Below are 144,179 nucleotides of genomic sequence, written 5' to 3' on the forward strand. Positions count from 1 at the left end.
GGAACATTTTCGTAATGCTACCGTTTTTTGTCGTAAATAACACAGAACAAATCGAGTTGCGTTTCTTTGGGCTTTTTCCAGTTCTGAAATCAAGTAATTCTGTAGAGGGTCCCGTACACTCTCTAATTGGGGTCTTACAAGAAACTTATATGTTCTCTCCTTGACATACGGTACTTATTTTATTTTTTATTTTTTGCTATTGGCTTTACGTCCCACCGACACAGATAGGTCTTGCGGCGACGATGGGACAGGAAAGGGCTAGGACTGGGAAGGAAGCGGCCGTGGCCTTAATTAAGGTACAGCATTTGCCTGGTGTGAAAATGGGAAACCACGAAAAACCATCTTCAGGGCTGCCGACAGCGGGGTTCAAACCAACTATCACCCGAATACTGGATACTGGCCGCACTTAAGCGACTGCAGCTATCGAGCTCGGTCTTTACATACTTTCTATAACTCCCAAATACCCTCACAGCCATACGAAGAGATCTGCAAACTTTCTTTATTGTCCCGTTTATGGATTACCCCGACCAAGGTCAAGGTAAGTGCAGTGATTCCCATGAGGAACTTTCACCCCATAAAGGTAGTAATTATATTGAGAGGACGTTTCCCCTTTGCGAAACACAGCCTGAATTTTCACCCAGTTTACCAACATCTGTCCATCTCACAACATGGTCAAGGTTGTAACTCAGGGGCGTAGCCAGGCGGAGGAGGGGTACGGTTACTGGGGTTTAGAAAATCCCCACCACCACCCATGGAATTTGTACAAAACTAAAATAAACAGAAACTGACATCAAACGAAATAAACGTTAAAAGAGACATAATTGTAGAACAGAGAGATCTGTTGAATCTATTTTCTAAAGAAGCCTCGAAAGATTAATTTTAGATCGTAAACTGAACATACCACTCGCTGTAAAACGGCTGGCCTTGATCACATAGTTCTTGCTCTGTATTTTAACATAAGATTTTGTAGTGTACTACAATCTGAATATCAACATAATTCACTTGTACCGGTCTCTTTATAATTATACCGATGCATGCGCGCACCACACACACACAAAAGCACCATCATTACCTTCTATCAACATGTTGTAACTATAACCCCACCCCACCATTGGCCTATCCTGGCTACTCTACTCTTGTAACTTATTTTTAGTCCATATAGTATAAAAATATTTACCCAAAAAGTCTTATTTCTGATTCTGTTCATATATCATTTCCATATGTATACGAATGTAATATTTCTTGAAAAATTGTCTTAATGATTATATGATCAGCTAATGCTTTACGTAGTGTAATTCTTTGAGTTATATTTTATAGAGATACAGCCATCCATTCAGTCACTCTTTTTGTATAGTCCAGTGTTGAACTCAGTTTTGTCAGCAGTCTCCCGTGATCTGCCCTATCAAAAGCCTTAGGTAGGTCAGTCACGGTACAGTCCATTTGACCTCCTTATTCTAAAATATCTGCTATATCTTGCTGGAATCCTACAACTTGAGCATCAATGGAGTTATTCCTAAACCCGAACTGCCTTCTATCAAACCAGTTATTAATTTCGTAAACGTGTCATATATTCAGAAGGAACGCTTTCATAAAGCTTACATGAAAAATATGTCAAGCTGCTGGCCTGTAATTATCACCCTTTCGTTATACACTGACATTACTCTAACAACTTCTTCATGCAAACAGTAATCAAATAAGTACTTGGAATATGGTACCATATCCCAACCGGTCGGTAGATGCAGAGTAGGTCTCGGCCTACAAGTGGCCATGGCTGGTCCGTGGTCTTATAGCTCAGCACTCTGACCGGCCGACCGAGCAGAGGAGGTGTAGCCACGGCCCTACCTTGGCTCTACGCCTTTGTATTCGGGGACGGAAAAGGACTGAACCTCATGGCTGGTCCCCACCTGAGAATGGTTTCCCGTGGTTTTCCATTCTCCTGTACTAACGCGAATGCCGGGACAGTTCGTAGTATAGGCCACGGCCGCCAAACCACACACCTCCAAACATCTCCTTCACCGCAACAAATCTCCTGGTTGGGAGACGGCGTTACTGTCTAAGAGGCCCGCCTCCCCTTCAAGGGAGGAATGAATACATTTTAGAAGTAGTAGTATTTGTAATATCCCAACCCCTTACTGTTAGGTTTCCCACTGTTGAAGAAAAAAATGTTGGAGTTTCTCATTTTTACACCAGGCAAATGTTGTGGCTGTTCTTTAATTAAGGCAATGGATTTAATTGGTGTACAATTACTTTACTTTTAACGAAAATCAGTTGATTATTGTGTAAATATATTAAAAATCTCTCTTTGAGTTGTTTCTAGGAAACCCCATATGTATAAGTTCAAATAAAAATAGTCTTATATTTTGAAATTACTACGTTAGAAAGGTACACAGAACATAAAGTCGTATATATAGATCTAAATTTACAGTTACTGTAGTTACTTTACTGTCTAAATAATTAAGTGTAATCGTTACGTATATGTTTTTACATGAAATACTTGAGTTAATGAATTATTATCTATGAAAATAAACCTAATCTTATCGCCTCACCGAGCTCGATAGCTGCAGTCGCTTAAGGGTGGCCAGTATCCAGTATTCGGGAGATAAGTGAGTTCGGCAGCCCTGAGGATGGTTTTCCATGGTATCCCATTTTCACACCACACAAGTGCTGGGGATGTACCTTAATTAAGGCCACGGCCGGTTCCTTCACAGTCCTAGCCCTTTCCTGTCCCATCGTCTCCATAAGACCTATCTGTGTCGCTGCGACCTGAAGCCAGTAGCAGAGAACCTTATCACCTCTTAAGATTATCAGAATTACCTCTAATAGAAATGCGGTTACTTTTGATTCAGGGGCCGATGACCTTCGATGTTCGGCCCCTTTAAACAACAAGCATCATCATCATCATCATCATCATCACTTTTGACTCGCTCATCACTTCAGTTAATACTACATGGTCAGGATGTTTTTACAGCTGTGAAGCACAATTAGTTAATTCGATATATTTTTACTTTTCTTACTTCAATCAACAATTTTCAGCCGGGCTGAGTGGCTCAGACGGTTGAGACGCTGGCTTTCTGACCCCAACTTGGCAGGTTCGATCCTGGCTCAGTCCAGTGGTATTTGAAGGTGCTCAAATACGTCAGCCTCGTGTCGGTAGATTTACTGGCACGTAAAAGAACTCTTGCGGGACTGAATTCCGGCATCTTGACGTCTCCGAAGACCGAAAAAGTAGTTAGTGGGACGTAAAGCAAATAGCATTATTATTATTATTATTATTATTATTATTATTATTATTATTATTATTATTATTATTATTATTATTATTATTATTATTATTATTATTATTATTATTTAACAATTTCTCATTTCATCTGCTCTCCGAATATTTTATAGGCTCTGGTATTTAAGGATCACTTCAATGGAAAGAAGCTAAACTTCTCTCGCTTCCGGTAGTCCGCTTTCTTTTGCCCTGTGTAACAATGATTTTGTTAATGATTCTTTAAGGAATTTAACCCGTGAAGGTGGTATTAATTCCACAGAGCACTAGTGAATACTTTGTACAAGAGTTCACGGGCATTCTACAGGCTTTGGGAATTCTAGCCGTTTGAGTACTGTTTTAACTCATGTTCATTTGTTTAGTTACATAGCTGTTACTGATTTTTCATAAACAATGAATTGTCTATAGCAAACCACTTTTCCATGTACAAGTAAAAATATATAATGTACTGCTGTTGAATGTTCTCTAAGAGGAGGTAAAACAAACTATTCATTTTTTAATGTATTTATTCAGAATCATAAACAGTGTAGTGCCGAATTATAAAGATCCGTAATAAATATGTACAATAGTTTTGATAGCTAATCTAAATGACAAATATACAAACATTTACAAGAACATACATACAGTATATAGGCCCACTTAATAAAATGCACAACCCTAAAGCAACTACAATTTTGTATTTTGTATAGTTAAATAAACGACATATAAGTAAATAATTAAATATTAGAAAAATATTATTCCGAACAATATTATTTCCACAAATTTCTAGGCCAAAATTTACTTTGTTCTTAGGAACAACCTATTGTTGTTGAATATATCGATTCTAAACGGAACCATTAATTTCAAGATTACGTTTTATTTATAATTATTTAAGCTATTTCTGTTTTATAACCTAGAATTATTAAATCTGCATTATAATTTATTATCATAAATAGTGATATTACTAAGCTACCAGTTGTGTTTTGTCCAGTGATGACCTTGTGCTTTGAGGATGCCTAATACCTTTGAAGCGCTACTGAAGCTTAGGAAGCAAATTAATGGTGTCCAAATTAAACATCATTTTTAATTTGTTTTCTTTTGAACTATCATACAGCCTGTTTTTCATGCACTGTATATTGCAATTATTCATGATATTTAAAGATTACATCTGACCATGCAGAAAAGGCAGGTAATAGAAATTCTTTCCTAATTTACTGGATTACTTTAGAAAATTTAGATTTAGAAAATCAGTAGAATCTAGATTGTGATAGATTCACTTGCTGTGGGGAGATCGTATTATCGAAGATAAACCAGTTACCTTTCTAACGGAAAAGCATGAAACAATTGGTTATTTACTATGTTTACACACACTAGTAATCAGCAGAAGCCTTCATCAAAAATCGTAATAGCTTTGAAAACCGCAAATTGTGTTTGTGAGACGTCAAATCAAAAACATAACAAAAGTTGTCTTAAAATTTTGTTTTTAAAATTTTCTCAATATTTCATACGTGAAATGACACACGCGCCCATAAATGTATCGGCTTCATATCACAATTATATATCGTAACTTGAAATCTAGTTTTTCATATTAGAGCAACTGCAGTGGAGATCCGTTGCTGTCATTTGAAACACTTTTCCATCGCTCTCGAGGAGTCGAAGGAAGTGATTTACTTTTGTTGTCATTCTTGGCATATAGTTTGTTTGTGGGAACTTTTTTGTTACTCTGTTGTTACGACTGGAGATGTCTGGCGACAGAAATCTTGCCTACCGCATAGAGACAAAACGAGCCTTTGAAGCGGTATCACAGGCCATGACGTCATTATAATAACAATAACGCGGAGGAAATGTCTCGTGAGGATTAGAAAGAAAGAAACTGAAAAATATAGCTCGCTCTTTATGTTTTATTCCTTTTTAAGTGTACGTTACGGTCTCAGATTCCGTGACACGAAAATGCATCAAGAAATAATTTCGTGATGGTGATTACAGAGTAAAGACAATGTCATCTAATTTCCCTCTGTCTCCAGGCCAACTCAAACCTCTCATTATGGCCACAACTTCGTCAAGTACAGTCTTCTCAAATACTCGCTGTATAGAAAGGTACAATCTCATTGATGGTTAAGTGAAAATGTTAGACATGCATTTCTAATTCACTGACGTTCTAATAAGTTTTTCGAACAGTCCCTACAGTATTTCAACACTTTTCATCGAGATGTGATAGCCGACTGGTGTCGCCACTGGTTCTTCACGAAGGTGACCGTAGTGCGAATCAAGGCATGTGTACATAAGATTTGGAATGAAAATTAACGTCCCTGTGGTTTGAATTCGCGTAAAACTAGAACTACCATGGGTATCACCATGGCCTCATAAGTTATGTAAAACTTCACACATGCTTGAATGTGTTTGCTTGTTTGTGTAAATATCATTCTTCTCAATACACAAATCAAATTTGGAGTAAAGTTCAGAAATATTTTTGCACTTCTCGGTTCGAATTAATGCAAAATTTTACATCTGAAGAGTATAAGCAAGTTCTGTTCAAAGCAGTAATATTCTCAGGCCACACAATATAAATAAAGAATGGGAAATATTGTTACAGTCTTATAAGGCAAGGAAACACTATCTAGAGAATCGAATTGAAGAAATAATGTTGTTCATTCTTGTAACACATATGATAAGAATAATTGTGTGTGGCTATTGCTAGATTGGCGCAGCCCTTGTAAGACAAATGGTTCGACGAGGCCGGTTTCATCTGCTGTGTGTATAAAAAACCGCGTGTTAGTGTGGTGGAGGATAGTGCAATATGTTGAAGACATGTTGGGAACAACAAAAAACACCCAGTAACAGAACGAAGGGAATCAACCACTTAAGATTTGAATCCCTTGACCCTGCCGGAAATCGATTTAGGGGCCCGAGGGTCGAAGGCTAAGACGCTGGCCGCTTATCCAAGGAGTATAACGGATTAAAAGATGTGATAGTGATATTAATAATCACTGGTGGAACTCAGATCTCATAGTTGTGAAAGAAGGGATTCCTTGAAGTACCGGTAATCAAAGATTCGTTTGATCTAGATTTTACCTTCTACAACTATACACAAGCAGTAAATTTAAAACTATTTACGATTAATGATGACTGATGATAAAACTAACATTCTTTCCTCTTCACAGACTCACAACAGTCTATGAGATATAGTATTCAAATAGCAGAACAGTAAAGGAACGAACATCAGCAAAACACATACAACACGTGAATCAAATAAGGTTACAATAAGGACGCTTCAAAAATGGCAAATATGATACAATGGACGACAGTCTACAAATATCCATAAAGTTAAGAGCATGATAATTGGGTGGCTGCTTATTTATCATTCTTGAAATAAGATTTAATTATATCGAAGCAATAAAGCACCGAAACATTAGCCTTAAATCCTTCAACTGTAAGAGTTCAGAATATGAATTCAAGTATTACTGCTCATGAAATGTTTGGAGTTAAGTGTTTGCCTAAAAAGCTGGAAAATTGCGATGGAAAAATGTAATGCTGAAGTTATATTGCAGTATAAAACTTTCTGCTTAATTTAGGCCAGTTAAACCCTCGCCAGCGCTCTGAAAGTCCTGAAGTACTATTGATAGGTCTAATCAACTGTTGATTAAGAACCGCAGGTTTGGATTTATATGTCGGTGATCATCGGAATGAACAACTAACTGTGTTGTTGACTGACTACGGAATGTATTATCAGAAACAATCCAAGGCTTTTAGTGCCCTTTGGTTATTTCGATCATTTCAGTAAAGATTTATGGCCTATACATATTCTATTAATTGCAGATTAAAATACATTATTAATTATTTCAGTAAATGTAAAGCTCGACCGAAAAGAAGCATCATTTTCACATATGGGGTTGATGCCCTATTGGTCGTTTATCAAGGACGTTCAAGAATATTCAATTTTCGAACCTTTGTAAGAATATTATACAATGTTTATCGGCAAATGCAACCCACTCTGTGCAATAACAGGAAGGTACTGCTTGGAGACACTGAGAGGCCACCTTCCTAAAATGTTCAGACTGTTCATTGTTTGGACACGAACTTCTATGTTCAAGATAAAAATCACGAAAGTACGTCCTTCGTTCATAAGCCAAACAAGGCCAGAAATGCACTGTGCAAAACAAGAAGCCAATATTGTGACTGGAATGATCCATGTGAGTATCTTCCAGTCAGCCACGACGAAGTGTGGAATGTATGGTGATCATTCAATGGCTTAAGATCAGATATAAGAGTATCCTTATGGAGTTTTACATCAGGGAACACAACCGTGCTGAATAGTGCCAGTATGTATTTTATGTTCTGAGTAGGATTTGATGTGTCCAGTGCTTCCTTACGACACAATTTGTCTACGTTTGCAAATGTGGTACTTTTGACTTTTGTTAAGCATTCGTTTGAAATGCATTCTTTATGTACTCTTGGCACAAATCAAAATTAATACGTTTCCTACTGAGTGAGAGTTAATTGTACAGAATCTGCGAGTTGGGCGTGCGGTTAGAGACACGCAGCTGTGAGCTTGCATCCGGGAGACAGTGGGTTCTAGCCCCACTATCGGCAGCCCTGAAGATGGTTTTCCGTGGTTTCCCATTTTCACACCACGCAAATATTGAGCTGTACTTTAATTAATGCCATGGCCGCTTCCTTCCCATTCCTAGACCTTTCCTATCCTATCGTCGCAATAAGACCTATCTGTGTCGGTATGACGTAAAACAAATAGTAAAAAGACATTTAAAAATGGAAATTACTTTTGAAATCAGAAATGGTGATAGGAAATGACATCCTTGTTGTAGTGGGGTAGCGATACCATATGTACAGTTTACTCCTCACTGCTAGGTAGTGTACTTGGTGTGGAGAATGAAGGATTGTTAACAGAAATGTTACACATGGAGATACGATTGCGTGCATGGCTATCGTGCAGTTCCATCGTGTTTCCATCGTGTTCTCATCCGGCCGGGACAACCTCATTACGGGCCAGGAAATGCCGTGTCGCATCGACCCCGACAGATCTTAACACTATGTGTACGTCCGTAAGAACACAGCCTTGATAACATGTTGCGCTCAGTGCCCTGTCTCAAGAAGAATAACGTGCCCAGAATAATGGGAACAATTTAAGGTACATCGAATCCGTTCAATGAAAGAATGATATTAGGTATTGTACCAGGAAGGCCTAGGTCCTGGTCCATGTTAATTGAAAGAAATGTTATTTCCAGCATTAAAGATCCGACCGACGTACGAACATCCATGTAAAGAATGTTCCAGTATGTGCCAGACCCTACGAGTGCGCTAGGCGGAGTCAAGTGACGTCACCTGCCGCTTGAAGCTCACCTCCCCTAGAGATATTTCTCGAAAGAAATTTTCTTTTAACAGATTTTTAACGCCTTAACCAATTTCAACGGGACAAACGCTGAATTATAGCAAACATCATAAAAGTTAATCCCTGTAAATTTCAAATTAATTCATAAAACGGTTGTTGAGTTATAATAATTTAAAGTCTCAACGAAATTACGTAATCATGGTCACAAGGCCGAGAGAGCCGCCACCCCTCCCTGCGCTGGTATCTATATATGTCAAGGCCAGACAGCCCGCAAACTAGTACAAGGACAAGCAAACAGCTGTGTGAGTGAGATAGCGAAGGGACCGGCCCGCGTACAGTATGTTCGCGCAGTCACGGTAGAAGTACTTTCCGTCGTATCTCCGGAACGCGAAATTCTATCACCGATAGAATTATTAAAGAACGTCGCACTGCAGTTAGTATACCGCGTTGCGATTACAATATAATCCTAAAGACATTTAAGACTGTAACGCGAGTGAACTTATTGGAGTACAAATATTAACTATTTCATTACGTGTGGACTTAGGTAACTTCAAGTAACATTGAACTTTTACTGAGCCTAATACTTAGAATTACCAGAACTCATATTCACGTCACACCAACATAAGACTCACAGTAGTAATTTGAGTGAAAAAGTGAGAACTTTTCTGTGTTAATATAATATTATAGTAACAGGATTAGCAGAAAATAATCCCTAGCAACTTCAGACTGTGTTCAAAGACTGTGCTTATCGACTTACTTTCTTTTTTTTTTATGTGAACTGTGTGATTATGAACGTTTCAATAACGACTGTAAATAGCATTTCGTACAGAAAGGACTGTGATTCTTCATACGCCATTTTCGTGTGCGAAAATCACCCGAACAAGCTACAACTCAACGTGATCCAGTTCCAGCCGTCATCACCTCATTGGGAACGTCAACATCGCCAATCCTGATTCTACATGGAACATTCCAGACGTCCATCTTTCGACATTTGGTAGCAACAGTTCTTGTCATAAGTGAGTAACAAACTGACTAAACCTTTTCATTTATTTTGAACAGTGAAACTTCAGTGTCGCGTGTGAACAATTTTCATAATTTCTCAACAGTGATAAATTTAATTTCAGTAGAAAGACTGTAGGCTTTCAAGTGTGCTATATATCGAGATTGACGAACTGAGAACTGAAAACTTTGATAATTTCTCATTATAAAAGTGTGCTTAGGTTTAAAAAGACTTCAGATGGAAATTCCCACATATGAAAGACTTTGAAACCAATGATATTTATGCCATTTTTTTAAGGAGATTATTTTCGACATTTAATTTCTATGCAAAATTTGAGTCAATAATCATACCGCAGGGTGAAAAATTAATAAATCGTTTTAAGAAAAAAAATTATTTACCATCTATTATTCGCTCTGCGAGACTATCCTTCTCTGTATCGGCTCCAAAACCCAGTTCCACTCCCTGAAGTCCTACTCATGCCCTTTGCCCACAACTTTTCCTGGTACAGAGAGGATAGTAAAATAGCAGATGGCGCCGCAACTTCAAGGGCTCGATTTTGGAGCCGTGCTATAATAATAAATGACGTCGCAACTTCAAGGGTTCAACTTGGAGCCGTGCTATAATAACAGATGATGCGCCCGTAATAATCGCAATATTCAGGGTTCGATTCAAGTCATTGTATTTTGCGCACAGGATCCGACTGCAATCATTACGAACACTAAGAATTTGTTGTATTTGACTTATCGAATATTCCGGAAACATGGATAACTTACTTGCAGCAATCGAAGCTCTCAGGCTTAGCATTAACGATCAGAATGCCAAGATTGATAGGTCTAATAACCAGATAACACAACTACAGTCACAAATGGTAGAGTCTAATAACCAATTGCAGGCTCAAATGATCGAGTCTAATTCCCAACTACAGGCTCAAAATACTCAACTTCAACAACAAATGCAGGCACAAAATACTCAACTTCAAGCGCAGTTAACTGAGTCAAATAGTAAGGTTGAAGACTTAACTTCTAAAATTGACAGGACCTTGGACACTAAGTTTGCTGAAGCGGATAAAGTCATTAATAAAAGACTCACTGAATCTAGTGCCCTTATCGAGCAACGATTCCGTGAAGCTGGAACTCGCCTCGAAAAGAAACTTACTGATTCTAGTGCACAAGTCGAAGCTACATTGAAAAACATGCGGGATCAGTTTGTTGAAAATTTAGAGTCTATTAAGGAAGAAATAAAGACAGAGGTCGTCAAGTCTTTAGACAAAGATCTTAGAAATGTTCTTCCTTCCGTTCAAGCATTTTCCACTGAACTTAAAGATTTACGGACTGAATTTCAAGAATCCCATGGTAACATCTCACAAACTCAAGCAAAGTTAGCTCAGGTGCAGGAAACCTTGCGAGATGCATTAAAGAGCGACGTGGGTAAATTACGAAGCGAGATAGGATTAATTAAGAGCACGCAAGGAGAACTCGACAAGCGTATTACAGGACAGCTAGATAGCACGCATACCCAGATAGCTGCTTTCTGTAAAGACGTACAAGTCATTAAAACTGACTTGAGAAATGAAATAAAAAGTTTAGACACCTCAATTAATTCTAAAATTAAAAATTTGTCCGAAGAAATGAATCAAATTAAACTTAAAGAACATACAACTGACGTCACAATTCCTGGTTCGTCGAGGGAAATACACAATACAACTACCCTTATTAAAGTACCAGATGACAAACCAGTCAAATTTTCAGGACGTGATGAGTACACTGCTCGAGAATTTTTGTTAAATGTCGACGATTACCTGGAAGAGAATAGGGTAGAGGACGATAGGAAACTTAGAGTAGTATCCAAACTTCTAGAAGGACGAGCCTTATCATGGTTCATAGCTTTTAAGAGCAATTTTAAAAACTATGATGACTTTAAACAGGCACTTCTTAAACGCTTTTGGGATTCAGAAAGACAGCACCTTGTCAAGATGCAACTCTACTCTAGCAAATACAATACTTCAGTCAATACTTCCCGATATTCAGATTACTGTCTAATGCAATTAAAGAAACTCCAGTTTTTAGATCCACCTTTGCCAGATATTGAACTTATTCAGATCCTGACACTTCAATATCCGCCTCATGTTCAAGAGATACTAGTCGCTGCCAACATTAAAACATTGGAGCATTTTGACGCTACTTTGCGTAGGTTAGATACGGCTAATACCCAATCTAGTCCGAAAACTAACAGGAGTCGAGAAATAAATACGAATTCTGCGGAAATAAAACCTCCGGAGAGAGAGGAACCCAGGATACGTGAAGAAGGCAGATTAAGCCCTACTAACCCAACCAGATTCCGGAATTTTAGACGTCAGAGGAATCAGGATAGACACCCTTACCAACCTAGGAATTCATGGAGACAGCGCGAAAGCACTCCTGAAGGAAATCGTGAGGCCAGACGGCGAGAACTCGAAAGTAGATGGAAGGACACCTGGGAATACATCAGGGAGAGAAACCGTAATCCTGATGAACCTGGAGCGACATCCCTGGAATATCAACGTCAATTCGGACCAAGAGAACAAAGATCACCTGATCCTGACCTAACAGGCGCTATAAAAAAAAAACGCCAATCTCGCAATAGGGAGATTGACTACCGAACACGATGAGGTCGAAACGTCAAATTATTGTACTGCTGTTATCAATTACTGGCATATTGACGATTCCGAATTACTATTCGAAGACGCACAAACACTAAGGCCAATTATTACACGTTCATTACCTGTCATAACAGTACGCACAGGCAACCTACAGGTGATTACGCTCATCGATTCTGGAGCGCAAGCTTCTTTAATTTCTGATAAGCTGGTAGACTCGCTGAAAGATCAGAACAATGTTTTGTTATTACCTGCAGCTCAGATTAAAGTAAGAGGGATAGTTCCTGATAAGATTGTTAAATGCAAATCCCAGGCATTTTTAGAGTTTGAAATTAACAGTCAGATGTTCGAACACATATTTTTGGTAGTATCACGTCTTAACTTCAACTTAATACTTGGATCAGATTTTATGATCAAATACAAAGGAACCATTGACTATGATGCCAACCTCGGAAGATTACAGAATAATTCCGTAGAACTACAGCTGGTAGGACGAAGTGACCTGGAAGTTCAAGAGAAGGGAGCCCGTTTTGAAGAAGCCGGTGGTGACATTATTAAGCCCGCTGTAAGCGAGGTTGCGCCAGCCGTAGCAGAAAGTAGAAAGGGTGACCAAAGTGAGGACGACGCAGAGTCCCTATTCAATGAGAACTCCATTATAGGTCCGGATTATATAATGTCAATAGCCAGTGTGGTTGAAGACCATGAAATTAAATTAAAATTGGAGGAGGCTAAAAAATGACGTTCTACAGAAATTTGCATGTGTATTCGATGACAAGCCTGGAGAGATAGCTGACTACGAATATCATCTTGATGTAAATGACTTGTCTCCTTATCAGAAGAAACCATATCCCGTACCCGAGAAATATCGAGAAGAAGTTCGTAACTTAATTCATAAAATGACAGATGATGGGATAATTTCGCCTTGCGTAACTAAGTACTTGAATCCATTAGCCATAGTGCGTAAGCCTGTATTTATAACTCAAACAATATGTACCACAGGAAGAGTAAAGCCTGGAAAAGAAAATCCTGCGTATTTTCTTTTCGTCCAACCAAGGGGAAGATGTACCAGGAAGGCCTAGGTCCTGGTCCATGTTAATTGAAAGAAATGTTATTTCCAGCATTAAAGATCCGACCGACGTACGAACATCCATGTAAAGAATGTTCCAGTATGTGCCAGACCCTACGAGTGCGCTAGGCGGAGTCAAGTGACGTCACCTGCCGCTTGAAGCTCACCTCCCCTAGAGATATTTCTCGAAAGAAATTTTCTTTTAACAGCTTTTTAACGCCTTAACCAATTTCAACGGGACAAACGCTGAATTATAGCAAACATCATAAAAGTTAATCCCTGTAAATTTCAAATTAATTCATAAAACGGTTGTTGAGTTATAATAATTTAAAGTCTCAACGAAATTACGTAACCATGGTCACAAGGCCGAGAGAGCCGCCACCCCTCCCTGCGCTGGTATCTATATATGTCAAGGCCAGACAGCCCGCAAACTAGTACAAGGACAAGCAAACAGCTGTGTGAGTGAGATAGCGAAGAGACCGGCCCGCGTACAGTATGTTCGCGCAGTCACGGTAGAAGTACTTTCCGTCGTATCTCCGGAACGCGAAATTCTATCACCGATAGAATTATTAAAGGACGTCGCACTGCAGTTAGTATACCGCGTTGCGATTACAATATAATCCTAAAGACATTTAAGACTGTAACGCGAGTGAACTTATTGGAGTACAAATATTAACTATTTCATTACGTGTGGACTTAGGTAACTTCAAGTAACATTGAACTTTTACTGAGCCTAATACTTAGAATTACCAGAACTCATATTCACGTCACACCAACATAAGACTCACAGTAGTAATTTGAGTGAAAAAGTGAGAACTTTTCTGTGTTAATATAACATTATAGTAACAGGATTAGCAGAAAATAATCCCTAGCAACTTCAGACTGTGTTCAAAGACTGTGCTTATCGACTTACTTTCTTTTTTTTTATGTGAACTGTGTGATTATGAACGTTTCAATAACGACTGTAAATAGCATTTCGTACAGAAAGGACTGTGATTCTTCATACGCCATTTTCGTGTGCGAAAATCACCCGAACAAGCTACAACTCAACGTGATCCAGTTCCAGCCGTCATCACCTCATTGGGAACGTCAACATCGCCAATCCTGATTCTACATGGAACATTCCAGACGTCCATCTTTCGACATTTGGTAGCAACAGTTCTTGTCATAAGTGAGTAACAAACTGACTAAACCTTTTCATTTATTTTGAACAGTGAAACTTCAGTGTCGCGTGTGAACAATTTTCATAATTTCTCAACAGTGATAAATTTAATTTCAGTAGAAAGACTGTAGGCTCTCAAGTGTGCTATATATCGAGATTGACGAACTGAGAACTGAAAACTTTGATAATTTCTCATTATAAAAGTGTGCTTAGGTTTAAAAAGACTTCAGGTGGAAATTCCCACATATGAAAGACTTTGAAACCAATGATATTTATGCCATTTTCTTTTTAAGGAGATTATTTTCGACATTTAATTTCTATGCAAAATTTGAGTCAATAATCATACCGCAGGGTGAAAAATTAATAAATTGTTTTAAGAAAAAAAATTATTTACCATCTATTATTCGCTCTGCGAGACTATCCTTCTCTGTATCGGCTCCAAAACCCAGTTCCACTCCCTGAAGTCCTACTCATGCCCTTTGCCCACAACTTTTCCTGGTACAGTATGCTGATGATGTTCGACCTCAGACAATAATAAATTTTGGAAGGTTATGCTGGTAATATGTATGATTAGTTCGAACTTAAATAATTTATTGAAATAAAAGTAAATGACAATTGTAGTAACACACCTTTAGGGTACATGAAACAATAATAAGAGAAACGCAAAGCCTAATAGTAGAGGAAAAGTATTTAAAAATATTTTAAAAAAACATTCTGTTGAGATAAAGATGTGGGCAAAGAAGGAAAATAGTTGATACGCAAGGATTTCTTTCAACACCGACGTGGTTTCACAGACCTTAGAATGTACATTTATTATGCACGTATCTCTGAGTGTGTCTTGTCAATGCAAGGAGGTGACATGGATAATTGATGCAGAAATTGAGTAGCCTTTAATGAATAGAGTCCAATGTATAAAAATTAATGTTGCTATCAAATAACGCTGCGATATGACCATGGGTACTCCATATATTTACTACGCATCCAAAGTTCATGTTAAAACACTGAAATTCGTTGAACAAAGAAAAATAATGAAGGTAGTACTTGGATTAGAGTGGGCCAGAGTTAAGTCTCCCGAGTTTGGAAAATGTTTTGGGAAGCAAAAACAGTTGCTGATCGACAACGAACGGGAAGCCCAAGCATAACAACTCGCAGGGAGGATCGGTAGTTTTTGCTTTCAGCGCGTGGTAGACCCACTGTTACTGCCATCTCGTTCGTCCGTGATATTCGGGCCGACACCGGAGGGACACAGCGAAATCGGCTGCACGGCGGAGAACTGATATCAAGGAGGCCTGTGCCGAAAGCTCGTGGGAGGTGGGCTCAAACTCATATAGAGCAGTGGAAGCAGCGGAAGCGAACGTTCTTTTCTGATAAGGTCGCAATAAGCTTTTACTTATTCACCAAGAGAATTAGAGTCAGCAACCGACTCGGCGTGAGGTGCTGTCTGCAGCAAGGGAATTCTATCATGTTTCAGGGTGGGATCATGTTTGGTTGACTTACGCCTCTAATTCCTATACAGATTAACATGATTGGTCTGATGTACAAATACAGCTTCCTTCGATCTGTCGTTACAGGATTTGTTGCCACAGTGGGAGCGGCCTTTACTCTAGTGGATAATAATGGTCGTGCCAATCGAGGCAGCAGTTCGAGACGCATGGCATACAGCGATTGGTCTGGCTGGCATATTCTGCGGTTATGAATGGTATTGCAAATGCTTGGCGTGTACTAAAAAGGGTAACTGCCCGCCATTCTAATAATCTAAATAACATTCAGCGACTGAGTGAAGCTGATATCCAAGATTGGGGTAATCTACCCTAAAATATGTTGGATTATTTGGTGGTAAGTATGCCTCGTCGTGTTAGAGCTTGCCTCTAGGCCCGATGTGACTATACGCGGTATTGATCTGCCACAAAATGAACGATAATTTTGTGTTAACAACCCTACATTACCAACTTAGTTCTTCTGTGCGTTTCTGCTGGGTTTGCAAAGCTCACTGCATGCTGTTTTCCTTTGTATATACCCTTCGCAATGTATAATGTACATACCTACACATAGCAAAATGAAAAGTACACTGAAAGAGAATATTTCGCAAGCTATTCTTCAGCACTGTAAGATAGGGCTCTTAACATCTGATCTGTGGTATATTTCAGAGCATGGTAGTGATTGAAATTTAAAGATAATCGACGTCCAGCAATCAAAATTGTGATTTTTCTGGGTGTAAAGGACTACCGAGGTGTAGTATTGATTAGACTGTATTCATCTATTCCTAGAGGTCAAGAATGTGTTGAACCTTGCTCATCATTGGCCACCTGATTGAGGGGGCCCTTAAACTTACATAAAGTGCTACGTTTCGTTAGAGCTCCGAGAAAACAGATATTCATTAAATTTTCCCCTATCATGTTTAGTCATCTACTCTTCTCAGTATAATACACCTCTGTATAGCCTACCTACAATCAAAAGAGAAAATAGGAAGTACGTGTATTCAGGAGGCCTACAAAATTGTAAAACATGTCTTCCACTCCTGAAGATATGTATAACTTCAGGGTACTCTCTGCCTGCATAGTTCCTGATCTTAACTTTGTTTCTCCAGCTGATTTTGGCTAAGGAGATAAATCCCTGCATTATGGTCTTAATCTGAACGTGTACATTCGTCTGAAGAAGGGAGAGTGGCCGTGAATCTCACATTGAAGTATGATCTCAGTATGAGTTGAAGAACTTCCTGCGATACGTCATCTGTGACGCAAATATGAACCATTGAACTAACTTTTTTTACTATTAAGTTCAGCTATTGTGGTCGATTCCCAGTTAACACTCTGCTATTTTAAATATCGATAAAATAACCACTGTACTTCACAGAATACTCCATGACGTGGATCAATCACAGTGGTTAAGTCACCGTAAGGAGAACAGTGAGGAACGTCAGAAACGCTCAAATAGGTACAGCAACTCAAACAAAGGGAATACCGCATTTAATGTCTTGTGGGATTATCGCTGCGACTATTCGTATAATGCTAAAGTTCTGTAGCATCTCCCATTGGTAGTTGCTTACATGTATTATCTGACAGCTGACCCCATTATGTTGTTCTGTTGATGGCAGGTTGCCTCCTGGGTAATTAAGTATCTGCCTTTGTGCTCCTACGCACCTCTATGCTACAGGAAATAATTACAATATCAACATCGAGATGCGAACTGAAGACATGATACTGCAGGTATTCTGCTACAATAATATTATATAATGTTTCTCTGATCTTTCTGGATTATTTAAATAAGAGAAAGTGAATTGCCATATAAGACCTATAACACAGCTCTTTCCATGTCAAATCAAACTGTTCCCTCCAACATGACGTCACGAATGTTACCGGTTATAACATGAATAGTATGCAGCATTGAAATAATGTTTTCCATAATTATCATAACTCTATGACATATCTTATTCAGGAAAAAAATTACGGAAGTTTTGTCAAATAAAAAATCTTAACTCATTTTAGAGAAAGGTACCAATTTAGCAATTGTTATAGATCTCAGAGTCACGAAATTTGACACAGAAGTTCAGTTTCTTACTACAAGGAAAAATGAATGAATATAGATTGTTCACTCATAAATATTTCTAACATATTTATGGAAGAATATTTACCTAATTAGAGATTCTATAAGGAGAATTGTGTATTGGTGGACTTCTACTTCATTATAGATGTATAGATAGTACTAATTCAGTAAATCGAACTATGGTACAAATTTCAAGAGTTTTGCCCATTTGATAGAGAGTCGAACTTTTTTAATATTCATGTATGAATTATTAACTACTGTATATACCGGATGGTACAGCTGCCCCTATTTTCCGCCAAACATATGCAACCAGTCAGGAACTAAATGTCTCTTAGTCCTGTCTTGCGCAACATCTTACAGCAATTTTATGTGCAGTTAGCCTGATATAAACTTCCCCGCAAAATGCAAAAATCTCAAAAACACTGTACCATTTTATGTAGAGCGGAGTCCAATACTCCTGTCATTTTTACGAAATATTACAGTACTGTACAAGCCATAGCCACTCCATTAGCTGTCGGTAGAGAACTTACGCACCTGATTTGTTCAAGAGGCCATTTTATTTTGATAGTAAAGGGTGGTCACGGTGCCATAGAAAACGTGCTATGTTAGGATCAATTAAAAACATGTCAGTTCACCACCATTTTTTGTAGTCTCATCACATCAAAATTGGTATAAACGTGTTTTACATAGTATTTTATAATCAATGGCACGTCCGGCTCCATGGATAAATGGTTAGCCTGCTGGCCTTTGGTCACAGGGGTCCAGGGTTCGATTCCCGGCAGGTTCGGGATTTTTAAGCGTAGTTGGTTAATTCCTCTGGCACGGGGACTGGGTGGATGAGTCGTCTTCATCATCATTTCATCCGCATTTTGCATCAATCTTGCTTTGGGGAGAGGGGGAGGGGTAAAAATGAAGACTTTCAGGAAACTAAAGCTAACAAATATGCAGATGGTCATTACTACACCGGAAACGGATAACTGTCTGAAAATTTCTCCAAAATAGTCAATGTACAGACACACGGTCGTTACGATTTTATTTGTATAGATGAGGAATCTGCTCTACGTGCCTTTTGACGAACACCTTTTGGGCTATGTCCGCTGGACTTAGCCTGCAAAACTGACCGTTCATGATATCTCCCTTATTAATCCTTCTATCGAAAAAATACACATGGGGAAAACGTTTTAGAAATGGATTTCCATCAAGGTTGGTCGATTTCGAGTCATGTTGGTGTTGTATATATTGCGGAGAGTAACATCACTATTTCGGTTGCCTATAAACCCCCAGTGTAGGCCTATTCCGGGTATTTGAAATGTCATGGACCTAAAAACTTAAATTTGGACAGATGGATGCTAAATATGAAGTTTGGTTGACATATCTCCAGTAGTTTTCAAGTTATAAGGAATACGCTTTACATGCACCCGTTTTTGAATTTTTTTTTCTATTTGCTTTACGTCGCGCCGACACAGACAGGTCTTATGGCGACGATGGGATGGGAAAGGCTTAGGAATGGGAAGGAAGCGGTCGTGGCCTTAATTAAGGTACAGCTCCAGCATTTGCCTGGTGTGAAAATGGGAAACCATGGAAAACCATTTTCAGGGTTGCCGACAGTGGGGTTGGTTCGAACCGACTATCTCCCGGATGCAAGCTCACAGCTGCCTCCCTCACAAGGAATAGGCAGGACACTCTCACTTCGCCTTCAGGAATCCCTCCAGCAATTTCCGACGATAAGTTTTAAGGACTTGTCATATTTATTTAGTTTTCGACGGGTGTGTTTTGCAGCCGCGGATGACCTTCCTGATGCCAACGCTTTACACATTTTTGGGTAACTACAGTAGAGTGGAGAATAGTACCTCCAGCTCTCCCGTTCTATTCACAGTACGACCTTCTCGTTGGGGCTGGTTACACATTATTCTGCTGGGCTGCTCGGTTTACCAGAGGACACCATGAGAGTGTTTGTGTTTAAAGTTAAAATAGGGAGGCTATAAGGATTTTCTTCTTCTGAATTAGTGTATTGCTTATTTCTCTAGTCAGCATCTTCACGTCATACTTACACTTGTCCAAGCCATTTCTATGCTAAATATGAAGTTTGGTTGACATATCTCCAGTAGTTTTCAAGTTATAAGGAATACGCTTTACATGCACCCGTTTTTGATTTTTTTATATTTGCTTTACGTCGCACCGACACAGATAGGTCGTCTTCAACAACTTCATCAACTTCAACTTCAACTTCATCGTCTTCAATCAACTCGTACATAACTCTAAAACATAAGATTTCTGGATACATAATATGTCGGTAACTAAAATGGGGAACATAAGTCTACCAGAAAGATAAATGATGAGATATAACCAGGTTGTCGTTGGGAAATTGAACACAGTAAAGCCCGCTTCGAAAATGGCTGTGATGGAATTGTTTAATAGACGCAGCAATCCTTGGGTCAGACGTTACTCAGTATTGAATATTGTGAACTGAACAAGAGCTACAAAGTAGACAATATACAGTACAATCATACAGAATGTATTGATCGTTACGCTGGAGACAAATACAGGTGATGTACATCCCCAAGTTGTCCCTTACTAGGCTTCTGTCCCTCACCGAGGCATTTGGTGAGATAGTACGGCATTCCTTCTTACATGTACTGTAGTACGATGTTTTAGTTAATTTTACTAACAAATTTTGCAAACGTAACTAGCCACAGATTGTTATAATATTTCTCATTAGAGTGACTTTCAGCTCATTGATATGGTCGACAGCTTTTCACCAAAGTGACCGTGGATCGAATCTCGACTAATTCATATTATATTACTACAGTGAAAACAACGCCCAGGTAGTTCTAATTCCATCTAATTGTGTACTTTTCTCCGATTATTAATCTAATATTAAGAGCCAAATACAATTTTACTTCTTTGAAAAGCACTTTGCTACTCAAATGCTCGATATGAGATTTGAGCTCCACAGCAGATAGTAACTACGTGGATTTTTGCTATAGTTTGATCACTCCAGTCTAGTAATAGAACCTCATGTTTTCTCCACAGCTATAAGCTCAAATAATTATAGTTAAAAATGTGTTTATGAAATCAGAATTATACAAATGTTCAGACAGTTGATCGACTACAAATACCTTGCTAGCCCGTAAACGAAACAACGTGAAATATTCTTTACATGTACTGAGATCGAAGATACAAAAATTTCCCTTTAAACTCGTTTACAATGATCACTTTTGTCAGATATTCCATTAAGTGCAACCAAATCACCTGTTAATAGGCTGTTTCATGAATTTTAAAGCACAGCCTCTTCTTTCGGTCAGACAAAAGAGGCCACCCCACGGCATTCCTCACGATAATCACATCAATTATTAAGGCAAAGCATTCCCCTTGTTGAATTTTAATTCCTATCCCACAGACATCCCCTTCCAGAAAACCTACCCCAATGTCTCCCCCACTCCACCCCGCATATCTCAAGACTTAACGAAGGTACATCCAGAGCCAACCGCACCCTCATAACATTATTATTAACAACCGACAGACAGCAGGACGTTTATGATGGCTGGGAGACCAGCCTGACTATTATGAAGGTTGTGGGACTCATTTGGGCAACATTTAGACGTGGAATGTGTATCGTCATGAACCACGATATGAAGTATGACGGTATCATTATAGGAGGAGGTGGAATTCCAAATTAATTAATTTGGCGCTAATGACCCTTTAGTCATGGAAGTGGAAGGCAAGTATTCCTTGTGAGATGTTCCAGACGATCCGAGCCAACCTCCAAGTTTCATATACGTGGCTTATCTGATGGATGAAACATGGAGAATATACTTAATGTTATCGCTCTATTACAATATTATTGAAAATTGTATATTTACACCGGTGAAAGAGTATCTGCAGCATGTCAATTGGTTCACCAAGTGAGTCAAGGTTTAATAGTACCGTTGTAAACCACTTTCCTTACAATTGTCATTATGAGTGTTTTCCTTTTGCTACACAATTTTACATTTCACGCTGAACACACAAAACGGTCACAGAAATGCAAATCCATGTCATTACGACGTACCAAGTGATGTAGATTATATCTTGCTTCCGTAAACTATTTGTCCGAAAGAAATGCACTTGTTGTAATCCTACAATGTTGTAAATATATTTTACCATTCATAAAGACAGATATCCAGATATATTGGATATTACTCAATTCAGAAGGTTGCACATTAAAATGTGCCATTTGATAACTTTAGAAGCTTTGACAAATTTAAGCTGGACTTTAAAAAAAATTTAATTGACCTTTCTTGGTACAACATTTGGTCATCCTCCATGTACAAGGAACACCCACAGCACACATACAAAAATATAAATTGTCAGTGCAAAGTACATATAAGAATGAAAACCAAATTGCCACAGTCTTCAAGTAGAGAATACTACACTAAATCTCTCTTCCGGGAGAAGAGGGGGAGAACAAACAAAACACAAAACAAAACAGTACGAAACAAATAACACTGGCAACAATGCGAAGAGCACAAAGTCAAAATCTTATTTCCGCGGTTCTCAAGAAGTCTATCACAGCATTGAGAACTGAATTGTTTTCACCGTGTAACATCAATGCAGCACTGGTCGTGAACGGCACTTGTAGATCAGATAGTCCAGCTAAAAAGCGGCTTCGAGAAGCTTCATAAAGGCCACACTTAAACAAAATGTGGTTGAGATCTCCATCCTCCGCATACTGACATAAGCTGGAGTTCTGCATACCTTGAATTGGTTATCTCCCTACGGAGATACTGACTTGAAAGGTTTGCAGACACACACAAAAAAGAAAGAAACTAGTTACTGAGCTTAAAATCAGTAAAGAAGTAAACATGAATAATATATTATTCTATTTTGTTCCCTTACGATGAAATTCCTGCTCGGTGGTGAACCGTGTGACTTCGACGTTCAAGGCTTGCCTATCCCAATGAAATAAGCCGAGCCTTGGGTGCAACCAAATCGGATGGGTATCTGTCGAGAGAACAGAATGACAAATGGCCCGTTGAATGAAGGCAGCAGTCTTTCAGAAGTGATAGGTTGGCAGTCTGGTTGATCGATGAAATGGCCTTGAAGTGTTGCCCGACATGGCTTAGCTATGATGGTGTTGCTGCCTGACGGAAGGCAATGGTAAATTACTGTCGGATCGCTAAGAACGTGCAGATCTTTCTGCACGAGTACATGATGTATTGATTACAGCTTCTTCGCGAGTAAAATAATCAGGAGGTAAACTAATCCCCAATTTGGATATCCAGCTGGAACTACAGTAGGGGGTGGGGAGGGGCAGGGGGGTGGGTTTCGGAAAGTTGTAATAATAATAATAATAATATTACATGATTTACGTCCCACTAACTACTTTGTACGGTCTTCGGAGACGCCGAGGTGCCCGAATTTAGTCCCGAAGGAGTTCTTTTACGTGCCAGTAAATATACCGACACGAGGCTGACGTATTTGAGCACCTTCAAATACCACCGGACTGAGCCAGGATCGAACCTGCCAAATTGGGGTCAGAAGGCCAGCGCCTCAACCGTCTGAGCCACTCAGCCCAGCTCGGAAAGTTGAATATTGACATTCTATATTCGGTGTGCCGAATGTTAGCAGTCTGAATCGTCATGGTAGTTTACATAATAATCCGGAAAGGGAATGGATACATTAAAGATGTAATTGTATCGTAGATAGATGCGTTGCAGGAGGAACTGAACTTATAGTCATAATGTTACAAAAATCATTAAAACGAAATGTCCGACTCGTTGGCTGAACGGTCAGCGTATTGGCCTTCGGTTCAGAGGGTCCCGGGTTTGATTCCCGGCCGGGTTGGGGATTTTAACCTTAATTGGTTAATTCCAATGGCACGGGGGCTGGGTGTATGTGTTGTCTTCATCATCATTTCATCCTCATCACGACGCGCAGGTCGCCTACGGGAGTCAAATAGGAAAACCTGTACCTGGCGAGCCGAACCCGTCCTGGGATATCCCGGCAATAGAAGCCATATTACATTTCATTTCTTTTAAGCGGAATCAAGTAAGGGGAATGTAGAAGTTGGATTAAGGAGGAATAAGAACGCAGGATATGTTAATATGACCAGCATAGTTAATGGGTTAATGTTATCATGATGGATACCAAGTCAATGCCTAGCATACCAGTCTAGGTCTAAATGTCTACCAGTTCAGAAACCGATTAAATATACGAAGATATACAGTGTTTCACATAACACATAGGAAGGGGAATAAAAAACAAATTGTGATGGGAGACTTGAAGGCACGGTAGCCTAGGGAAGCGAAGGTAATTTAGTAGGAAGATTGGTGGGACAATGAAATAAAAGTAGGAAGCCAACTCACAGCATTTTTCACTGATCGTAATTTAGTTCTACCGAACAATTAGTTTAATATCCACACGAAACCACACAGAACATTGGTAAGGCCTGGACACATTAGAAAGTATCAGACTTCATTATGTTAAGGCAGAGGTCCAGAATCTAGGTGCTGTATTGCAAGATCACTCCAACCACAACTTCGTCAGAGCAAGTGGTTTTGCAGTTTGGGTCACGTAGCTATTAGCTTGCGTTCGGAAGTTAATGGGTTCGTACCCCACTGTCGGCAGCTCTTAAGATGTTTTCCCATGATTTCCCATTTTCACACTAGGCAAATTATAGGGTCACGTTTGGTTCCTTCCCATCCCAATCTCTTTCCTATCCCACAGTCACCATAAGACATATCTATGGAGGTGCGACATAAATTTGTTAAAAAAACAAAAGTCATACAACAACTTGTTCACGAAGTGCCGACTGAAACTGAAGAATTGAAGGAAATCAAAGCTATGGGATACAGTTAAGGGAAAAAGATGTGAGGAAAATGTTTCAAGGAACATCTTGCTTAAGGAGTAAGAAGAGGGTGAAAGAATCGTAATAGGTGAAGAATGGACAGCCATGAGGAATGGGATCGGTTTGGCTGCTGGTGAAATGACTGCTAGGAATCTAATATCAAGCAGGATTCAATAATTCATGGTACCTAATTGATGAACAGTAGAAGCCCAAGAAAGCGAAAACTTAAGAGGGCAAAGAATGAATTAGTTAGAAAGTGCAGCGTAGCTAAGGAGAAATGGCTGCGAGAGAAGTGAAAAGATATTGAACTGACTTTCTGCTTACCTAGGACATTCTTGACATGGCCAGGGACGTGTTTTGGGACATCATCATGATGAAATGTGAAATATATTATGGGAAAGGTAGAATAGGTTATGAAGAGAAATCATTTTGGTGAAAGGATAAGTACGATAATAAATATTGAGAAATCAGGTAGAAAACCATTACCATTACCATTACCATTACCAGGGAAACTCTGATTATGCACATCCTGGTAATTTTTCACTCTAGTTCCAGACAAAAAATATAGCATCGTAGAAGTCTCGAGGTGTCTCCCTCAAGCACAGTCTTTGATCACAAGATTGATAGCCGCTAAATACTGCAAGCTTGTCCGTGTACATGACACATTGCTTTAAATTACTTCCTATCGCTAAAAGTTACTCTATGTAGCTTTTCAGTCTGTTGAACATACAAGTTCAGTATAAATATTACACTATAACATACCTGTAAAAATCACACTATTAAAAAGGGACAAAGTACACACTAACAAAGAAACAGTGACATGTTTCGTTCTTAAAAAGAAACCATCAGATTCTATCAAATCACACTCTATAGCTGGAAATATGTAACTTTACTTGTGTTCATACCCCTAAGAGTTTTAAATTCGGAACTTAATGAAGCCCTGCTCTGTCTCCAATCCAGCATACAATGCGAGGAACAAAAACCGTTGCTCTTTCATTGGCTCGAATCCTACCGGCTACCAGTCCACTGACCTTCCATTACGTCTCTCCCCCATCCCTGGTCAGGTAGTGACACGATGTACGTTCCCCTCAGGTGCTTTACCCCTAATGTTCCCTTATTATTCTTATTAATGATATTATTATTATTACTATATTTTAATTAAAGAGTTATTGTATGATTTAATTTTAGTAATAAATTATAATCTAAAAGATCATCTCGAGTGGCGAATGACGGTGCGTAAGTTCAGAGAATGTACTACGGATACGAATATCCTAACCCACATTCCAGACCTTCAAGTCAGAGATTACCTCCTGTTGGACTCATTATGTGCTAAAGCAAAAGGTGTAAATGTTGCCCAGACGTTAATTAAATAGGGTGAATAGGGAGGAATTCCTTAAAACTGTATGATCAATTAGGTTAGGTTAGGTTAGGTTAGGTTAGGTTAGGTTAGGTTAGGTTTCGTTATCGTTTATTGCGATGTAAATTTGTTTGCTTCTCGATGTGCTCGCATTGTATGCTGGATTGGAGACAGAGCAGGGCTTCGTTGAATTCCAAATTTAAAACTCTTAGGGGTATGAACATAAGTAAAGTTACATATTTCCAACTAAAGAGTGTGATTTGATAGAATCTGATGCGTTCTTTTTAAGAACGAAATATGTCACTGTTTGTTTGTTAGTGTGTACTTTTGTCCATTTTTAATAGTGTCTTTTTTACAGGTATGTTATAGTGTAACATTTATACTGAACTATTTACTTCTGCGCTGATGTTTGTGAAATGTTGTCAAAAGTCATATATGTGCTCTCCGAAGACTGAATGTCGATGTATCTGATCGCGTTTCTGTGTTTATTGTATCTTCTACAGAGATTACAGTAGGTCTTGTTGGCCTTTTGTATGTGTCATTGCAGTTAGGTTCTTGGCACATGACTTCATAGACTCCTGACTTGGAGAACAGGACTTTCTTGTTTATGTTCTATTTGCTGACGTGTCTTTGTAGTGTGCTGTTCGTTCTAACCTACTTTTAGACCTTGTATTTTGAAAATGTTACCTATTTTGTGTGTGTTCTTGTTAACGCAGTTGAGAACAATGTATTTTTCACTTCCCTGTGTGTTTTTTCGGGTGTTTTTCTTTTGTTTATTTAATAGTTTATCTACTGTGCCCAGAGGCTGGTTGTTTTGTTTCGCGTTTTGTTTAATGATTTGAATATCTTTCTTGAAATCCGTTGTTGTCATAGGTATAGAAATAGCTCTGTGTGTCATTGTATTCAGTGATGCTACCTTGTGTGTGTAAAGATGGTTCGATTCGTTGTCAACAGGTGTGATATCTGAGTGGGCATACTGTATATTTTGTATGACAGTTTGTAATTATTCCTACTGATTCTGATGTCTAAACTTATTTTTTCGATAGTTTATGATTCAGTGAATCCTACAGGTGGTAATCTCTAACTTAAAGGTCTGGAATATGGGTTAAGATATTCGTATCTGTAGTAAATTCTCGGAATTTACGCACCGTGCTTCACTATTCGAGAAGATCCTTTACATTACCATTTATCACTAACAATAATATCTTACAATAAGCCCCTAATTAAATAATAATAATAATAATAATAATAATAATAATAATAATAATAATAATAATAAATTACCGGTATAATAGGCAGACCATTAAATGCTCATTAAGACCCCTTGTACATAAAGAAGAATCATTGTAATATGAGAAATAACAATAATGATGGCAAAACGGTGATAATATTGAGAGAACACTAGGGGCAAAACACCTGAAGGAGAAATGCAGCGTGTCGTTGATGTGATCAGGGTGAGGGGAGGCGTGAGTTAATGGATAGTTAGCTGACTGGCAGCAGGTTGGATTTGAGTCAATGTAAGAGCAACGATTTTTCAAACGCCTCGTATTGTATGCTGGTGTGGAGACGAGGTAAAGGTAAGATTAGGATAAGTTCCGAATTTCAATTTTTCTAGGTGTTTGGACACAAATACACATAAATGTTTCCAAATATTGAATGTGACTTGATCGAATCTGATGATGTTCTTTTAAGAACGAAACCTGTCATTGTTTAATAGTGTAAATTCTTATTCCTTATTAAATAGTGTACTTTTACAGGTATGCAATACATATATTGAACTTGTGTGTTCGACTGACTTAAAAGCTTTCAAGTTTTCCAATCTTCACTGGAAAGTATGGCTTCCTTCTTAATGAAATTTACTCTAGCTAGCACAAATCCATGGGTACACATGTAGGTATACATGGGCATCACTTAATGCCATGTGATTAAGACTGTAAGTACGTAATGTTTCTCGAATAAGTAGTTACCAAAGCTCAAACAATTCGTAGCTCTGTCTATGACGTCATTTCCTTGTCTATGCCAATCGATGGCTCGTCAGAGTGCTTTTATATCCCTTTGCTGAGTCACACTGACATCTTTTTCCTAATGTCTATCCCACTGTTCATAACTCTTTTAACACCGTTGACTCACCGACAGTGCGTCACGCAAGAGAAGTTTATTGAGCGACTCGTAGTTCAAGTCATATTGCCAATTCAGTGCCATTCTCATGGCAAATTTTACTTGGAACAGAAACTAGTTGCGTGCATTGGGTTTAATTACTGTACATACGTGTATCTTCTGCGTGGATATCCTAACCCATATTCCAGACCTTTAAGTGAGAGATTACCTCCTGTGGGATTCATTCGATAATGCACAACAGTTATTAAAACGCACTAAATGGTTTACACAAGTCAATCAGGTTCACAAGGGAACCAGAAACTAACGACAAAATAAGTTTTAGACATCAAAATCAGTAGAGATAATGAGAAAATGTCATACAAAATATGCAGAATGCATCACAACTGTTGATAACGAACCGACAACTTATTTAAATTGATTTTAGACTTCAATTTTCTAAGTCAGAGGGCTTGAATCATCCTCCCCTTCGTTTCTCTGTTACTATAGAAGAGTATTTACATGAACCATGCCGTAATATTTCCTCATTTATTGGATACAACGTTATGAAATTGATTGTAAGGAAACATAATATTGTTCAGTTAGACTTTCAGCAAGAAAGAAGGATGGGAACAAAACCATTACCGAATTAATTAATATTTCAAATTACTTTTCTGATGTTTGAGTTATGTTGTTCTTGTCTTGCTTTTCGGTTCCCACTTTCAATCTTGCTGGTTTTAGGTACGTTCGCTTCAGTTTACATCTTTTGTTTTTCCATTAGGAAATTATATTCTTAGTCAACCGACAAGCATTGAAGCTATTCGATTGAAAGTCCACTCTCATTAAATGTGCAACACATTCTCAATTTTCGTTTAGGTGAAACTCGAACATTTAGGCACGGTAGGGGTGGGTACCTGGTAGATTATCAACTACCGGGTCTGTATTGGGTCACATGTTACCGTGACGTAGGCGGTTTCGAAGGAAAATAGGCGAAATATGGCATAAATTGAAATCCACAATGAGACAGGTGCCAATACAGCATGTTCGTGTGTCGAAAAGTGCACGTTACCGTTACGTTAATCCACTAGATGTCACTATAGTGTTATAAGCGTCAATTTAACAGACCTGATTCGAATGCACAGTTCTTCCAGAGATTAAGTCTACGAAGGTCCTTTATCATGGAAATGAACTTTCTGATGCAAACGTTGACAAATACACTTGGATGGATTCTTCAATTTATTCTCCCAGAATGATATTATAAAAACTACAAACATGCACAAAATCCGTAGAAGAAATCGTGCGCAAATAGTATTTCTTGAGCATATATCATTTTCTTTATGTCGAAGTAATGATGCTTAGCATGTCCTCAGCTTTTAGAATTTTGGAGTTTCCAACCAGTGTATTCGAGCCTTATACACGTAAACTCGTGTCCTCATCCCGAAGTGGTGCAGCTCTTTTCAGGCACACCCCCAATGTAGGTGAGTTGCATGTACCATTTTAACCACATAACAGCCCTCCTGCCGTTCCTAAATTTCTGGATCGGGCGAGTTGGCCGTGCGGTTAGGGGTGGTTGGCTGTGAGCTTGCATCCTGGATATAGTGGGTTGGAATCCCGCTGTCGGCAGCCATGGAGATGGTTTTCGTGGTTTCCCATTTTCACACCAGGCAAATGCTGGGGCTGTACCATAATTGAGGCCACGGACGCTTCCTTCCAACTCCTAGTCCTTTCCTATCCCATCGTCGAAATAAGACCTATCTGTGTCGGTGCGACGTAAATCCACTAGCAAAAAGAATTAAATTTCTGGCAGTACCGGGAATCGAACCCGGGCCTCCGATGACGGCAGCTATCACTGCTAACCGTTACGCTACCAAGGCGGACATTCCAAACTTATGGGACTATATATTAGTGGTTAATATATTACCTTAGCTCCTATTCTTTGTATGCAGTAGTAAAGTACAGGCACATTCTAACTTGCCTATGCATTGTACGTTCTTGAGGAAGAGTATGGTTGCCAAGCGAACTTTTTCTTAAAACAATAATCACTACTACCATTCGCAAAGTATGAAAACTTAAACATTAAAGGCGCTAATGACTTTCACATCTCTTAGGCAAAGTGAATATATTCCACGATGATTGTTTTGCGATAACTTGTACAAAGCTGTAAACTTGAACGAAGTGTCAAGGAAGACTGATTTGAATTTGTGAAAAGGGAGAGATGTCACTTTATTAAATCTGCTAGTTTCCGTCTCAAGGTCTGCGCTCGGCACGACCATGGCGCCCCCTGTCTAAACACTGGCTAAAATATTCATACAGGGTGACTTCATGCAGAAGAAAATACTTTTAAGAGGCTGGAGAGACGGAGGAATTCATTAGTTCACCCAGGGATGAATAATTATGTAATTTATGCTGCGACCTTACACACAAACAGGGATGTATGGCAAAGCACATAGGAAGAAAAGTAGCAGAACTTGGTTATGAAAATGGAAAAGTTTTCCTTCTAAACCTATCTTGATTAAGGTATATATGGCACTGATTATTTTATCACAGTGATGACGGAAGTTCACTTAAGAAAGGGGAGAAGGAAGGGAGGGAAACCTGGAAAGATTCCCTCGGCTTCTATTGCATTTAAATATTCTGCCTCCCTATGGAGGGATCTCCTTCGTGACATTCCTTCACTTTTTATCTAACATAGCCGAAGCCCTTCGCACCTTCAACCCTCCTCGCACGACATTTCTCCCCTTCACATCGCATTTATCTGCCTCTATTTCATCGCTGTAACGAGATTTTCTCCTGCCGGTTGGGACAATATGCCTGTTGTAACCGTGATAGATATTCTACATCCTGGCGAGGTACAATCGTCTGACGTTCTCTCAGGGGACATCTATTTAATCGATCGTTTTGAAGTGATCGAGTCCGATGCATCGACCCTTGAGTTGCTGCAGCCGAAAATAGCGTTGTGATGACCTACTATTGTAATAATAACAATAACGAGTGAGTTGGCCGTGTGGTTAGAGACGCACAGCTGCGAGCTTGCATTCGGGAGATAGTAGGTTTGAACTCAACTGTTGGCAGCCCTGATGATGGTTACGCAACCTTTATGCATGATAGGACGAAGGATGAACATCTGTGAAGAAAGCAAGCATGATTTATTTTTCATAAGGTTGGCAGCACTTAAGCGGAAGAAAGTATTTGTATGCCCTCCAGAGTGGGAGGGAGTTCATTATTCGTGCTAAAATCGCGTGCAATAAAAATATGTAATGGGATTCTTGTGCCGCTCAAGATTAAAAAAAAAGATATTTGTTCGTTGTGTTGACCTCTGAAGATCTTTTGCCACTACTTTCACAAGTTGAGAGGAACCTGCGTGTAAGTGGAATTGCAGAAGTGCAAAGTGTTGAATGTGAGGAAAGGAATGTTGAGGGTGACACAAACACCCAGTCCCCAGGCCAGGTATATTAATCATTTTCAATTTAAACCCCCTGGCCCGGCCGGGAATCGAACCCGGCGCCGCCGGGTGACAGGCGGACTCGTTGCCAACTACACCGCGGAGCCGGATAAGAAAAATCATACTGTTACTGGTATGTCTTCTGTTCATATTCAAATACACATAAAAGCACTTTGATATCTCGTGTCGATTTTTTTAGAAACATAAAGATGTGACTAATTAGTCCCATTACCCAGTCTGTTCATGTGGTGATATGATAACCTCAAAGCTGGAATGGCATACGCTGCTTACCTACTTTATTACATTTTATATGTGTATACAGTATGTCAACAAATATATTAATTATTCCATTTTGAATAATATTTTATCGTCGCCATAAGACCCATCTGTGTCGGTGCGGCGTAAAGCAACTAGCGAAAAAAAAAAAAAAAATGAGAAACGTGATAGATAATATCTTTCTTTTGAGGGAAGGAGATACTGCAGGCACTTGCATTATCAGATTGAAGTGTAAACGACATCAAGCCTGGAGACTCAGATGATGAAACATTTACATTGCCGACTTTCTACTTGGATAAACCTGATGATCCGAGGGAATAATCAGTATCAACTACAGCACCAGATTCCCATCCTACTGAACAAGACCCCCAGATGCCAAGTACTAATACTGTGAATACGGTGATTCCATCCTTGGCAACAGCAGCAGGACAACAACCAAAAAATACTTCTCAACCCATGAAATATCAAAATGTGCAGTGGAAAAAAGGTTAATTGTCAGTTTCTGCGGATGACATCTCGTTTTTATGTTCAGAGAAGCTTCCTGATAACATATTGGAGTTGTCTTCTCCACTACATTTTTTTTCAATAATTACTCAGTGATAATCTGCTTGAAACAAATTGTGAAAAATGTTGCCGCTATAGCGTACAGAAGACACAAGAAAAACCAATAAGGCTATCTCCAAATGAACTGCAGAAATGTATTAGAGTTTGTGTTTTGATGACAGTTAAGCACTTGGCTAATGTACGAAGTTATTAGAAGGAGACCCTAGGTTGCACTATTCTGAAAGAAACTATACCGCTAAATATGTTCGACACAATCGGACAGTACTTACACTTCAATGATTCATTGTTAGCTGTACCAGCAGGCGAACCAGTGCATGACCGACTATATAAAAGTCGTCCAGTTATCGATTCCCTCAATGAAAATTTAGAAGCATAACTTTTGAAGAATCTTTGTCTGTGGATGAGCAGCTGTGTCCAACAAACGGTCATTTATGTCATAAACAGTTCATGCCGATGAAGCCACCCAAGTGGGGATTACAAACTATTTGTGCTTAGTGTAGTGTCGGGATTTGCGTATAACACGGAAGTATATACAGGCCAAGAGAATCGCGAGGACTGTTGGCTAGGTGGGGAACCACATATTGCGGCAAGTGCTAATGTTTGTGCTGAATTGTTCCTAGCAATGTTCACCATAAGATTTTCTTTGACAATTATTATACCACATTACGACGTTTGGTTTTTATGAAAACCGTTTACCTGGACTGAAGTTGCAGAGTGACAGTGATATGAAGAAAATTCCCAGGGGAACATGTGAAGAGTGTGTTGCTAAAATTGATTCTGTTGATATGTCTGCAGTAGCATGGAAGGACAACAAAGTTGTAACAGTGAAGTCCACATTTGTAGGCTCGGAACCAACCAGAAACGTCAAAGGATTTGATAGGAAAGAAAGAAAAACAATTGAGGTAGACCGTTCAATAATTGCCATTGCATGCAACCTACATATCGGAGGAGTCAACTTATTTTTTTTAATTTTTTTTTTTTTTGCTAGTTGCTTTACGTCGCACCGACACAGACAGGTCTTATGGCGACGATGGGACAGGGAAGCGCTAGGAATGGGAATGAAGCGGCCGTGGCCTTAATTAAGGTACAGCCCCAGCATTTGCCTGGTGTGAAAATGGGAAACCACGGAGAACCATTTTCAGGGCTGCCGACAGTGGGGTTCGAACCTACTATCTCCCGAATACTGGATACTGGCCGCACTTAAGCGACTGCAGCTATCGAGCTCGGTGAGTCAACTTATTGGACTCAATCATGGCACGTTATAGAATCATAATGAGAACTAAGAAATGGTACATTAAACTATTCTACCATTTCATAGACGTCACAATATTATGAATGCCGGGAGTTTGTACTGACGAGTTGCTGTCCAGCTGGGTATCCAAAATACCATGACATTGGCATCATTCCGGTAAGATTTGACGCTTTTACTCTGTTAAGTGGGGCTGTCAGTCATCCCAAAACGAGGACGGCCAAGTTTTGAAGCAGAAGGAGACCTCATAAAGAAGAGAAAGAAGGCCCCAGCAGCAGTTTTTCCTCCACAACCAGTTCGTCAAGATCGTTTGGAACACTGAACAGTTCACAAAGACACTCAACAACGGTGCAAATTTCCCTCATGTAAGGGAAAAACCCTGATATTTTGTAAAAGGTGTGATGTAGCATTGTTTATCGCAAACAAAAAGAACTTTCATCTCAGTGAGCAAACTGAAAATGGGAAATGAACCTTGATAACAAATATGTCGTCTGCACATGATGGGACTAATTAGTCACATGCTGTAGCCCAACTCTGCCCAAACCATTTTAATAATTTGTAAACTATTTTTCCTTACTCTGGGTTAGATTATGCATGTATAGAATTCAAACAAAGAGAAAATAAGAAATGCAGTGTAGGGTTAATTAAGGCCACGGCCGTTTCCTTCCCACTCCTAGCCCTTTCCTATCACATCGTCGCCGTAAGGCCTATCTGTGTCGGGACGACGTGAAGCAACTTGTAAGAAAACTAATAACGTTGGTTATTGGTTTACCGAGCTCGATAGCTGCAGTCGCTTAAGTGCGACCTACTATTCGGGTGATAGTAAGTTCGAACCCCACTGTCAGCAGCCCTGAAGATGATTTTCCGTGGTTTCCAATTTTCACACCTAGAAAATGTTGTGGCTGTACCTTAATTAAGGCCACAGCTGCTTCCTTGCCAGTCCTAGCCCTTTCCTGTCCCATCGTCGCCATAAGACATATCTGTGTTGGTGCGACGTAAAGCCAATAGCAAAACAAAAGAGGTTATTGGTTTTACGTTCCAGTAAAGAAGTTTACGGTTTTCGGAGGAACTAGGGTGAAAATTTTGTCCTACAAGTTTTCTTTTACGTGCCGATAAATCTGTCGACAAAGGCTGACTTATTCGAACACCATTAAATACCACCGGACTGACCCAGGATCAAGCAAACTAGGGCCAGAGAGCCAGTGCTCTAACATCTGAACAGGCCTGGCTATAATAATAATAATAATAATAATAATAATAATAATAATAATAATAATAATAATAATAATAATAATAATAATAATAATAATAATAATAATAATAATAATAATAATAATAATAATAATAATAATAATAATAATAATAATAATGTGAGAGTAACAAAACAGAACCAGAAAAAGCATGCGACCGCTGGTAAGATTTGGAGGAAATAATATCCACATCACTCCTTGGCGATTTTAATGCACAACTAGGAAAAGAAAGGAGATTCAGAAACACAATTAGAGAATATCCAGCCCACAAAAGGATGAATCGAAATGGAGAGCGACTGATAGAATTACGTAAGACCTTCAACCTGGACATGAAATAGACAGCTTTCGGGCATCTCCCGAGAAAACAGAAAACGTGAATAACTCCTAACCCCAGCTTGGGAGAGTTGCAGATTGATCATGTAGCAATCTCGAAACATGCAGAAAAGAAGACCAAAAACTTAAACGTTTCGAGGGTTTCAGAATTAATTCAGATAATTTTCTCTCCAAGATCAAAGTCAATCCCAAGATCCAGAAAAAGTAGGAACACAGTTCAAACGATTGCGTTGGACACTGAAAAACTGAGAACACACACAGATTTCACGAGAGAATTGAACAAAAGGAAGTATCAGTGAAGGGAACAATTAAAAGTGGCTGTGATTGATACTGCAAAAACCACTGTTCCTCTAGGGAAATGGAGGCAACATGCATGGTGGTCATCTGAAGGTGATGAGGCAGTTGAGAACGCCGGAAGGCATGGGTGAATTGGCGTTTCAGGAAAACACCCGAAAACCAGAAGATGTTCCAAGAAACAAGGAAAATAACTGTTAAGTTCATCAGGAACCTGAGGAGAATGTATAAGAACGCTTGATCCAGTTCGAACAGGAATTTCAGGAAAATAACACCCGGGAATTTTATAAAACATTCAGGTGTACCTTGAGTAGATATGATTCACTAAGTCTGAACTTCAGAAAACAAGAAGGATAAGTAGCCCACAATGATATGTATAACAGTCAGATACTAGCATACCATATTTTAAAACTATTTAATATTGTGAACATCCATCCAGAAATTTGACTACAATCACAAAGAACCAAATCCGGACTCGGAACTTCCACTGTGGAAGAAGTCAGGAGCATCATCAAGACCTAGAAGAGGAATAAAGCACCTGGAGAAGATGGGATTATTGCGGACCTTTGGAAATATGCCGTTGATAGAGTGATCGTTGAGCTAACGAGAATCCTGAGGAAGATTTGGAAAGAGGAGAAGCTATGAGATGGAAGGATATCAGCGTTGATACACTCACTTCACAAGAAAGGAGATAAGACAGATATCGATAATTACAAGGGAATATCGCTACTACCAGAGACATATACGATATTTTAAAGACACTGCTACATAGGGCAGAAAAACAATTGGACCCGCAAACTGGTGAGTATCAAGGAGGTTTTAGAAAGGGCAGGTCATGTGGAGGACAGATCCTGAACCTAAAATTGATCATTACATACCAGAAACAGAGGAACAAGAAATTTGTGCTCACATTTGTGGACTTCAAAAAGGCCTACGCTTCCGTAGAAAGGAAACAATGATTCATATCCTAGAAGAAATGGTTATAGATAGGAAGACAAGAGAACTCATTAAGCAGACGGTGATTGGCACAATATCAAAGGTCAAGTTCAGAGGGATCCTATCGAAATCCTTTGGGATTCAAATGCGGATCAGACAGGGAGATGGACTATTTCTCCTTCTATTCAATTGTGTTCTTGACGAAGTGATTAGAGTGTGGCACCGCAAAATGCAAGGAATAGGCGGTATACGAATGAGATCCAAGAACAAAGGAATTGGAGTTGACTGTTTAGCCTTTGCGGATGACATTGTGGTTCTGTCAGAGTCAATAGAGGAGACATGGAGCCAAATTGCCCAGCTCCAGGAAGAAGCAAGTAAAGCAGGCCTACGGATCTCCTTCGAGAAGATACAATACATGACTAACATACAAAAACACCCAGATGGAGAGAGGAGAAAGAAAGGAAGCAAAAAGTAGAGAAATTCAAATACCTGCGGGAATGGATAGACAATAACCTGGCAGAAAACGAGGCACTGTTATCGAGAATCATCAAGATGAACTTGGCGTATAAAGTAACTTTGAACACGTACAACAAGAAAAATATTTCGATCAATGCAAAACTCAGACCCTACCAGGCAGTGATCCGCCCGGAGGCTGTACATGCAGCTGAAAGTTTGAACCTGATAAAAGAGGATTCGTCAAGAAGTTGGAACTAGTGAAGAGAAAGATTCTGAGGAAGATACTGGGACACCAAAGAACAGAGGATTTATCATACAGAATGAAATGAAACCAAGAATTATATCTCAAGATGTAAAAGATTTCAGGCATCATCCGGAAGAGGAGAACCATGTTCTTCAGATATATCTACAGAATGATCAAGGGAAGAATAACCAATCAGATAATAAGATTTTTGAGATCAGGGCAACTACAGTGCGCTGGTACCAGGAGGTGAAGAAGGACCTGGAAGAAATGGGAATACAAGGAACAGAAATCAGCAACAGGGATGTTTACAAGTCGAGGAACAAGGCCACGAAGAGGTTTCAAGGAAAATAAAGGAAGAGATTGCAGAGTGAAAGGATAAAGGAGTACTGGACGAGGATTAAAGCTCAAAAACAGACGAAGCTGAATTCGAATTAACGTGGTCCATAGCTGGCAAAAACCAAAGAAGAGGAAGAAGAAAATTGATGTGAAGAAGATCGCAAAAGTGCAGAAATGCAACCGCAACCTAATTACCAACGATAACAAAATGAAAGATGCAGCATTGAATCAAGTGGATGTATTTACTAATTTAACCGACCAAATGGCCTCACGCTTTCGGTCAGGTAGCTATCAGCTTGCATTCGGGAGGCTCCACTGTCGGCAAGCCTGAATATGGCTTTCCGTGATTTCCCATTCTCACACGAGGCAAAAGCTAGGGCCACGGTCGCTTCCTTCTTATCCCGTCGTCGCCGTAAGACCTATTGTGTCGTGCGTCGTAAAGTAGATTGAAAAAAAAATCGAGGTTAGCTATTGCACCAGTAAAAGCAAATTTCAAGGCTTAAGCGATAAATACCAAAAAATGATATACTTCTTTGAAATGTGAGAAAATAATCATTTGATATGTGGAGGACGTTTGAAAAAGCCATGTGGCCAACAATTGGAAAAGCCCTCAGGAATATTGGCAGAGGTGGAACTGTACTCAAGACAACAATGAGAAGGGAAAAGTTTGTAGAACATCTGGTCTATGGAGATACAGACCTTTTCTAATCAATGTTATGGAAGTAATAGTGCAAGGCAGAAAGGGAAGGGCTGCACCGTAGTATATCGGACAGATGAGTGAAAGCAAAGGTGCAGGAACATACGAGGAGGTGGGACTAGCGGGGAAGAGTAGGGTCATCAAGTTCTTAGGAGTGCAACTTGGGACAGGTTTTACCCTCCACCACCGAATCTAACATGTCTTTAAATATCCCTCACTGATCCTTCAAAATAGCATATTACAAATAGAGCGCTGAAAATACAACACACCAAGTCACTTGTACTAGTTTTGAGAAAAATTGACTTGTTCTGCAGACTAATTAAAAAATCTTGTATGATAAATACAAAAAAGCTTGTTTATTTTTAATCATCATATCGATCATCTTAATTCTGGTCTTTTTCCAATTTATTGAGGTCAGCACTTGTTGGTAGTTTAGCCCAGTGTTACGACTGGATGCCCTTCCCGTCGCCAGTCCTATGTGGAACAATGTATTCACTATTGAGTGTTTCTGTGGTAGCTGGTAGTGTAGCCCATGTATGTAGATGCGAAGATGTGTATAAAAACGAAGACAAACGCCCATTCCCTAAGTCATACGCAGTTAAAATTTCTGGTCGGGCCATTTTAGGAAACTCCGGATCCAATATTGGAGGAATTCCAGTTGGACTATGTGGCTATTTCTCAAATGAATATTAAAGAAGTTACGAATGTAAACGTAATAAGAATAGATACTTTGACTCTGATCACTACCTCTCTGAAGTTAAATTCAAATTTATTCCTCATAAAACTCAAAGAAGGCACAAAATTCATGATATAACATAGACAGACTCAACATCACATAGGAGACAATAAGACATTTTCAAGCAATAATTCAAGTAACTCGACATGGTAAATGGTAGGAATTATCCAAGGAAATCAACAGTGTGGCAAAAAACGTATTCGGTTCAGCAAAAACTAAAAAGATAATTTGGTGGAATGAAACTTAAGAAGAAGCGCTAACAGAAAGAACAAAAATGTGGGGAAAAATGAAATGCTCTGCAAAGAAAGAACACTGAGGAATTTAAGCAGCAAAGAAAAGAAACAGCAAGGATAATAAGGAGTAAAACACGATCTTTTGAAAAAGCGCAAGTTGTTGACATACAGGATAATTTTGCGAAAAGTAACTCACGGAATTTCTATCAAACGTTTAATAATAACCTGAAAGGCTATTTTTTTCTATTTGCTTAACGTCGCACCGACACAGATATGTCTTGTAGCGACGATGGGATAGGAAAGGCCTAGGAATTGGAAATAAGCGGCCGTGGCCTTAAATAAGGTACAGCCCCGGCATTTGCCTGGTGTGAAAATGGGAAACCACGGAAAACCATCTTCAGGGCTGCCGACAGTGGGGCTCGAACCCACTATCTCTCGATTACTGGATATTGGCCGCACTGAAGCGACTGCAGCTATCGACCTCGGTGAAAGGCTATCAAGCTCCAACTATTTGCTTCAGAGATGAAAATGACAGAATGGATCTAACCAATACCGAGAACTGTGGAATACTAGTAAAACACTTCGACCAACTTCTGAACTTTGAAGAACCGAACTACAAATTAGAATTTCTAGAGATTCATGAAAACTTAGAAGCATATCCACCGCCTACTGTTGAAAAAATGTAGAAAGCAATTAAAACCAAAAAAAAGCAAGAAAACAAAGATACTGGAGAAGACCTCATTACAGCTGAAATTATAAAATGGTCTCAACCAAAAATCATAGATTGTCTTCAAATCATAATTGAAGAAATCTGGAAAACGGAGAAGATCCCAGAAGATTGGATAGTGGCTCTTATACATCCTTTGCATAGGAAAGGTAACAAGCAAGATGTCAATAACTATCGAGGTATATCCATTTTTCCAGTGCATTATAAGATAATTTCAACAATATTACTGAACAGGGTAGAAGAAACTCTTGACATTCATTTGGGTGAATATCAGAGTGGATTTAGAAAGGGCAGGTCTTTCTTAGATCACATTCAATCTGAAGTCCATAATGCGTTTCATATTAATGATCTGAACTCTCGAAGACATAGTGGTAGCATTTATAAATTTTTAAAAAAAAGCTTTTGACTCTGTTTATAAGGAAACTCTAGACAAATAATCCGAGAGTTTGGAGTTAAAGTCACACTGGCAAACGTAATCCGTAAACCCTCACAGGCACCATACCAAAAGTAAAATTTGTGGGTGAAATACCTAAACCATTCAGAATAAATACAGGTGTGAGGCAAGGTGATGGTTTATCTCCACTAATATTCAACTGCGTCCTGGAGAAAATAGTAAGAATTTGGAATGATAAACTGAAAGGATACAAGCTATTACCAATAATACTGAGAAGAAAGAGCAGAGGTTTTGAAATAAACTGTCTAGCATTTGCAGGTTCCCATATTTTAAGAAAACCTGAAAAATTCAGCAATTCAAGTTCTCATGGAAGAAATAGCCAACAGGACAGGTTTAAGAGTTTCTATGGAATATTTTTTACGACAAATAGAAAAATTACTCCAGAATTTCTAATATAAATTCGTCGAATAAGGAAGACAAAGAAATTTAGATATTTAGACAATTCAAGAAAATGGTTTGGAAAAGTCAGCTGTAGAAGAACGGATACACAAGATGGGAAGAGCATACGGTATAACTAGGAATATGTGCAACAAAAAGTGTTAATCTGAAAACTTCAAAATACAACACTATAACACCGTAGTCAAACCGGAATGCCTATACGCGAGTGAATGTCTGGTAATGAATTCCAAACTGAATAAATTAGAAGTACTGGAAATAAACTCTATACGGAAATAGCCTACTTGGTCTGCTAAGACCTACAGAACTCTGGAAATCAAGAAGTAATGATAAAATATACCGGAACATAGAAAACATAACAGATACAACGCAGGACAGGCGATTGATATTATAAATTTATATATAAACTTTATATAGTCTATGAATCTAGAAACGAGATCAATCATAGTCAGAAGAATATACTTGGATAGAGATTACTAATTCTATTTATTAGCTACCGTGATAGTTGGCTGTTCACATTGTACGAGATCATCTGCTTCATTGTATAAATTAATTAATACTGCCAACTTCCCTGGAAACTCTCCCTCTTCTTCAGTAATTTCACTTTCTTGAATTAATATCATCGCCCCGAGGCCCATCAGAATCCCACTAAACTTCTACCAGCACAACTCCGATATATTCTCCCCGGCATTCAGAGCATAATTGAAAGCACCAGAGTACGTTGTAATATTCTTTGACGAGTTCATTGTTTGCGTAAGATAGAACTCCTTTCATCCAAATGCTCATACCTTCTTAAAATTAATTACTAATTGCTAGTTGAGAACTAATCATAATGAACACGGCAGTATTGCTCATGTATCTACAATTGTATTTGCTGCTACTTTTGTAAAGTATTTTAGATAATCAATTCTTTTCCAAATGTGTTTCTGTTAAGTATTCAATATAATGGTACGTGAAAATTTAAAGCCGATTTGCCATCATGATCTTCCATATTTTTCCAATGTTTTTTATCTGTGAAAGATACCATGGAGCACTATTTAAAATTGAACTCTTGGCTTTTCCATTTGATTTGGTAGTGCAGGAACAGGTCATAAACTGAACAATGCCAAACATTTCTGCATATTTTCGAGCTACTAGAAATGGAAGAGGAGAAGATACCCTTATTACTTCAGGACATGTACCACATTTAATAATAATAATAATAATAATAATAATAATAATAATAACAATAATAATAATAATAATAATAATAATAATAAATCAATCCATTGCCTCGGCCACCATGTGTGGACATTTTTTGATCCTATGCCGTTTAGGCAAGCAAGCAAGTGTGTATTTGTACGCTACTGTTGCTATTGAGATCAGAGCCACTAGACCTTGAATTCTAGGTGCAGTCCATGCAAACCAGAAGGATATGTCGATGGAATTGTGCGCATGAATTGGCTTCAGTGTGGGTCATGATAAAGTGTAGGTTACCCCTCGGTCATGGAGAAGAGAGAAGCAGAAATGTTCAACTATAGGAGGCCTTGCTGTTAGCTGCGATTAGAAGACGAGCTTAGTGAGGCTTACTGAACGCTTAAACAGATAACTGTATAAAATGAAGACGAATGTGTATAAATGCTCTCTATTTCCATACATTATTATTATTATTATTATTATTATTATTATTATTATTAATATTTCTGATTATATTAAACATGTTTGCAAAATTATTAACTGATTCGATAGAAGGCAGTTCTGGTTTGGGAAACGTTGTTCAACTGAAGCTCAACTTGTAAGATTCCAGCAACACATATACACTAGCATATATTTTATATTCAGGAGGAAATAGACTGTATGGCGATTGACCTATCTGAGGCATTTGACAGGGTAGATCATAGGAGACCACTGGCAAAAATGAGTGCATTTGGACTAGAGAAAAGAGTGACTGAACAGGTGGCTAAATTTCTAGAAAATAGAGCTCAGATTGCGTGTAATCATTAAAAGGGAAATTCCTCAAGTCAGTATTATTGGACCTTTATATTTTCCTATACATAAAAAATGATTTGAGTAAATAACTGAAATCAGTGATAAGATATTTTCAGATGATTATGTAGAGTAATAAATAAGTTACAAGAATGTGAGGATCTGCAGAAAAGACCTCAACTATGTTGTGAGATGGACAGCAGGAAATGGTATGATGATAAACGGGGTTAAAATTCAGGTTTTGAGTTTCACTAATAGGCGAAGTCCTCTCATTGATGGGATGAATGTATCTTATGTGGATCACTGTAAGTAACTAGATGTTAATATAAGGAAATATCTTAATTGGGGTATTCGTATAAACGGGATTGTAAATAAAGGGCACATGGTTATGTTGGTATTTAGGGGTTGTAGTATGGATATAAAGACTCCAATTAAAGTATGGTTAAAGTGTATGGGACTCTCACCAGGATTACTTGATTAGAGAACGGGAAAAAATTCCTAAGAAAAGCATCTCGATTTGTTGTGGGGGATTTCCTACAAAAGAGCTGCGTTACGGAAATGTTGCAAAGTTTGGTCTGGGAAGACATGGAAGAAAGGAAAGGAGCTTCTCGACTAAGCAGTATGTTCCGAGCTGTCAGTGAAGAAATGGCGTGGAAAGACATTAGTACACGAATAAGTTTGAGCGGTGTTTTTAAAAGGAGGGAAGATCACAGTATGAAGATAAAGTTGGAATTCTAGAAGACAAATTGGGGCAAATATTCTTTGATAGGAAGGGGGACTTAGGGATTGGAATATTTTATCTAGGGATTTCAATAAATTTCCAAATTATTTACAATTAATTACGAAAAACGAGGTAAAGAACTGTTAGGTCATCTGCCACCTGGGTGACTGCGCTATATGCAGATCAGTGATGGTTGTTTCATCTATGGACTGATAGGCGTGAAATATTTGTTATCATATGAAACATAGAAGTTCATTACATTTTATTCAAAGTTAAAGTAATTTTCTCATATGCCTACTCTGAGGTATAGAGATAATGAGCGTTCAACCTACCGAGATATCCAGAGTTCGATTCCCGGCCATTTCAGATATTTATACCTGGATCTGAGAGCTGTTTCAAGGCCCACTCAACCTACGTAAGAAAAATGAGGAATTATGTGATGGTGAGATACCGGTCCCGGTCTAGAAAGGTAAGAATAACAACCAAGAGGCTTCGTTGCGCTGACAACACGCCACCTCGTAATCTGCAGAACATCGGCTGAGTAGCGGCAGCGTGGCAGGCCAAGGCCCATTAGGGCTGTAACACCACGGGGTTTGTTTGTTTTCAGAGAGTGCCAGCTCTTGCCATGCACCAACGACCTTCTTCTCCTGCCGCTTTCTCATAAATTGGTGGGATAGCACTTGTAAGCTATTTCGCATTGTTCAGATTTGGCCCAGTTTTACGACTGGATGCCACTCCTGACGCCAACGTTACCTAGAATGACGTATATCATAATTACATATTTATTTGGTAATTGGGAGTGTGGTGTGTGAAGAGGTGTGCATCACGACAAACACAAATACCTAGTCCTCGAGCCAGTTAACATCCCTCGTCGGGCTGGAGTCGAGTCCACAATGCTACGCTGGCTATTCAGCCGAGGAGCCGGACTCGTGCAACAACGATGTTCACATCATAACAATTAAATGGCCTCCAAATTGTTCAATACAGTTCCTTGTAGTTTATACAGATGAACTCGCACTGTGTTCGAGAGTTCGCCACTGTTCTTCGCATGTAAACGTCGCTTAGCTGCAAGTTGCTTTACGTCGCACCGACACAGATAGGTCTTATGGCGACGATGGGACAGGATATGGCTAGGCGTGGGAAGGAAACGTCCCTGACCTTAATTAAGGTACATCCCCAGCATTTTCCTGGTGTGAAAATGGGAAACCACTGAAAACCATCTTCAGGGTTGCCGACAGTGGAGTTCGAACCCACTACCTCCCGAATACTAGATACTGGCCGCACATGAGCGACTGCAGCTATCGAGCTCGGTACGTCCCATACCAGAAAGTAGAAGACTTTATAATAAAGTTCAAAGTACTGGTGCATTTACTTGAGTTCTTGATTTCAGAGCGTGTCTGATGGTTTGCGAATAATATTCGATGGTGGATGTCACCTCATCCTAACATCATCTTGAAGGTGATGGAATAAGCTGATCTCCTAATGAAATTTTCGTAGGTATTATACCCCCGGACAACCATGACGTTACATTTCACCGATTGATTGATTGATTGATTGATTGATTGATTGATTGATTGATTGATTGATTGATTGATTGATTGATTGACGTCGTGTGGCTTCCAGAGAGGTCTGGTCCAGATATTTCTATTGACGCCCATAGGTGACGTATGTGTCTACGTGGTGGTTGTGGTTGTAGTGGTGGTAGTGATGGTGATGATGAAAATTAGGTTGGGTGAGAGTGATACCCGGTATCGGCACATAGCCTACTCCTGTCAAATAACACCAAAGGATCTGCTCAAGGCTTAACGTCTCTATCCGACGGACGAATCACCATCAACAGCGTCACTTGCCCTCACTGCATACGAACGCTCTGGAGAGAAATGGAATTGTAGCCAGGCTTTTGGATCGCAGTCTAGGAATTGTATACTACCACACCTTTTACTCAGCTGGCCAAAATTCCGAAGGTGAAACTTTTCTCCACCAACGGGACTCGAACGGGCTAACCGCGGTGTGAGAACATGCAGACTTGATACCTTAACGGTCATGGCCAGTAGGCGGGCTAAGTCGCGTGCGACTGTTCGAGTATCCAATGGCGATGGTAGGCCCACATCGAACTTCCAATGTTACGTGGAATCTCAACTACATGGGTGTGACTTTGGATTTCTTGAAATATCTCATACTTTGGGCTGAATTCAGACCTCATCCGCGTGGATTAGTTGCAAATAAAAGTGTCGCTCGGATATCATGCATCTTTTGTTATATCAGCCAAATCATTATTGCTTGTTGGATTGAATGTTTTATTGTTAACCAACATCCAGAACATCCTACGATAAAAGCATCCACTTTCTTAAAGCAATTAGGGAAGTACAACTGCCTTCGATTTCACGAAGTGTGCTATCCACTTTGTTAATGCCGTTGAAGTGAGTAATAGGTGTTTGGTAATTTGCAGGGGCTTTAGACTGAACACCGTGAGGCTAAACGGTCTAGAATATGTATGTATGTATGTATGTATGTATGTATGTATGTATGTATGTATGTATGTATGTATGTATGTATGTATGTATGTATGTATGTATGTATGTATGTATGTATGTATGTATTATATGTATTCCTCAGACATTGGCAGAAAGTGTTTTGACGATTGTTTATGAAGCAATCTTCTTAACATGTTCATTAGCATGTGCTTCATCTTCGAACAGCAGTGTCCTTTAATCTACTGTTTTGTATCTGCCCTGTATTTCTGTGAGGAAGTTGGCTTTATCAAGCCTCAAGTGAATTTCTGTGAGCGAATTTGGCTTACCTTAGTCCCAAGTGACACTTACATATAAACAACATATTTCTTACAACCCGCGTATCACGGTGAATGACTGTTCCCTCGGATTGTTCCAACTGTTGTATCAACTGGATAAGTACAGAACAGACAGCTATCCTTTCATCTTCAGTAGCTATAGCGTGTTATTCAATAGGCAGGATGAAAGTATAAAGGTCGCATGAGACGCTGTCATATGCATAAATTTGTTAACAAATTCTTCATTGAATGTTACGTGCTCAAACTTTTAATAATGTAAGGTTAAGAGTGTCTGTAAACATTCCCAACCTGTCCATGACTTAATGAAATCAAATTTTTATAAAATTTGTAACTACTTGTATTTGTACAATTGTTGCAATTAGCTAATACACTGGTCAACTAAGGTGATTAAAAATCCATGGAAGAAAGGTACTAAAGTACTATATATGAGATTATTAAAGAAATTTATTTAATGTAATGTATAATATTTTCAAAATAAATAGTGAGAAAATTATTAATCTAGAATGAATCACAAAAATTATACGTTTTAAATACTAAAAACAGTGACAAACTCCAGTATACAAAGTTGAATGTCAAAAAATAATTCTTTCAAGGAGGAAAGTGATGATTTATTCAGGCAGAAATATCTCTAAAATTTGGACCTAAGTTAGTGCAAGTTGTTTTCAACAAGTCTTTTAGGTCTCCGTTAGTTAATTAGGATCTATATTTTTCCCTTTTAAGTTGAGTTTTGCACGTAGAGGTTCACAGCTGCATGTTGATCGAAAATGCATGCGTAATTTACGTTGAGTTGAGTTGAGTTCCGCCAATAATGGTGACAATGAGCCTATGGAATGTAAATAGGTCTGTAGCTACTTTAAGACACCAATTTTACTCTACAAAGCTTACTCAGCTTCATGTAGTTTTTCCTTTGAGGTCTCCGATCCATGATTTCTGGTGTTGATATTTACTGTTCCTTCAATGCCGGATGGCACAATTCAGGAACTGACTGCACAGAAATTTACAAGCCCCGGAACCATATATTGCGACACGACTAAGTCAATGGCCCAGTGGAAAACGAGTCACACTCTAAACATTAATGGTTGAAGGTCTATTTTGTAGGTAAATATTTAACCCTAAAAAGTCTTCCCTATGATTGAGGCTAACTCAAATGATGACATAAAGAAAAGTTTACTTTTAAATGAACGTGTTACACTTCCTCGAGAACATTCGTAAATATATTCGTTCAGAAAAGTTGAATAAGACTGTTATTTTCACTGTTATATGACAGAGGATAAAGAAGACTAAGAAAAAGTTGTAATAAATTCATGGCCCACCTCATAGCGTGCCTGTCAATAGTTTCGTGATAGACAATACAGATGGCCTTTCCCACAATATTCAGTACTGTGTTTCCAAGGCAACAGTACAGACAACACAATGCAATATTCCGTCCGCTTTAGAGGAACTTTATTGGGAGAGTAGCAGCAGTAGCAGCAGCAGCAGCAAAGTAAGCGGTATACTCCCGTCACGGAATATTGAACAGATTAATATTGGAGAGGCGCTCCGCGGATTTCAGGATACGTCCAGTTTGTCTCTATTATCTGCCCGACAAAGTAGGAGGAACAACTAAAGCCACCTGGAGTTACTGCTTTTATAAAATTCAACTCCCGCTTATGTCCCCTTTTCACGAATTGATGTATCACAAACTTGTAATGGGACTTCTTTCTCTTTGAGCTGCAGTTACATTCTCATAGAATATTTTTAAACATGCTCTGTCGTGAGCATGATTGAATCATGAACTGAGAGTTATGTACCATTATTAGAGATATTGATCGTGACTACACAAATTTGCAAGCTAATTACACCTTTGGAAAAAAGAAAACTTGCCTTCCTAAATAACTCCTTAATTCTCTTATAACACATTGAATCTGTAGTTTTATTATTTATTACTCTGGCAACATTTTCGATATATTAAATTAGAATAATGTTTTCCAAAGAAGGTAAAATATAAATTCGGTAAACATATTAATACTAATAGCAGAAAGAATACATTTTATTAAATATTATCTGGAATTATTTCAATAATAAATCAAAAAATTAAGTGATATGGACTTGTATAGAATATAGAAGATTTCTGCACGTCCCAGGATATACATATGAATGTAAAAAGAAAGAATGTGAATAGCATTGCAAGAGATGTGTGAAGAGAAGTTTGGGAGAATGTTTAGTTCAATCTAATGAATGTCTTGGAACCCAATTTGGAAGTAATAAACTAATAATATGTACAGAACTGACATACTATTAGACACGAATAGGAATAAGGATCCTACCATAACTCCTATGAAAATATCCCTCGCATTCCCTAATTAACTTCAGGGGAGTACTGGGATGGTTTTATTCAAATTTCCTTTGATCACTTGCTTTTTCTGATTCCTAGGTAGGCCTAATCAAAATAGATACGGTTATAATGATATCCACTCAGAATTCGACAGTATTGTTGTAAACAAGATAAGGTTTACAAGAACACAACTTATTTATTTGCTTCACACAGAATTCTACAGTATGTACAGGAATAAAACATAAAATTGTCTTGAAGCAAAGTAGATGATTAATCTTGAGAGAGTTTCTGTTTCTATACACTATGTACACTCTGAATGTATTTACACTCACTGTTATCTCGAAAAGATAGTTCTTGGGAAAGATATAGTTCGTGATAGTTGAAAAGTATCATTTGCACTAGCATAGATTAGCTAAGAGAGTTCCTTCTAACTTGAAGTGTCTGAGTTCATAGGCTTGTACTAAATGAGAGCTATGTTCACAATTAGAGAATCTAATGTGTGTCGGAGTTTGAGTGAGCTTGGGGATGTGTGGCATACAACATCGGGGCTCGACATGGATGAAGGAACGGGAAAGTGGAGTAGTGACCTGAGGTGAAACCTCATACTACCAGAATTCCGTCCACCTGGTCGAGACACATTTTTTAGAGGAGTAGCCTCCGTGTTCGACGTTCAGTGTATTCTGGAGCAGGACACTGGGGAGAATCCTCATGAGTGACAGACAGGGAGCTCCTTATATACTGCACACGACGTAACAGACACGCGCACTGAAGACTGCGCGTCGAGTCTCGAATGATCCACGCTTGCGTGCGTGCGGCTGGCTGGCGCTGAGCGAAGAGAGCGGAGGACATACAACAAGTATGATAGGCTGATTTGCTTCCTCAGATAATAAAATAGTCTATTAGCTCCAACTACTGTAATGCAAGTGAAGGGACAGGGAAGTAAAGTAAAACCAAGGACAAATTGTCCCACTTTTACATCCTGGGTTATACGAAATTCCTTGTACTTGCGGTAAGGTATACTTCCGCCAAACATGCCGATCCATTGGTACCCATATCAAGGAACATGAACGTAATATTCATCTCAACCAACCAGACAAATCGGCAATATGAGCACGCTCTATCGTCGAGTCATGATGTCATGTTCCAAGATGCTCGAGCTCTTACCCACACTAGACACTACAGGTCCAGGATTATACGGAAAGCTGTGGAAATACGTAGAAATCCCAACATTTTCAACAGGGACACTGTCAATAAATTAATACCTGGTTGCCAGCCATTAAGAATTTACGTAGGTAGTTCCCTTCCCTATCCCTTCACTACTGTTATTTCGTCTCGGTGTTTTCCAAATACGTTCCTCATTGCCAGATGTTTCATTCCAGGCTTGGTTCAATGTCATACACCTGTCAGTGTCATATGCTACGTACACATGTTATGTGAACCTCTTAGACTGATTCTGATGGTCCGGTCAGCTTCCGCTTCGAACGCTAGCACTGTGCCACGTCCCGGGAGCCATCTGGTGGCGAATGAACGTACCATTTCCACTTATATTATAACGTATACATTTAAAAAGTCATTGTTTAAGAAGCCTTTCTCGTGGACAGTCGAAATTTCCTTCTGATGACGCAGAGCACAGTTCTCTGCGAAACGTAAAAAAATTCACCTTATTCTATTGACACGGCATAAGCCCAAAAGCCTATACAGTATCATGTCTGCACTACATGGTTGACGGAGACTGATAAGGACGTAACAGAACTGAGGCTGACAGACTGTGAGACTGTTGTTGGCTTGTGGTTTAACGTCGCATTAACACATAGAAGGCTATCGGCGATGCAACGATGGGAAAGGGTTAGGATTTGGAAGGAAGTGGCAGTGGCCTTAATAAATTTATATCCCCAGTATTTGAATGGTGCGAATATGGGAAACCACTGGAAACCATCTTCAGGGCTGCCGACAGTGTTATCCGAATCCACCATCTTCCGAATTCAAGGACCCAGCTACGCGACCCTATCCGCACGGCCAACTCTCTCGGTACATTGAGACAGATCCTAGAGAAAGTCCGTCGTTGTTAGGAAAAACCATTGAAGTAAAGGGTACTCCCTGGTCTGAGAAAAGAAAGGAGCTACACCGGGAGGATATACGACAATATTGACATCAATCAATCAATCAATCAATCAATCAATCAATCAATCAATCAATCAATCAATCAATCAATCAATCAATCAATCAATCAATCAATCAATCAATCAATCAATCAATCAATCAATCAATCAATCAATCAATCAATCAATCAATCAATCAATCAATCAATCAATCAAGCAATCAATCAATCAATCAATCAATCAATCAATCAATCAATCAATCAATCACTACTGATCTTCATTTAGCGCAGTCGCCCAGGTGGCAGATTCCCTATCTGTTGTTTTCCAAGCCTTTTCTTAAATGATCGCAAAGAAATTGGAAATTTATTGAACATCTCCCTTGGTAAGTTATTCCAATCCCTAACTCCCCTTACTATAAACGAATATTTTCCCCAAATTTTCCACTTCAATTCTAAACTTTATCTTCATATTGTGATCTTTCCTACTTTTAATGACACCACTCAAACTTTTTCGTCTATTGATGTCCTCCCACGCCATCTCTCTACTGACAGCTCGGAACATACCACATAGTCGATCAGCTCGTCTCCTTTCTGCCAAGTCTTCTCAGCCCAGACTTTGTAACATTTTTGTAACGCTACTCTTTTGTCGAAAATCACCCAGAACAAATCGAGCTGCTTTTCTTTGGATTTTTTTTCCAGTTCTTGAATCAAGTAATCCTGGTCAGGGTCTCATACACAGGAACCAGGAAACATACTCTAGTTGGGGTCTTACCAGAGGCTTGTATGCCCTCTCCTTTAGATCCCTGGGCAAAGCTCAAAGCCCAGTTGTTAAACAAGCGCAGTCCCAAATGCGCATATTCGAAAGAAGAAGATGAAGGAAGTATGTTTAAAATACAATAATATCAACTTTAACCTCAAAGCGGCGTGAGTCTTATTTGAACCTCGTGTGATAAATGAGCATGGTGTTGAATGATTATTCCAGTGCAATATAATCGCTGTATTATCACATCATGAAAAGTCAACGAAACTTGATATTATCCCAGGTATTATTAATGGAGTGAAGACAGAAATCTCTAGCTGCTCAATCAGATAGTGAACATATATAGCCGACATGGTGACATTTATAATATAATTTCATTTTGTGTGAGCGACACCCATAGCGTGTGAAATGATATTTCTACTATTGTCGACAGTCGTGGTGCACGCTATGGTCTCTGGAAATTACAGACCACACTGGGGGAGACAGTGCCATGTTATGGGTGTAAGTCACACATAGCTGGAGCTCTAAATACTATTTTTACTCCAAAATTGATCTGATCTGTAAAATATGCTTTGAAGCAACGTTTGTGAGTAATTAGTCATCAGCGTTGTGTACATACCATTGCTATACTCTTCCGCACATGTAGAAATGCGTCGTTTTGTCCCTGAAAACGGCTATGTGACGATGTTGGTGGAGAAGCAGCACACATATAATTAAGAACGTGAAATCCGTGGTTTACCGCACACAATATTGAACCTTAAATGACAGACTGTGAGGTTTGAAGACAACGAACACCCAGTCAAAAACGCCTGTTAATGAAAAGGAGATAATTTACGATGCTAATTTTTTTCCTGCTAATGGCTTTACGTCGCACCGACACAGATAGTTCTTATGGCAACGATGGAATGGGGTAGGAGTTGGAAGGAAGCGGCCGTGGCCTTAATTAAGGTACAACCCCAGCATTTAACTGGTGTGAAAATGGGAAACCACGGACAACCATCTTCAGGGCTGCCGACAGCGGGATTCGAACCCACCATCTCCCGGATGCAAGCTCACAGTCGAGCGCCTCTAACCGCACGGCTAACTAGCCCGGTGATGGTAAAACGTTGAAAATAAAAACAAAATTCAGAAATTGAAAGTTATTGGTCTAATATAATAGACAATTGAAGGTCTATGCCTAAAGAAGCTCTAGAATCAGAAAACCTTGAATTCACCATGCACGCTGTAGTAAACTGGGTGCTAGAACACTCGCTTGCAATTGTCAGGCATCACCTGTACTCCACGAATTGACTGTATTTGAAATATTCTGTTAACATTTAGATAGTTCCAACCCTACTGTCTTCAGCTGTGAAGAAGGTATTCCGTGGTTTCCCATTTTCACACCAACCAAAGGAATGCTCCTGTTGCTTCCTTCCCAGCCTTTTGCCGTGTCCTCTCCTATCGTTGCCGTAATATATGTCTGTGTTGGTGAGACGTAAAACAATTCAGTGGAGTATAGGACAGAGAATCCAGCTGACAACCCACATCTTCAATGCTTGCTAGAAGAGTTGAAACAAAGAAAGTTATAAAATGCATTGCCATAATTATTATTGTACGTGAACTGATAAGGTGGTCGATTACTTCATTCCCTAAGAGGGCTGGCGATCTGTTGGAAAACCATTGAATAAAGAACTTGATGTTACTTAGCTTACCGAGCTTATCTATGACCTATTTCAGGAAATATGATGATACGGATTCATTCCAAAATGTTGTATTCTACCAAAGTTAGGCACGCGGTCTTTCAATTTCCAATGAATTGGGTGTTCTGGCCTTCTACGCAAGTATGACTCTGAAAAATATAAGCCAAGCGTAAATATAATGTAAAGTATTTAGGTGTTTACGGAAACCCTAAAGAAAACATGTACTTTAGGGATGTTCCGTGATAGCTTAATAAAAAGTGCAGCCATTACGAACTTCTTCTATTATTGTCTGGAATAAGGAGAGAAAGAGGTTCCTAGATGTGATAGCATTAGTCGGTGTTTGTCAGTGATTAAGAAAAGAAGATTTGCTTTACGTCGCACTGACACAGATAAGTCTTATGGCGACGATGGGATACGAAAGGCCTAGGAGTGGGAAGGAAGCGGCCGTGGTCCCAGCATTTGCCTGGTGTGAAAATGGGAAACCATGGAAAACTATCATCAGGGCTGTTGAGAGAGGAGTTGGAACCCACTATCTCCCGGATACAAGCTCACAGCTGCACGGCCCTAACCGCATGGCCAACTCGCCCAGTAACATGTTTTTAGACCCTGCTGCAATGATTCTTAGATGACTATATATTGGACATGAAACAAAAATTGAAATTATGGGTAGAGAATGAGCTGTTAGGTAATTAAATACCGGTGTTAATTTGTATCCATATCACACACGACTCTATAGCACAAGGGTTCCGAGAAGGTGTGGGTATCGGGGGCGGGGGGGGGGCGGCAGCCCCCTCTACGGGTTTGGGAGAGATTTACGAGGGAAGAACAGACAAGTTACTCAGCAAAAAAAAATTATATATATATATATATATATATATATATATATATATATATATATATATATATATATATATATTACCTGATAAATAGAGAAATTAACTTACAGCCTAGTTTCGGACCATATGCACTGTTTCGGTCTCAGTTCATTTTTTATTGGACTTCCAATCAGTTCCAGTGGGCAGATATTATAGGGTTCAATCAATCAATCAATCAATCAATCAATCAATCAATCAATCAATCAATCAATCAATCAATCAATCAATCAATCAATCAATCAATCAATCAATCAATCAATCAATCAATCAATCAATCAATCAATCAATCAACACTGATCTGCGTTTAGGGCAGTCGCCCAGGTGAAAGATTCCCTATAATTTTTTTAACTAGTCTTTATTTAAGAAAATGAGTTGGGAACTTAATTGAACGCCTTCCTTGATAAATTATTCCAGTCCTAACTCCTCTTCCTATAAACGAATATTTGCCCAATTTTTCCTCTTGAATTGCTACTTCATCTTCATATTGTGATCTTTTGTACTCTTAAAAAGACTACTCAACCTTATTCTTCCATTAATATCATTCCACATCATCTCTCCACTGACAGCTCGGAACATACCTCTTAGTTGAACAGCTTGTCTTCTTACTTCCTAGTCTTCCCAGCCCAAAGCTTGCAACATTTTCATAACCCAGAGTGCTGTTTTTCTTTGGATTTTTGCAGTTCTCGAATCAATTAATCCTGATGAGGGTCCCATAAACTGGAAACATACTCTAACTGGGGCTTTATCAGTGACTTATACGCCCTCTCATTTACATCCTTACTACATATACCATATGAACAGATCTGTAACCTTAATTTAAAATCCCATTTGTTTTATTATCTTCTTATTGTCCATTCTGCCAACATGTCCCTTCCAATTATATTTCTGATTGTCATTGTACTGAAGTACAGGTTCAGTTCTTAAAGGCAAATAGTTGTTTTATTTATTCATTCTTGACTCACGGCCCTCTATTACGCTAAAACACTTCCAATGATAAAATTTAAGAATATATATTTAAAATAGAAGAATGACATAGTACTTATACAGAAATTAAATATTGTACTAGGTACAGATACGCAATACTGTCGATACAAGGTACATTAAAAAGATTAATACTCAACCAACGATTCCAAGTGTTCCAGAATTATACCGTAATCGATAAAGGAAATCTTAAAGAAATTGATCTCCGTATATCAGAGAAACCAACGATCAAAAGCATTGGCAATGGTGAAACAATTGCATATTTGGGTGTAGGACCTAGTCTACATTTTTCTAAGACAGTCATCACAAAAGTAATAAAGTTATTAATAACCTAAAATATGAACTAGAGAAGTTAATCGCGACTCTACTTCTGAAGTGCCTTTGCTGGCGGGACCTAGTGTTTACAGTGCACTATGTCTTCTGGTATAGGCTAGAGCAATTATGTTACTTTCATTGATCTATCTCTGTCTTATCCTTGGCGTTGATAATATGAAAGTGACTGAGGTATGAGGGATGCTAGTAATACCATTCCTTATGCAGCCAGTCCCTGCTATGAATGATGTGAAAATGTTGCTAATAGGGTTGGTTGGTGCATGCATTTCAGTGGGCTTAGCAGACTGATATGTAATAGCAACTGCTGGCTCGGTGAGGAAAGCAACGGGAAACTACCTCACTCCTCATTTCCCTAGTACGCCTCTTCAGTGATGCCTAGGCTATCTATGACAGCTGATGGTGGAGCTGTTGAGGATCCAACCAGCCTTAGTGCTGATGACTGAACATATATACATACTACTTCTGAAAACTTATCAAAAATTAAAGATGTTACAAAACCACATATGGCTAATGCTTGAGTATCTATTACAAAATGCCCCGCTCGATCAATTGTCACGATGGACGATGTGCACACTGAGAAGCAGGCAATCTATGGTCCAGTATCCAATTGCATTGTGGAGAAATATCATGTAAACTACGTCACCGTTTACGGATGTTCAGTCATCAGCACTAAGGCTGGTTGGATCCTCAACAGCTACACCATCAGCTGTCATAGATAGCCTAGGCATCACTGAAGAGGCGTACTAGGGAAATGAGGAGTGAGGTAGTTTCCCGTTGCTTTCCTCGCCGAGCCAGAAGTTGCTATTACATATCAGTCTGCTAAGCCCACTGAAATGCATGCATCAACCAACCCTATTAGCAACATTTTCACATCATTCATAGCAGGGACTGGCTGGTACCATACCGGAGATGATGGCCGAGTTCTGGAAGGGGTTTGTCTTCAAAGAAAGCTACCTAGCCACGATTGTCAAGGTGGCTGTGCCTGGTTCCGTGCCTCTTTTGAGGTACAATTTATATTCGAAAACATAAACATAATACATTCCTGTGTCTTATGGTAAACACGTTGAGGATCAGTTTCCTAAATAGAGGATTATATACAACGTCTTCAAAATAACTACACCAAGTGATTAAGTGAAATGAATTTACAATAATATTCTTATAACTGACAGGAGGGAATTAAACTACTAAACTACAGTTTTAAAAATAAGATAAATTAATGCTAGTTGCTTTACGTTGCACCGACACAGATAGGTCTTATGGCGACTATGGGACAGGGAAGGGCTAGGAGTGGGAAGTAAGCGGCCGTGGCCTTACTTAAGGTACAGCCCCAGCATTTGCCTGGTGTTAAAATGGGAAACCATGGAAAACCATCTTCAGGGCTGCCGACAGTGGGGTTCGAACCTACTATCTCCCGAATACTGTACACTGGCCGCACTTAAGCGACTGCAGCTATCTAGCTCGATGATAAATTAATGTGAGTGGAAATTAATTGAATTGGGGCGGTATACGGAAAAGGAGCATTTAGTTGCATGTGCATTTTTTCAGCGGATTAGTTAATTAGGTCCACCATATTTCAAATACCATAATCTGTTATTTTCAGTAGAATAGGAGTATCGATAGTGTTGGTACACCTGATTCTATATATGTGTAGTCAGCTGTTAGAGAACAAAGAATTTATTCAATGGGTGATGACATTACAGTAATATGTCTGAAATGGAGTGTAGCTGTACTGCTGGCAATTGTGATCACTATGAAGTAAGTGTTAGAAAAAAAAGAGAAAAGTTATGTTAAACAAAGGGATAAAAAAGAAGAAAGAAAACTGCACAGACTTCTTGTGGAACCATACACAACGAAGCAAGGGATAGAGGTTAGAAACAAAGATTTTATTTACTGTGATAGTTGTTGTCAACAGTCATGTTGGAAGAAATTGAATAAAGATGTTCAAAATGATCTCTTAGAATTTTTTGTACACTGGGAAAGACAAGATATTACAAGATTCTTGTCTGGCCAGGTGAATGGAAAAATCAGCAAGACTATGTAAGAAGAAAATAGTCCGTCAACACACTTGGATCTATCTTATCCATTTAAATGGAATGAAAATTCAAGTTTGTCAGAAATGATTATTAAACTTTCTTCAGGTTCCCATACAAGACTGAGAGTCATTCAGAGTAAAGTTTTAATGAATAGGGACTTTGGAGAATTAAGAGGTTCACAAACCAACAGGCCACATAAACTAGTAGATGACGTACTTGATCTGATTGAAGCTCATCTTAATACCATCCCCCACACCACGTCTCATTATTGTTCACATAAGACATACCTAAAATATTTCAAAAACATGGAACGACTGTGAAAGATCTATATGACATGTTTATGTAGTACTATGAAGAACAACGTGGCACACGTCTGAATCTAAGCTACATAACTTACATTCAGCATTAAAAGACAAAGTTTCTTTTGCTGTAAGTAAGTCAAAGACTGATATATATGACTACAAAAAGAGAGTAGTAGAGAACTATCATCTGACCTAAATGAAGAATGCAAAATTCCATACTCAATCCACAAGCAAAGAAACAGCAATGCGACAGAAAATAAGAGAAAGCTAAAAACGATCCAACCTACTTGGTGATCGAGTTTGACTACTCACAAAATTGTCAAGTTCCTAAAATCAATGTCAACATTCAATTTTGTAAAAGACTTATGTGGTTATATTGCTTCAATATTCATATATTCAATGATAAAACTAATATTTTTATAGCTTTATGGAAACATGATAAAAAGAATGCAAATTCAGTTGCCTCCTTAATCTATGATTTCCTTGAGAAGAAACCCAGAGACTTTTCTAAATTTTTTTTTTTTTTTTGCTAATTGCTTTACGTCGCACCGACACAGATAGGTCTTATGGCGACGATGGGACAAGGAAGGGCTAGGAGTGGGAAGGAAGCGGCCGTGGCCTTAATTAAGGTACAGCCCCAGCATTTGCCTGGTGTGAAAATGGGAAACCACGGAAAACCATTTTCAGGGCTGCCGATAGTGGGGTTCGAACCTACTATCTTCCGAATACTGGATACTGGCCGCACTTAAGCGACTGCAGCTATCGAGCTCGGTTTTTCTAAATGTAAAAACTATCTCCCTCAGATGAAGCTGGAAACCAGAATATAAACTATACACTCATTAACTTCTGTCCTGGTTTTCTAAAACACACTGTGTACAAATCATCCATTTATTCCCAGTTGGAGGTCACTCATTCTCACAGTGTGACAGAAACTTCGGCATGATAAGGAGGAAGATCAACAAGAGAGAATTTATAGAAACAGCATTACCCTACCTCCGTGCAATGGTTCTATGCAGAAACATCCCTTGTCCTTTTGAGTTTATGTTGGATAGGACTCTTCTGAAAGACTAGGACAAAGCACCTCTAATTTTTTTCCTTTCCAATCCTACGTCAGATCGACACACGTCCACAGTTATGAGATATGTCATGCTAAACGTGAAACAAGATGGAACTTTGTTCTGAAGACTACAATCCTCCTCTCTTTAGACCTTTCAAAATATGGAAATACCAATCCTAGGAGACATAAGACATTTGACCATTAACACAGTGCCTTTTCTAGAACTCAATGTACCTAAAGTTTGATTTTTCAAATAACCGCTTCATATTTAGTCTACTCATCCAGGAGCAGGTTTCGATATGCATATCATTTTAATATAACTGAATAGACTGGAGGTTTGTAGGAATAAAAGAAGATTTTTTCGATTATTTTTTACCCTATTGATTATATCTCGGCCAAACTTCATATTTAGAGTCTAATCGTCCAGGAGCAAGTTTTGATATGCATATAATTTAATAATCACTGAATAAACTGGGGCTTTATAGGAAAACCAGAATATTTACTTTCAATCTCCTCTACCGCTATTGATTATATGCAAAACTAACAAATGTACCCGTGCTTCGCTACGGTATTCTACATTGTATTCGGATATCGAAGTAAATTACTGTACATGCAGTGAATAAGATTATTTTTTTAATTGCACGTCTCTTAGCTCTGTCCGAGAAACTGCATGGGCAGGTCCTCGTACGTTGTTTCCTATATAAAGTGTGAGTTACAGAGTTGTGATGTTAATGGCAGGCTCACTTGCCTACTGCCATTCACAATTGAGCTGCGAAGTTTACACTTTAATGGCAGGCCCCATTGCCTACTGCGCGGTCACAATCGATTTGGAGAGTTTTCGTTACAGTGGTAGCCCCCTTTCCTACTCCCAGAGAGATTACAGTTGAGGAGCTTTAATGGCAGACAACTTCCCTACTGCCAATCAGAATTGAGTTGTGCTATTATCATTATAATGACAGGCCCCTTTTCCTACTGCCAGCCAGCTTACTGCCAATCATACCGAGTTTCCATTAAAATATCAGGTCACTATTCCTAATGCCAGTCACATTTTAAATCGGTACAATTGTTTATAATGGCGGGTACCCTTGCCTACAAATGAACACAAAAATTGCATGCTCCCTTGTCCTCCGCAAATTCAGAAGGAAATTATTCATTACAATGGTAAGCCCTTCTTATTAATGACACTTACACAGAAGTTGGAGAAGGACCTATTCCTACAGCCAGTCAAAGTTGATGTGGGGAGTACTGATTACAGTAGCAGACACACCGTTTCCTGTTGGCTACAAATCTACATCAGTGAATATATATAGATCGACATACGAATGTAAATGCATATTTACGGTATTGTAGACCATCATTTACAGATGAACTGCTGCTAAACGGTATTTCATATTGACAAACGGATTTTACCTTAAGACGCCGTATTTAGCGGTCTAAGTGGCAGGTCCTATGACATTATATGGTATATCATCTATTGATGGGTCAGATTGAGTTAGAAACGTTGAATAGGGTGAAATTTGGTTAAGATTGTCTCTCAATGCATTACTTTTCGGATGATTATGTGACGGCTACAAACATAGCATATGGCTCACATGTGGCTACCGGTTGCTCCAATGTTAGTGTAGAAAATAATGATTCTGTCTTACGTATAAGTGGCTCGAAGTATGAATTATACGAGTAAAAAGTGCAAAATGTACTTATAATCGAGAAATAGAGACAAATATAACGTATAAGGGATAGAGATACGACAAAATATATTAGGACCAAAGTTGTAGATCACTCCAAATTGAAAAAAGTTTGTGCCATCCATTTTGTGATAGGACTTACTGTTTACCCACGCAATACCTCGAGACAAAGGTCTACACCGTCATTAAAATTGCCTCCTAATTTCGATATTCTTCGGGGATACAAGATGAAAAATTTAAAGATCTTGGAAATTTTCCGTTGGTTAAACGCTAACACGTATTATTTTGTCAAATTTCAATTTTCTAGATCGTCTGGCAGATTGTGCCGCAATCTTTATTTTGGGGCAGGTAGTAAAAGTTAGGACTTTCAGGGAACTAAAGCTAAAAAATATGTAGATGGTCATTATTACCCTCTTGAACGGATAGCCGTACGAAAATGTTTGCCAAAATAGTCAATGTATAGACACACGGTCGTTACGATTGTATTTATATAGATACGGAATCAGCACCACTTACAACACCTTTTGGGCTATGTCCGCTGGACTTACCCTGCAAACCCGACCATTGATATCTCACTTATTAATCCTCCTGTGGAAAAAATGTACGTTAGAAAAAAAGTTTTAGAAATAGTTTTCTATCAAGGATGGTCGATTTCCAGTCAGGTTGGTCTTGGATATTTTGTGCGAAAGTAAAATAATTGTTTAGGTTCACTACAAACCCCCAGTCCATTCCAGGAATTTGGAATGGTATAGACGATAAAACGTACTTTTGAACAGGTAGGTGCTAAATATAAAGTTTGGTTGAAATATCTTCAGTAGTTTTCAAGTTATAAGAAATACGCTTTACATGCACCTGCTTTTGAGCTTAGTCCGTTGGGACTTGTGCTGAAAGCCGCCCGTTAATGATATCTCCCTTATTAATCCTCCTATGCACATGATGCATGTGAGAAAAACGTTTTAGGAATTTATTTCCATTAAATATGGTAGATTTGCATTAATTTTTGATGTGCCTATTTTGTGGGAGTGCAACGTTATGGTTTCGTTTTCAGATACAACCCCAGTAAATTTAGGTATTCAGAAATAATATTGGCTCTAAAACCTATGCAAGGACAGGTGTATTCTAAATATCAAGTTTGGTAGAAATATATATCCAGTAGTTTTGAGGTTATAAGAACTCAAACAAACAAACAAACAAACAAACAAACAAACAAACAAACAAACAAACAAACAAACAAACAAACAAACAAACAAACAAACAAACAAACACCGAAGCTAAAAATGTGCAGATGGTCATTATTACATCTGTAAACAGTAACTGTACGGAAATTTCTTCAAAATAGTCAATGTACAGACACACGGTCGTTACAATTTTGTTTATATGGATTGTGTATCAGGTGCATATGATGTCATGGTAATCATATGGAGTTGGTATTTAAAGGAAGATTACTCTCAAATATTTTCGTTGACATCAGGTCTATCAAAAGACTGCATATAACAAGCGTTTAGGAATAGGCCTATGTGAAACGCCCCTTCATTTTAAATAATTTTTGTTATGTACATAATTTCGCTTACTCTTCAAATGACGGAGAAAAGTACCATTTTTCATGCTCTGCAGCCAGTGACGGAGACCTACGGACACCTAGTTATTTAAAGGAACGTAACAGGAGAAAATCAGAGGACTCAGAATATTTCTCTCGGCTTGAAAATTAACCCGACCTAATGTAACTGAACACCTAGGAAACATGAGGTAGAACTTTTGCTTTTGGTGTCTGTCTGTCTGTCTGTCTGTCTGTCTATCTGTTTGTATATCCCTGAAAATGGAATACTGGTTGACTTACTTGAACCAAATCTACTCGCTCCGGATTGTGTTATCAGGTGCATATGATGTCATTGTAATCGCATGGAGTTGGTATTTATAGGATGGTTATTCTCACCGAGCTCGATAGCTGAAGTCGCTTAAGTACGTGCACTATCCAGTATTCGGGAGATAGTGGGTTCGAATCCCACTGTCGGCAGCACTGAAGATGGGTTTCCGTGGTTTATCTTTTTCACACCAGGCAACTGCTTGAGCTGTACCTTAATTAAGGCCGCGGCCGCTTCCTTCCCAGTCCTAGCCCCTTTTTGTCCCATCGTCGCCATAAGACCTATCTGTGTCGGTGCGACGTAAAGCCAATAGCAAAACAAAAGATTATTCTCAAATATTTTAACATTAGTTCTATTGAAAGACTGTATATAACAAACGTTTAAGAATATGTTATTTCCGTTCCTTTAAGCTATGCACTTATTTATCGTACGACTGTTAATAACGCAGATGATTACGAAAAATTGGATTTTTAATCCAAGGCCCGTGGGGCATGTCGTGAATATCACTTCAATCTGGGTAACTGAAAAATCTAAAGAGCCAGTTTATTCTTTTAGGTAAGGCGGATGTTAAGGGAGGTATCATTAACGTCAGAGCGCCACACAAATCATCAGAGATACAATATGCAACCTGAGAACCACGGAGAATTTCGCACAACTTCGGACAAGGAGATGTACCGTACAATCATTCTCTCTCTAATTTGTTCAGCTTCATCATATTTTCGTTACTGTCCCGCGCTGTCGTAGGAAAATATAATTTTAACATATCGCATTAAACGTGTGAATAGAGCCATGCTACTTCGCATAAATTCCTGAATGAAGCATGTAATCCACTGCAAATTCCCGTGCGAAGAACGGGTACAAATGCTAATTTTTAATAATTTTAATTGTTTCAGGCACACCTCCTAGTGTTTGTTACATTACTTACTTTGTACATTTTGACGCCCCCTCTCATTTATTCTGCACTACTCTTTAATAAGCCAACGGCCGTAGCCATGTTGAACCACCGGATCCCGTGAGATCTCCGAAGTTAAGCAACATTGGGCGTGGTCAGGAGTTGGATGGGTTGTCACGCTCTGTTGGTGGAGGGTAAGGGAATGGAGGAGCGGAAAGGAACTGGCCACCCTACCGCACGTAAACTCGGCTCAGGAACACCTCTGGGGAGGTTCGGACCTGCCTTCGGGCAGAATAACCCTTACCTACTCTTTAATGTAAGTGTCTCAGAGGAAATTATATTTACAATAACAGTAGGGAAGGAGGTCATGAGGTTTTAGTGGTTACAAAGAGGGGCAGTGGTCTGGAAAGCACTGTTTTAGCGCATCCAGTAGAGAACTGGTTTGTGGGCAGTGCATTATTTCTATCGATCGACACTGTAAGCAGGTTATCGGCACCACGTGATGAACACAATCTACTTCTGTAGCGTCTATCCACTTTGATGACACATCTTTCCGCGAGGTCAGTAGCTCTAAGTTAATTAAGTATGACTGCTTATTAAGCCCCATTTATCCTCTGTCATAATTACAGGTGGACGCTTTTAAAGCTGTCCTCGCGTGCACTCTTGTGCTTGTGCTATTAGCTCCCATTACTCCCACGGAGTATCCATGTAAGGTGGACGTCTCATCGTTAGCATACGTGATGAGTCAGTAAGGATTCAATTCCGAAGACCTGCACCGAACGCTGCAACAGCCACATAGAGATGTACGTTTACCCCAGTTAAGCACTGCGTCTGGTGTATTTTGTTAGACAGTAAGGTAGGAAACATATTAGTAAAGAAAATAATAGAAAAACCACCAAGAGAGTTTAGTAGTAATAATGCCGTAGATATGAGATACAGTAATTCGGACTCGTTGGCTGAATGTTTAGCGTACTGGCCTTCGGTTCAGAGGGTCCCGAGTTCGATTCCCGGCCGGGTCGGGGATTTTAATCGCTTCTGATAAATTCTTCTGGCTTTGGGACTGGGTGTTAGTGTCTGTCCCAACACTCTCCTCTTCATATTCACACAACACACTACACTACCAACCATCACAGAAACACGCATTAGTGATTACATCCCTCCTAGGATTGACGTCAGGAAGGGCACCCAGCCGTAAAACAGGGCCAAGTCCACATGTGCGATGCATTTCGCACCCGCGACCCCACAGGTGAGGGAAAAGCGGTAGGAAAAAAAGAAGAAGAAGATATGAAATACAGTGAATCGACAGGTTATCTTCTCAATTTGGAGGATAGGGGTTCAGTATAAGACACAGAAACTGTAGGCCTATATTCTATATTGTATTAGTTCACTTTGTTGACAGTGACAACTTGTAAGTTCATGTTGATGGTTTCACAATAAATCAACTTTTTCTCTCTCTCTCTCATAGGCGTTCATTTCATCAGTGTATTCCGGCTGGTGGGGTAATATAGAGATTACACATATTCTCTTCTGTGATTAGGACTTGTCCGCGGGCGCATGTTTAGATACATGCATGGGAATATGCAGAAATGGATTAACTGTACCTGGTTTACTGTAAACTAATTTTAGATTATATTTAGCCGGTCTGAACTATTTCATACCTTTACTGGCGAGACCTAGTTTTTACAGTGCACTACGTTTTCTGGCAGAGCCTAGAACAAATTTATTACTTTCAGTGACCTGTCTAAGTTTCTACATTGATTTTCATAATATGAAGGTATGAGTGACGTTAGTAAAGCCATTCCTTATGAAGCCAGTCCCTGTTACGAATGCTGAGATAATGCCGTTCATAGGGTCGCCTGGTGTGTATCTCATTTTAGTGGGCTAGGCAGACTGGTATGCAATAGAAACTTCCGGCTCGTTCAGGAAAGCAACGGTAAACTACATCACTCTTCATTTCCACTGAACGCCTCTTCAGTGATGCCTACACCACCTATGACAGTCGATGCCGGACCTCTTGAGGATCCGATCAGCCTTCGGGCTTATTACTCAACGTGCGTTAACTGTCTCCAATCGCAGTTACATAAATCATATTATTTAATATAATATACACTGTTTTATCCTTCAAGGTTTAGTCTGCAAGTCTCTGTCAATGAAATGGTTAGCACTTTCACATTCCTCTTTCATGCAACTACAGTGATTGTGCGGTCCAGTTTAGTTTAGTTTCAGGATGAATGGAGGAATATAAGTTACGTAGGGGAATAATGGGCTCAGCCATTGAGGGCAGGAGAAGTAGAGAGAAACCAAGGTGGTGAAGGTGAGTTCTAGTTCTCCCTGAAGGCTCTCGCTCGCTGAATTGATTTCACTAGCCTACAGCTAAGATTTCACTCGCCTATAACCTAGTCTTAAACTTAGTCGTGAAAATTCATCCATCCGTATTCCCGTGATGCTGTAACAGACGGACAAACAGAAAAAAGCTGAACTCGACATAATCCATAAGTTGTCCTGTCCGGTATAAAACAATTGGTTAATTAAAAAAATCACGGACAGATATACGATTTTATGTGTGTAGAATAGTTTCGAAGACGAGATGGAAAGGGAATAAAGAACTGTTGTGAAGAATACATACCAGAGTTAATACTGCTTTTTTTTAGTGACTCACTGTGGATGGCCATAAATAAGATATGACTAATGAAGAGAGATCGCGAGTGAAGTTAGGGCATGTTAAATTATACTATTGATATAATCTACTTGTTAACCTGCGCCTTGCTAAATGAAGGGTCAAATGAAGAAGTTTAATTTTTTGTCGAGTTACCCGACAAGAGATATGAAAAAGATCTTTCGAGCGGAGATAACGAACTACCATGGGACAACATTCAATTAGATGGCGGATCGCCTGATATGAACCTCATTCTCTGATCTGTGATATTATCGAAGACCGAGATGGTTCCTGACATATCTACGGACTTCCTTTCTAGTCTTAGTCCGAATTAAGTCAAGTATACGTTTTAGCGCGTACACAAAAACAGATCATCATACAGACATAATAGGAGGCTGTTAAGCACAACGTCATTAGATACAGTACTTAAAATATTCTTCTTTTCACTGGCCTTTTTCTAACAATTTTAGATCGGCATTTGGGACCAGTTTTAAGAACGGATGCTCTTCATCACGCCAAGCTTATAAGGAGGGATGTATTATCTATTGAGTGTCTCTGTGGTGATGTGTTCTGTGTATATGAAGAGGTGAGAGTAAAGAGAAACACAAGTTCCCAGTCCCCGAGCCAGAGGAATTAGTCTGTCACTTCTAAAATCTTAGGACCGTCCACGAATCGAAAATAGGGCCCACTGAACCGAACCCTCTACACTTACCATTCAGTCAAGAAGCCAGACAATTAGGTACGTACTATGAGACAACAACAACAACAACAACAACAACACAGTACGGCTCACGGTTCGTAAGACGTGGGGTAGCGAACTCGCGCCCCTAGCTCGACTGACAGTGTTTCCATTTGCCTTTAAGAGGTTCCATTCTCTCATTTCTCCTCTCTGATTTCTCACGTCCAATTCTCGGTTCTCTTCCTAGTTTGATGGTTGTGTTCGTTGTCTGAAAGGGTTGATCAGGCTCGGTATCAGGTACGCATCCCAGATCCATTCCTGATTAGGCGGAGTGTCATGTTGTATGGGCAAGAACAAATTTGTTACTTTCATTGATTTGTCTCAGTCTCATCCTTGGCTTTGACAGTATGAAAGTGACTGAGGTATGAGTGATGCTAGTAATATCAATGCTTATGCAGCCAGACCCTGTTATGATTAGTGTGAAAATATCGCTCATAGGATCGGTTGGTGCATGCATTTCAGTTTGGCAGACTGATGTGTAATAGCAACGGCTGGCTCGGTGAGGAAAGCAACGGGAAACTACCTCACTCCTCATTTCCCTAGTACGCCTCTTCATTGACGCTTAGACTATTTATGACAGCTGTTGGCGGAGCTGCAGAGGATCAAACTAGCCTTCGGGCTGATTACCCAACAACAACAGGTTCAGCATGTGTCCCGTTACCTAGAAGGCAGTGGGTCCTCCATGGACACTGATAAATTGTTCCATGCGTGATTGCATCGACGCGTATAAGGCTCGAATGGCGTCCTGGGGTATAGCCATACATGCTGCATTCATCCGGTTCCACAGTTCATCTTTGGTGGTTGGCATTGGGTCACAGAGCCGCACCCATCGTTTCACCATATCCCATACAATTTCGATTGGCGACAAGACCGGTGTATGGGTGGGCCGGGGCAACAGTCTGACATCCTGTGACAAAAAATGAAGTCATGTGTTCGTGCAGCAACATGTGGTCGCTGAAATATGGCGTCTGGGGTGTCGTGCAGGAAGGGTATGGCTAGGAGTCGTAGGATGCCATTCCCCTAGGTCAAACTGGTCACAGTGGCCTGGGACACGTGCCAACTGTGATTAGTGTTTGTATGCAATAGCACCCCACACCGTAAGGCCTTGAGTTGGCGCTGTATGTCTTTTGTGAATGCAGTCAATGCGATGCCTCTCTCCATGTCTGCGGCGAACCAAAATGGGACCATCATTTTCAAACAAACAGAACCTGGATTCGTCCGAAAACACTATCTGCTGCCATTCCTGTCCCCAGTGACGTGGTTCCATACACCACTGCAATCTAGCTTGTTTATGCACATTAGGCAAAGGCGGAAAAGTGGACTATGCGCCGGTAACTCAGACCGTAATAAACGGCGACGGACTGTCACTCCTGATACTGTACGATGTATTACACTGTTCGAATATTGCACCAGAGCCGAGGAGGACGCAGATCTGTCCTGCAAAGCCATTCAAATGAGGTGTCGATCTTCTCGCGGGGTGGTCTGGGTGGCGCGACCAGACCCATCTCGTCGTATTCTACGGCCTTCTGTAAACCATTCTATACACACCCGTTGCACTGTCTACACACTTCGTCCCACACGAGCAGTAATTTCCCGGATAGTACATCACGTTATCTCACGCCAATAATGAGCCCTCTTTCAAACTCCCTCATTTGACGGTACGGTTCTCGCATACATCTGCGAGGCATCCCGCACGTCTGCTCAAGTCACACTGATCCGTTGCCTTCGGTTTATAGCTACGACGAGAGCCGCAGACACATTTTACCAGTCGGTGGTGGTGCGTCGAAATATCAATGAGGACCTTGAAACTGAGGGCCAACTTGATTCAAATGCTAATAATTTCTTCAGAATATACTAATGCACATGTTCTGTGAATATGAACTTCATATCTCTAGTCTTTCAAGGTGTTCTAGTTTTTATGAACATGAGTGTAGTTTATCATTCACTTGTTGAGTCACTTATATCATATGGTGTAAAAGTATGGGGATCGGCTTCTGTTACACACATAAACATGGTACTAATGTTACAAAATCGTATTATCAAGACATTCGTTTGGTACGGAAACACAGAAATACTTAGCTTAAGTGAGGATATGTTAACAGGGATGCACCAAAAGGGAAGGTTCTTGAGAGATAAACAGCTTTATATGCGCAATATAAGTAAATAAAATTACTGGAAAACACAATATGGAATTGTATGATCATACACATGGAACAACATATCAACTAAAAAACATGTGAAACTATGAATGATAGAAAATAAAATTACAGTCTAAACATTCGCTCATGAATGAAAAATGTATCACAGACTTATCCATTTTAAATTATACTTTCATGGATTGATAGAAACACAGACCACAGGACAAAATATTCATACTAATTATGCCAATGTAAATGTACACACCTTATTAATGCAGTCAACAGTAAGGATTGCAACAATGTAAAAAATATGAAACATCACCGAGAGATAAGTACATTAAGTGCTTTGCAGGTGTAAATAATTGCAAAGATAATGTATAATACACACGAAGTTTCTAGATTTTCTTGTCCGTCGAAACCTCGTTCTCGAGAAGTCTTGAAGCTATAAATCTCTAGAGCACTACCTTATAAGTAAAACTCTGTCCTTTTTCTACTTTATTTTCGGAGTTTTAACTTCTCTTATGGGTTTATCTACCTGTAGTCCCGCGATAACTAGGGCTGTTTGGTGCTGTCATCTAGCGGCGTTCATCGCAAGTCGTGTTACACGTTTGAGTATGGGATGAACAGGCAATATAAGCAGCCATCGGGTGCATATTGAGCAGGCAGTGGATAGAACATCACATTTGGAGCTTATGTTGTCGTCAGCTCCCACTTGGAGCGCTGTGCCAGCGCACAGGGAGCCACCTGGTGACTAACGAGCGAAACACTACAATTCTTCAACGGTAAAATGTTCTTAAATTCAAGCACTCATTACTGTAAGAGATTCCTCGCGAACAGTCGAAATTTTCTTCTGAAGACGTGGAGGAAATTTCTCCGCGAAGCGTAAAGAGTTTCACCTTGATTTCCTGACACGGCAAAAGGCCCCTCCCAAAAAAAAAAATAAAGAAAAAAGTCTACAAGTACGGGCCGCGAAAGCATCAGTGCTGACATTATTGTCATTTTTCGCGTATACCTGTAGCTTCTCCCTTCTCCCCATAGGTTGACAATGCGTTATTCCCCAATAACAATGTTCTTCATGCTGCACCTTGCGAGATGGTACTGAGGGGATGTGGCTGGTAGGATTAGAAGGGGATGAAAATAATGACTTCAGTTGGGAAAGAATTAGTAAGCTATTTGAATAAAACAATGTTCCAAACATCTAGTTTTGGCTCTCCCATTTCCCCACTGGATATGAAACTGTCTTTCACAATGAGAGCAGGTGATGAATTACCATCAATGCTGGGTCGCGACAGTATTAGATCTAACTAAGACGTGATTTGAGTTTGAAAACTATTGTGGAGCATGGAACATCTTCTTTAGCATATAAATTTAAACAAGCTCCATAGTGTTAAATTCTCAATATATTTCATGTGACGAAACACGGAGGTGAACTGTATAGTTCAGAGCGAGCCACGATAGGATCTGCGCACAGATTATAAGGAAAGGCTGTGTCTTACACCATCGTCGGGAAATCCTGACATTTTTCGCTATCTCATTTCTACTGAAACATATAAAACATTTCTCTCCAAAGGTTATGGTCTCTATCTGCCCAGTCCTCATTTGGTCTACTTGCCTATATCTACGCACAATACACACTACATATTATTAGACTCATAACTTATTACACATGCGTAAAAAATACGTAATTATTACACATTAACTTTACGAAGAATAGCCTTATCCTGAGCTCTCTAAAAACACGAAAATACTGATTTACCCAACAGTTAAAAATTATGCACCTAATTGGTGTTCAATAGACGAAAATTAAGTGTATTCAACGATATTATCACTGTGAGAGACATTTACGGTTTTGGCAACACTACATATAATCGAATCACAACAGTATTTCATATTCAATGGTACTACTGGTTATCTGACATTTTATCTAAAAACGGTGAACAGTTGGAGAAATTTTGTTCTCCTTACAATCAAGCTTTTCGTTGTTGCCCTCGATGTAATTAAGTGAATGAGAGATATTTTCTTATAGTCTGAGAGTACATGACATGGCTGTGAAGACACGACGGCTATGGTAGGCAGCACCATGTTACAAGAACAGAATTATTTAAATTTTATACAATATTTCATGCTAGTAAATATCAAAACTAAAAATTTTAATGAAATCATGACCTTTTAATATATGGTTCCCCCCTTTAAGTGTGTGTGTGTGTGTGTGTGTGTGTGTGTGTGTGTGTGTGTGTGTGTGTGTGTGTGTGTGTGTGCAGGAAGTGAACTTTCAAAGACGATACACTATCAACGTTCTGTCCGGATAATCTCCATAATCTTTCAATGTTCCGACCGCTGGGATATATTTAGTGATGACTCGAAAATATTCCCAGGCATATTTTCCTTTCGTTCCGAAACAGCATAATGTTCATCACCTTCAATTTCCGTGTCAACAGACCTAGGGAAATATTATTCGATTTTCACCTCAGTAACTTTTGGAAACTTTCTTTTTTTTTTCTTTTTTGCAGAAACTCTCTTCCATTTTGTTTATCTAATCAAAGTCAAAGACGAAGTCACCTCCGTACAGGCCATGAAGGCCCTTGGAGGAGTGGAAGGTAAAGGCTTCCACCATTATTAACCGCGGCACTTGATGGGGTAGAGTGGTTAGCACTACGCCCGGCTGCCTTTCCCCCCAGGAATTAACCTGGTACTCATTTTTGGTATAGGCTGAGTGAACCTCGGGGCCATATGCACCTCCGGAAGTCGAAACGACTTCCTGACGGGGATTCGAACCCACGTCCTTCCGGGCGAACCGAGCACGCCTTTACTGCCTCGGCCAGGTAGCCCCTGTTTATGTAATCAGCCAAACATTTTATATTAGCCCTAGAGTACCTACTGAACAGGGAGTGAAGGTAAATATCGCGTGATTCAAGAACATATTTAAGAATATATTTTTGAGCTGCTTCCAGTTGTCTTACTGTCTAATCTCAGGCAATTAAATGTTTAGATGTCACATTCTGTCCATATAATACCCACTGTCTTCCGATTTCCCGTCCGCTGAGACGTATTTAGTGATATTTTGAAAATAATACCCAGATTTTTTATTTTTCTTCTAAAACTGCTAAGCATTCATATAAAAAATACCCATAGTGCAACAGCCCCGAAGGGCCATGGCCTACCAAGTGATCGCTGGTCAACCCGAAGGCCTGCAGAAAGCATTCAATACCATTCTTAATTTCTGTATGCAACCCAGCTCACGTATCTTCCATTTTAAGTACATGAATATTTGTTCGATATTCCCAAAGGTTGGTTATACCCTCAACAGATTAATCATGTGCTGTCGCAGATGGAGTAGGAATCACTGAAGAGCTCTACTAGAGCTATGAAGAGTGCGAATGTTCCCGTTGCTTTCCTCATCAAGCCGGATGATACTGTTTCATATTAGTCTGCCAAGCCCACTGAACTACACGCAACAACTGACCCTATGGGCTACAATTTCACACCATTCATCACAGGTACTGAGGGAATGACTGCAGAAGGAATGGTGTTACTAGCATTGCTTATAACTTTAGTCACTTTAATATCGTCAACGCCGCTGAAGAAACTGAGAGAGATAGAGGAAAGTAAAAAATTTGACCTAGTTTATACTCGAGGATTTAATGCACTGTGAACTATCAGAGCATGAATTCGATCTCGATCTCTCCGTGCGACAATTATAGTTCCAGAATTAGTCTACTATTTAGATAAGAAATACGAATAACATTACGAAAATAAAACGGTAATGGTATTTTCACCACTTGTTAAAGATTTTCCTTTGTGGAGATTTATAGTTATTACTTCACAGTACTATATAATCGACAAACACGAGTTAAAGTACCAATTTGTACCTCACAGCAGTTAATCAAAATGACTCCACCAACCTCAATACAAGCATGCTTTTGGCGTACGAGATTCTGCCTCGCACCTTCAAACATTACTGGTGTGTTTTGAATCACATCACAGGCGACTGCTCCTTACGCTGACTTTTCAGACCTTTCGACCCCTATCTCAAAAAGTCCAGTAGAGCATCTCCTACTTCCCACATTTCCTTTTTGCACATTTTTATTGAAACACTCTGTATAGATGCGTAGTTTTACCGAAGTATGGGCACAGCCTAGTAGGTGGTTGGATGGGTGCGGCTTAGAGGACCCGTAATAGAGACGTCTCCAGAGCTCCAATTTAATCTCCCAGTATTAATTGCGTCTCGCACTGAGCCACTTCCCTTGCAGGTCACGCGCGAATCTGGTCCTCTCAACTGCTCCCCAAGACGATGACCTCTGGTGAGCAGCACTTGAGAATAATTTAGAGCTAAGAAAATAAACAACAACTTCAGACTATATTGATCTAATTTCCCGTGCTGTAAGTGGAATACAGATTATTAACAGTTCGAGACATTTATTCTGAGATTTTACTGTCTTCTTGAAATTAATGTTTCCTGGCATTAAAACAGAATTGCAAGAACAAGTGAAAAGTGTTCCATATTCATTCCTAAACCTGTAATTTAAAAGACGAAAGAAGCTACGGCACTCGCGTGGTAAACCATATATTTTTGAAACCTCAAGGACAGAAGTAAGACAAACAAGGAGACGAATAATAATGTTAGTAAAAATATGAATTATTAATTCACTTTGAAACAATGTTTCGATGGTAAGCAGATGGAAAAATTTTAGTGCTTACAATTTTTTGCAGTTTTACGTATTTTGAGGTTAATATGGCAAATAATAACACTTATTCGCTCTACCAGTGAGTAAAACGTAACTCCAAGCATCTTGTTTGAAGATTTCGCTAGGTAAAAAGTACGGACGTAGTATAAATGACTAATATTTTGTTCGAGTAAAATAACACATTTGTTCTTAGTTGACTTGCCGCGGTTAGCATTCGTATTAATTTGTTTGAATATTAGTGAACTTACGTAATTTTAATCAGTACCTGAACTTAATACGTAAAAGATTTTACTGTGAGCAATATTATGAAGCTAGTTTGTACATATATTTTCAAACAAAATGGTGTACTGTACATAGTTTTAATTTTTCATTTGTGAAATCAACGCAATTTCAGTAACACTGATTTTCTTGCTTTAAGAAAAACAGTCATAACGTAAAGTATGTGCACTTAATTGTATTTTTCTTTTCTAACCTTTTGGTAAAGAAAGTATAATATCCCACAAATGATAAAAGATGTGACATTCAGTCATATGTATCTGTTGTGTGTCCATTTATATTCGCATATTTGTATCTAGTATCTGCACATTGAAATTTCGTGATTTATATGGAACCATATTTAAGCGCACATAGTGCATTCGCCGGGTCATGAAAGGAGAAGCATCAGCGAGAGAGGTTCTGTACTTCATTTGTAGAGTATTCCAATAGCCTCCACGTTTTAGTCCACAAAATCACACTTAAACCCCCGCAATTAAATTTGACTACAACGCATTTGACTATAGGCTCGTGCAGAAGATTTGTGATTGTGACCGAGAAGGATATTCTGCATGCATGAGACTTCTGATTGGAGACGGGCTAAGTAGCTCAGATGGTTGAGCACTGACCCTCTGAACTCAGTTTGGCGGGTTCGATCGCGGCTCAGCTCGCTGGTATTTGATGATGCTCAGATACGTCAACCACGTGTAGGTAGATTTACAGACGGGGCCGAGGAACGAGGACAACGGCGGCGCTCCCGAGCGCCGCGACGGCGCGACCCCAGTTAGAAAGCTGTACTTTACGAAGTATACGCAGACCAAGGTCGCCAACCAGGATCGTCGACCCCCAACCAAGATGAAGTGGACGCAGACGCAGGCCTACCAGGAAGGGCCTGTTACCCGGGCGCAAACCAGGAAAGCGCCCGTGATGGTGGAGAGCAGCACAGCAGTGGAGAAGGACGCCCCTTGGCGTTCTGAGGCTGCTGCCCAAGCCCAGCCTGCCTGCATGCCTGTCGAGCTGCAGACCTCGATGTGCGCCCCACAGGACAAGGAACGCAGTCGAGTGCCAGCACCGACTGACGCCGCCGCCGCCAGCCAGGAGAAGGAAGAAGACGGCGATGCAGCGGAGCCACCAGCTACCCCGGAGTCACCAGGCCGGGAGGAGGGCCACCAGGACGAGGCCTCTTCCCCTGCCGAGAAGAAACCCCTGGGAAGAAGAAGACGCCGGACCAGGAAGCAGAAGACGACGCAGGCCCATCAGGAGAGGACCACCCAGCTGCAACCCAGGACTGCTCCCAGGACAGCAGTAGACCGAGGAACCAATCAGGAGTGGACCTCAGCAGGTAGCGGCAGTCAGGTGAGTACAGAAAGTCCCTCTCAACAGCTCTTGCAGTGTTTCCGCTGTTTGAGGCGGGGCCACCGTCAGGTCAGCTGTGGGCTCCAAGTAAGGTGCAACCGTTGTGGTGGTGATCACCATTACACGGCCTGCGCTACACTTAGGGAGGCGCTGGTGTGCGCCAATTGCGCGGGGGGCCACCCGGCCTCCCATCGCAGTTGCCCTGTATACCGGGCCATGGCGTGGGCAGAGAGGAAGGAGGCCCGGCGCTATGTCCCACAACCATCCAGCAGGTCCCCCGCGTCGGCGGGCTTGGCCTTATTCTCCGGGATTGGAAACCGGGTACGAGGGATCCTCAAGGGGTTCGGGCGGTGCGGCAGGCACTAGTGGCTATTGCCGCATGGTTCGGCAACCGGCACGGCCCGCGTTAATCACAGCAGGGCCCACAAGGATTGATCCCCTGAATAACTAGAATGGCGAGGAATAGGCTTATGACTGTGCATGATACCTATTCCCAACTAACACAATTACCTGGACCTCTTCAGAACCACATCCTTGGATGTGCTATCTACAAAATGTCAGGTTTCACATGTAGGCATCTTTCTATTTCCGCCTATGTGGTTTTGTCCTGACCCTTATTACCCGATTACACCACTATTGATACCCACCACCATGTCTGGCCTGGTAGCATGCTGAGCATGGGGACAGGCAGATACTCCTGTAGTATCATACTTCCACTCCTCCCTGCTATCTTTCTCTTCTTAGAACTAATAGCATGTCGGAGGCCATGTAGATTGAGTCGATGGTCACGCGGGGGGAGCGGACTTCGACCCCCCTCCCCCCTGATAAAAACGAGAAAACATTCACTTGACGCGAATGATTGAAGGCAGACACACGGTCCGCTGGTGTTGTGGCCTTACCTGTATTCGGGAGTGCTAGTATACATTTTGCAAATACGTGGTGTGGAAAAGTTTGTCCAAGTGATAGTATTGAAAGTATGTAAATAACGTGGCCGCGAAAACTGTGTTTCAGTTTTGAAAATTGTGTTTGTGAACGACGCAACTTATTTCAACGTCATTAGACTTGTTACTGTGAGGAAGAGGACCCTGGGATTTCGAATGTGCTCAGCAGGACGAGGAGAGGATTCGAAACTGTGATCCACGTCAGTCCCATGAGAGGATAAACGACGATAAGGGCCTTCCCGAGTTCCGAACAATGGATGTCTCGACATAATAATAATAATAATAATAATAATAATAATAATAATAATAATAATAATAATAATAATAATAATAATAATTTCGTGTGGCTATTTCTAGCCGAGTGCAGCCCTTGTAAGGCAGACCCGACGATGGGGGTGGGCGGCATCTGCCATTTGTAGGTAACTGCGTGTTATTGTGATGGAGGATAGTGTTATGTGTGGTGTATGAGTTGCAGGGAAGTTGGGGACAGCACAAACACCCAGCCCCCAGCCACTGGCATTAACCAATTAAGGTTAAAATCCCCGGCCCAGCCGGGAATCGAGCCCAGGACCCTCTGAACCGAAGGCCATTACGCTGACCATTCAGCCAACGTGTCGGACGACATGATGATACGCACATTAAAACATTAAATCTGAGTAAAATGCACGGCTATGTAATATGTAGATCACATAAATTATGTTAATGATGTAAATTGCATGTATTCTTGAATTAGGGAGAGACTTGTGAGTGGTCTTCATATTGTTTAAAATATATTCATCTAGATGGGAATGGAAATTCTATTATATGGGCTAAAATTTCGGGCCTATAAAATATAAATTTAATGTAATGCATCTGCGTGATTTAACGATGAAATAACAGAAAGGCTGAGAGTGCTTTAGATTAGGAGGGCAAAATATAGATTTGTGTTATTGATGATTTCAAACCGTAATATGTTTATTTTTCATTTTTGGAAAATTCAACCTATTTTTGGTAATGCATGACGGTAGTGTCTTCAAAATGCCAGTATGGCATAATAATCATGGGGATAGGAAGGCACTCTTGCTTTAATATAATTGTGCATGAAAAGAATAGGTAGATGAATATATTAATTATTTGTTTATGTTCTGACAAGCCTGGACATGAACGAACGCCCTCCCAGTTTTAGATAATGTTTTCCTTTTATGTCAACAGGAATATGCTTTTCTTTAATATTAGAATAAAATTATGGATACTTTTAAATCCATATTTGATTTTTGTCTGAGTTCAAACTGTAGGAAAACATAGGCAGAAATTTTCTATGTAGTCGGATGAATGTGAACCTGGATATTCTGAGTCTATGGATGTGAAATTGAAAAGATGAATAGTGGCTTGATATTGAATTAATGAATTGTAAGCGGACAGAGAATTAATAAGCCAGTGAAGCTATGGAATATGATATCAGTATTGTTCAAGCCTGTCCACCAAGACTGAATGCTTTGGGTTTCGCATAAACCCGACTACATTTAAAGGATTTCTTTTTAACTCGTTCATGTACATTTCTGTAAAGAAATTAAATAACTGGAACGCCAGTATTGAATGTTTTTGACCTAATGAATAATTGAGATAGAGAATTTTTAGAGACCCGTTTGTCGGTGACATCCTGGAGACCATCGGTTTGAAGTCCAAGGCAGACCATGGATTTTTCGTCTCACATACAAGTTTATATATTTTTTTTTTACGTACAGCCAGTTGCATGAGTTTATTGTTTATACTTCTGTTTTGTATATGTGTACATAATTTTTGAATATGCTCCTTGAAATGTGTTTAATGATTTTGTATAAATTCCAAAACGCGTTCTGTCTCATTGTGTTGTCATCGGGTTCATTGCGATGTCGGGTTCGAGTTCTGAACCTGACATTTGTATAATTTTATTTCGATGGTTGTGATTTTGGCCACTAGAGTTAGCATATATTTTTGTTTATTTAATTCGTAGTATAATTAATTAGTTAGGCGACTACTCCAAGTTTTCTCTAATTTCTCCATATATAATGTGTTTCTTCTAATAATGAGGAAGACTTGTAAATGGGATATTTTGTACTTACCGAGCATTCAAAGTAATAATGATATAGATGTACTAATTGTCATGTCAAAAGAGTAAAAAGGACGATCAACTGATAACATGGTCAAATATGAATTATTAAATGTTCTCAATGAAAGGAGTGGCATCTCCAGATTTGTATTTAGTCCATCGAACATTATATATTTTGTTTTTATTATTGTAGAATCATTCAGGGTTGATTTCAATTAATCGTAATTTTATCAAGGAATAATAAATAGGTTTTCAAACTTTTATTTGCTTGTCATTTTGCCGGAAAAAGAATGCACCATAAATTTTCCTCCGTTTATTTATGCCTTTAAGTTAGTTTAGTGAAAATCTTATGCCGCAAATGCACCATGGGCCTGGGAGGCCGTTGGTTTGATTCTTTGGAACGGGGGAATGCAGTTGATCCTTGCACGGTCAAAAGAGCTTTTGTTCACCCACCACTTTAAAAAATTATTTTTCTTCGCTTTCTAGATGAAGTGGCATTTGACTCTAGACTTAACAGGTCCTATACCATCGAACGCCTTGGCGTACGGCGCTATATGGCGGTGGCCCGAAATTTTGAGGACAATGATACTGTCGTATCGTCCTATGGGGCAATGGCGTGGGTGGTATGGTTGCAGTACCTTAATTAAGGCCACGGCCGCTTCCTTCCAACTCCTAGGCCTTTCCTATCCCATCGTCGCCATAAGACCTATCAGTGTCGGTGCGACGTAAAACCACGAGCAAAAAAACTTCTTTCTTAGTACTAGCTCCTCCTATATTGACGTTGTTAGAAGACCTAATTGAATCAGCGTGACGTTTTGTTCTCTTTGTTCGATTTGTTGTGGGTGATTTCCGACAAAGAGCGTTACAAAAATGTTGCAAAGTTTGAGCTGGGAAGACTTGGGAGAAAGGAGGGAGCTGCTCGATTAAGTGGAATGTTCCGAGCGGTCAGTGGAGAGATGGCGTGGAATGACATCAATAGACGAATAAGTTTGAGTGGTGTCATTAAAAGTAGGAAAGATCACAATATGAAGATAAAGTTAGAATTCAAGAGGACAAATCGGGGCAAATATTCGTTTAGAGGAAGGGGAGTTAGGGATTGGAATAACATACCAAGAGAGATGTTCAATAAATCTCCAATTTCTTTGCAATCATTTAAGAAAAGTCTAGGAACACAACAGATAGGGAATCTGCCACCTGGGCGATTGTCCTAAATGCAGATCATTAGTGATTGATTGATTGATTGATTGATTGATTGATTGATTGATTGATTGATTGATTGATTGATTGATTGATTGATTGATTGATTGATTGATTGATTGATTGATTGATTGATTGATTGATTGATTGATTGATTGATTGATTGATTGATTGATTGATTGATTGATTGACGTTAAATCACTCGAAAAAGTTTTCGGTAATATTGTTTGAGATGTTAGTGGATTTCATTTCTTATAATTTACCTTCGACTTGAAGTATAACTAGCGTACCAGCGCCGGCATATAATCACTTCCGAATAATACTGTTGTTCGTATTTTAATACTGGATAGCGGCCAGTGACGAACGGATAATTATAGAGAGGAGAATCATACTCTAATTGGCCTGTGTCACCCGCACGAAGGTCGTTAGAAATACATTGTCCCTAGCAATTAAGCAGTATGCAATTGGAATAATGAGATCACTTTTGGGGCCACTTTAGCAAATCCATTATTCTCTTTTTATTGTCACTACAACTTCTGGCAGAGCACAGATTTAAGTTTTCAACTTTTCATATTCATATTCTGGGGCGTTATTTTTTTCAGTGACTATGCCTCTCCCCTCAACGGCTTAGCTCATTTCGTAGAGCCGACTAAAACTTTCAGTTAACTCATTAAATAATTATCTGAAAATGTTATTTATGGATTAAACTTGAATTTTCAAATCGCAAATGTGAGTTTGTTATATGTATGATGTGTATGTAAAGGAGTATGTATGTATGTTCAGTCCGTCAGCGATGCCGCTGGTGGGATCCTCAACAGCTCTGCCATCAGCTGTCACAGATGGCCTAGGCATCACTGAAGAGGCCTACTAGGGAAACGAGGAGTGAGGTAGTTTCCCGTTGCTTTCCTCACCGAGCCAAAGTTGCTATTATATATCAGTCTGCCAAGCCCACTGAAATGCATACACCAACCGACCCTATGAGCAACATTTTCACACCATTCATAGCAGGGACTGGCTGCATAATGATTGGCATTACTAGCATCGCTCATACCTCAGTCACTTTCATATTGTGAAAGCCAAGGTTAAGACAGAGACAGATCTATGAAAGTAACAAAATCGCTCTAGCCTATACCAGAAGACATAGTGCACTGTAAACACTAGGTCCTGCCAGCAAAGGCATATGTAAAGGAGTATATATCAAATATTTACCCGTCCAAAAATGGGCGTGTAAGGACCGACGTAACTTTTCCTTTCGTCAGATACTACACAGTTCTACAAAAAAAGACACGGAAATTGTTGAAGGCTACACCGGCAACCTGTCTTGTGCGTAAATATTTTTTTATTCAAACATATTTTCTTAAACTTTTACGTTTGCTGAAAATTACAAGGAATATCAGTCAAGTTCTCAAGTTCTCAGTGACGGTGCTCCTAAAATGACAATGTAAAGATATAAATATATAGAGGATTTTGAAATTTGAATGCTTAAAGGTTGTATGAATGCTGTTGACAGATTTCTGACTGGTGAAATAGAAGCGATGTTTTAATATGGATACTGAAATTTTCATTTTTTGAATGCCCCGGTTGCGGTAAATGATTGTTTCATTCCGTACATCGAAGCGTCTCATCGTTAAGACCAGAAGTTTGGTGATAGTTCTCCTCGTTCTCATCATGAGCACTATGACCTCAGTGTCTTCTAACTAGTAGCCTACTTGTCCATACAGTATGGGAAGGTGGACTTGTCTTCTTCCCTTTCTTCCCTTCACCCACTTCGTGAGTTTATTGCACATGGGTCTGAAACTGATATTCGAATCGGAAATGAAGTCTTTGTGTCGCCAGATTTCAAGCCATTTATGACGATTCTTCTCGTTTCGTCGCCAGTTGCGAGCACTGTGTATCCTTTATCCCGTAATGTGTCAGCCATAAACAATCCGATGCTGTGGTGTCTCGAGTTCCCTCGTCGTTCACTGCAATTAGAGGATCCGAAGACGCGAGCCGATGTCCCATTCTCACTGCACTGTTTACAGTAATTACGATCCTTGAATAATACGTCAACAAATCATAAAATAATAAGAAATAATTTAAAAATCATTGAAATCACTGAAATATAATAGCCGCTGCTATGAATGAGATATCTTTAGTATACGTAGCTGTCACTCCCTTAAAGTTAGCCTAAAAACGCAGTGAGTTTGTCTTCTATACATATAAACATGTATCAAACCATATCAAATTGGGTCCCACTTAGGTGAGGCAGTAAAGACCAACTCGGTTCTGCCTCAAAGAAGTGAATTAGTTTCCCTGTCAGAAAGTTGAGTTATACAGGAACGAAAATTTCATCTCTGTAACGAAATACCGACGTGGAATTAACAAAATCTACTTCAATCTCACTGCCTAATGATTGGCGCTCATGGCACAATACCTGCCTTGTTCGTAGCATTCTGGAAGAAGTTCGACCTGCCTATGAACAGCATCGAAAGAATAGTTACCACCACCATACGTGGATCTGTCCACATCTTGAAATCTCACCTGTTCGGACCTCCATAACCTAAAAAATTCCATATCATCGCTATATTTCTATGTGATAGAAACATTATCCCTCCTGATATGCTTTACTTTGCCCATTGTGGCAACCCGTAATTGCGGGAAGTCGTTGATTCGTTCAATAAATATATATAGTAGTAGTAGTAGTATCAGTGAGTAAACACACCTAGCCAGGGAGTATTGATGCACTATGATTTGATGTATTACATTAAACTGGAAATATTGATATTCCGGATCAGTCATCAACATTTAACATCTATCTATATCATTAATAAATTCAGTAATAAATAAGTTACAAGATTGTGAGCAACTGCAACGTGACCTCGATAATGTTGTGAGATGGATAGCAGGCAATGGTATGTTGATAAACGGCGTTAAAAGTCAGGTTGTGAGTTTCACAAATAGGAAAAGTCCTCTCAGTTTTAATTACTGCATTGATGGGGTGAAAGTTCCTTTTGGGGATCATTGTAAGTATCTAGGTGTTAATATAAGTAAATATCTTCATAGGGGTAATCACATAAATGGGATTGTAAATAAAGGGTACCGATCTCTGCACATGGTTATGAGGGTGTTTAGTGGTTGTAGTAAGGATGTAAAGGAGAGTGCATATAAGTCTCTGGTAAGACCCCAAGTAGAGTATGGTTCCAGTGTATGGGACCCTCACCAGGATTACCTGATTCAAGAACTGGAAGAAATCCAAAGAAAAGCGGCCCGATTTGTTCTGGGTGATTTCCGACGAAAGAGTAGCGTTACAAAAATGTTGCAAAGTTTGGGATGGGAAGAATTGGGAGAAAGAAGACGAGCTGCTCGACTAAGTGGTATGTTCCGTGCTGTCAGCGGAGAGATGGCGTGCAATGACATTAGTAGACGAATAGGTTTGAGTGGCGTTTATAATAGTAGGAATGATCACAATCTATATAAATAAAATTGTTCGTGTCTGTTTGTCTGTTTGTCTGTCTGTTTGTCTGTTCCACCATCACGTCGAAACGGCTGGATAGACCTCAACCAAACTTCATATTTAGAGTATACTCATCCCGGGGAAGGTTTCGATATGCATATCATTTTAAAATCTTTGAAAACACGGGGGTTTATAGGAAAACCAGAATGGTTTTTCCACCATCACGTCGAAACGGCTGGATAGATCTCAACCAAACTTCATATTTAGAGTATACTCTTCCCGGGGAAGATTTCGATATGCATATCATTTTAAAATCTTTGAATACACGGGGGGGTTTATAGGAAAACCAGAATGATTTTTCCACCATCACGTCGAAACGGCTCGATAGATCTCAACCAAACTTCATATTTAGAGTATACTCCTCCCGGGGAAGGTTTCGATATGCATATCATTTTAAAATCTTTGAATACACGGGGGGTTTATAGGAAAACCAGAATGGTTTTTCCACCATCACGTCGAAACGGCTGGATAGATCTCAACCAAATTTCATATTTAGAGTATACTCCTCCCGGGGAAGGTTTCGATATGCATATCATTTTAAAATCTTTGAATACACGGGGGTTTTAACCAGAATGGTTTTCCCACCATCACGTCGAAACGGCTGGATAGATCTCAACCAAACTTCATATTTAGAGTATACTCCTCCCGGGGAAGGTTTCGATATGCATATCATTTTAAAATCTTTGAATACACGGGGGGTTTATAGGAAAACCAGAATGGTTTTTCCACCATCACGTCGAAACGGCTGGATAGATCTCAACCAAACTTCATATTTAGAGTATACTCCTCCCGGGGAAGGTTTCGATATGCATATCATTTTAAAATCTTTGAAATACACGGGGGGTTTATAGGAAAACCAGAATGTTTTTTCCACCATCACGTCGAAACGGCTGGATAGATCTCAACCAAATTTCATATTTAGAGTATACTCATCCCGGGGAAGGTTTTGATAAGCATATCATTTTAAAATCTTTGAATACACGGGTGTTTATAGGAAAACCAGAATGGTTTTTCCACCATCACGTCGAAACGGCTGGATAGATCTCAACCAAACTTCATAATTTAGAGTATACACCTCCCGGGGAAGGTTTCGATATGCATATCATTTTAAAATCTTTGAATACACGGGGGGTTTATAGGAAAACCAGAATGGTTTTTCCACCATCACGTCGAAACGGCTGGATAGATCTCAACCAAATTTATATTTAGAGTATACTCATCCCGGGGGAGGTTTCGATATGCATATCATTTTAAAATCTTTGAATACACGGGTGTTTATAGGAAAACCAGAATGGTTTTTCCACCATCACGTCGAAACTGCTCGATAGATCTCAACTAAACTTCATATTTAGAGTATACTCCTCCCGGGGAAGGTTTCGATATGCATATCATTTTAAAACCTTTGAATACACGGGGGTTTATAGGAAAACCAGAATGATTTTTCCACCATCACGTCGAAACGGCTGGATAGATCTCAACCAAATTTCATATTTAGAGTATACTCATCCCGGGGAAGGTTTCGATATGCATATCATTTTAAAATCTTTGAATACACGGGGGTTTATAGGAAAACCAGAATGGTTTTTCCACCATCACGTCGAAACGGCTGGATACATCTCAACCAAATTTCATATTTGGAGTATACTCATCCCGGGGAAGGTTTCGATATGCATATCATTTTAAAATCTTTGAATACACGGGGGTTTATAGGAAAACCAGAATGGTTTTTCCACCATCACGTCGAAACGGCTGGATACATCTCAACCAAATTTCATATTTGGAGTATACTCATCCCGGGGAAGGTTTCCATATGCATATCATTTTAAAATCTTTGAATAGACGGGGGTTTATAGGAAAACCAGAATGGTTTTTCCACCATCACGTCGAAACGGCTCGATAGATCTCAACTAAACTTCATATTGCGAGTATACTCATCCCGGGGAAGGTTTCAATATGCATATCATTTTAAAATCTTTGAATAGACGGGGGGTTTATAGGAAAACCAGAATGGTTTTCCTCCATTTTCTCTTATACTATTGATTTTCTGTAAGCTTCGTTTACCGTACGTGAAACGTCTCTTCATTATAAACAACTTTCGTTATGTTCATAATTTACCTTACTCTTTACATGACGGAGAAATTTACAATTTTCTGCTGGTACCATTCTCTGCATTGAGTGACCGACAGACCGACAACGAACCTACAGGTTACCATGGCAACGTCTCTGATTGCATGCCAGCAGGGAAGTAACGTATTGCCATTTTCCTCATCATGCTTTTAAATTCGTGGTTGTTCCTTAGGTAGAAGGCAAGAGAGGCGTCAATCGGCCTATCTGCGGGATATTGGCGGAATATCGTTGGATGTTATAACCGCCTTCGAATAGATTAAGTAATAATACCATTAGTCATCTTCTTATTATTTGTTTACCTAGGAATCAATGGACCTAAATTTCTCCTCTGTTACCGCTTTATTATATCCATAACTCACACTAGCATAATTTATTGAGGGGCATTTGATTTTCCAATACATTAACTTGGCATTTACATATTTGTCGTTATCAGGCTGTCCTCAGTTATAATCTATTTTCTATTACTTTCAACTTTCTTAACTGTATTATTTTCTTCCTTAATTACGCCGTATGTACGCGAGTGCTACAAACTACTGGATGTATTTCCACCAATACTCATATTTAGAATACACCTGTCCTTGATAGGTTTTAGGGCAAATATTGTTTCTAAATCCCTGAACTGACTGGGGGTTTATACGAAACCGAAACAGTGATTTTGCACTTCCACAAAATATACACAACCAACGTTAATTTAAATCTACCTGCCTTGGTAGAAATTAATTTCTAAACCTTTTTCCTCATGTGCATCATTTCGATACGAGGATTAATAAGGGAGATATCATTAACGAACCTTTTTTTGTACAAGTCCCATCGGACTTAACTCACGAGTGGGTGCGTGTAAAGCGTATTCCTTACAACTTGAAAACTACTGAAGACATTCGAACCAAACTTTGTATATAGCATCCACCTGTCCAAAGGTAGGTTTTAAACGTAAATAACATTTCATGTTCCGGAATGGACTGGCGGTTTATAGGGAACCGAAATGGTGATTTTACTCTTCCACAATATATACAGAACAAGACCAACCTGACTGGAAATCGAACAAACGTGATGGAATTCCACCTCTAAACCTTTTTTTCATGTGCATTTTTTCGTCAGGAGGATTAATAAGGGAGATATCATGAATGGTCAGTTTTGCAGGTTAAGTCCAGCGGACATAGCCAAAAAGGTGTTTTACATGGAGCAGATTCCTTATCTATATAAATCAAATCGTAACGACTGTGTGCCTCTACACTGACTATTTTGGTGAAATTTTCGTACAGCTTTCCGTTTAAGGGGTAATAATGACCATCTGCATAATTTTTGGTTTAGTTTCCTGAAAGTCCTAATTTTTACCCGCCTCGCCCAAAATCCAGATTGCGGCATAATCTGCAAGAAGAAAAAGAAGATAATTGAAATTTGACCAAATTATACGTTTTATCCTGTAACGAACGGAAAACATCCAAGATCATTACATTTTTCACTTTTTATCCCCGAAGAATATCGAAATATGCAGGCAATTTTAATGATGGTGCAGACCTTCGGAAATTCCTATCATATAACAGATTGCACAATCTCCGTTCAATTTGGAATGATCTACAACCTTGGTCTTATGACTTTTTGCCGTATCTGTATCCCTTTTACGTTTGATTTTTCTCTATTAATGGATGTTAAGTCAATTTGGAAATTTCACATGCATAATTCATACCTTCGATTACTTATATGAAATACAGAATCATCAAACTCTTCACGAAAAGTGGCCCACTCAGTAGCCATATATGAGCCAAATGCTATGTATGTAGCTGTCACATAATTATCTGAAAAGTAATGCAATGTGAGATAATCTCACAAAAAATTTACGCTATTCAACGTTTCTAACTCAATCCGGTCCATGAATAGATCAGATATCATACGACCAGCCATTTAGGCCGCTAAATCTGACGTCTTATGGTACAATCCTTTGTCGATATGACGTACCGTTTTGCAGCAGTCAATCTGTAAATGAAGGTCTTCAATATTGTAAACACGCATATACTTTCGTATGTCGATCTATATATATTCACTGATGTCGATTTGTAGCGATCGAGAAAGGGTGGGTCTGCTATTGTAATCAGTACTCCCCACACCGACTTTGACTGGCAGTATGAAAGGGTTCCTTCTCCAACTCCTGTGTAACTGTCATTAGTAAGGAAGGTCTACAATTGTAATGAATAGTTCACTTCTCGATTTAACTTGCAGAAGGCAAGTGAGCATGCAGTTTTGTTTAAAACTCCCCTACCCGACTGTGTTTGGCAGTAGGCAAGGGTGCCCGCCATTATAAAGAAATGTCCTCATCTAAAATGTGACTGGCAATAGGCATAGTGGCCTGCTATTTTGATGGAAACTCACCAACTTGGTGTGACTGGCAGTAAGCTGGCTGGAAGTAGGAAAGGGGGGCTGCCATTTTAACGAAAACTCCCCAGATCGATTCTGTCCGCATAGTAGGCAATGGGGCTTGCAATTATAATGTAAACTTCCCAACTCGATTGTGAATGGCAGTAGGCAAGTGAGCCATAACAAACACTTTACATTGGAAACAACGTACGGGGACCTCCCCATGCTCTTCCTTGGATAACGCTAAGAGACATGCAATTTTAAAACAATCTTATTTACTGCATGCACACTATTTACTTCGATATTGGAATACAATGTAGAATACCGTAGCAAAGCACGGGTACATTCGCTAGTATGAAGATAAAGTTGGAATTCAAGAGGACAAATTGGGGCAAATATTCATTTATAGGAAGGGGAGTTAGAGATTGGAATAACTTACCAAGGGAAATGTTCGATAAATTTCCAATTTATTTGAAATCATTGAGGAAAAGGCTAGGAAAACAACAGATAGGGAATCTGCCACCTGGGCGACTACCCTAAATGCAGATCAGTATTGATTGATTAAAGAAGGATGTCCTGAATGATTGATTCATTCACTAACCAACGCCGAGCCGAGAATGTTTAAGTTACAGATATGAAATGTGTGCTAAGAAAGTGCCGGGCCTAGAAAGTCAAGAATAACGGCCGAGAGGAATTCGTCGTGCTGACCACACGACACCTCGTAATCTGCAGACCTTCGGGCTGAGCAGCGGTCACTTGGTAGGCCATGGCCGTTCTAGGCTGTTGCGCCATGGGGTTTGGTTTTTGTGCTAAGAAACTGTTTAACAAGATTTTGAATTTAAAGTTTAAAACGGAGAAAAAAATGAAATACAATTGTTTTGTACCGAAAAATTAATAGAAATGTCTAAAATAAAATTTGTCCATTTTCTTTAAACTTGACTTAGAAGGAGGATAAGAATCGAAGGACTACTAACGTTGTGTACAAAGAGCCAATGCCATAACTAAATCAGTTTTTAAAATACTGTATATGTTTTTCTTTATTTTTACACTTTATTATAAACATGTTCTTGATAATAAATATATCCAATGCCCGAATGCCAAATTCAATTTTATTTAAGCAAATATAAATAATTCTTGGCATTGATAAGTCGTCATTAATACAATTCCTAGCCTTAAAAAGTAAAACAATCGCTGGACAAACCTTGACGTATAATTCTAGTTATACGTATTTAACATGATGATATTCCAATGTCTGGTATTTAAGAAAAGCAGGTGTATGAAGTGATTAACCAACAGTAACCCTTTTTTGCCAAATTAAGTCAGATAGAATTAATGTGAGAGAATGGAGCCGCTGTGATACATTAATTCTGAGTTCTTCAGCTTCATTGTACAAAATTCAAGAACATCCTAACAGAACATTTTATATAGGATACATTTGCCGTTCATGAGTTTGAAATCTGGTCCACGAGGTTGTTAATGCCAAATACAGAACTATTTTAAGTGTCGTCTTTCTTAATAATATCTACAATGTCACAGCATCAGGTTTTGAGGAATTTCTTCATTCCTTCCTGGGGAAGAAAAGTGAAGTATTTCTTCATTATCGTTAAAGTCTCTGCGATATTTTCACCCAATATATTTGTTTCCATTTCATGCAGACGTTAATTTACTGGATCAACAACTGAAGTTCAATACCGAGATAGTGATCAGTTTTATAGATCTGTTTGGTACGTGGAAACATTTTTTTATTTTACTATTTGCTTTACTTCGCACCGACACAGATAGGTCTCATGGCGACGATGGTATAGGAAAGGCCTAAGAGTGGGAAGGAAGTGGCCATGGCCTTAATTATGGTACAGCCCCGCCATTTGCCTGGGGTGAAAATAGAAAACTACGGAAAACTATCTTCAGGACTGGCGACAGTGAGGTCCGATTCCACTATCTTCCGGATGCAAGCTCACAGCTGCGCAACCCTAACCGCACGGCCAACTCGCCCGGTGGAAGTGTTTGAAGCCGATTTTAGGTTTATTTTTTTCATGTGTCGCTATAAAAGGTAAAAATGTCATCCATCAAATGAAATGAAAGTATATAGCCTATGTATTGAATATGTAATATATTACCTTCAAGATACCAAGGTCAACAAGTGGTAAACGTACGAAAATCACACTGTACGACAAGCTTGGAGTTCTTTCGAAATGGCTAAAATATTTATTCCTGGGGATATTTTCTATATAGAACTCCGAGAAAATTCGAACTCTTATTTTTCATGGAATTTTCAAACCAAACCAAACCCCATGGCGCAACAGCCCCGAAGGACCATGGCCTACCAAGCGACCGCTGCTCAGCAAGAAGGCCTGCAGATTACGGGGTGTCACGTGGTCAGCACTACTGATCCTCTCGGTCGTTATTCTTGGCTTTCTAGACCGGGGCCGCCATCTCACCCTCAGGTAGCTCCTCAATTGTAATCACGTAGGCTGAGTTGACCTCGAAGCAGCCCTCAGATGCAGGTGAACATTCCTGACCTGGCCGGGAATCGAATCCGGGGCCTTCGGGTAAGAGGCAGACACACTACCCCTACACCGCGGGGCCAGCCATATAATTTTCATATTATTATAAAAATATTTCGTGAACCTACAGTTAACAAAACCACAGACACTACACAGTGTATTTCTCTTTAGTTCACGTTTGCAGGTGTGGATGAAGTAAAGCTTATCAAAGCAAATTCTCGGTAAGACCTGACATCTTTCGTTTTCGTTCTAACGTCACCATGTTCATTAGTCAATTAATTTATTTATTATTTCCAAAGCGTACCTTTCATTTTCACTGTCAACAGAAGAATTATCCAACGTAAACTTTGTTTCATTCATTAGTTTGCAGTCCTTAAGACTGGTCATTTGCCACAAAACATTTCCATATCATCTTGTTACTTGCAGCTTCTTTCTTTGATGCACAATTCTGTACCCGGGTGTCGTTTAGAATTTGCTTGAGGATGGCAATTCTAGGTCTTCCCCATAGTCTTTCTTTTTCAGCGAAGCCTCCGGCCACATTTATCATTAAACTGGAGTGACGCATTGTGTGATCCCACAATGCGAGACATGGTTCTGTATTTTGCGAATAATTCATCTCCATTGGCTCACAGAGTCCACAATACTGGCGTTCGAATTATCTCTCTCTGTCACATTTATCATGTTACTAAAGCAACATATTCCTAAGACTTCAAGCCGATTCTTTTCATTTTTATTTAGTGTCCATTTTTCAGATGCATAGTGTGCAACTGTCCTTACAAATGCATGGAGCACTATCAACCGGAAGGGAAGACTAGGTTGACTGGTACCCAGTAATTTTCTTCCTTGTATAAAATATGTTTTGGCCTAAGCGATACATTTAGCTTCAGTCGTATTTTAAGATAGCAGTGAACTACTTTCCATTCATTATAACTAATTCGTTAATATTCTCGAAATTAATGTATACGTTTGTTCTGTTGACGACCCACAAATTCAATTGGTAACAGTAAATAAGGAAAAGAGACCATACAATTCAAAGGAGACTTACATTGCCTCAAGGACGGAGAGTTTCTTCCCCATTTTGTTCCTTGAAAGTGATGGAGCTGTGAGAAACCAAGAAGGAACTAGAGAATCTTATTCTTAATCAAAACAAATGTTTAAAGCCTTGTCTCAACTTACAGAAGCAAAGAGAAGCCGCGGGTACTTACTGTGCACAATTCAGCTTTGTGTGTCCTGAGAACATCGCATCTGTTCGCCGCCTTCCCATCATCCACTTTCATGCTTTAAAAATTGTGAGAACCGATGCACAAGGCTTCTCCTTAGCCGTCTGCTTACTTTACGTCTCACCGTATTCCTTTTTTTCTAAATTCTTGCTTTAGCAGCCTATTTCTACAGGGAATCGTGAAATGGTTCGTGGATTTCGGTTTCTTTGTTTCGCCAGTGCAATAGAATATTGATCGCAGTTGTTCGTATAACACAAATATCAGCATAGACCGTGAAACAGACTTTAGAACACAAGAGTGTTCAACACGGTTCCCTAACCCACACATCGCCTGTTTTAAATCACACGAATTAAACAGTTCTTATAGCTGCGATGGTATAGGACAGGTAATCAATTTATAATAATAATATTAATACTACTACTACTACTACTACTACTAATAATAATAATAATAATAATAATAATAATAATAGCGTGAGGCCTCCAGAGAGGCCTGATGCAGGTCTTTCAAATTGATGCCTTACAGATACCTACGCCTCTGATGGAACAGGACTGGAACTGGGAAGTAAGCGATCGTGATCTTAAGGTACATTCTCAGACGTTATCCGGTGTGAAAATAGAAAAATTCGGATAACATTCTTCAGGTCAGCCGACAGTTTGGTTTCAACCCACCATCTTCGGAATGCAAACTGCTATATAGCCCTAACTACGCAGCCAACTCGCTCGGTAAATCCCCACATTTAAATAGCAAACGTCATAACAGTAGTGATTGATTGTCAAATTGAGATAATCATCTCCGAATACACGGGCTTGGATGATTATCTATGTGATATTATTATTATTATTATTATTATTATTATTATTATTATTATTATTATTATTATTATTATTATTATTATTATTATTATTATTCCGCATGGTCTTTTTTTCAGTGAAGCCTTCGGCCACATTTATCATTAAACTGTAGTGACGCATTATGTGATCCCACCCTGCGAGATATGGTTTACGTCCCACTACTGTAAATAACTTTGACGTTGTCGGAGACGCCGGGGTGCCGGAACTTTGTTCCTCCGGATTTCGTTTGCGTGCCAGTAAATCTACCGACACAATGCTGACGTAATTGAGCACCATCAAATACCACCGGACTGAGTCAGGATCGAATCTACGAAGTTGGGGTTAGAAGGCCAGCCCCTCAACCATCTGAGCCACTCAGCCTGCTAACATTATTATTATTATTATTATTATTATTATTATTATTATTATTATTATTATTATTATTATTATTATTATTATTATTATTGTATGGCCTGAGCTACTTTGATTTGACGCCATTCAGCCTGCTGGTACGTCAATCCCAACATTATGTTTTACTCCTCCAGATGGCAGAAGAATGTATTTCTGTCGGGTGATGTATGGCTTAGTATTAATAAACATTTTGGGGTACACACCCGATATGTCACCCGAAATCTTTTACATACCGACATCGTACGACATGGAGTACCAAGCGGACTTGTCCCGGCCCTTCAAAAATCTCACTGTCTTTTGGATTTGAACCTACGATTTTGGGATACAATGGTCGGTACACTAACTCCGATCGACAGGAGTGGTTATCATGCATTGTAACTGTTTACCTAATGGCTCTAGTAACCAATTCGGTATAAGAATATCAGGAACTTCAAATAATGAACAGCTGAGCTCTCTATCGTCACCACCTTCATTCTATCACACCTACGTGTAAGTACTTGTATGGTGCAATGAAATGAAATGCCGTGTGGCCTCCAGAGAGGCCTGGTGCAAGTCTTTTGATTTGATGCCCGTAGACGACCTGCCGGTCGTTATGAGGATGAAATGATTATGAAGACGGCACATACACCCAGTCTAAAATTCCCGACCCTCCCTGGAATCGAACCCGAGACCGCTGTGACCAAAGGCCGGCACGCTAACCATTTAGACATGGAGCCTGACTACGCTGCAATGAAACATATTCAATAATGCATTCGACCAAAGACCTTACGATCAGCAGTACGTAACTGACTGACCGCGGCAGTATGTTTTCGAGAAGAATGTTGTTCTCCGCATACGTTAAATACTCTGAATACGTAGGTATTTGATTTGTTGTATATTTATGTACTTATTTCTTAATCTGTTTGGTTGGTTTCTCCCCTGGACTCAAGAGCTGTGTCCTGGAAGGTGAGAATTTGAGTCGGGGATACAACTGGGGAGGAGTACCAGTACCTCGCCCAGGTGGCCTCACCTGCTATGCTGAATAGGGGCACTGTGGGGGGATGGAAGTTTGAATGGGATATGCCAAGGAAGAGTGAAGGAAGCGGAAGTGGCCTTAAGTTAGGTACCATCCCGGCATTTGCTGCAGGAGAAGTGGGAAACCACAGAAAACTACTTCCAGGATGGCTGAGGTGGGAATCGCACCCACCTCTACTCAGTTGACCTCCCGAGGATGAGTGGACCCCGTTCCAGCCCTCATACCAGTTTTCAAATTTTGTAGCAGAGCCGGGAATCGAACCCGGGCCACCAGGGTGGCAGCTAATCACGCTAACCACTACACCACGGAGTTTCGCTACATAGTAACAAAAATACAACTCGAGCTCTAGATTCTTTCTAGATATAGAACAGGTAATTTGAGAGTGAAGTGGTTAAGATATGAACTATTATTCTTAATAATTTCGAGTTAAATTTGCGGTGTATTCAACTATGCGCTTTCTAGCTGCCTCAGGATTTCAGTGGTACAGTGCTCATGATTCTAAGTTCGCGACTTCGATCCCGCCATTAAGACCAAGTCCTCAGCATTAGCCTAAGCTGCTTACTACGTTTCCACCTAACTGAATACCTCCCTACCACTGTAGCTTTCAATAGACTACCCATGTAAAGTATGAACAATAAAAGTGAAAGATTACAACCATATCAAATCCTGTAAGTACCTTGGACACAGAAATCATTCTCCTACCATTAATTCTCATTGGTGGTTAAGTATAAGTTACCGTACATGGTAAAATCTGAGTATGTTACATATAGGCTATGCATGAAGCATTGCTACATACATACATACATACATAACACATAGCTTATACAAAAACACAAACACACGCAAACACTCACACACAGCTACTTCATATGAACACTTTCAATTTTAAAGGCCCTTCGAGCCTTCACTTTGTGTCAAATTTGTTGTAGAGGAAGGTCCTTTATTACACGAAGAAAGTTATTCCGGAGTCTAGCACATATTGGTATGTTGTTGTTCTAATTTAAGGTCGCTTTCAGTTTTACCGATCCATTTCACAGTTCAATTTTAGCTTTAGGCCTTCTTCTGATTTCATAGAATTCACGACTGTTTGTTTCGTGACTCTGTTCGGCTCCATGGCTGAATGGTTAGCGCACTGGCCTTTGGTCACAGCGGTCCCAGGTTCGATTCCCGGCAGGGTCAGGAATTTTAACCATCATTGGTTAATTTCGCTGGCGCGGGGGTTGGGTGTATGTGTCGTCGTCATCATCATTTCATTCTCATCACGACGCGCAGGTCACCTACGAACGTCAAATTAAAAGACCAACACCGGGCGAGCCGAACATGCCCAAGGTCACTCCCGACACAAAAGGCGATACGCCATTTCATTTAACATTTATGACTCTGTCATGTTTCCTTTTTCTTTTGAAGTATCCATAAAATGGTGTTGGTTTTTTTTTTTTTTTTTTTTGCTAGGGTCTTTACGTCGCACCGACACAGATAGGTCTTATGGCAACGATGGGATGGGAAAGGCCTAAGAGTTGGAAGGAAGCGGCCGTGGCCTTAATTAAGGTACAGCCCCAGCATTTGCCTGGTGTGAAAATGTGAAACCACGGAACACCATCTTCAGAGCTGCCGATAGTCGGATTCGAACCTACTATCTCCCGGATGCAAGCTCACAGCCGCGCGTCTCTACGCGCACGGCCAACTCGCCCGGTCCATAAAATGTTAATCTGCTGGTTTCTCTATGTCAGTATAGCTATATTTTGGAACGAGTCATGAATAGCCCACAAAATTATGTTGCAAAATATTCTTATATTAGGTATTAAGATAGAGTGAAAGTATGGAGAAAGTAAGTTAGAGAATATGGAACGGCAGCCATAGTTATTTCATTCCATAGCTGTAAGAAACGTTTTAAATCGCCTCTCAATTAGAATGAAAATTGTAGCTTCATACTGCACCGGCAATAAGCAAGATTTTTTCTTAAAGACAAAAACATTAGGGGAAGGCGATGCATGAGGGGTTCTAGTATTGCCCTGCAGCATTTCCTTTGAAGATGTGTTGAAACTCCATCTAAATCGAGTCAGATAAAAGAAACTCACTGACCTGCCTGTTTTCCTTTTAAGATAAAGGGAGGGAGAAAATTTCTTCATTAGTATAAAGAGTGTGGAAATACAGCCGGCGGGAATTCGTATGATCACAGTCTGGTTTCTTTTCATTTCAAGACCGTTGTAGGTTGTTCTTTCATCTGCCTGTCTACCATAGTGTAAAGCCTGACATTTGTTAATCTAGTATAAGTACACTCTTTGACTGGGCGTTACTTTTCACTCCATCTGTTCCTTGTATATATCTTTCAATTGGAGTTACAATATACGTATAAAAGAATTGTAGAAGATACTTCAATACTGAGAATATCTAACTCTTTTGATGATGAAGGAAGGCTTTGTTTGAATCACACTTGAGTTCATTTAATATATCGTCTGTATTAAAGAAAATGCTATAATTTCACATAATCAGCTTTTTCTTCCTCTTATCCAAACTTCCTTCGAGAATTCGTTCAGTTTTTCTTTAATGACCAAAGATTTTCACAGCTAAACAATGTATTTATTTAGTAGTGGTGAACTGGCCCTCATGGACCTCCCTTAAACTTAAAAACGTAAATTACAAGATAATAAAAAAATGTATGATAAAACATCAACTAACCTAATACTGTAGAATCAGAGAACACATAATCAAGGAATCGAAGTTTAACAAAGAAATGAAATCCGAATCATGATAGTAAAAGAAAGAGACAGAACAATGCATCAAAATAATAAACAAAATTGTCCAACCCTTGTCCCGTTGCTCTACGGGTTCGGATATGAGGTGAGATGAATCTGTCGTGGCGGGTTTTTATGACCGGATGCCCTTCCTGACGTCAACCACATAAGAGGAGTTAATGAGATGAAATGAATGACGTGATATATGTTAATAGGAAGAGAGAGAGTGAAACCCGGTGCCTGCACATAGCCTACTCCTCTCGAATAGCACCAAGGGGTCTGCTCAAGGCTTAACGTCGCCGTCCGACGGACGAATCACCATCAAGAGCGTCGTATGCTCTCACTCCATATGAGCACTGCGGAGAGGTTTGGAATATAATCCAGGCTTTTGGCAGGCAATCTAGTGATTTGAAATTGTATACCACCACCTCCCATACCCTGCCGGCCAACATTCCGACGGTGAAATGTTTTCGGCCAACGGGACTCGAACCGGCTAACCACGGTGTCAGACCGTTTACGCCTTAACGAACATAGCCACTTGGAGAAGTAACAAGTAAAATACAAAAATAAAATATAATAAAGTGCGTAAACAGAATTCGATACATAATGCATATATCTACTATACGTGACATTACTTAAATTGTATGTACAGAAAATTCAGTATAATAATAACAAAAAGGGAAAAGCAAGTATGGGGATAAAAGGAGGCAAATTCTAAATGCATGAGATAAAAGCTAAATACTATGTACACATACGCTATTACAAAAATTTAATGATAATAAAAATATAATAGTACTACCTGTAGAAATAAACTGCATATTTTGGTTGTATGATGAAGTGACAATATTAATAGCCTAGTCAATGGAAACTGACAGCGGTATTCATTACGTATCTCCTGCGTGCTTCCTTAAACGTTGTGATACAGTTGCATATAGAAAAACACATTTATTTATTGCTTTAAAGTACAAATACTAGTGTCACATATTCTTCTAACAATGAAGATATTAAAAATTTGGTTCCCAAAAGGAAACCATAATTTAATTTCATCGATTGCAAATGTAAAAGACATCTAAGCCCTTTAGAACATTTTAATCCTGAAATTACCAGCGTTTCACCCCAGTGTGAAAATGGGGAAGCACGGAAAAAACATCTTCAAGGCTGCCGACAGTGGGGTTCGAACCCACTACCTCCCGAATGCCTGCTCATAGCTGTTTGCCCCTAACCGCAAGGCCCACTCACTCGGATAGGTTCTTAGATCATTGGACAACAATTTCCATGTTCAAACTGTACCAACAACAAGAAGAGGTATTGTAGAGTTGATCTGTGATTTAGTATTTTGAGGATTAGGTTAATTGCATCCCTGGTCGGGATGTTATAAAGCGTGGATAGCAACTGAAAAGTGTCTGTCAGATAACAGGGAGTTCTGCTTGTATATTTTTTGTGGAGTAGAAGTAAAGAGTGAACGCTACGACGTTGGTTTATTTTAAACCAACTAAGGATAACATGATGGCAAGCATAACTGGCAGTCATACAAATTTTAGTGAAAAAAGGAAGAGTATGTATAGGTACTTTAAGGCAGAAACAGGTTGCAAGAAGGACATTCCAGGAAACATTAATGAACAAGGGGAGTGTGTATACGAGGATCTTCAAAAGGAAGAAGTATTCAGTCAGCAGTATGTAAAGATCGTTGGTTACAAGGATAATGTCCAGATAGAGGAGGTGACTGCCTGCTGTCTTTTGCATCCATCTCTTGGTACAGGCCAGAGCAAAGTGTAGCTTCCACTGAAGTCCCAGTCTCATCCATGGTTGTGATAATATGGAAGCTGCTGGGGTATGGGTGGTGCTGATTAATGACATTCAGAGCACAACCAGTGTGTCTGAGTGTCATGAAAGGTGTTGCTCATAGGGTTAGTTGTGCTACAATAGCACTGTCTGGCCCAGTGAGGAAAGCAATGGCAAACTACCTCACTCCTCATCTTGCCTAGTACGCCTCATTTTGGTACTGCCATTGGTTTTGTGGTTTCCCTGTAACTGCATAGCCCATGGTGATGCTATTTGAGGATCCAACCAGCCTCTGGGCTGATGACCTAACAGACAGACAGAGGAGGTGACTAATACTAAAGAAGTATTAAAACTTACCTATGACACTAATGACATTTACAGTAAGATACAAAAGTTGAAAACTAGAAAAGCAGCTGGAATTGATAAGGTTTCGGGGGATATACTAAAGACAATGGGTTGGGATATAGTACCATATCTGAAGTACTTATTTGATTATTGTTTGCATGAAGGAGCTATATCAAATGAATGTATGTAAAGGAAAGGGTGATAGACATAAAGCTGAAAATTACAGGCCAGTCCGTTTGACATGCATTGCATGTAAGCTTTGGGAAAGCATTCTTTTTGATTATATAAAACATGTTTGCGAAATTAATAACTGGTTTGATAGAAGGCAGTTTGGGTTTACGAAATGTTATTCCACTGAAGCTCAACTTGTAGGATTCCAGCAAGATATAGCAGATATCCTGGATTCACGAGGTCAATTGGACTGTATCGCGATTGACCTGTCTAAGGCATTTGATAGGGTAGATCATGGGAGACTACTTGCAAAAATGAATACAATTGGACTTGACAAAAGAGTGACTGAATGGGTGGCTCTGTTTCTAGAAAATAGAACTCAGAGAATTAGATTAGGTGATCTGTCCTTGTAATAATTAACACATTGTTGTCCGGGCGCGCGCTACTCCATTCTTCCCAGTGGACCGGCCACAGAAGCACACCTAGCTTGAGAAGTAGGTTGAAATATAAATACATGTAACTTTTAAATGACATGAAATAAATTATTGAAACCTGGTGAGAGCACTTACCAGTGATACTAGTACTTGATTTTAGTGTGGTATTGCGTGAAGCAGCTGCCCTTGTGCAGAGGAACTTGACAAGCCGAGCAGATATACCTTGTGTCCTTGCGTTTCCCGTGTGCAGCGCATACTCTGCAGAGTTTCTGAGGGTATTTTTTCCATCACACATTTTTCCATTTCTGGGATTTGGGGGAGGTTTTATACCCCCCGGAATTTTGTTCATAATAGAGATTTGATTGCTACACAAGAAGTTGAAGCAAGTCATCGCCTAGGGAACGATCTACTACCTCCGGGATACTCGCGGAATTACTGGCCGTATAAGTGAGACCTGTGAAACATATAAATGATTCCAGGACTCTGTTTTCATCCTTATTTGTCCACCCATCAACCTCACTGTCACTACTATCATTGGCATCTTCACTCCTATTATTGTCGCCGTCAACAGACTCGTCTGAACTGAATGTCGCACTTTCATTTCCGCGCGTATATTTTGATGCTGACGGACACACATCTTCACAATCACTAATACTAAAGGGGCCCATAGACGTGCAATATTATTGCGCAAAATGGATTGTCCAATATATTGTTAGCTGCCTATAGACGTACAATATTATTGCACAAAAATGGAGTTTGTGCAATAAATAGAATCGTGTGGAGATAATATTGATAGTTGTGCAATATATTGTGCAAAGCGGTCAGAGACGTACAATATGCTTTGCAATATATAGTCAGTCCATGCCGGTATTTTTTGCTGATTATATTGAGTGACACTGATCTTTGCTGCGTTTTGATCGCCGTAGGCGTAAGTGCCAAAAAGAAGCAGAAACGGAACAGAAGCACAAGGGCCAAACAGTGGTTTCTATACAGGGAAAAGTACACTCATGAAAATTTATTCAATGAACTGAGAAAATGGGAACCAAATGATTTTCGAAACTTTCTACGCATGAATGGTGAATTGTATGATGAACTCCTCGCTTTGCTCTTAACGTCCCACAGAACCGGAAGGCCATGGTACACTTCGATAAACACGAAATTAAACTTTTTCTCCTCCTTTTTGCCTGCCATCACGATACCTTCTCCAACGCTTGTTGATACCAACTGGCGGGGTATTGCACAATATTGCCAACACACAGCACAGTATTTTGCGATTTGTGCAATATATTTCAAACTTTCTTGATTTCGTACAACATATTGCACAACCTTTCAATATTAAATACACACTATCAATTTTATTGCACAAACCCCGATATTGCGCAATAATATTGCACGTCTACGGGCCCCTTTACATTTTCGCAATCAACAAGAACGTCAGATGAACTATCATCATGCAATTCTGCAAATATTTCATCTTCGTTCAAGCTGTCTTTGCTACGGCGCGCCATGCTGACACCTGACAATACGCTCGGTCACGCGGTACTGAGTGTTATGAAACCACACTTCCTGTGCCGGAAGCATAGTCAAGGAAAGAATATATCTATCTACATTAATATGAACAAAGACTTAAGTTTGTAAACAACACGAAATATTTCGATTAATAAACGGCGGAGAGGATAAAATCACACAGGAATGAAGCAATGTGTGAAAACAATTTACGTAGCCGGTCGCCAGCGCACCAATACGAAACTACGTTAATTAACGTAGCCCGTCCTTAATGTTTTGAGGGGAATTCCTCAAAGCAGTATTATTGGACCTTTATGTTTTCTTATATATATCAATGATATGTGTAAAGAAGATAAAGCTTTTTGCTGATTCATGTGAAATCCTTCTCTTTGCAGATGATTGTAAAATCTTCAAGCAGATCGATTCTCCTACAGATACAATCCAATTGCAAAATGCTCTTGATTCACTGTCAGGTTGGTGTACTACATGGCGTCTTAAACCTCATCCCTCCAAGTGTTCCACCATTTCGTTCACACTTCGTAAATCCCCTGTTCTAGAAGAATATCACCTACTGAACCAACATTGCTCTTGCTGACAATCAAAAAGACTTAGGAGTGCATTTTGACAGTAAATTGCTGTTTGTCTCGCACATAAACAGGGTTACCTCACGTGCTATGTCACTCCTCGGTTTACTCTACAGGTTTTCTGACATCACAGATGTAAATGCCCTCCAAACATTCTACGTTTCCTGTATATTACCTATTGTTGAATACGCCTCTCCAGTCTGGTTCATTTCTGCTTCCTCAAACCTCTGCCAACTTAACCGTGTACAATCTTTTCTTCTGTGCTATCGTCAGAGCCAGGATCCCTGCATGTCGGAACCTAAACACTATCCAAGTGCTTGGGAAACTCAATTTTAAGACTCTCTCTGCTTGGAGGAAAGTAGCCGACTTAAAGCTGCTATACAAAGCAGCTAATGGTCTATTTAAGTCTCAGGATTTAGCTTCCTTATTCCCCCTCCACGTCCCATCCCGTAGTACCAGAATGAAGACCCTATTCCATATTCCTTACTCCCGGCTTTCTCTCATCAGCAATGTTTAATACATTATCTATGAACAAGAACCTAGACACATTCGTAACGTTTCCTTCCTTCTGTCATGATATTTCTAAAATAACCTAATTTTCCTTCTTGTTCATTCCCGTTCTGCTCCTGTATTTACTGTAAACGTATTTTTCTTTGTTAATATCGTTGTTCATGTAAATATGTATTATATATAATTGTACAGTTTTTATTGTGTATATTTGTGTCCTTTGTAAATATTTATATATTATTCTTTTTAGATTCATATCTATTGTACATAGCTCGGATCCTTGTAATTCGGCGTTAAGCTGTTGCTGATCCTGAATAAATAAATAAAATAAAAATAAAAAAGATGATGTTATTCTGTACAGAGTAATAAATAAGGTACAAGATTGTGAGCAACTGCAAAATGACCTCGATAATGTTGTGAGATGGACAGTAGGCAACTAGGCAATGGTATGATGATAAACGGGGATAAAAGTCAGGTTGTGAGTTTCACAAATAGGAAAAGTCCTCTCAGTTTTAATTTATGCTTTGATGGGGTGAAAGTTCCCTGTGGGGATCGTTGTAAATACCTAGGTATTAGTATAAGGAAAGATCTTCATTGGGGTAATCACATAAATACTGTATGATTGTAAATAAAGGGTACAGATCTCTGCACATGGCCATGAGGGCATTTAGGGGTTGTATTAAGGATGTAAAGGAGAGGGCATATTTGTCTCTGGTGAGACCCCAACTAGAGTATGGTTCCAGTGTATGGGACCCTCACCAGGATTACTTGATTCAGGAACTGGAAAAAAATCCAAAGAAAAGCAGCTCGAATTGTTCTGGGCGATTTCCGACAAAAGAGTAGCGTTACAAAAATGTTGCAACGTTTGGGCTGGGAAGACTTGGGAGAAAGAAGACGAGCTGCTCGACTAAGTGGTATATTCCGAGCCGTCAGTGGAGAGATGGCGTGGGAGGACATCAGTAGACGGATAAGTTTGAGTGGTGTCTTTAAAAGTAGGAAAGATCCAAATATGAAGATAAAGTTGGAATTCAAGAAAACGAATTGGGGCAAATATTCGTTTATAGGAAGGGGAGTTAGTGATTGGAATAACTTGCCAAGGGAGATGTTCAATAAATTTCCTATTTCTTTGCAATCATTTAAGATAAGACTGGGAAAACAACAGATAGGGAATCTGTCACCTGTGCGACTGCCCTAAATGCAGATCAGTATTGATTGATTGATTGATTGATTGATTGATTGATTGATTGATTGATTGATTGATTGAACTCATGGAATATAGGAGTTGTGTGATGACATTTTGGGATGTTCGTTATAAAGCGGACATAAGAATTCGGAGCTCTCTGAAGTATTTTAGAGAAGGCGCCTCATAGTCTACCATACACGACGTCACAATATTCAAACAGGCATTATTAGCCGTTGAACCAACAGCTATATGACAATGAATGTAAGTACATACTTCATTCTTTTAAGTAAGTGAAGGGATAACATTCTAGATTATTGACGCAACAAAATGTCGTTTCATTAATGAAATTTTACAAACTTGTTATTACATCAAAATTTATCCTTTTAAATATCCTAAGGAATTAAACTGACTACACAACTTTCTGTTAATGTTAAATGCATTAAAGTGCATTGATGGAGTAATGTTAACAGCAGTTGCTGAGGACAGTAGTGATATCATTGTCACTTCATACAGGTTATTGATAGCTTACACCCAGTAATATAAGCACATGGAGGTAATTTATTCAATGTTGTCGACTCTTTAATTATTGGGGGATACTGTTTACTTTGGTTTGAGGATCAAGTCTTTGTCAGCAGTGGTTTTCAACAATTTACTAAACCCAGGACACGAAGGACACAAGCCTAATATTGACCACATTAACTCTGAATCAATCATACAACCCATATATTTGCTCATATATTCCCTCAAGGAACCCCTCCAGTTCTTATACCTTCTATAGTTTGTATAGAAACTATTAGAAACATAATCCGCCCAGGAACATCAGCTGTTCGTCTAGCCGCTAATATAATTGGAGGGGAAAAAAGGAAGCTTTCGGTACCTAAGGTATAATTTATACAATGGGCTTGAAGCTTAATGTAAAGAAGACCAAGTGGATGGTTATAAGTAGAAAAGAAGATGGCATTCGGGGTAATCTCACAACAGCGAAGGAACAGATCGCGAGAGTGGCAACATTTAAATACCTGGGATGTCACATCAATGATGACTGGGACCTTACTCACGAGATCCGATGCAGAATTGAGCAGGCCAGAACTTCTTTTCAGAGACTTAGGAAACTTTTGACTAGCCGTGACCTTTCCATTTCACTACGGACACGACTACTCCGGTGCTACGTTTTCAGCATTCTGTTATACGGCGTTGAGGCATGGACACTAACTGAGACCATGTGCAAGAGATTGCAAGCATTTGAACGTATGAGTAAAGAACCAGAAATTCTCACTACCTTCAAGAGAAGGAAACTAGAATACTTTGGTCATATGATGCGGAACTGTAAATACCACCTTCTGCAAGTAATACTCCAAGGGAAAATTAATGGAAAACGTGGTCCGGGGAGAAGTAGGACCTCATGGCTCGGCAACTTGAGCCAGTGGTTGGGGGTGACAAAGCTTACTCTTTTTAGAACAGCTATGAACAAACAACAGATCATGCTACTGATCGCCAACGTTCTGCGAGGACATAGCACATGAAGAAGAAGAAGAAGAAGAAGAATAGCAATTGGTCTTCTCGTATTTGTTGTTTGAGCACAGCATATATTTATCGTAGGAATAGACGTAGATACACGAGTCTACTTTACATCCGCCACTATAATCATTGCTGTTCCGTGCATATGCACAATTACAACTTAAGTGATCACTTAAAATGTCTGCTTCCGATTGGTTATAAGAAATTTTAAAATAGGATGAGTATATTCTATTCTGTACGTTTGCTTAATTGTTAAAATATCACAGCAAAACGGATTTTTGTAGTCACATTGATGGACAGCATTGTTGTGAACTCAACTATTTTATTTGATTAGTACCCAGTGGCGTAACAGTGTTGAGTGGAGGGATTGAAGTACGACTTACCAAAAATCTACATTAGTAATAGATGTATTAAAAAAAATATTGAATGGAACAGTTGTGTAATGTGTACAAACATGTTATGTCTTGTACGTTTTTGCCATTCGAAGAATAACGGAAATTTTCGCAACTATTAGGTACATTTTTCACAAACTTCCATGTACCTCCGTATGTATTAGTCTAAAATATGTACGTAGCAAAAGTACTAGAAAATGTAGTTTCAGACCTTTTATGCATTTTATGCATTTATGTTTCTAACGTACGATTTATTACTTTACAAATTCATATTTTCATTCCAAGTCCATCAACGGCGAACATCGCAACAGTCATCATGGTATCGAGTCAATATAGGGTTTTTTTTTATAGGGAGTAGAATCGCTTGGTCATCAACCCCTGTTAATTCGGAGAGTATAATAAATGTTCCATTTCTGTAAATGTCAAATGTTTTCATGGGATCAGAAGTGGTATCTAAATTCACACACACACATACACACACACAAAATATTCTCAGAGAACTGACTCAGCTGAAATTACACGAGCATATCGTACAATACTCAAATGTTGTTAACGGATAAAAGACATAAAGAAAGCACAACATAATCGGTTCAATGTTTCAAGAAAAAGAAGAAGGAAACAAATAACTCTAATAAAATCCTAGTAATATAATGAACTTCCATTTGACTACAGTGAATAACATTATTCTGGAAAATGTTTCGAAGTATATCAGTTCCAAGAAGACCTACAATTTTGTAAATTTCATGCAAGAATAACCATCACTTTCTCCTGTATGACCTACTGCGTAGCTAACGTGTTTAGGCAATCATCGCTTGTACTCAAGGTATTCAATTGCATGCTCAGGTAATAAAAGTCAATCTACCCCACGTCCTGCAAGGACAGATTCAATTACTTTGCACTATATACAGATAACATTCTTCTGTACCGTGATTCCCACACCGTCCGTGGTGAGAATGACGGTGCGTTTTAACACATGTGGACTGACCTAGTTTTATTGCCGGATGCCCTTCCTGACCTAACTATATTGGGAGATACATGAGTTAAGAAGAACTGTATATGATATTGCTCCCAAGGTGAAGTGCGTAAGCTAAGAGATGTCAGCTTCATTTTCAGAGGTCTATAGCATAATTTCAATCAGCGGTATTCAAATAAATTTTACCAGAGAAATAGATTATTGGGAAAGATAAAATATTAATGAAATATACCTACCTATAGATAGGAAGTTGTATTGTACACAAATTCCAAAACAATGAGGATACAATCAAAGCGGGTGATTCCTTGCTAGGGTATGTACACTAAAGAAATGAGTAATTAAGTTCATTGAGGAAAAGGCTGAGTGATTTCCGACAAAACAGTAGTTTTACAGAAATTGTGCACGCTTCGGGCTGAGAAGACTAGGGATTAAGGAGACAAAGTGCTCGACTAAGGGGGATGTTCCGAGCTGTCAGTCTAGAAATTGCGTGGAATGAAATTAGTAGATGAATAAGCAGGAGAGGAGCTTTTAAAGATAGAACATAATACCTATTAAGATACATTTGGAATTCAATAGGACAAATTGGGGCAAATATTCATTTATAGAAAGAAACATTAAAGAATAATTTATCAACGGATATTTTCGATAAATTTTCAAGTTCTTTAAAATTATTTAAGACTACGGGAACAATTTATAGGGAATCTGCCTCCTGGGTGACAGTCCTAAATGCATATCAATGATGACGAACGTTAACTTGGATTCTTCTATTCAGGGACGTTTTGAATTTCAAATGACGTAATCATTATTTTGATACTGACTATGCACTGCGTCGATCGGACACGAGCTATTATTTTCCGAGAAACATCGCACGAGTCAGTGATGTGCTAATCTCAGTCTGGTCCTCCACCACCGTCATTTCCTGGCTACTCGACAGAGCCCCCGTGACCAGCACAGGATTAATTACCGGGGCGATCGGATGTCCACACGATAAATCTCCAACTCTTCCTGAGTCGTTATACAAGAAGATATATCTTCTAATAGATGACCTTCCTGACATCCTCGCGTTTATCAGTGACAGACCGTGCATCACAAAGATTACATGTTTAATGTGTTGAAAGTAAAAGTGCATACAGTAAGAGCGCATCAATATTTATTTCCATTTTTAATGAAATACCGTTTCAGTGGCTTCTCAGTCCACGTTTGATTCTCAATTTTTAAAGTGAATATACCTTCAATAAGGAAAACAACATAAAGTCTTATTTCACTTTTTTCAGTTTATTCAGGTATTTCTTGGAGGCACTGGTGCCACCCACCTCATTTCGGGTTTTGGTCGTGCCCTTCCTGATATGTGATCCTTGAAGTGAAAATGTCAGTTTGGGATTTACCAAGATTCGAAACTCAACCATTCGGGTGGAAAGACAGCTAATAAGCTACTATTCAAAACACGCACCCCCTCCCCCAGAAACAACTGCAAAACCTATATAATAAACGAATATTGAATTTTCACGACCGCATTGTAATCGAAACGGACTTTCAACCTATTAGGTCGTGCTATGTACATTTGGTACGTGTTGAAGGGATGTTAAGTACAGAACAAAAATGGCCAACCGGACACTAGTGGGATCTGAACCCACAACCTCCCGATTTCGCGTCGGTTGCTCTACCAATTTGTGCTATGGTGGCCTAGGCCATCTTTGTTCTGTTGGAAACGATCTAAGCTACAGGTCTGGCGCTACTGCCATCACACTGTACCCAGAGTGCGTTTAAGTCGCCCGTTGAGGGCCAAATCAACAAATATTGAATTTTCACGACCGCATTGTAATCGAAACCGACTTTCAACCTATTAGGTCGTGTTACGTACATTTAGTACGTGTTGAAGAGATGTTAAGTAGTCTTATTCTTATCCTTTATCTGTTAACCCTCCAGGTTCGGTTTTTCCCTCGGACTCAGCGAGGGATCCCACCTCTACCGCCTCAAGGGCAGTGTCCTGGAACTTCAGACTCTGGGTCGGGGGATATAACTGGGAAGGATGACCAGTACCTCGCCCAGGCGGCCTCACCTGCTATGCTGAACAGGGGCCTTGCGGGGGGATGGGAAGATTGGATGGGACAGACAAGGAGGAGTGAAGGAAGCGGCCGTGGCCTTAAGTTAGGTACCATCCCGGCATTTGCCTGGAGGAGAAGTGGGAAACAACGGAAAACCACTTGCAGGATTACTGAGGAGGGAATCGAACCCACCTCTACTCAGCTGACCTCCCGAGGCTGAGTGGACCCCGTTCCAGCCCTCGTACTACTTTTCAAATTTCGTGGCAGAGCCGGGAATCGAACCCGGGTCTCCGGGCGTGGCAGCTAATCACACTGAACACTACACACAGAAGCGGACGAAGAGATGTTAAGTACAGAAGAAAAATGGCCAACCGGACACCAGTGGGACCCGAACCCACAACACACACTAAATGCTCGTAACACGACCTAATAGGTTGAAAGTCGGTTTCGCCTATGAAATAACATTCTACTAGAAGTGTATGAGGTATTACAGAAAGTTAGATTTTAAAAGTTAGATAGTCAAAATATAATTAAATAGCATTATAACTAGGGCCCGGATTTTTAGGTTTTAAACTATTTTATTCCTTGCTAGTTAACTGCAGTATTTTAACTTACTTATCCATTTCATTACCAACGGAGTAAATTACTCGAATCTTATAATACCTAAAAACAACTAAATAAGGCGTTAAAACCTAAAAAAACTAAATGGGCTATTCAAGACAGTATTACGTTATTTTGAAATAGAAGTACCAAATATTAATGAAATTGAATGATTTTTTAAATAAACATTATTGAAGACTTTTTGAAATGACTTCATGGTTTGGAACTGGAAGTGGTTTGTAAGTATAACTAGTGAGAGCGAAACAACGTGATACGATACTATTCCACTAGGGTACAGCACAAATCAACATACAACCCCCTGGCGTTCACTGACCTGTATCTAGCAGGTACAAGCCCGCCTAACTTGCCAGCTTCGGTGCATCTCTCATTGTGTACGGTCGATTACCGCCAGCTACGGCACCGTTCACTGTTTAGCTCTATACACATTATTATGCGACAGACTGAAATTAATTTTCCCTATAAATCAATTTTTTATTGAAGGCAGTTTAAGAAGCTTACGTATCTCAGAAGCAGCGATGCCTAAAGTCAAGTCATCTCGAAGTTGGTTGATTCGCCAGTGGATTGGTAACGATCCGGACTTTACTACAGATCGCAAAATTATATTTTGTCAAGTCTGCCAAAAGCAGGTAAGGAATTATTTAGCATACCTCCAATAAAAAAAATCCCCATTACTATAATGAAAAGTAAGTCTTTTTTTGCTATTTGCTTTACGTCGCACCGACACAGATATGTCTTACTGCGACGATGGGATAGGAAAGGCCTAGGAACTGGAAGAAAGCGGCCGTGGCCTTAATTAAGGTACAGCCCCGGCATTTGCCTGGTGTGAAAATGGGAAACCACGGAAAACCATCTTCAGGGCTGCCGACAGTGGGGTTCGAACCCGCTATCCACCGATTACTGGATACTGGCCGCACTTAAGTGACTGCAGCTATCGAGCTCTGTAATATCCGTTTATGTGAAGCGCTGGTTTCGGCAAACGTGCCGTGGAATACACTGACCATAGCTTGCACCGTCCGAGATGCTCTTCGCATTCTTTGGCCAAGAGAAAAACAGGATGGCACGTTCTTACTTCTTTTGAGTGATAGTGCGGCATATATGACCAAAGCTGGTGAAGTATTGAAGAGTATTTGCCCTAACATGCTGCGTGTAACTTACATAGGCCATGGCTTACACAGATTGGCCGAAGAGGTTAGAAATAATGAGTAAACATGAGAAAGGTGTTTCTTAAAGCTCCTAGCTGCATTCTCACATTCAAGGAAATGTTGCCTCAAATTCTTCTTCCTCCCAAACACATAATCACTCGTTGGGGGACATGGCCCAATGCAGCGCTATACTATGCCAATCACTTTGAAGACATTAAAAATGTTATAAATTATTTTGATGTCGATGATGCACTCTGCATAGTATAGGCTAAAACAGCTCTCACGAACAAGAACGCTGTTTCACTTGCCTTCATTAGGGCACACTTTGCTGATCTTCCTGCAGCTATTGAGCGTGTTGAGTCGGCATCGTTGCCATTAAAAGATTCAATAGAAGTTGTGCACTCCATTTCGAATTTCCTTCTTCAAAGAAATTGCTGGCGAGGTACCATGGGGACCGAGAGCTATTTACCCACCAGTGGGTGAAGCCTATTCACTCAAACTCACCAAAATTCAATGAAGCTTGCTCCAAGGACTTCTTGTTGTGTGGAGCATACATTTTCCTGCTATAAGAATATTTTGAGAGATAACAGAAAAAGTTTTACTCTGAAAAATCTGGAAATGTATTTAGTTGTACAATGTAACAGCAAGTGAAAACTGTGTTCTGTGCTTCTGAAAGTGTTTCTTGATGCATTGGAAGTGACAAAAATTTAACCTTCATGAACCATTCATTGTATTTGCGCATAAATATTTTATGTTATTTTTAATTTCAGTTGGTATGATGTGTTTGAAATGCTTTCATTAAGACATTCTGTCCTATATTTTGAAATGAGTGGTATAGTTTTGTACTAGAGAGGCGTGAAGGTTACAATAAAGTACAAAAAAATTGAATGAATAGTATAACTTTAGTAATGATTGAAATGATCATTAAAAACTATTTCAGGAAGATAAAAACCTAAAAAAACTATTTTGAGCTATTAAAAAACTAAAACGTGGTTTTTAAGAACCTAAAAATCCGGGCCCTAATTATAACAGTGGTTTTAAGGTAATGGTGAACCCATAATGTTGCTAATGGATACAAGGTGAAAAAATAAGTACTTCCTTTGCGGTCAACATAGGCCGGATAAAATATAACATATAACACGATGTAAATCATCAAACATCCATATCCGTTTTTTCGATTCTTTCAATAGAGTAAGTTTTCCTGAATACAAAAGTATGCAGTATGTTCCTGCAACAAAAATGTATTTTAAATGGCTGACAAAGTATGACGGAACTGTCAGCTAATATGGACATTTACTTTCTCAGGTATAATAAGAGCTAGAACAATAAAACTCAGCACACTTCTTTGATTGCCTACAAGGGCTGAATATTCCAGGTTGCATCTATCAAATCAGAATGCATAATAGATATAGAAATAGTAATGTTAACTCGTAGATCTACGAAATTTTTCATATTTCTTCAGTATTATCATAAAATAATAAACACGTGGGTCGATTACCAGTTTGTAAACAAGAAGTAGTAAATAAGTACACAATATTTTATAGAACGATGTAAATCATTGGAATATTAGATGTTAATGTTTGGGAGTTTGAGAAGATTCTTAAATATCAATAACGTTATTCTTTTAACTTTATATTCAGCTATTATATTTTAATATATGCCATAGTTCTGGACATTTGTTGAGAAAAGTGATTCTTCTATGTTCCAGAAAATCTACTGTCACAGATCCCTCACATTCAAGCAAGCCATCTGACTGTGTCAGGTTCGATCCAATAACTTCGAGTACGCAAGGCAAACATCTCATCAACTGCACCATTCAGAAGATTTATGCAGAATTGCAAACCTCTCAGAATGAATAAATTACCATTATGCGAAATAACAGCTACGCTACAAGTCTCCGAGTGTGCAAGAAACATATCCCTAAATTAAATTTGTATCATCTGCATTCATTAACATTAGATAATATAAAATCATATTATACAGTCCAGTTATTTTCTTGCATTCCACATTAGTTGTATACTTCATACAGGAAGGCCGGCAGTATCGTCCATTCGTCTCGCTTGAGAGATAGGAGATGTCCTGTTATGTGACTGGGACAATGTAATCTTTTCCGAGTATATTGTTCTTTTTCCGTTGGCCATCTGGCAGTCCCCAGCCGCAGAGCTCCTGTGGCTGAGGAGCACCAGCATCACAAGCTATAATCTGCTTGTGGCTTCCTCCGACGGTACAGGCTCGTAAATATACTTTAGAGAGGATGAAAGCTTGTCCCTCAAACAAGATCTTCTGCATACTACAGCACAGGCCCGCTCTCCCATTTAGAACCCATTTCCTAGTGTAATCCCATAGTACGTACTGAGAGTGCAGGTACCAAAAGTGAGATGGCCATTTCACCATCAACTACAGTACATACTACATAATATTACTGTGATACAAATTTTCAGTAAGGGAAATAGTTTGGGCATACATTATAATACACGCAAATTATACATACATTATTTGTAACTCTTACTTCATGACAATTTTGACTCAACAGGGTCACTTTTAACCCTGAAACTGGTAGCATACATCTGTCAGAGGGCTCCCAGGCTATTCTACAGACATTCCCTCTCCTGGTTTCTGACCGAATTTAATTTATGTGAAAATCATTATATCGTACCCTGTGATAACGAAAATTTTGCTCTATAACCAAAATTGGGCCGATGACCTTCGATGTTAGGCCCCCTTAAAACAACAAGCATCATCGTATAACCAAAATTAAACATTTGACCATCAAAATGTAAATATTGTCTAGAGTTTTCCAATAATTTCTTTCCTTAATGATTCTAAGTTCTTTATAAAGACTGACGTAGCAGAGAAATGCGTGTCTTTTTTATTTTCTTCTGTGTTTGCAACATTTTCTTTTAAGTCTTGCTGTGATGTGACTGAAACATTTTGAGAGGAATTAAGTTCAATAGGCAATAACAAAATAAGGAAACATCTTTAGTAAATACTTGAGGCCTGACAGATATTACGTTACAAAAGTATGTTGTAACAGATCATGGCTAGAGATAATGTTAATGTTTCTTGTTAGTGTTAAAATTGTCGAATTCCTGTAGGCCCTACCTGTAGGTCTGAAACGGATAACTTTCAAATTTGTAGAGCTGCTCTTGGCACGTTATAAGGTCACTGTTCTACTTTAAGCGATTATTCCGGTTTATGTATAATTTTAAATAAAAGTATTTTTCAAGGGAAAACACGCCTCTCTTAGCCAATGAGAAAAAAGTACGATTTTGGTTCAGTGGCTTTTTTTGTCATTTTTTAAGTTAATGAAAATTGAATATTACACATTCAGCAGTTTGTCGGGTTGAAGTACGTATTTTACTGAACATGTAACCCGCCTGGTTTAAGTCTACATGGCCTGACACCGTGCTTAGCTGGTTCGAGTCCCGTTGATCGAAAAAAGAGATCACCATCAGAACGTTGGACGACAGAGTAGGAGAGGTAAGGGTATACAGGTTCTAATCACTACACTGCATGCCAAAAGCATGGATCCAATTCCAAACCTGTCGCAGTGTTCATATGGTGTGGGGGCATATGACGATGTTGATGGTGATTCGTCCGTCGGATGGGGACGTAAAGCTTTGAGCAGACCCCGTGGGTTTTTTCGACAGGAGTACGCTACATGCTGACACCGGGTTTCACCCTCTTCCTACTTCATTATCATCACCTGACATTCAGACACGCAGGTCACCCAGGGGAGTCAAATAGAAAGACCAGTACCTGGTGAGCTGAACATGTTCTCGGACACTCCTGGCACCAAAAGCCATACGATAAGTAAGTAATCAACATGTGGAATGCTAGAGGCTGCAATAAAGGTAATTCATTCTGAATACTTATACAATGAAATAAATTCTAAACGACCGTGTGCTTAATTAAGATGTAACAATAGGGATCCATGGAACACTATCTCCTGAATACAAGCTCACCGCTACGTAACCCAAGCCACATAACCAACTCGCTATTTCAGAGTACAGTTAATACCCATGCATGTTGTGATAGGTTCTTTTGATTGGTTCAGTTATGCTCGTACAATACCACCGGACTCAATGAGGAAAGCAATGGCAAATTATCTCAAAATTGCTGCCTAGTATTTCTTTGGGATTTATCTTCAAACAAATAACCTATGGCGGTGTTTTTTGTGGATCTGTCCGATTCGTTGGGTGAATGGTCAGCGTACTGGCCTTCGGTTCAGAGGGTCCCGGGTTCGATTCCCGGCCGGGTCGGGGATTTTAATCGCTTCTGATTAATTCTTCTGGCTCGGGGACTGGGTGTTTGTGTCCGTCCCAACACTCTCCTCTTCATATCCAGACAACACACTACACTACCAACCACCACAGAAACACGCAATAGTGATCACATCCCTCCATAGAGGGTTGGCGTCAGGAAGGGCATCCGGCCGTAAAACAGGGCCAACTCCACATGTGCGACGCAGTTCGCACCCGCGATCCCACAGGTGTGGGAAAAGCGGTAGGAAAAGAAGAGGAAAAGAAGGTGTTTTTTGTGGATCTGGATTCATGACTCAGTAAACAAATATGCGATAAATTACCTCAGTTTATATTTGTGAACTCGAAACTCAGCATGAAAACACGTATTAGTTCTCCGGTGCAACAATCCGTGTCGAGCACCATGAATGGCATTCTATTCACAAGCCTTCTGGCTTATCCTGAATGTCATATAAGCTAGTCCTATGCACTGAACATCAATTTGTCGTAGTCGTTCTTTAGGAAGTTGTCGACCTGTCGTAGGTTTCAGGCTTGTTGCAGCTGTGAGGTGGCAGCACATAAATAATTCTTTTCCCACACCGTGGCAGTTCTCAAGAGGGTCTGTCTGACAGGCGACACGGTTCCTTACTTAACGCCAACCGCAGCCTAATTCGAGACGCACACAATCTATCTTCTATCAGCCTTAGCCCAGGTCTAGAATACGCCTCATTTTATTACCAATGCACTCAAGCGACGTCGAAATACTAAAGTCCTTTCTGGTTCATATTATACTCATTTGGAGCTTCAACTTTCCTCTAACCCTATGCCAAGAACAAACTTGTCCCAGCCTGAGTTTCTCAGGAGGTAGAGTGCTGGCCTTCTGATCACAGGTTGGTGGATTATATTCCGGTTCAGTCTGGGGGCATTTGAAGATGCTCAAATATGCCAGCCTCATGTGGGTACATTTACCGGCATGTAGAAGAAATTAGGCGGGGAAGAATTTGGCACTTCGGCATCTCCGAAAATTAGTTAGTGGGATGTAAATCCAATAGCATATTATTAAATAATCTTGAACTGATAATTTATGCTGTAATTTCTATAAAATAAATATATAAGCAAATGCGTCGTTTGTCCATTATGGTTGACGTTGAGAAACCGAATCCCGACGCCGTCAGCTGGCTATTACCTTAAATATGCTAAAATGTATGCGAGATCCGTGTGTGCAGTTTTATTGGCACAGTCAAAGAATACCAGTTCAACACGGACGCCTCTTATAACCGACAAGTGACTTTATGCACATAATAATAATAATAATAATAATAATAATAATAATAATAATAATAATAATAATAATAATAATAATAATAATAATAATAATAGTAATAATAATAATAATAATAATAATAATTGTACCGGGCGGTACACCTCCACGCCGCTAATTCAAACTTTGCGCCAGTTGAAAATCCTCTGCTGAAGGCAGTCCGAACTTTATCTAATGTATTAATTTTCAAGTTACCCAGAAGATGTCACTACTTGGAAATTTTGAAGTTTCTGAACTGGGTCGTTTTCGACGTATTTTTGTTTTGCTTGTAGTAAGAAGTGTGAACTTTCTCTTCTAGAGGACACTACTGAAGAACTACTATAGTGCACCCTAGTGCAAGGTGAAAGAACTGTTTTTTGGAGAAATTTTTATTTCAAAAGTTTGTTTCTTGTTAAATTTCTTTCTGGTATTCTTTAAGTTGGCTGTATACCCCTTTCTTTCCCCTTGTTTTGAATTTAGCCAATCCCGAATTTCTTTAATTAATTTATGACCAATAAGGTGTTTCTTCTTCAAATTGGATATGCTGCTTAACCCTAACCAATAAATGATTGTGGGCGGGTGTTTTCTTTCCTGAAACGCCTCGAACTTTCCGCGAGAGTATATAAACTGCTGATTTTAGGGTCTCTGCGCCACTTCTGTACCATCTTTCAGTGTGTAAAGTGCATAGCTGGGGGCGGGAAGCGCGTCTTTCTTCGGTCAGCAGTTCAACTACCAGGTAATGGCCGTATAATAACTTCTTTTCTTGCTAGCTCAGCAGTTTAACTCTCGGGGCGGGTCCGAAGCTTTTCCACCATGTAACCTTTCCCTAAAATGTAAAGACTCTTAGTATCTATTCTCTTTTATGCTACATATTGGGATAGAGAGTGCTTAACCCTCTCGAGCTCCCACTCATATTGTTTTGAGGTGAACTTACCTTTTCACAACCAATTCTTCTTTAACGTAATGTAAATTGTTTCCTTCTAAAGTCACCTCGTTAGTATGGGATTAGCCCTTGCATTTGTGGCCTAGAGCCAGATTAGGTTTTAAAACAAAATGTATTCGGAGTGCAGTTCGCCTCCTCTCACATTGGTATTTTAGAGGCCATGTAATCATCCTTTTCTCGCTTAATAGGCCTCAGTAGGTTGGGTATTTTACCCCTGTGTTCACGTCCTTAGAGGACAGCTTGAAGGTCGAGTTAGGTGTGGCCTTTTGATAGGCTTAAAACTTTGAGAGCGGATCGCTCTTTTGAAATTTGTTTCTGCGTGCCTCTAGGAGGTCGTAATGTGTAATTTGGAGCAAGTGCTCCTGGGCATGATTGGGGTTTTCTGCCCCTTTGTTAAACCTTATGTACATGTAAGCTTGGGCTAACTGCTCAAGAATTGTGAGTTCGGGGCTCGAAGCCCAATGCCTGTAAATACTGTTGTTGCTCTTTTGTTGCCTTGCTACTCTGTACCTTCCATGCTTGTTATTTCTTGATTTTGAAAAGAGAATATAACCTTGTTAAATTTTACATTAACTTTAATTTCGTAGTTTGAGACCCGTTCACCCCCGCACCTTCTTTCACCTCTACCTACCACAAAAATACGGTAACAATAATAATAATAATAATAATAATAATAATAATAATAATAATAATAATAATAATAATAATAATAAAATGTTTTCCAACAGTGTCGGCTTTTCTGCCAACCAAAATTGATACACATATGACTTACTATCTGGAAAAAATAAACTGTTGTGTAAGACGCTCATAGCGGTCCTTTGGGCGGGGATGGATAGGGAGTGAAGTATAAAAATAATGGACCCGGAGATCTCCGTAGTACGGCGACCAGCGGTTGCCGACCGGCCTCCGTCCTTACGTACTGGCTTAGGTTTCAGCATTTTGCGGAGTCTGTTACCTATAGTTTAAAGTATTTTCTATTAAATCATGGAGTAGTAGTATCACTGATGTTATTAGGGCCAATATTTTGATCCACTTTTACGATCATTGTAACCATGAAAACAACCTATATACTGTACACAATTGTTAAGATGGTGCGCCCATGACATGAATAAATTTCTCAATATTTATACTCAGATTCATTTCATATTTTTACATATTATGGAAGAATGTAACATTTTTGTTCATGTCTGTGTAATTATTCAAAAAGGTTAAAAATTATGTCAGTTGTTTTAATTTTCAGACTATAGTGAATAAAATAAATGTTCAGACTCGTTGGCTGAATGGTCAGCGTACTGGTCTTCGTTACAGAGAGTCCCGGGTTCGATTCCAGGCATGGTTGGGGATTTTAATCGCTTCGGATTAATTCTTCTGGTTCGGGGACTAGGTGTATATGTCCGTCCCAACACTCTCCTCATCATATTCAGACAACATATCACACTACCAACCACCACATAAGCACGCAATAGCGATTACATCCCTCCATATAGGGTTGGCGTCAGGAAGGGCACCCGGTCGTAAAACAGGGCAAAATCCACATGTGCAACGAAGTTCGCACCCGCGACCCAACAGGTGTGTGAAAAAGCGGTAGTAAAAGAATTAGAAAAAGACGAAGAAGTAAATAAAATAAATAGCGAATTTCATCTCATCTTATAAATAAAGTTGTAGGGGGTCCGCTGTCTGTAATTTCGTTTGTTTTGCCAATTTTTCAGATATTTATCCGTTTTAGGTCAACTCAAGACCGAATCGGTGGTTTTTACTTTTCGTGTCTGTCTGTTTGTTTGTTTGTCTGCTCCACCATCACGACAAAACGGCTGGATAGATTTCAACCAAACTTCATATTTGGAGTTTACTCACCCCGAGGAAGGTTTCTATATGCATTTCATTTTAAAATCTTTGATTAGACGGGGGTTTATAGGTAAACCAGAACGGTTTTCCTCCATTTTCTCTTATATATTGATTTCCTGTAAACTCCGTGGACCGTATATGAAACGTCTCTTCATTATAAACAACGTTCGTTATGTTCATAATTTACCTTACTATTCAAATGACGGAGAAATTTACTATTTTCTGCGGGTATCATGGTCTGCGTGTGTGACCGACAGACCGACAACGAACCTACAGGTTACCATGGCAACGTCTCTGACTGCTTGCCAGCACGGAAGTAACGTACTGCCATTTTAATCATCATACCTTTAAAACATGGTTGTTCCTTGGGTAGAAGGCCATTCTGCGGGATATTGGCGGAATATCGTTGGAGTTTATAACCGTCCTCGTAATAGCTTAAGTAATAACACCATTAGTCATCTTATTTGTTGACCTAAGAATGCCTGCGCCCAAATTTCTCCTCTGTTACCTCTTTCTTATATCCATAACTCACACCAGCATAATTTATTGAGGGGCATTTGATTTTCCAATACATTCACTTGGTATTTATATATTTGTCGTCATCCCGCTGTCCTCAGTTTTAATCCATTTTCCATTAATTTCAACTCTCTTTACTGAATTATTTTCTTCCTTAATTACACCGTATGTATGCGAGTGCTAATCCCGAAAGCTTGACACTCTTTCCTTTGAGGAAATATTCTAAGCTATGCAAATGTATAACTTTCGGCCCCGGAAAATATCGAATGGATGCAATTTTAACGACGGTGCACACCTTCGTTTCGGGATAATTGGTGGCTAATCTGTAAGTCTTATGACAAATCAGAAAGCACAATCGCCTTTCATTTTGGAGAGATCTACAACTTTGGTCCTATGACTTTTTATCGTATTCCTATTCCTTATACGTTAAATAGAGCTGTATTTCTCGATTTCAAGTTAATTTTGTACTTTCACACGTATATGTTAACATTAATTTGGCACACTTATAGGAAAGGTTGAATCATGACATTCGGCACGCACATTGGCATGACCAGTGGCAATGTGATAGCCAAATTTTGTGATTCTGTCACATGAGTATCACAAATATAAAGTAGTATGTGAAAACTGTACAAAATTTCACACCCGATTATTCTAACTCAATCTAACCCATGAATATAGGAGATACGAGAAGATGTCATGGGACCAACCAAGTAGAAAACTGAAAGAGGCGTCTGATGGTGAGGTCCGTTTGCAGATATGTCTCAGAGTTTCAAAGCAGTAACTCTCGAAATAAAGGTCTACACTTCTAGAGTGTATCTGTACATTGACTATTTTGGCGACATTTCTGCACAGTTATCCGTTTCCGATGTAATAATGACCATCTGCATATTTTTAGCTTTGGTGTCTCTTTTTCTGTTTGTCTGTTTGTCTATGACTTGGAAACTACTGGATATTTTTCCACCAAAATTCATATTTAGAATCTACCTGTCCTTGGGTAGGTTTCAGGGCAAATATTGTTTTTAAATCCATGAAATGACTGGGGGGTTTATACGAAACCGAAACCGTGATTTTGCACTCCCACAAAATATACACAACCAAACTTAATAGAAATCTGCCTGCCTTAATGGAAATTAATTTTTAAACCCTTTTTCTCATGTGCATCATTTCGGTAAGAGGTTTTATAAGGGAGATATTGTAACGGTTCAAATCCCGTTACAAGATGATATCTGTATTTTATTATTTTATCTGTATTATTATTATTATTATTATTATTATTATTATTATTATTATTATTATTATGTCAGTATTATTATTTCATCTGTGAGATTACTATTATTTTGTTATAATTATTATTCAATTCCATTACGCAAAGCTTGTCGCTTGCGTATTTGTAATTGAGTGTATGCATATATAAGTATATGTAGATTAACATTAAATACCTGTACAGTGAGAGTTTCGATATATCAGATGTTGAGTGCGACATCCTTACACTGTGCAATATTGTTGGCGATTCTGCCAAGTCATCGCCACGTCATGGCTACGTCATCGTGAGCTGTTAGCATTTCGCTCAGAGAGCCGGCCGCCCCAGGGGATTTCACCATTACATGCAACAGTTTGAGGCGTTGTGGGAGTATGTCATTGTTATTTCTGGAGATTGCGTAGCTGTGTCAACCAACGTCTATAAAAGGTGGATGCATATTGTAGCGTCAGTCATTAGTTAAACGGAAGCTGAACAGTGAAGTAGTCTGCTAGATGAAGAGCCCTCAGTCGGTCAGTCAACGAGTGTGAACGAGAGATGGAGAAGACTCAGTGAGCCATTAATCATTGGTCATTGAGAGAGTGAGGCCAAAAGTTAGTTGGTCACTTAGTTGAAGACACGGACGCAAGGCTTTCCATGGAGTCAGAGAGGGCAACCCTGGACCTGCCAAGAGGTAATACCATATTGACTTACAAAGAAGTCAGATGATATGGAAAAGAAGCAATCACAAGGATGTATCACCAAGTTAGGCGTGACACATCTACAGTAAACACCAGATCAAAGGATTACGTCGTAATTACACTCAAAGTGTTGAAGGTACAGTCAAGTGAATCAGTGAGGGAAATATTTCGTATAAATTGTTAAATGTCCGGTCAAGAAGAATTCAAATTCATGCCTAGTTTCTTTCAGTTGCAATGTCATAATTTCATATTCTCATCTGTCTTATCGCAACAAGACTCACTATTTTTTGATATATTATTTAAAGAATATATATTGTTCTGTCAAACGAATTCATAGTTTTATTTCATTGACAGTAAAATATCTTAACCTCAAAATTAATGGGGAAACCGAACGCCAATCTCCTTTTCCCAGAACTTATATGGTATGTTGTCAAAAGTAAGCTTATTACCCCACACCCTAGAGATAGTCAAGAGTCTCATTCTATTATTGCTGCACTGAGTGGCAGCTGGCGCCCTTCAAATAACGTACGTGTAAGTAAGCAGGTAACAAGTAAGTGTGAGTACAAGGTACGACGAGTGTGTATTTTATTTAATGAATATTAATTTTCCTAATTTCCATTTTAAATGCAGATATTTAATATTTATCAAGTTAAATGCAGTTTTATAATATTTGTAAAATTTAGTCACCAATTTAGGAAACTTTCAATATCATTAACCGGACTTAACTTAAGAACGGGCGCGTGTTGAGCGTATTTCTTACAACTTGAAAACTATTGAAGATATTTGAACCAAACTTTATATTTAGCATCCACCTTTCCAAAGGTAGATTTTAAAGGTCAATAACATTTCCTGTTCCTGGAATGGACTGGCGGTTTATAGGGAACCGAAATGGTGAATTTACTCTTCCACAATATATACAGTACATGACCAACCTGACTGGAAATCGACTAAATTTGTTGGAAATCCATTTCTAAAACTTTTTTTCATGTGTATTTTTTCGACAGAAAGATTAATACGGGAGATATCATGAATGGTCGGTTATGCAGGGTAAGTCCAGCAGACATAGACCATAAGGTGTTGTACGTGGAGCAGATTCCTTATCTATCTATATAAGTAAAATCCTAAGGACTGTGTGCCTGTACATTGACTATTTTGGCGAAATGTTCGCACAGCTACGCGTTTAAGAGGTAATAATAACAACCATCTGCATCATTTTATGGTTTAGTTTCCTGAAAGTCCTAATTTTAACCCTCATCGCCCAAAATCCACATTGCGGCATAATCTGCCAGACGAACAAGAAAACAGAAATTTGGCAAAATTATACGTTTTAGCCTGTAACGAACAGAACATTTCCAAGAGCTTTAAATATTTCACTGTTTTCCCGAAGAATATCGAAATACGGAGGCAATTTTAATGATGGTGCAGATCTTCGCGAAGTCCTATCACATAACGGAAGGCACAATCTCCGTTCAATTTGAAGTGATCTACAAGCTTGGTCTTTTGACTTTTTGTTGTATCTGTATCCCTTTTACGTTTGATTTTTGTCTATTTCTCGATGTTAAATAAATTTGGATTTTTCACATGCATAATTCATACTATCAATCACTTATAAGAAAGATAGATTCATTAAACCCTACACGAAAATTGGCCCACCCATTAGCCAAATGTGAGCCAAATGCTACGTATGTAGCTGTCACATAATTATCTGAAAAGTAATGCAATGTGAGATAATCTTACAAAACGTTTACCCTATTCAACGTTTCTAACTCAATCTGACTCATGAATAGATCAGATATCATACGACCAGCCATTTAGGCTGCTAAATCTGACGCTTATGGTACAATCCTTTGACGATATGACGTACCGTTTTGCAGCAGTCAATCTGTAAATGAAAGTCTGCACTGTTTTAAGGATGCATATACTTTCGTATGTCGATCTATATATGTTCACTGATGTCGTCTTGTAGCGATCGAGAAAGGGTGTGTCTGCTATTGTAATCAGTACTCCCCACACCGACTTTGACTGGCAGTAGGAATGGGGTCCTTCTCCAACACCTGTGTAACTGGCATTAGTAAGGAAGGCCTACCATTGTAGTGAATAATTCACTTCTCGATTTGACTTGCAGAAGGCAAGGGAGCATGCATTGTTTTTTAAAAGTCCACTACCCGATTGTGTTTGGCTGTAGGCAAGGGTACCCGCCCTTATAATCGAATGTATCCATCTAAAATTTGACTGGTATTAGGCACAGTGGCCTGCTATTTTCATGGAAACTCACCAACTTGGTGTGACTGGTAGTAAGCTGGCTGGCTGTAGGTAAAGGGGCCTGTCATTATAATTATAACTGCACAACTCAATTTTGACTTGTAGTAAGGAAGTTGCCAAACATTCTAATGAAAACTGTAATCTGTCTGGAAGTAGGAAATGGGGCCTGCCATTGTAACGAAAACCCAAATCGATTGTGAACGCGCAGTAGGCGATGGGGCCTGCAATGATAATGAAAACTTCCCAACTCGATTGTGAATGGGAGTAGGCAAGTGAGCCTGCAGTTATCATCACAAATCCGTAACAAGCACTTTACATTGGAAACACCGTATTGGGAAACTCCCTATGCTGTTTCTCGGATAACGCTAACAGACATACCATTTTAAAACAATCTTATTTACTGTAAGTACAGTATTTACTTCGATATTCGAATACAATGTAGAATACAGTAGCGAAGCACGGGTACATTTGCTAGTATAGAATATATTGCTAAAGTTGGCTTTAAAATTCCTTTAAGTTGGGGTTTCCAACCCTTTGTCTGTGAAATACAACAGGTCCGTGTATCTCAACAGCACTTTTTCGGAATCTGGAACGGCTAGGTGCTTTCCATGGGCCAGAGTTTCCAACAAACTCCATGTAGTTTTGAAACGAAATCTAGATCATTCAAGCTCTCTATGTTTGCAAGATCATTAGTGGCGAATAAGGAGGTCCCCCGGAATATATTCCACCCACCAATTTTTTTTTAGGGGCTGACTGGCGTGCTCGTTTCGCCCGGAAGGACGTGGGTTCGAATCCCCGTCAGGAATTCGTAAAATTTAAGAAGCGATATTTCCACTTCCGGAGGTGCATATGCCCTGAGGTTCACTCAGCCTACACCAAAAATGAGTACCAGGGTTAATTCCTGGGGGCAAAGGCGGCCGGGCGTAGAAGCAAACACTCTACCTCATCACGTGCCGAGGTTAAAAATGGTGGAATCCTTTACCTTTCACTCCTGCAAGGGCCTTCATGGCCTGTACGGAGGTGACTTGCTTTGTTTTTTTTCATTTTATTTTATTTTTAAATATGCACCGGTGACTTCCTGCGATGTTAAATGACCCTTCACAGCCTACAAGGGCATTTTATCGGATCAGCGCCAAAAGATCACAATGGAAAACTTGGAGTAGTGGCACACTACCATACCACTTGTGTTAATTAATAGGGGTTTAAAGACAGATTCTAAATTAACTTTACCGGGCGACGTGGGATAGGAAAGGCCTAAGAATGGGAAGGAAGCAGCCGTGGCCTTAATTAAGGTACAGCCCCAGCATTTTCTCGGTATGAAAATGGGAAATCACGGAAAACCATCTCCCGGATGCAATCTCACAGCTGCGCGCCCCTAACCGCACTCCAACTCGCCCGATACATTATTTATTGAGATACTTAATAGCGTAGGCGGTAGTGGCAACCCTTACTTAACACACCATTACATAACAATGGGTTGTGATGATCCTCTTATCTAGCTAGTCATCCAGTGACACGGATGCCTAATTATACAGTCCGAAAATGCGCGAATCGTATTATTCGTATCATCCCGTACCAGTCAGCGCGTGCACTTACGTACAGTGAATTGTTTGCTTCTGTGCAGTTATAACTTGCGAAGTTGAAGTCTGAAGAGAATTATGATGAGTGAATTAGATGCTATTTGAATTCCTCTTTCCAATGTTAGCAAATGTGGTAATGTTTCAAAACATTTGGTAAGTTTCGAAACTTCCTACAGCATACAATTTCTGCCTTGATTGTCGTAAGTCTGTCGCGATGGTACCATTATGTCATCATCATCATCATCTGTTTACCCTCCAGGTTCGGTTTTTCCCTCGGACTTAGCGAGGGATCCCACCTCTACCGCCTCAAGGGCAGTGTCCTGGAGCTTCAGACTCTTGGTCGGGGGATACAACTGGGGAGTATGACCAGTACCTCGCCCAGGCGGCCTCACCTGCTATGCTGAACAGGGGCCTTGTGGAGGGATGGGAAGATTGGAAGGGATAGGCAAGGAAGAGGGAAGGAAGAGGCCGTGGCCTTAAGTTAGGTACCATACCGGCATTCGCCTGGAGGAGAAATGGGAAACCACGGAAAACCACTTCCAGGATGGCTGAGGTGGGAATCGAACCCACCTCTACTCAGTTGACCTCCCGAGGCTGAGTGGACCCCGTTCCAGCCCTCGTACCACTTTTCAAATTTCGTGGCAGAGCCGGGAATCGAACCCGGGCCTCCGGGGGTGGCAGCTAATCACGCTAACCACTACACCACAGAGGCGGACGGTACCATTATGTTCGGAATAATATTCTCTATTCTATGACACACACATAATAGGTCAGAATTTACATTCGGAAGTTAATGTGAAACAAATTAAGAAATTCTTACCTTTTCGACAATCGTATAACTTTATCTCTAACAGTGGTAGGGTAACCGTTGCGGTACCATCATTTTAGGTTGAGAGTGAGATTTATAACGGTATTAAACATGAGAGGTGGGAACTGTTATTTTGACGATCAACGCGCCCATTTTTAAAACATACTCCTACTACAGATATTGAGCCCGTGTTATTCTTGTGAGATTGGAGTCATTTCGCCAGAAGAGTGAGAGGTCTCAAATTACTAATTGACTGGATAGAACGGATCGGGATCCAGAAAAGGCTCAGCTTGTTGGATTCTAGTAAGATATAGCAGGCATTATAGATTCAGGAGGTCAAGTGGACCATAATGCCATTGACCTATCCAACGCTTTTGATAAGGTAGATCATGGTAGACTCATCATCATCTGTTTACCCTCCAGGTTCGGTTTTTCCCTCGGATTTAGCGAGGGATCCCACCTCTACCGCCTCAAGGGCAGTGTCCTGGAGCTTCAGACTCTTGGTCGGGGGATACAACTGGGGAGTATGACCAGTACCTCGCCCAGGCGGCCTCACCTGCTATGCTGAACAGGGGCCTTGTGGAGGGATGGGAAGATTGGAAGGGATAGGCAAGGAAGAGGGAAGGAAGCGGCCGTGGCCTTAAGTTAGGTACCATACCGGCATTCGCCTGGAGGAGAAGTGGGAAACCACGGAAAACCACTTCGAGGATGGCTGAGGTGGGAATCGAACCCACCTCTACTCAGTTGACCTCCCGAGGCTGAGTGGACCCCGTTCCAGCCCTCGTACCACTTTTCAAATTTCGTGGCAGAGCCGGGAATCGAACCCGGACCTCCGGGGGTGGCAGCTAATCACGCTAACCACTACACCACAGAGGCGGACTCATGGTAGACTACTGACGGAAATGAAGTATATTGGACTAGACAAAAGAGTGGCTGAATGGGCGGCTAAATATCTAGAAAATAGAACCAAGAGAATTATAGTAGGTGAAGCATTATATATTATTTTTCTTTTTGCTATTTGTTTTACGTCGTACGGACACAGATAGGTCTTATGGCGACATGGGATAGGAAAGGCCTAGAAGTAGGAAGGAAGCGGCCATGGACTTCATTAAGGTACAGCACCAGCATTTTCCTGGTGTGAAAATGGGAAACCACGGAAAACCATCTTCAGTGCTGGCGACAGTTGAGTTCGAACCCACTATCTCCCGGATGCAAGCTTACAGCCGCGCGCCCCTAACTGCACAGCCAACTCGCCCGGTGAAGCATTATCTGATCCTGTAATGATTAAGGATTCCACAAGACAGTATTATTGGAGCTTATTTTCTTATATATATAAGATCGCTGAAATCACAGACGGCGTTTTGTGGATGATGTTATACAGTATAGAGTAATAAATCAGTCACAGGATTGTGAGCGACAACAAAAGGATCTCGGCAATGTTGTAAGGTCGACAGCAGACAATGATATGATTGTATATGGGATGAAAGTTTCAGCATGAGGGAAAGTCCTATCAGAATTAATTACTGTGTTGATGGTGTGCGAGTACCACATGGGGATCACTGCAAGTATGTAGGTGTTAATATAGGGAGAGATATTCATTCGGGTAATCACAATAACGAGATTGTAAATAAAGGTTACAGATCTCTTCATATTGGTCTTGAGGACCGGGCGAGTTGGCCGTGCGGTGAGGGGCGCGCGGCTGTGGCCTTGCATCCGGCAGATAGTGGGTTCGAACCCCACTGTCGGCAGCCCTGAAGATGGTTTTCCGTAGTTCCCCATTTCCACACCGGTAAAATGCTGGGGCAGTACCTTAATTAAGGCCACGACTGGTTCCTTCCCACTCCTAGCCCTTTCTTATCCCATCTTCGCCATAAGACCTAGCTGTGTCGGTGCGACATAAAGCAAAATTGTAAAATTGGTATTTAAGGATTGTAGTTAGGATTAAAGGAGAGGGCGTATATGTCTCCAGAAAGACGCCTGAGAGCACAGTAGCAATGTACGGGACTCACACCACGACTACTTGATACGAAAACTGAAGATCCAAAGGAAAGCAGCTCGATTTGTTTTAGTTGATTTCGGACGAAATATAGTATTACGAAACTGTTGCAATATTTCGCCTGGGAATCAATAATCAATGGTCTGTATTTAAGGCGTTCGCCCAGGTGGCAGATTCCCTATCAATTGTTTACATAGCTTTTCCTTAAACATGTTCAAAGAACTTGGAAATTTATCGAACATTTCCCTTCATAATTTATTTCAATCACTTAATGCTCGTCCTATAAATGAATATTTGCCCTAGTTTGTCCTCTTGAATTCCAACTTTACCTTCATACTATGTATGATCTGTCCTACATTTCAAAGCTCTACTTAAGCTTATTCACCTACTTTTGTCATTCCACTCCAACTCTCCACTGACAGTCCGGCTCAATGGCTAAATGGTTAGCGTGCTGGCCTTTGGTCACAGGGGTGTCGGGTTTGATTCCCGGCAGGGTCGGGAATTTTAACCATGATTGGTTAATTTCGCTGACACGGGGACTGGGTATATATGTCGTCTTCATCATCATGTCATCATCACGACGCGCAGGTCGCCTATGGGAGTCAAATCAAAAGACCTGAATCTAGCGAGCCGAACTTGTCCTCGGACACTCCCAGCACTGAAAGCCATACGCCATTTCTTTTTTTTTTCTCCGCTGACAGCTCGAAAGTACCACATAGTCGAGCATATCGTCTCCTTACTCTCAAGTCTTCCCCCCAGCCAAGGTTGGCAAATTTTCGTAGCACTACTCATTTGTCGGAAATCACCCGGAACGAACCGTGCTACTTTCCTTTGAATTTTTTCCGGTTATCGTATCATGTAATCCTGGTGAGGGTCCCATACACTGGAGCCATACTCTAACTGTGGTCTTACCAGAGACTTACACACTCTCTCCTTTACATCCTTACTACAACCCCTAAATACTCTCATAACCACGTGAAGAGATATGTAACCTTTCTTAACTACCTTGTTAATATGATTTTTCCAATGAAGGTACGTACAGTGATCCCCATGAGATACTATCACCCCATCAACACAATACTTAAAACTAAGAGGACTTTTCCTGTTGGTGAAACTTAGAACTTGACTTTTCATCCCATTTTCATTCATACCATTGTCTGCTATTCATCTCACAACATTGTTTAAGTTCCCCTGCATTCGCTCACAATCCTGAAACTCAGCCTATAACATAGCCTTTACTTGGGAGAAAGAAAACGAGCTACGCGAATAGGTGGCATGTTCCGAGCTGCCAGTGAAAAGATAGCGTGGAATGACATTAGTGGCAGAATGAGCTAGAGTGGAGCTTTTAAAGGCAGGAAAGTCAAAATAAAAAATTGCAATTCAAGAAGACAAATTGGGAAAAATATTCTATTATAGGGAGATAAGGTAACGGTTATTCTGCCCGAAGGCAGGTCCGAACCTCCGCAGATGTGTTCCTGAGCCGGAGTTTTCCGTGCGGTAGGGTGGCCAGTTCCTTTCCGCCCTTCCATTCCCTTACCCCCCACCAAGAGCGCGTGGCAACCCATCCAACTCTTGACCACGCCCAATGTTGCTTAACTTTGGAGATCTCACGGGATCCGGTGTTTCAACACGGCTACGGCCGTTGGGTTATACGGAGAGTGTTTGGAATAATTTATCGAGGTAGATGTTCGTTAAATTTCCAAGTTATTCGAACTCATTTAAGATAAGTCTAGGTAAACAATTAATAGGTTATCTGCCAGCTCTAAATGCAGATCAATGATGGATGGTTTACTGATTCTCTGTGAAAATGAAAATACATAGCCTGTTTCCAGTCATCGACCGGGTCAGGAATGGAATGAATGAAGCCCCCATCTAGCGGCGAGGATAGGAATAGTGCTGGCTGCCGAAGCCTGTCGCACTACTCTCGGGCAATGATTAATGAATGACAGATGAAATGAAATGATATTCGAGAGTGTTGCTGGAATTAATTATGACTGGAAAAACCGGAGTACCCGTAGAAAAACCTGTCCCGCCTCGGCTTGGTCCAGCACAAATCTCACATGGAGTGACCGAGATTTGAACCACGGAACTCAGCGGTGAGAGGCCGGTGCGCTGCCGCCTGAGCCTCGGAGGCTCTACTGATGCTCTGTATTAGACATTTAGTCACCGAGTTATTAATTGCAAACTAAATTATAACCTCAAAATTGTTACTTTTAAACCCACCTCGTACTGCGTGTTTAACTGTGGCTCACCGAGTGTCACATTGCTTGTGCACGTTCAATCAAATCGTAACTGAACCATTTGGATAGGATTTTTTTTTTCATAGTTATAAGCCCGTATGTGAACACATGATTGTATTAAACTAAGGTTCCAAAGTATGTAGCCTAATTTTATAGACACTGTCACGTCAAAACCAACGCGCAACTACGTTATTCCTCATTTGCGTAATTCGCCTCGTCAGCGTCCCGTAGACCAGACGTCATCACGTAGTTGCTCTAGGGAGCCGGTGTTACTTGCTCCGCTCGGGACGGCTGTGTCACGTGACAAGAGAGCAGGGGACAGGCGGGTTGCATATCGTGGCGGTACTGTATTTGCCGCTCGGAAATGTTAACATATGATCAACAGCAATGAAATATATACCGGTACATAAATAAATCATCTCTGAGGAATTATAAAACATTAAAATAAAATTAGTCCGGCCACGCGGTGTAGTGGGCAACGCGTCCGTCTATCACCCGGCGGCCCCGGGTTCGATTCCCGGCTGGATCAGGGTTTTTTAATTGTAATAGTTAATACCCCTGACCTGAGGACTGGGTGTTTGTATCATTCTTAACGTTCCTTTCCTCACATTCAACACTCCACAATTCCACTTACACAGAGGTTCATATCATATGGTGAAAGTCGTGGCAAATGGTCTACAGAGGTCGACGCCACAAACAAATTTCATTTTTATATATTTTTTAAAATAATAATATAAATAGTGTTGAGTAGGGTAATATGAAATGTACGTACATCTTCAAATGTGTTACTTTAAGTTTTTCTAGTAACGCTATGCTTTCCTGGCCTTCATGTTTATCATACTTGTTGGAATGACATAAGGAACAACGAGGCTGCAGATTAAATTTTTAAAATGATTCAATATTTTATTACATATTCAACATTTTGTGTGTCATTTTATTGAAGTATCAAATACTCTTCTTCCCAAGAAGATTTGAAACTTGTTGGCGTCGGTGACCTAGGCTGTGCTGAACTCTCTCCCATAGTAAATGCAACATTTACCGACTAGGCTTGAACGTCATGTGGTATGAGGATAAAGAATAAACACTATTGTCACCACATGTGAGTTCACTCGTATCGTGTCGCAATCAAACCTGTCCGGAAAGATGTGATATACCTTCACGTCACTGACCTTCAGTGCGTACTACGTCATGCACTTCCCCTACTTGCTCGCTAAGAGGCTCTCGTTCCCCAAGAGCGGGGAGCAAACTGGCTCTGAAGGCATTTCGCTCTCGATTGGCGATGCCTGCCGTAGGCTACCTATGAAACTGGTTGTGCACCTGTTGAGCATTCATTCAGCCGTTGTGCTCAGGGGTCACACATACAAATCTTGGAAAAAGTGAGTTATTGCAAATGATTATCGAGTAACTTATGAATCTGCGTGTTACTGGCCGTAGAATGCTTGCCGTAGTGGTCCGTCACACCACACATGTCTTCCTGCAATGTGGGCGTTCGTGGGCATTGGCTTCTCCTCTCCGCGGTAGTCTCTAGCGAACTTGAGCTGAGTAACACCACCAGTGTTCTACTGGCGTATATTGAGCATAGCTGCAACAAGGAATGTGTTCAGGTTGTCAGTGACCCAGCTAAACATTTATCAATGTTGGATTTGAATTGGTGCTTGTTTCTTAGTAGTCTCTTCAACAACAGAATTTTGTCCAGAAAATAGTAAATGAGTTGTCCTGAACAAGGCAACGAGATGATTCAATTCATTGTGTGACAAAGAAATCAGAAATAATTATACTCTATAACTGTAGAAAGGGAGGATCTGATATAAGTGACCAAATAAACCGTAATTACTCCACGTCGAGGAAACACGGTGTAAGCCCCTCGTGTTCTTTAATGGCACGCTTGCACAGGCAGCAATTAACTCTGGGGTAATTCATAAGTCAGCGAAAATATTTGTAAAGCTCAACATGCTGAAACATCGTGGTACTGAACTTGCCACACCAAACGTCTGACTTAATCTATGTCTAACCAATAACTATTCTAAACGAGGAAAGCAATGCTGTGGTTTCTGATCCAGGAACTAAGAAACCAAGAAATGGGCGATAGGCACGAGCCAAAGCAGAAAATCAAAACCAGTTGTATTTTTTGTTTTTGTGACAAACTTGTATGATCCTACCACGGAAGTCACATTAGCACGGATTGTGTTGCAGAATGTAACTAACAGTCCATACTGTGAAATATCTTAATTTTCTCCACTCAGATTTTGATTGCATAACTTATGTGGCCTCCGAAAACCGTAAAAATGTAGGTAGTGGGACATAAAGCCAACAACATTATAACAACTTTTGTGGCAGTGTAACGTAAAGATATAAACCATAACAATGTATTGAGTATAATTTACATATTTAGTCACAGTAGAAAGTATCATCTAAATTTGTATGCAAATATCCTTATGCTACGGTATTTTGTTGTTTGGATAAAAAAAAGGAAGCGTACAAGTGTCTTTTATTGTCTATAATACGTTTCTGATTTTGTTAACTTCAAAATGTGTGTGTTGCTTCGATTTAACTGATCTGTATACCACCAAAATGCAATTTCACCAAATATTATATTGAAAAGGTGAGAATTTTTTCCAGAAAAAAGAAAATCAGTTTGTTATCCTGAATAAGGCACCGAGATAATTCAGTTGTCTTTGTGACAAAGAAATCAGAAATAATACTTTATAACTGTAGAAAAGGAGGAGCTGATACACGTGACCAAATAAGCCGTAATTACTCCACGTCACAGAAAACACGGTGTAGGCCCATTCTGTTCTTTTATGCCAAGCTTGCACAGGCAGCAATTAACTCTCTGACACATCGCCCCCTGGTAAATTTTGTGATTGGCAAAAAGCGGTAAGCATTCTAGGGCTAAAATTAGTTCAACTCATGATGACAGTATGTCCTTTGGGAAACGGAATTAGAATGTTGTTTTTTTTTTTTTTTTTTTTTTGCTAGGGGCTTTACGTCGCACCGACACAGATAGGTCTTATGGCGACAATGGGCTAGGAAAGGCCTAGGAGTTGGAAGGAAGCGGCCGTGGCCTTAATTATGGTACAGCCCCGGCATTTGCCTGGTGTGAAAATGGGAAACCACGAAAAACCATCTTCAAGGCTGCCGACAGTGGGACTCGAACCCACTATCTCCCGATTACTGGATACTGGCCGCACTTAAGCGACTGCAGCTATCGAGCTCGGTAGCATTTTTATTTAAAAGGAAATAAATATATATTTTGCGAGAGATCCGTGAGTTGTGTTAGTTAGAAGTGGATTTTGAAAGCTTATTTCTTCACTACACCAATTGAAGAACTAGTCTGCTTCCATTTCATTAAGTGTTATGCTGTGTAATAGGGTGAAAATTAATCTACGGTCGATATCGAGAAATTTCAAACATAGGTCTATGCTGCTATCAATCACTCTAATTCTAACCAAGTAGAGGAATGGTATCGCATGTTATACGTGGGCTGAGGAAACGTCTTCATACGCTTTTAGATAGAGGATAGAGGTGAGGACAAATTCACTATACTCCGGTAATATCTAAATGCCTTGGAAAATTTTCCCCAAAAAGCTTATTGCTTCGTCTCTAGAATATATATTTCCAATCGGAAATTTATATTACAACCAATAGTACCTCAGCGATGGAAGCAGGTATGAGTATCGCCACAGGAAGATCCATTTAAGTCTAGAGGCACACGTACGACAGTCATTTGAGTTCCTCTACGTCGTCGATTCATTGAGATTCCTTCTCCAGTTATACCTCCCGTTACCAAGTTTCTGTATGTCAATGGCAGACCGGCATCTTCAATACTAAAATTCCAAAAAAAAAAAAAAAAAAAAGACTTTCAAGGCCGCAGGTCTTAAAATCTCGGGAATAGAACCAGCTTTTGGGTGGTTAGGCCGTGTTCGTTTGCGGAGTTTCGCACAGACGTGCCATTCGGAATCATCAGTTGGAATGGAACGCACCTCCAAGACTCTGCTTAGCAGTGGTATACAACTGCGTGGTCCCGTGGCCCATATGGCACGTTTGGGCGGAACTCTGCAAAAGCAAAAGGCTTAACCACTCAAAAGCTGGTTCTATTCCCGAGATTTTAACACTAAAATTGCTTTAGTATTTTACCTATGGGAGTGATAATCAAGACGTTCATATCCCCAGACAAAACAATATGAACAACATCAACAATTCACAACGTTTCAGCGTACAACTCAGTGATTTCACGCAAGGATGTAATAACTAAGGGCTTTAATTTTTCTGAAATCAGCTTCTTGTGCAGTTGTTTGATAGCAGAATTGGTAATAAATGAACCTAAGGACGCAATTAAAGATATTATTTTCATAACTTTTAATTGAATTCCCCTTCTCGAACGTATATTAAAAATTAATTTTACATTTCTCCTCTGCTTCGCATTGCTCATACTTCGCAGTAAGTTATATAGTTAGATCTGTTCTTCAGAAGTTTTCGATCTTCCGTTAAATGTGAGCAGAAAAGAAGAAAAAAGACAGGTCAGGTCCATCGCTATAAAAATATGTGGGTGCCAGCATTTCTTCTTGCAAGTATCTTTGACTCTTACCTTGTTAAATGACTGTTTGGAGTGTAGTACTTGAAGTAAATGAAATGGAATATGGTGTTTAGTCCTGGAATATGTCCGAAGACTTCGGCTTGCCAGGTTCAAATATTTTTATTTGACGTCCGTCGGCGACCTGCTCGTCGTGATGAGGAAGAAATGATGATGAAAAGACACATAAACCCAGCCCCTGTGCCAGCGGAATTAACCAATGATGGTTAAAATTCCCGAGCCTGCCGGGAATCGAACCCGGGACCCCTGTGACCAAAGGCCAACAAGCTAACCATTTAGCAATGGAGCCGGACGAGTAATTTAAGTGTAACTGTTAGAGGAAATTTTATCAGGAAAAGAGATCCCATATATTATTCTCTATCCAGTACCCTGTAAGGAGCTTAGAATGTAAGTTACCAGGCGAGTTGGCCGTGCGGTAAGGGGCACGCGGCTGTGAGCTTGCATCCGGGAGATAGTGGGTTCGAATCTGACTGTTAGCAGCCCTGATGTTTGTTTTCCGTGGTTTCCCATTTTCACACCAGGCAAATGCTGGGGTTGTATCTTAATTAAGGACACGGCCTCTTCCTTCCTATCCCATCGTTTCCATAAGACCTATCTGTGTCGGAGCGACGTAAAGCAACTAGGAAAAGAGAAAAAGAATGTAGGTTAACATAGAGATATGCAACGCAATGATCAATCATCCAGAGGAGCCATATGATTAGATTTATTGACGATGGATGAATTATATATGTACGCCGGTTGAATATGCGGGCTTATCAAATAGATATGTACACGTTATGTCATTAAATTGTATAAGCCTCCTGTGTGTGGGATAGTTGGTAGAATGCACCCACGGTATCCCCTGCCTGTCACGAGGGAGGCTCCCATCTTCGGAGCGTGGTTAGCAAGCACAAGCCTCCCATTCTGAACTGAGTCTGATATTCCTCTACTTGTGTCGGGCTCCTCGAATTTTCTTTCATATCCGACCTTTCTTGGTCAATCCATGTTCTCTTCCGAACATGACGGTATTTGGTTTCTTCCATGGCCTTCGTTGCCCTTCCTTTTCTTTTTCCAATAACCTCATTGTTCGAAGGATCCGAACGCTTCCGTTCTTCCCCCTAATTAGAGTTCAGAGAGGATGGTTGGCCAATTGTACTTCCTCTTAAAACAATAATCACCACCATTACCACTACATTGTATAGGATTATTTCACGTGAAATATTGATATGACAATGAAACTTTAAACGATGGGAACTCTGTGATAACAAACTTTTATTGACCCCTTAGCAGAGCGTCAACAGCACAGCAGCAGCTCCGCACATATTGGTTTGACGCCCCTAGGCGTTCCTGAAACTCAAGATGGATTCATGACTTCGGTTATCCGCTTAAAGGTGTCTAGTAATTCTTAATCTCTTCGACCATCTGCTGCTGTGTTATTGAAATTCTTTCCTGTATATTGTGTTCGAGTATTGCTCATCTTTTCCTAGTGCAGTCAAGTGGATAGTGCGCGGAAACACTTGACGCCATGTGTTCCGTACGATAGTTCGCATGCGTGAATTCCGAAGCGCGCGTTCTACTGCAGGGTAAATAAGCTCAACTGCGATAGATAGCAGCGACCCGCGCTCATGAATGCAGCCGTCAAAACACCCCGACATATGTCAGACAAGGGACAATGACCCAGTTAGGATATATAATCAATTCCTCCTAACGGTAAGAAACAATTTAAAATATCAATAAACAACCTTCCTAAGAATAAGATACTGTAAACTCCTGCAAATGTCCATCTATAAGGAGAAGTCCTTGGTTCAAATAGAGCTCCCGAAGGCCAACAATATAAATATTCAAGCTATTAAAAATAATACAAGTAATTAACGAAAATTAGATGCCAATTAATAGAGAATGAAACACTACCTAAAGGAAAGAGGGATGAGAAAATTGCTAATATAAAATTTTCATAAGAATACCAAAATGAGTGCACGGTTTCAAACACAAAGTTATTTTAACGGGAAATAAAAACATGGCACGCAGACAAATGTTATTAAAATACTATAACAAATTTTAGAATTCAGAAAAGGAGGGAGGAACAAGGCGAAGCGATATCTTACAATTTTTGTGTCTTCATGATCTAAGTAATCAGACATTTCAATTTGCGGAAAGGATTGAAATTCTTAAAGATTTTGGATGAAGGATAAAGAATAGTTTCACATTAGCAAAAGCTAAAATAAACGTAGGCCTACACGTTTCCTAAGCGCCTTAACAATCGCAATAAGAGAAACCCCTACTCTCAGGATTAGACTTACCACAACATTGAAGCTATTGCAAGAAACAATCCAAAGAGTTTTCAGAGCTAAGCGCAGTATCCGAAGCTTTAGGGCACATGTGGAGCTATGCAGGTACCACGCCAGGCCCTAAAGTGCCACGATACTCGCCAGTCGGTGAAGACTGTGTTTGAACAAACACATCCTAAGATAACGTCTGAAATCAGATTTGCCTCATCCTTGTGATTTTTCTGAATCTTGACAATCTTATTCCGACAAGGGGACGTCGCCATGTTGTTTTCTAGAAAAGTGTTCACATTTTTAAATAATTTATTTGCTGTGGTCCCTTTTGTTTTAGAGCTATTTGCAATATATTTTATCATTATTCATCCTTATCACTTGAACGTAACGTAAGTTATATTCGTTAGAATTTAAATGCAGTGCGGCCGGCGACGCTATGTTCATTCCCACTACGCCGAGTCTAATGCAGCAAAGCAGGAGCTCCTCCCCTCTGTTCCACCCGGCTTCACCATCAAGCTAAACTTTCTGTATCCTACACTCGAAAAAATAAAGTAAGGGATGTATCAGTAAAAGAAAAAAGCACTGACCATGGTCAGATTCGAACTTGAAACCTTCAGTTTCCAACGTCAGCGAACTAGCGACTACGCCACGGATACATGTCGGAAATATTTGCGGGAATAAAACTACAAAAGTATGATGATAATTATATTTTAAAAGTTAAATTTTGAACTACTGCCTCCGTGGTGTAGAGTTTAGCGTGATTAGCTGCCACCCCCGGAGGCCCGGGTTCGATTCCCCGCTCTGCCACGAAATTTGAAAGGTGGAACGGGGTCCACTCAGCCTCGGGAGGTCGACTGAGTAGAGGTGGGTTCAATTCCCACCTCAGCCATCCTGGAAGTGTTTTTCCGTGGTTTCCCACTTTTCCTCCAGGCAAATGTCGGGATGGTACCTAACCTAAGGCCACGGCCGCTTCCTTCCCTCTTCCTTGCCTGTCTCACCCAATCTTCCTATCCCTCCACACGGCCCCTGTTCAGCATAGCAGGTGAGGCCGTCCGGGTGAGGTACTGGTCATTCTCCTCAGTTGTATCCCCGCCCCAAAGACTGAAGCTCCAGGACACTGCCCTTGAGGCGGTAGAGGTGGGATCCCTCGCTGAGTCCGAGGGAAAAACCGACACTGGAGGGTAAACAGATTAAAAAGAAGAAGAAGAAGTTTTGCCCATAAGCAAAAACACTTCAACAAGGCTGAAATAATTTTTATGAAGGGAAAATCCTAAAAATTTGAACACTTTTCTAGAAAAAACATTGCAACCTCCCCTTGTGAGTACGGCTTTAGAACCAATTCTTCAAAGTTCCAAATAATTAAAAGTGTAAAAGCATTCCAGCCCAGTTTGAGGTCTACCTTGTGTTCCGTTTAAGAGAACGCACACCGGTTGCGAAGGACGAACACTTGTTCCTTGGTATGGCACTAATTGAAACAGTGAATGATACACAACTAAACTAAATAACTGAGCTTTCATTCCCCGCCCGAACAGCGGGGCGGGCCCCCTAGAGAGTGACGCTCTCTCTCGGGCCAAGAGAGGTGAAGATAACCGCGTGATGCGATAAATGAAGAAGGTGGGTAAGCGATTTGACAGATTTAATGAGGGCGAAGATGGGGTCTCTTGACTGCAGTGACAGGAAGAAGAGAGGGTTTGCTTGGGAGTGAAGTTTTAGAGCAGGGTACCAGGATGCAAATGGAGGGTTAGGAGGTGCAGCGACGTTGTGATATTGAGGGTGGAAGATGTTAAGACTCGTAGGTTTTCAAGCACCGAAGGTGGATAGCAGATGTAACTTGGTAGGGGAAGGGGTGGACTGAAGAATTGGCGAGGTTGAAAAGAAGTGGCTGGACGGATGCGACGATGAGAATTGTTCTTGGGATGGCGAACAGGTTGGGGTGGAGAAATGGAGGGTTCCACTTTATGGCGATGACGGTAGATGTAAACTCCGTTGTTAATTAAGTGCTGGGCATCGGCGGGACGTGTAGACGAACCATGTAGGTTGGCCGGATGCGTTCTTAATTCGGATGACGCGACGAACTGGGACATCTTCAGCTTGGAGGTGACGGAGAATGGCCCGTTCTGAGAGGGCAGGATCCACTCCGCGGATCACACAGCTGGACATGGTGTGACGTGTTGAATAAGGCTGCGTCAGCGATGGTGGTGCGGAGGCTGCTAGTTCATCGGCAGGTGGAGATAACGAAGGTGGTGCTGCGTTTGTAGACCCTGATGATTCAGCTGGTAGGTATTGATGCGGGGGTTGTTCCGAAATGGGAGAGGGATGGAGGGAATAACTCATGAGTGGGAAAGGATGGCAGGTGGCAACAGTTGTAATTCGAACATAGGAAGAAAGAGGGGTGGATGTTGTGGTGATCGTAGTGACAGCAGTGGTGATGGTGGTGGCGGTAGGAGGGAAGAAAGGGAACAATAACGGTAGTTGGGATGACTGTGATGTGTTTGCTGCGTCATCAACATACGGAAAATTGGTTCCACTCGGTGGTGCTGGCCGTTGAGGTAGACTCCGTTGGCGAGGATGCGTTGAAGGTGGCCTGGCCTGTAGAGTTCAACAAAAACACGACGTGTGGGAACGTTGTCTTGCAGTATTCGAGAGACGCTGTCAGCTGCGACGCCTTTCCGTTGGAGTTGTGCTAGGATGGCGTGGTCTTGGAGATCAGGGTCAACGTCAAGGATCACACAGTTATCCATGATGGGGAGGACGACTTCCAACTTGGTGTCTGGCCGATATGCTTTATTGAGTCGGCTGGGTGCGGTGTTAGAGTTGCGGCGTCACCCGGCCGAAGGAGTATACAGTCCACTGTAGAGACAGACGATGTGTGCCGATCTGTGTTTTGGGCTGCGTTCTGTGTTGCCTGCCTTGTATGGGATGATACACAACACTTCACTGATCCTTTTATACTGTGGTTAGAAATTGTGCGCCAATGGCAAGTGGTCGAGTAGTCTAGAAGGAATATAGAAATGACGTGGACATGTACGTCATGGCCTAAGTAAGCACAAGTGTGGAGAGGAGACCCGGAACGCTGTACGTAGGACAGTGACTATATTGATAAAATGCGGCCAAGTCGGTTCGGCTTCTGATAGGCTGCGCGTGTTGTTGCGCTCGATTCGCCATATTCCTCCCTAGCATTGTATTGCAAACACGTTGTTATAATGGCCGTAGTTCGCAGAGTTGGTAAAAATGCCGCGTTGTTGTGCATTCGGCTGTAACAACAGGCCAGAGAAATAAGTTTTCACGAAGGTATTTCCCAGGCACCCAATTGGAGGGAACCCGTGAACTGCCATGGTTAAAAGACAAATGTGTTCTCCTACTGAAAAATCGTGTTTATGTGAAGTTGGTCCATGATATTGAAAAAGCTTTTTGCTGTCTAAAGTGAAAAACGAAATTTCCACACTTCCGGTACCTGACTGTCATGATTTGTTGAACGCATTCATAACGAGGTAGGCATACACTGTGTTTAGGCTTAAAACTGATTCCAGAAGAAATAAAAGTAAAACTGTCTTTTTCAGCCATCCTGGAAGTGGTTGTCCGTGGTTTCCCACTTCTCCTCCAGGCAAATGTCGGTATGTTACTTAACTTAAGGCCACGGCCGCTTTCTTCCCTCTTCCTTGTCTATCCCTTCCAATCTTCCCATCCCCCCGCAAGGCCCCTGTTCAGCATAGCAGGTGAGGCCGCCTGGGAGAGGTACTGGTCATCCTCCCCAGTTATATCCCCCGACCCACAGTCTGAAGCTCCAGGACATTGCCCTTGAAGCGTTAGAGGTGGGATGAAACTGAACTCACCAGTATTTACAGAAGATGTTGAAAGTGATCTCCCTGAGCTTGTACTGAGATTCGAAACACACTTTGCAGTTAATAATAATAATAATAATAATAATAATAATAATAATAATAATAATAATAATAATAATAATAATAATAATAATAATAATAATAATAATAAAACTTCGTGTGGCTATTTTTGGCCGAGTGCAGCCCGTGTAAGGGTGGGCGGCATCTGCCATGTGTAGGTAACTGCGTGTTATTGTGGTGGACGATAGTGTTATGTGTGGTGTGTGGGTTGCAGGGATGTTCGGGACAGCACAAACACCCAGTCTCCGAGCCAAGGGAATTAATCATTCAAGGTTAAGTACTCCGACCCAGCCGGGAATCGAACCCGGTACCCTGTGACCAAAGGCCAGCACGCCAACCATTTATCCATGGAGCCGGAATAAACTCCTTTCCTCGTCCTGAGGTGGAGCAGCTCTTTTCAGGCACACCCCCAATGGAGGTGAGCTGGATGTACCATTTCAACCACATACCAGCCCTCCTGCCATTTTTAAATTTCTGGCAGTACCGGGAATCGAACTAGAGCCACCGAGGACGGCAGCTAAACTTTGCAGTTTATGGACACTGATGGAATGCACAGTGTTCCTAATTTCGATTTTTAATTCTTCCTCGGTTCGAGGTTTATTCCTGTAAACGTTTCCTTTGAGATGTCCCCATAGATAAAAGTCGCAGGTGCTTAAATCAGGCGAACGAGGGGACCATAAGTATTTACTGATGATTTGATCATCATCGAACACTTCCTGCAACTATCGCCGTATGAGCCGTCGCACCATCTTGCTGAAAATAGTCGTACATTTTTCTTCCTCAGTCAGTTCCGATAAAGAAATAATCCTGGATAAAGTTCCAAACAGACCGAGCTCGGTAGTTGCAGTTTCTTAAGTGCGGCCAGTATGCAGTATTCGGGAGAAAATGGGTTCGAACGTCACTGTCGGCAGCCCTGAAGATGGTTTTCCGTGGTTTCCCATTTTCACACCAGGCAAATGCAGGGGATGTACCTCAGTTAAGGCACGCCACCTCCTTCCATAACCTAACCCTGTACTGTTCCATCATCACCATAAGAGCTATCTGTGTCGGTGCGATGTAAGGCTACTTGTTAAAAAAAGGAACTCCGAAGGACCACCTGAGTGAAATAATACTTTTAAAGAAAGAGTAAAGAGCAAACCCATTTCCGTATAGGGCACGAAGACCCCAGGGGCCGGGGGTTAGAATGTAAAGATGTCCACTATCTGTAATTTCGGTTTTAAGTGGGATAGAGTCGTAAGTTCTATGTCTCACCGCATTTTCCCCCAGGAATCAACTTGTTACTCATTCTTTTTTGGTGTAGGATACATGAACCTCTGGGATGTGTGACCCTCCAGAATTGTACATCTCATTTTTAAACGTTTTGAATTCCTGAAGGGGAATTGAACCTAAGTCCTTCCAGGTGAACTCAGCATACCACTAGCGCATCGACTAGGCATCCACTTTGAATAAGTAGCTCTTAATGTAAAGATTAGCTTTTCATCCTTAGGTAAAACATCTAAAAGAGTTCATTATATTGTAAAGCACTTTCTTCTTGGGAAATGAAACCTCTCTTTTATGTGTTTCACTGACTAACTCTATCAGAAATTTTGTTACATTTAGGGAAATTTATTTAGATTAATTGCACTACTAGAGTTGAGTGGGAGTCATAATGGTAACTCTTAAATCTACTGAAATGTTGCCTCTCCTACTGCCACTACTTAAAATTAAAGTATTCCATTTCCTTAATTTTCTCAAGTAATCTCACTTCCTCCCGCGGCTGCTCATCAATGTTCTTCTGTCTTCCTCACCTACTCCTTCCTTACTTATTTAGACTGCTCATTTCCCTTGAAAAGCAATTTCTATTCATCTTAAAATGCTTGTCAGAAGATGATAATGCACATGCGCTGTATTTTGGTCTATGGTATAGTAGACTGTTGTTCATTTTTCAGTAGGGATTAGGCCTACACTTCGTTCAAAACGAAACTATCCGTCGCATTCCATCGAGATAACTCAGAAAATATTAAACACTACCTGAAAGTAAATATCATATAACTAAACTTAGAAGCTATATTTCAACTTCGAGTGTAGAAGATATATTCATATACTACAAAGAATAGGTAATTCAGTTATTTTCATCACCTTAGTACTACAACCGGGTCACTCCATTTTTTTCAAGTTTTGAGTTATGCACTCTGCACTTAGCTGCTTGTCGGATGCTACAACTGGGTAACTCACATAATATGCAGTTGTACCCAAATCCGGATTTCAACAAGTAGGTATTCGTTTGTGTAGAACATATTTTCATGCTACAAATGGGTATCTTAATATGCTATCTCAAGCCACGGGACTTTCTGTCCCGCACAGCGAAATCGATCAGAAGACAAAGTGTACCAGAAAATGAACGTACTTCATAGCTTGATGAGCATGAGATGGTACGCAGGGCGTGTACAGCACATCACATTGTAGTGGGTACAGAGAGTGAGAGGACTTGCTTTGAATGGAATTCTGAATTTTTTAAACTCTTTGTTTATTGTATAAAGTCAAGTTCATATCACCTCAGTACAAGGGAAGATGGATTGAGCGTGACGTTTCTCCGTCTTGCGGTTGGCGATGTACCGCGTTGCTCTGCACTCCTCCCGTCCTCACCATAGAGAAGCTCTCGGTACCATGGAACCAAGTACACTCCAACGAGGGCAGGTCTAGATGTTCTTGAAGTTCTAGAAGCTCTTGAGGATCTTGAAGGTCTAGGAGTTTGAGTCTCTGAGCTCACTCACTCAGAAGGATAGCGCGAATACACACAAATTTAAGCCCCCTGGACATATTGGGCGGATTAGTCTGAGGTGTAATTTTTGAATTAACTCTAATCGTTCCCATGAAAGGAGTAAAAAAATACAAAGATACAGTTTCGAATGTCAATGGAATCGAAAACAAACGCTTCTTTAAGGTAAATAAATTAGTCACCGACTTGAGAAAATAAAGATAACTTTCATGCGGCCGCATTTCAATAGAATCGAACCCGCATTCCTCTTAACATAAGTTACACTTGGGACAGATTATAAGATTGATTCACACGAAACAAATAATTCTTTTATCCTTTTTAATGCTCGAAGAAGATAACGCAACGTTTTGTAGAATTCTACTGTTTTACGAATGCTTTGAATGTATTTACAAAGTTTATTCACCACTCCTATGACACTATAAATGGAAGTTACTTCACTTTGGTAGAAGTTACATTCTGGTGTCAAGTTCGAATATCTATGTTAAATGCCAACACTATGTCTTGACACCAGAATGCCAGTGATTCTTGATCAACTCTTAGAATTGTATCCAATTTCAACCTCAACAAATATAATTTTTGAAACATGTAGAAATCATGGTGTCAGGGAAAAAGCCCTCTAACGCCGAAAACTGTACCATATGTATATATCTTAACCTTAAGTATTTTCTGAATAGTTTAATTCATGTTTATTTTAATGGCACTCTTGTTCAATTTTAATGTTAGTAGTATTTATTCTGCACAGTCGCAATTAAGCAGGTTCTCCAATAGCTGAAGATGACCTATTTACAAGTCGAAACCGGTACTGTCCTTTTATGTAAATAATATTGACACTATGTAAAATAAATTATTGATTAGGTGGAGAACGCATCCTTCATACCTGTGTGAGTTCGCAGTGACTATTGAAATATTTCAAAGTTATTATCACTGTAATTTAGCAGAGATGAAACCGTAGATTTTGATTCCGCAATATTATATCGTAGCACCAACTTCCATCAACCAACCGTTCTGATTTGACTCTTGGACAAGACTGTGTTGTGTCGACTACTACTACTAAACGTGTTCATTCCTCCCCTGAAGGGGGAGGCGGGCCTCTTAGACGGTTACGCCGTCTCTCAGGCCGGGAGATTTGTTACGGTAAAGGAGATGTGCGAAGTTGAAAGGGGTGGGTGGCCGTAGCCTACACTGTCCGGCATTCGCCTTAGTGCAGAAGAATGGAAAAACACGGAAAACCGTTCTCAGGACAACCGACAGGTGGGGCCAGGCGTGAAGTCCAGCCCTGTGCCCCTGTGCCGTCTCCCGTATGCAGAGGCGTAGGGCCGCGGTAGAGCCGTGGCCACCTTTCTTTTTCTCGGTTGGCCGGTCAGAGTACAGAGCTGTTGGACCACGGACAAGCCGCGGCCTCTTAAGGGACGAAACTCAATGGCCGAAACCCACTCTGCATTAGAATCTATGGGAACATCTATGAATGACGTAACTTAGCCTTGGCGAGTTGGGCTGGCTCCTACGTCACTCGCCACATGCTTGCTGCAGCCGGCTGCTCGGTTGGCGCGCGGCGCGTATTTTAAAGTTTGAAATACTTCAACACCAATGCTGGACCAGCGTTTCTGGTACAAAAGCAACGTAAAGATTTCTATAGATATTATAACAGTTGCAAAATATGTGCACCCTGCAGTCATTGTGCGATAATTCGGTAAAACTCGAGTTGGCTAATGAATGAGTTTTCGAATTAGTTTGGAATCTAGTGGTTACACGTGGACGAATTGAACTCAGGTCTTTGGTTTCAATTACAATTTCT

The sequence above is a fragment of the Anabrus simplex genome, chromosome 1, assembly GCF_040414725.1.
Source record: "Anabrus simplex isolate iqAnaSimp1 chromosome 1, ASM4041472v1, whole genome shotgun sequence".
In the NCBI taxonomy this organism is placed as follows: domain Eukaryota; kingdom Metazoa; phylum Arthropoda; class Insecta; order Orthoptera; family Tettigoniidae; genus Anabrus; species Anabrus simplex.